General features: G+C 38.6%; 1 protein-coding gene and 1 long non-coding RNA gene across 15 annotated transcripts; one reads left to right on the forward strand and one right to left on the reverse strand.

The window, feature by feature from the left end:
- Positions 1-7,137: 7,137 nt before the first annotated feature.
- Positions 7,138-87,404, reverse strand: ERCC6L2 (ERCC excision repair 6 like 2). 14 transcript variants are annotated; one of them, XR_010468918.1, is made up of 20 exons: positions 86,945-87,404; positions 83,051-83,472; positions 79,992-80,111; positions 78,290-78,483; positions 76,029-76,190; positions 74,596-74,803; positions 73,028-73,168; positions 71,296-71,409; positions 69,663-69,782; positions 65,157-65,228; positions 63,870-64,015; positions 55,294-55,389; positions 53,844-53,943; positions 52,611-52,763; positions 51,395-51,475; positions 48,478-49,675; positions 47,613-47,767; positions 24,321-24,430; positions 15,578-15,752; positions 7,138-14,364 (listed from the first exon to the last, which is right to left on the reverse strand). XR_010468918.1 is itself a non-coding variant. In XM_021293172.2 (19 exons), exons 1-19 carry the CDS (start codon positions 86,961-86,963, stop codon positions 14,354-14,356), a joined length of 3,687 nt encoding a protein of 1,228 aa, XP_021148847.1. In that variant the 5' UTR covers positions 86,964-87,404; the 3' UTR covers positions 7,138-14,353. The 14 variants fall into 14 exon arrangements, 9 of the variants coding, with proteins under 9 accessions (XP_021148847.1, XP_005506700.1, XP_021148852.1 ...); XR_010468919.1 differs by lacking the exons at positions 7,138-14,364; positions 15,578-15,752; positions 24,321-24,430 and adding exons at positions 35,336-35,505; positions 44,605-44,781; positions 47,084-47,166 and having other exon boundaries at positions 86,945-87,403; XR_002418664.2 differs by lacking the exons at positions 7,138-14,364; positions 15,578-15,752; positions 24,321-24,430 and adding exons at positions 35,336-35,505; positions 44,605-44,848; positions 47,084-47,166 and having other exon boundaries at positions 86,945-87,403.
- A 38,469-nt stretch (positions 87,405-125,873) lies between these two features.
- LOC135577414 (uncharacterized) lies at positions 125,874-130,254 on the forward strand. Its single transcript, XR_010469198.1, has 2 exons — positions 125,874-125,982; positions 130,035-130,254. It is a non-coding gene; the product is annotated as an uncharacterized LOC135577414 (long non-coding RNA).
- Positions 130,255-144,179: the final 13,925 nt, after the last annotated feature.

A 144,179-nucleotide genomic window follows, 5' to 3' on the forward strand; every position in this document is an offset into this window, starting at 1 on the left:
AAAAATACATTCTTGAAGGCCATTTGATAAACAGCAACCATTCTAAGCTATTGCTTTGCCAGTGAGATTTAAAGTCTACCCATCTTCATTGGGAGGCTCAGCAAAATTTGGTTCCATCTGTATGGCTACCGGAAAGGGTGTCTGTTTAACATCCCATGCAGAACGTGATCTTTAAAAGAAAAAGACCTGTCTACAGCTACTCTTCAGAGTCAGTACAGATAGGAGCCTAGCTCCTAACATACCATCTCAGCTACAGTGCCAGGTGGCCCAGAGTACTGTGCATGAACACATTTAAAAGAAGTTGGGTGTTTTTTCATAATGATGCAAGTGATACATTAACACAGCTTCTGCCCATGCTGAGGGCTAAGTTTAGGACAGTCACACAGAGACAAACACAGCAGGAAACTCTGTCAGGTTCCACATTAACACAGGATGATTGGTTTGAGTCTCTAACGAAGAGGTAGCACACCTGGTCTGTGAGACTTTACACACTGTCATAACAGGTAAATAAAGACCCTTTGGAGCAAAACCAAGGCAGCCTAGCCTTTCCACACTCTCAAAACAGTTAGGAAGATTTCAGAGCTGTGGGTGCAAAATGTATAAGGAACAAAGGAAGGGGACAAGAGACAAGGAAGAAGAGATTAACTGATCAGAAAAATATCAGAAGCAGAGACTCACATGTGAATATTAGTTTTGGGAAAAATATTTAGTTAAAGATTTTTTTTTAAATAAATGGAAAATGTTTCAAGTTCTAGTCATGCTTAAAAGCATAACCATACGGGACAAGAGAGCAACAGCTGCACTCAAATATTTTCTTAAGAGATGAACATTCATACTCACTCTGTGCCATATCAAAATAACATTTCTGTATATCAGCTTCGTTCACAAGTGGGTTTGAAAGGGAGTAATTATTTGTCCTTTCCAAAACCATTTTTAGCTGGAGTCATCATTGCTCACTCTTCCCTGATGACTCACAGTATGCTGGATCCTCATATGCAGAGTAAAATATCCCTTTTCTGGCAGTAGAGAGGGCATTGGTCCCTCAATATCACCTGAAGAAGGAGAAATTAAAGGAATACATTCTGCCCACATTATTTAAATATTTATACATCCTTGAAATAAACATTCAAGTATAACATGTTAAAAATAAAATGTTCAAGATCTTGCTCATAAGTACTTTATTTATGGCTTTAAAAACATAAGTTGGAATGTCACACTGAAATATGTTCTGCATTTACAATCATAAATTACACAGCACCATGAATTTACTGGACATTTTACAAATAAAGATATTTCCTCTGTCCCAAAGAATTTAAATCTAAATCACGCATGACAAACAGAAGGCATGGCAGAGGACAATGGTTCAAGACAGGAATGATGAGAAAAGAGTAAACATTGTCTGAAGTGACGGGTTTAAAGGAGAGAGAAGATGAGGTAAAAATCTCCTTCTTGGTGGAGGAGAATTTTAATTTTAAATTTTAAATGCACCTCCGTTGGCTGGAGTAGGATAAAATACAGCTCTGGATGTCTCCATTTACATGCTTACTGATAAGTTTACTTGCTGAGTTTTGAAGGTTTAGTTGGAACTTGTTTATGTTTTGATTGTTAATAGATTATTATTCTAAGTATACTTACAGAAGGACACTGAATTCACAAGTGACAGCTTTTGGCTTAGTAACAAAGTTAAAAAGCTCAGCCAGAGGTGGCAGGGGGCTTTGTTTTGCTCTGTGTTTCCAACCGGGAGAGCCTGTGCCAAGCATGGAGAGGAGCCACAAACATGGTGCAGAGCTGAGCTCACGGCAAGTACGGACACAGCAGCATCTGCAGGAACCCGGCTGGGGGCAGCCACCCGAAGCCAAACTCGTTGCAATTTCTGACCGGCAGATGCAGGGTTGGCACTACTAGACTGTGTGGGTGTACTGTGGGGTGGGATGCAGTAAAGGGGGGCTGGTAGATCTCAGCGGATCTGCAGAGGGATGTGCCACTTCCATGGTCCCTTTTCTACCAAAGAGGCAAAAATGTGCTTTTAGTGAGGTGGCGGATGAATGTTGTGGTGGGATTAAGCAACCTGGACCTCAGAAAGGTGGGCGATAGATACTTGCAGCTTGAGGCTGAACAAACCCTATGTGCAATGCTTTGAAGCATTCATTTTCACAAATGTGAGCTAGAAGCATGGAGAATTATCCAGTTTTCTTTGTCAGTATTTTCATCCCTCTGCAATAATACATGAATTTCACCTTCCTAATAAATGCTTAGGACTGGTAATAAGCCAGAGCTATTCCTCTACACCATAGCAGCGGTGTTATAGCTAAGGTACTTCATGGGAGACATATTCCAACAGCAGCGAAAAAGCCAATTGCAGTTGCCTTGATGCAGGAGCCCACTATGATCGGAGCCATCCTCAGACACCCGAAAGGACTTGTGGGAGTTCTGCAGACATCTGGAACCACAGCTGTCCGTAAAGTGTGATACCTCATAGCACCTAAAATGAGGCTAGACATCTAAGTTTAAGCATCCGAATTTCTCTTGTCGTGTCAAACAAAAGCAAAAGAAGGGTAAAACAAAAAATACTTTAATATATAGAACTGAAATAAAACTTCACTTCAGAAACTGTTTCCTGATTACCTTGAAGCAGTGACAAATCCAGGTGAATTATCAGGCTACAAAATACCCTATTTATCTACTGGCAGAATCTTTTGAAAGAGCTTCTTGTGTCATCATACCCACTTCAGCTTTAGATAAAACCAGTCTCATTTTGCTGGTCTTCAGAACTGAGTAGAGCAAGTGATGAAAGGGATATCAAGTTGCCAGAGGTGTACAGACCAGCCTGAGCTTTGGTGGTCTGATATGTCTCAGGGAGGTGCTGGACAGACTTGGAGCAGGACACGCGATAAGACATCGTGTAAGGAGCTCTGGCAATTGATAAATTTTGGCAGCAGAGAAATTGCTCACCTTTGCTGTCTGACTGCACTTCATAGGCTGTCAACGAGGTCAAAGCTCTCCCAACACTACTTGTTCTTCTTCCCAGAAGGGCAGCTGTACGGTGCTGTCAGTGTATAGTGTGGATTTCATCTGCTTTTAGTGCAGGGGACACTTACCCCTCTTGGTGGCAACAGATAGCCATGGCTACTGTTGACCTGATTACATGTCCTCATCTGTAATCTGCATGTTAAGGGCTCTGTTCACACTGGTGGATACATACCAATGCAATGGTTTGCTTCTACCAAGAAAAACATGTTGGATGATTTTTTGAGATATACAGATCTCAGTGATACCTTGTGATTTCCATTGTGAGACCACAGCCATTTATGGCATATGTCCCTTTTAAAAATGACATTAAGTACACAATTACCAGCACAAACGTGAGCTCCAGTTGCAGATCAGGCTACCTTTTCTGTCCTGAAAGGACAGAATGTATCTATACCTGGTTGATGAAATCTCTGTTTCCTGAGTTACTGTCTTGTTTAGACACAGAGACTATGCTTAAAGATGTTTCAATGGTTTATCTGGGTCTCTTATCTTTTCTGTTTAGTTCTAACCAAAGATTAGGACAAATGCACTGATCTCTCAGTACTGTCTTCTGGGAATGAAAACTAGCCAGTTTGCTAGAAGTCATGAAGCCGAAGCATCACAGCGCTACAAATATGTCTTTTTAGAAAACCATGGTTTTCATTTTCCTGATCGCTGGATTCAGCTCCTGCTTTTGAAAGAGATGCACCAAGGTGCCCTTGGGCAAATCAAGGAAGAACTGTGCCTTACAGGAAATTTTCCTTACGGATTGTACAGAGACATATAAAAATGTATCAGAGACAACTGAATTGCTGTTCTGGAGATATTTCAAAAATTATAAGTTATGATAAATTACCTTTGCATGTGACAGTGTTGGTACTGTCTACAAGTCTAATACTGGCTGTACCACGGAACAAGCAGATGGGAAAAGGCTACGTCTTTCTGCTGAGATGGAGAGATGAAGCAGATGTCTGATCAGGCAGTAGTGCCATGGAAACTGCCCAGAACTCAGCACTTTGGTTTAACAAGCTGAAGAGAAGGAAATTCATAAGAAAACTGCTAATATGCTAAACCCTGCTCTATCAACTTCAACATGTGGGCGTAGCACAATAGTGCTGGATCAGTGCTATCAGGACAGCTCTTGACGTCCTACGGAGAGCAGCAAAGGAATTGCTTCCATTGGGCCACAGCTGTAAGATGATGGGTGCTGATGCTGCCACTTAGACGAGATAAAAACATGCAGTTTGTCAGAATGAGAAAGCTTTGTGGGAACGGGTTAGCTTCCACAAATTTGTCAGGAAGTGCTTGGAATATATAGTTTACATTTCTCCATTTTGATTAACCTTTAGTTGTTCAGACTGTAAGAAATATCAAGTTTATATAATACTGCAATCTATGTTAAATAGTTACACATTATGGACATTATCCATTGTATGGGCTGATTTAACTTTCAAAGTTCCGTAGGACTAAAACACTGATATTGAAATAATTTTTTTTTTCAATACTACCACAGTAATCAAACCCTGTCAGACTTCAGTTTGATGGGAGCATGTTAGCATTTTGCTCTGTTTTGGAATAAGCTTTGTTTCAAACCATTGGAATTTCCTTCAGAACAGAAATCCCAATTTCCAAACAATTTGTTCTCATTGTTCCTGCATTCCAGATCCCAGCACCCAGAGGCTAAACTTCTTTTCCAGTGCATGTCCCCGTTCCACCTCCCTATGCCCGCATGTCCTGCTGTGTAGAGTCTCATAGGCTCTCTTTTGGACAAACAGGCTCTGCAGATAGCACGGGCACACAGCCCACTCTCTGGACTGCAGTTGTATTGTGTTAGGTTCCTGTGCCCAGGGCTGTTCGTAGCATCATCTCCCACAGTACTAACATGAACCATCTGGCAACGTTTACTCCAAGGAGAGACCCCATGGACTACATTACCCAGAATCCTTGACAGGAGAGTTGATGAGCGGTTAATGAGTGAAGAATAAATCATGCTCAGGGTCAAAGTCAGGCTCTTTTTCTTGCACAAAAGCTACCGCTCAGATGTACACAAGGGAGGATGGTGACGGTGGGTAAAAATGTGAGCCAGAAATAGGTTGCATTTCAATAAAAAGTGAAAAATTCAGACCCAGTCTTTCTGTTCAGATCTGTTTCCCCAGCCATAATGTGAAAAAACTTACTTTTATTCTGTCCTGATAGAAATATCCAAAAAGTCACGATCATTGTAAAATCATAGTAAAAAGCCACAAGTTCTAACAACAAAACACCTAATGAGATTAACCAGGGTTAACTCCACTAGGATAGTGGGAGGCAGTGGTTAAACACAGATGACTCTCCAGATGCTGTAGCAAGACATCCATAATGATTTCATCACAGGCACAGCTGGGGAGATGCCAAACTTGCTCACTGCAACTGAAGCAGGTGACAGCAGATCTCTGGTTCTCCCCTAAGTGGCCACACCACCGACAGCTTGGCATTTGCACCCTCTGCTACCAGCTCTTCCAGATCAGAGCACTGCTGCTTCCAATGCTGACAGCAGGCATCCAGTTTCAGAGATGGATCACTACACTTTAAAAAAGCTTCCTTAAAGTTTACGATGGTGGAGATGTCACATAACATTTGGCTTTTGATGTGATGCAGTGTAAATGCTGTAATCATATTTACAAGACATGATTGATAACATGCTGTGCATGAACTCCTTCCTTTAAACTTTCCCATAAAACACATTCATCTGCTATTTCCCAATCTCAACTACCACAGGATCTCAGTGAAAAAAGAAAAATTAAATATGTCCAAGCAGGGCAAATAGGCCCTGAATGACTGTTCAGGAGCAGGAGAGAAAAGTTCAGCTCCAAATTTGAGTTTGCAGAATTACTATTATGCCCTTACTTTAAAAGCCTGTGCAAATTGGGTGTTCGGGGTTTGTTTGGTTGGTTTTTTTGCTTGAACAAACCAGACTTATACCCCATGTAAGATTAACATGAAATCCCAGTGAATACTAAGTCCCACGGCAAAACTGTTCGCTTGATTACCAGTTCAATTAATCCTTTTTTTTTTTCCAGCAGTGTGATCTCACTGTTACAGAAAGTTACTCCTGAGGTCCACTGCTGTATAGGGATCTATGGGAGATGCTGTGGAGGGAGCTATGGAGTTCCTGAGCTGCTTTCCTACCTGATAATACTCTCCCCTCAATTGCAAACCACAGAAAAATTACCTTAAGTGATTTATTAACCTAGGTTAATACAGGTGGCTCTGCTGGCAGGGAATTAGGGAGCACTCTGTTATCGTTCTGGCTCGGGAGCTGGGAGGTGATAATCTCGGACATGGGGCAATCACAGATGGTGACAGGGAGCAGGCCTGATAGCTACTAAAGGCTTCCACTGCAGCCGTAGGCACCACAGCCTGTGTCTGGGGATGGAGCACTTCACAACTGAGTCAATCAGTTGAGCTCCCTTACATTGCTTGAAACTCCCCTTCAACACCCACACAGGCAAAGTTTGACTCCTGATCATGAATGTGACCAGCTCAAGCAATTGGAAAGGAATTGAATTCTTGTAACTAGATTGTGATGGAAAAACTAAACCACCAGTAAAAATGCAAATTTGTCCTAGTAAAGGAAGAACATGGCAAATAAGCCCAAGTGAAATGGAAGATCTTAAAATACAGTTATGTTGCATTAGGCTTTCTGAGATTAAGGCAACCAAACACAATGTATTAAAAAACTCCAGCTGCAAAATAATCAAATTCAATTTTTGTGTCATACAGAAATGTATTATTTTTGCTATAACAAGTTTGAATATACAGCCAAGTATGTCTAAAACATGCTGGAAACCTTTGGGCAAATAGGAGATGAGGTTAAAGTTGAAGAAAAATCATCCTCCGAGAAGTCTGGCAGGCGGTAAGGTTGTGCTGGAATCATTTAAGATTATCTTGTGTAGTAGTGGGAGACACTTTGAATGGTAGGACATCCAGTCCTCCAGATGTTCAGATAACAAATGTTTTCAAGGCACTTTGAAGATGAAGCACATAAATAGAAGGTTTCATTATTAGATATTAGGAAGAGTAATAAAAATAAATACAGTTCATACTAAAGAACATCTGAAGGCTCTTTTACGAGACACAACACAGGAGTCTTTTCAAAGTAGTGATTTATTTTTTTCACATTACTCCTTTTCATTAGCAGAGTTCAGAAATTAATTTGAAAATTTCTATTTCATTCAATCCAGCAGTGTCAAACATTTTTGCCAAAGAAAGACACAACTACTCAGACAGCGTAAAGAAGCTTGTAAAAGGCTACTAGACAGAGAAGTTCACTCAACCACTAGCAGCACTGATTGGATCCAGAGCCTCAATAAAAATGGACAGACAATATATGCCCTTACCTTAAACCATCTCAAATACCACACAAAGGAAGGGGTGACAAAGGAGCAAAAGAGCATACTGTAGAAAAACAAAATGAAAGCCATACACCCAACATCTCAATTTCGAACAGTTGTGTAAAAACATCTGGAAGTTGCAAATCTTGAAGAACCCAGCATTCCCCTGGTTGCCTGCTTCACTCGAGGATACCATATTTGGTCTCTACGAACTGAAGAACAGGAACAAAAAGAAGCATAGCATGTCAAATAAGGCACATGCACAAGCTAGAGATTTGTTGTCTTTGTTACAAATTAATCCATCTTCTGTATGATGAATGAGAAATCTCCTATAGACTCAGGCTGTGAGAGCAGTATACTGCAAAAATTCCTTTGTGATATGGATGGGCACTGGAAGGGGATCTTGCACCCTGAGGCTGACACTCACAAATGTGATCTTTCAGCCATGTACCTACGGTCATTGTAAATGTATACTGTACCTAGTCACCTTTTTGCTTTTCCAGTGATGATTATACGTAATGACAATTTTTATGGATATATCTTCAAGAAGGGAAATTCCAGTAAGATCGTAGAAGTGCCTTTGAAGTAAGGAGTACACTGAATGATAGCCATTAAAAATTTATGAGGTTTCTTTTACCGGTAGAAGAGAAAGCTCTGTGGTATTTGATAGACCTAAAGTGAGACATACTGCAAATTTAAGTACCACTAACAAGAAAAGTTGAGAAAGCAACTCATACTGTGCTGGGAAAAGAATGTACTACCTTGTGCATAATACGAGGCAATTTTTGTGAATGTCAGTATTATCAGAGAAATCCTTTCATTGAAATATCAGACAGGACATCATCAGAAAAAAATAGGAGAGGGAGCAGGCACATAGAAACAAAGCAGATGCTAAATAGTTGCCAAATGGATCAGTAAATGACCACTTACAGAACTGAGAACCAAATCAGGCAAGGACATGACAGTCCTACAGAATGCAAAGCTCTTGATTTTCTTTGTGATTCTGGAGGATGAAGGGTTGGTGTGTGGACAAATAAATATTTCTTTCTCTGATTTAAACATAAAAGACGACATGAGGTAAAAAACCCACAAACAGTTTTCTAGTGAAAGAGAAGCCTAGGAATATGAGGAATATTTTAGGAACCTCCAATTGCAGTTAGGACTACAAGGATCCTGAAAAGCAAAGCCATTAGAGACAACAGCGTTCTGCATGTGTGGTGCACACATGTAGAACTAAAAATACACAATGAAGCTGCAGATACAATTCTTTAAAGTGAAGAACACCAGAACTTCCCTCGCCCATAAAATCTTCCTTGGGTTCAGTTGTGTGTGTGCCTCAGGGTATGGTAAGGGTTTACAGACTGGGCTGCTAGTCATCAGCTTGTCCCATCCCCAGTGTTCTGCATAATTCAGAGACAGCTTTGAAGACAGAAGAGTTAAGTTCCTTGCAGGTCTCTCTGTTTTCCTTTGTATTATAATACTTGAGTGCTTCACAGACTGCATTTATAACAAGCCTATGAAATGAGGGACTACTATAAAAGATGGGAATTGAAGCACAAACAGATTAATGTCCAAGGGGCCCACCTCTTTTGTGTGCCTAAATTGAGGCTCCTGGGATTATTTTTTTTTTCAGACTTTTCGGCACTAGCAGGCACTTTACATTTTCCAGACACCACTTCCATTGACTTCCATGGCTCTTATGAGTGCTCTGCAGTTCTGCAAGTGAGACCCCTGCACACAGTGAGCAATTACCTGCTAAATTCTTGGCGTTATAGCTGCACGCTAAATGTGTTAGAGAGAGAATTCAGTTGTCAGTGGCAGCGTTTCCCCACCCCAGCTCTGCTTGATTCAGTAAATACCTTCCAGTTTCCTCAACAATAAAGGCTAAAAAAAAAAGAGAGATAACAAAGTCTCTCATTAAAGAGTCCCCTCCTTTGTGCTACTGCATTCAGTGTGCTGAATAGGTCCTCTCAGACTGTTGCCAGAAAAAGTCTCCACTGCAAACTGAAAGTAGCGGTTTTCTCCTGTTATTCCAATGAGGTGCTTCCCTTTCCTGGAGAATTTCTAAAATCTCCCTGAGAAAAAAGAGTATAGTCATGAACGGTGAACTCCATATTGGAGTTGCCACTGGAAATCCTGCTCAGCAATTTCAAACTCAAGCGAGGAAGTGGGATGGGGTCTGGAAAACATAAATCCGGCGTAGGTCCCTGTATTCCTGTATCCAGGAAAGAGAAAAAACAAAAACAAAACCCAACTGGTTTACTGGAAATCAGTTTTCTTGGTTTTGACAGTTAGTGCAGATGAATAAGAATGGATGATGGAATGGTTCCCCTCATATATTGTGCTCTTGATAAAGCAAAATAATGTGGAAAAACTGGTTTGCTTTCAGATACTCAGATTTGCTAATTAAAATGAACATCTGAACGCTATCTATGCACATGTTACTTTGGCCAGTCTTGAAAGTATAAAGCACAGTGAAAGCTGTTTAAAGTGCCCATACTGTTAGTGTATAGTTAATGCCCTAACATAAAGCAAATGACATTCAATGTTTGTGAAAGAAGCTAATGGTTCCTTCTGAACTCTATGAATCTATTAAAAAAAAATATTAAAAAGTTACAGAAACATTAGTATTAATAAAACAAAATAAATTTCCCCCCTTAGTTGTATATGAATACCTGGTTACCTCTTTGAAAGACTTTTGATTCAGCATCTTCCCAACACCCTGACACTGCTCGGAGCATAAAAGACCTGCAACTTCAGAACAATCCTCTGAAATACAAATTAGCTACTCTAATTTGTTTCCAACTAAAAAGGCTACAAACAGTTTTTTCTCTACATGAGTCAGTCCTTTTGCCATAATACACTACAGTTTAGCCAATGTGGGGTCATACTAGATATTGCCCCACCATATCAGATTATGCCATGAAATGACTGTCCTTGTCACCCACTATTGATACCTCCTGCTTCCATTGGCAAGCAACTAACACTTGCACTTGAAATTAATATAATAATAGCCGGTGCCATAAATGGCCACATTTATCTGTCATTTTCATAAGACCACTGCATGTACTCCCAGGGCAAGATTTAGAAGTTCATTACTTGCAACAGGAGAAAAAGATGTCTTACCCATCAGCCCTTAGTATCTGCTAAGTTCCTGTCAACATGAGCACAGTGACGTTGTGTTGATGTGGAAGACTGAAATGCAAGGACAGGAAAGACTTCCAGCACACGGTACGCCTCTATTACATGTGCGAAATATCTACCACGGGCTTCTTTGGCATCCCAGTTTTGATCCAACACTGACACATCTGAAACTGAAGCACCATTTTTATTTAGGCAGGAATTTTCTTTTTTGCCTCTTTCTTTCTAAGCCCTCAGGCACTCTGGGCTATATTCACTGATATTGCATGCCTGTTACAGCTTCCAAATTCAGGAGCATAATGAGTGATTTAGACTTAAAGGCTGAGCGGGGGAAGGCGGTGAGATTCAGCACCTAAGTTAGGCTCCATAGTAAGCTATCTGGATATTCTGTACTTCAGCAGATCAGATGAATATCCTTTTGCCCCACTCTGCCAAAGAACACAACACTCCTGTGCTTCACAAGACAGAGTTTTAGCTTCAGCATTTTGTAACTACCTGTGAACTTTACTGTAATAATGCTGAAGAGAAAGAGATGGATTTCCCCTGTTTAAGTTGTTCATAGCATCAAGATTTTTTGCATATTCATACCTCTAGGTTGCCTGTGATAATCTAGCTCTGTTTTAACTCTCATTTAATAACATCAGTGTTGTGTCATGTAGCAGTTGCAGAATTGCTACAACATTTTCAGCCTGTCTGTGCTGTCACCTCAGACCTTATGAATCCAAAATACTCCAGCATTGTCTTCCTTCCTGAAAGGCTTGCACTGACCTGCATATTTGTTGAATTTGTCCCAATTTCCAGCAGTTTCTTCAAGGTTTGTTCAAACGAATAAGCATTTGCATTGTGAAGCTGTTTCCCACAACAAAAGGACACAGTCTCTGAATGTGGTCTTTGTGCTTTCTCTTTGACCCCAGTTATTTGTTGCACAGACGACATGTCGCTGTTGCAGTTCCCTGGCATCTGTAGTTACTGTCACCACTAATCCAGTAATTTCTAGTGCACAGTTTTGGGCCAAGCCAGCCAATCGCTGTTTTGTAATTTCCTCCTTTTGCACACCACACACTAACCAAGCCTGCAAAACAACACTGAAACTCAGAAGCTCTGCGCAGCTCCATTTTCTTAATTGAATCATAACAGTCAGAATTTCCTTTGTTTCATTTGTTCTCCTTTTGGAGATATTTTTTACTAGTAGTACATACAAACTGCATAGATTGAACGCTGTCTTTGATTATGGCAAATATACAGCCTCCTGAAGATTAGCTTTATACTGGCTACCTCATCTAGCTACCCAAGTGGGACACAGCAAGCGTCAATAGTCATTCAGATAATTTTGGAAGTTCTCACAGAATGTTTATATGTCACTACACTACACTTCAGTCTTTGGACCTGATTGCTTCTTGTATGTGCTGAAGAGTACATACAAATTTTCATAAATAACTCAGTTTGCAGGACTTTGATGACGTATATGCAGAACAGCACAGAGAAGGAATGAGAGGAAATCTTTCCACTGGCTGCAGGCACACTGGAGTGATGTGGGATCTTTTGTTTTTTCCACACAAGACTGGAAGCCTAGCCCTCCTGGAGTCAAAATGAATTTTGCTGTAGCTTACAGCTGCAGGTCTTGATTATTACAGCATTTTGCTTCCCTCAGGGTTTTACTAGAACAAGGCTTAAGAGAAGCAAATCCCATGACAGATGTCTGTCCTACCACAGAGGCCCTACTTGACTTTTCACTGCACTCAATAATATTTCCCATACATGGTTAAATGTTGCAAAGGACTTTGTGGGAAAAACTGGTCAACGAGTATGTCAACTTAAACACTAAAATAGTGTTTGAGGTGAGGATGGTCCCTAGACAAGGCACCTCCCTACACTGAATGCCCCTGATAGTCACCTCAAAGAGAAAAGGAGAAGCTAATATAAGCATATTCTACAACTATCATATCATTAGGCATAGAGGAATTAAAAATTAGTTTGAGTTGGCGTCCAGCGAGCCGACCTCACTCCAAGTGCAAAACTGACAATTGGGAGATGATGGAGTTATCCTGAGGAGACACAAGACATTTCAGTTGGGAGAAAACTGGCCATCAGGAGTGGAGGTAAAGGACCAGGATGGAGCTGAGGACCTGGAAGATGTACACTATTGGTGCTGGATAAAGGGTATAGATGATTCTGGAGCAGTAATTCAGGCCTTCACATAGAAGTACCAAGATGCCTGCTGTGCTCTGAAGTTACAGAAAGTGCACTTTAAATATTAAGAATATAGGTACTTAATATTGAACAAAGCCACAAGATTTCCTGAAAGCAGTTACTGCTTACGGAGCATTACCTACTTGTGGCAGAAAACTGTCAAACTTTCTGTTCAGTGTTTTTCCCAAATATAATACATATAGTCTGAAAAAAAAAAATAACAAAAGATGGGGTCTGGGAATGAAGTAGAGAATACAGCAAACCCTTGCAGTGTGTAGAGAAACAGAATGCACAAAAAACCAAAGAAGATGAGCTGTCTTTCAGGGCTTTCAAACCTGTGATGGTTTTTGTTGGTGATGGTTTTCTTTTTTTTTCTTTCATGACATATTTATGCTTTCCAGTGAATATGATAGGATTCATGAGAGTTATTCTCAGTGTTTAGGAGATTTTAAATTATGGATACACAGTATACATAAAACACTGTATTCTCTTTTCAGCACTTCTCTCTTTCACTCACTCCTCTGGCACATTTTCCTCAGAGCTTCTCACTTCAGCAGCTGAAAGGCGTTTATTGCCAGGATCTTTTACCCTTATTTATTTGAGCAGAAGAAACACACCTTACATCTATTGCCTGGAGAGAAGGAAAACCACGGAAGCGAAAAGAGTGTTTCCAAAGAGCTACAAAGCCTCACTGCCTGAAAGTCTTGCAAAACAGAAAATAACTACCTGGCATGAAGATCGAAGAATAGGCAGTAACGCTTAAAATCCCTAGGTTACCGCTTCAGCCTGTGTATAAATTATCCCTCTAGAGGCCAGTAGAGTATAAAAAAACAGTTAGCATGAACTAGACCGTAATATCACTGTAGACCCAACTTTTCCCCAAATTATTGACATTTAAAACTTCTTCCAGTGGTCCAGAGGCTGCCTTTTGCATTGAGACTGAACTGTTCTGGAATTAGAATAGGAATGTAAAAAAGCGTGCCACAGTGTTGCCTTTATCATGGATCTAAATTCCTTATGTGGTGTCAGGGATATTAGAAGAGTGCTCGCTAAAACAGATGCATCGCCTTCATTCATATAGGGAAGATCTGCTAATTTAAGCGCTTTGTTTGACATTAGCGCATACTTAGCAGAAACAGCCTGTATTGCGGTCAGAGCCAGGAACGGGACTCTACCATACTCCAGCACTGATTTGCTGTCTCTGAACCTTGTGTCTTGGTTTTGTCATCTGTAAAACCAACACTGCACAGCCAACCTGGGAGAAACACCTCCTGCCTCACAGAAGTGATGGCAAAATTAATTACTGTAATCAGTTACATGGAAAAGCCTCAATAAAAAGTGAAGTAGGAATGCAAAGCAATGAGACATTTGGCAAATGAAGCAGGTATACACATTCCTTAGTGTTTTTTTCTAATGAGTGCACTGATCTGATGGTTTCACTTTGAGCAGGTCTTACTTTAAGGCTTGTTCCTGCAGCCCTCACGCAGCCACATTCCCACAGAAGTTTGCTTGAGGAAGTCCTTGAGATTCAGTTTTGTGTGTTTTGTCTTGGTGCCAGGAAATATTATCCTTTTAATTAGCAGGTCCATTTCTTTGATAAGTGTTTAAGTGGCTTCACTGCAATTTCATCTCTTCAGTTGTCATCCAGCACCTGGGAGGTAAGGAAAAAGGAAGCAAGCACTGAATTTTTCCATCATTTCTACAGAGGGATATTTGTGAGACACTGTGCTTGTGTGGGTGGGCGGATGGATGGATAGACAGACGGAAAAGGGAGTTTCCTTTATGGGATTCCAATAATTGGTATGTGGTTTACATTCCATTCATCTGAAGGACTCTTATTTTAATCAGAAACAGGCTTGGGCTACTAAACTACCTCTAGTGTTTAAAACATGCCCTTGCTTTCAGCCAGTGAGTTTTCTCACATGCATCTTTGCTTTGGCACCCACAGGCCCCAAGGAGTAATGTGGTCATTTACCATCAAGAAGTGAGCATCAGGTCCTATAACAGGAGTTGGTTCAGAGCCCTCTGGTTTTCTGATTGCTGGCTTCACATGTAGAAGCACTTTGCAGTGCATTATTTGAAATTGGCATTGATTTCTCAAAGAGGGTTTTGGTTTTGCTTTTTTTTTTTTTCCTAGGCTCATCCAAGTCTGGGAAAGCCTTGTCTGGACAGTGTCATGGAGGTCTGGCAGCACAGCTTGGTCTTAGTAGCCAGACGCTAATGCAGACAACTGCAGAGAAAAGCCCCATATTCAGCAGCTGGACTCACTGCTGTGCATTAAGCACAAATGAACGAGGGGCTAACACCTTGTCCAGAACTAGTCAGACTAAATAAACAACAACACAAGACAAATTTCAGCTTTGGAGCTGTTGAGAATGTGAAGAATTTCAACATCAACTGCTGTCATCCAAGGGCACAGAACACATTAATGACTTTTGTAGTGCATTGGTATGCTGTTATTCAGAACTCTCTCTGGACCGTTTGTGATAGGCCTGTAGTAAACCCTAAAAATTTCTTCAAATCCCACCTTTGCTTATCAGCTAAGTTCTTCTGCTGTCCAGATTTGTTTACCCTTAACTTTTAGTTATGCATGCCCAGACACATTTATCTTTTCTGGGCATGAGTAACCTGTCTAGATTGTAACTGCATGCACTTTGGATATTTCTATATCATCCATCCTTGACCACACAAATGGCTTCTTGCCACAACCCCCTCCAGGGCTCACCATCCAGGCAGGTCTGTCAACCAGCCCAGCAGAATATCTGCTGTGGGATGCTACGCAATGTAAGAAAGGAAGAACAGTTTTGTAGCTCATGTCCACAGCAATCTGGGTCCATCACAGATGTTTTGCATATGCCATTTACCTGTCTTATGCCTCAGTTTCTCCATGGGGAGAGGGTAACTAGGGACAGATGCAAATCCAGCATGGAAGGGAAGGCTAATCACAGGGAAGATGTGATGAGGGAGGTCTGTGGCGCTGAGTTGTGGACGGAGACAACAACTGCACGGTCTCACAAGTTTGTTCTGGCTCAGTGCATCCTGCAAAGACAACACATGACATGGCTTCAACAATTCATCAGTCTTTGGCCTGCACTGGGCAGGTAAGAATTGCTAATGTCATGAAGAAAGCAAAACCATCAAATTCCTCTTACTTCTCCCTTGTGATTCAATAGCCTCTTGGCAACATTCACTTATCCACTGTTTATTCAGAATGTGAGATTCTTGGGACCCAGTTTAACATTGGCATTGGCAGGTAAGAAGTATTCAGAGCTGCGTTCTGGGTTGCAAAGGTCTCAGCAAAACCTTCCACCTAGAAGCTGAATGTTTCTTCTCTCACACCACAATGAAGCAGGAACTTCTTTCCTTGGGCAGACGCCTTTAGCCCTGCACTCTGTTAGCCCTCCAAGAGGTGTGTGTCCAACCTGTGCATACCTGTCACAGGATGCCTTAACCAAATTATGTTACTGCATTTTGTCTTGCCTGGGCTTTCAGACATCCTGATCTCACAGGCTCCAAGATGTCTGTCTGAGATTCACTTTGAAAAAGATTCTTCCACCTTGATTTAGCATTAACAAAATTAATATTGTAAATACATGGGTCGGACAGTTGGGGTGCCGGCTTCATTGCTAATTCGGAGTAAATCTATCAAGATCGGTGATATTCTGATCACTGAACGCTGGATTGAAAACAGAATTTGCTGTAACCCAACCCTGTTTCAGCCACATCATTTCCAACTAGCTGAACAGATGAATAGCAACATTTTGTAAGGCTCCCTAGTGCTGTCCTGTCATTTGAGTTTCACCCACAGTTGCTGGTTTGGTTTATTAACATCCTGACTGCATTAGGCGATATTTTTTTTTCCTGCCATGAAATGAACCATAATTTAGTTTGGGTGCTGAGATTCAGTACAGAGATAGCATTTGCTACAATAATGCTTTGCTGATGGACACTGATGGTTTTCCAGGGTAGGGCCATTTACTTATGTTGGAGATCAACACAGCTTGATACAAGGAGTCTTTGGATAATCTTTTTGGGGGTGACTATAATGAGTTTGCACCATATTCGATTAAAGGAAGATGAAATGCTGAATAAACTATGACTAGCACACCACAGGGGACTCCTAGCAGCACAGTCAGTTCATTTAATCATTCCCCAGTGCTCTCTCTGAACTGATCAGACAGCACCTTCACACACCAACAGCTATAATCCAGCCTTTAATGTTAACTAAGGTGTGACTGCTTAAACTTCTGTGTGTTTTGTTGTTTTTTTTTCCCTTCTCTTCCCTTGACTGGCCACAACTGTTCAAGTGTTGCTGAAGGTTATTCTGTTTAAGTATTAAAAAATGCTTAGCTAAATAGGTTAGCTTATTTGCTTTTGCTGATAGTAGCAGTCCACCCACAGAGCCCTGTCAAATCTCTTCAGTGTTTTGGAAACTGGATAAGGGACTTATTCAGTGACGTGCAAGTTTTGCCTGAGCCAGGAATGAAGCGTGCATTTCATGAAATGAGAAATAACCTCAGACCACACACACAGTGTAATTCCTGAACTCCAGCTCAGGCTCTCTTCCCCTTGTCCCCGCACACACATACACACGCTCCTGCTAAAAAACAAGATGATGACTGACATCCCTTAATCCTTTAAGCATTCTTTTACAGCTAAGAGCAGAGGCAGGTTTTTGGAGCTTAGGTGGCTCATTATTAGCAACAAGCTGATGAAAAAATGGATTACTACAGTATGTGCATACCATGCCAAAGAGAAATAGCAAAAAGCCTATGCCATCCAAACACAGTTTTTGAGGGGAGAAAATGCTGATGCAAACATATTAAAGCTATTTTTACTGCACAGGGAGATGTGGAAAAGCCCTCCCTACAATTTTCCTAAAGAATAACATTGGTTCTGTCACTCCTTGTTTATTTAAGCTAAAATCACTGAGTGTTTCAAATATTATTTTCCATTATAATCCAGTGAAGTGGAAGAGACAGGTATGTTTAGTGCATATACAAAACTCACATCCTTTCCTCTCCCAAGCACAGGAATTATGCTGCATGGCTGGTGAGAACAAACTACACTCAGAATAGGCAAAGGGCAAACTTTTCCACAGCTGTAACTCCGTTGCTTCAGTATCACCTCCAAAGCTTAATTCTCACAACCTTACAGTAAGCGAGTGCACTTAAACACTGAGACACTGGCCAAACTCCTGCTCAGCTCTCCTTAAATAGTTCCTTTATGCTGGTCTAAAAGAAGTAGCATCATTGTGTTCAGCGGGTAAAGAAGTTCTCCTGCATTGCTATTGTAGCACCTTTGCTGAATTGCTCCTGCAGAGCTTAAAATGAGCAAGTAAAGATGCTTACAAATTAACTTCTGTACCTCATTCATGGCTTTGCACCTGATCAAAAATACCATCATCCAACCAAACCACTGATATCTATCATCCTGGATACTCTATATCTGCTATTGTATACAAATGTACATCTATGCTTGTATCATACACACTGCTGTTACTTCCACCAATAGTTAACCTTGCTTAATACTTTCCATTATAAGACCTTGTTTTTAGTTGTTTATAACTTTGCCAAACTCTAAGTGCTCAAGCTGAAATTTTCCACGCTGAATGTATGTGTCAGGCTGAATTTTTCTGGTAAGTTTAAACTAAAATAGTACAGCTGTTCTGAATATGGGGTTGAAGGAGAACAATCTCCCTTTTCTCTGTCTTTTTCTTACAGCTATTTCACTGAGAATCTGTTTTGTCTGCATGCTTTGGGAGAGATACTGCGGGTGAGAAAAGGGGTTAACTTACTGTAAAGCATAGCCTGTCAGGGTCATGCCCGGTACTAGCCAAATTCTGAACAAGTTACAAAGTTCTCAAAACTGTGTTTTATCCGTGCTCCATATAAGTCTCCTAGAGAGTAGTACCATTACTTTCTGAACACTTCACTGAAATAGAAGATGACCCTGACCTTCCACACCCCCTCTACCTCCATCACCAGACTGTGTGCACATCCTTCCCACAGATGCACTGAGCATCCTCCCAATTAAAAAAGGGATCTTTGTGCAGTTTGGGACTTTTAATGAACTTTCTGGTCCTGGCCCCCTGTGATACCAGAACTGACCACTGAGAAATTCTGCCCTTTGTACCATCACTACTCATTGGTGGTGCCCATAAAGTACACTAGAGGAAGCTCGTTAGCTTGGATACAAGACAAAGAGTTTGGGGTAACAAGAAAGAATTGGAAAAGCAGAGCAGATTCAAAGAGACAGATGTGACATAGCCAGGGCTTAAAGATCCATTGTGTTAAATACATGAGCACTGTCCCCATGCTGTAGAATAGAACCAAGAATTCACAGATGCCAGAACTCTCTTGTTTTCAACCAGTTTCTGTGACGTGTACAAGCAGCTACACCTTTCTTCACCTAACTGGCTGGTCCACAGAAGAGACTGTAACCTACTGCTTCCTGTTATTCCATTCCAGTCTGTCAAGTAACAGAAACTGTGATTCTAAATGTTGATGATGACCTATATGAGGATCAATCACTACCAAGAGAATTCCTTTTACTTCTTGGTTTTATATGGAAGTTCTCAAAAAGCACATTGCCAAAACCACACTAGAAATACTGAAGTTATAAAAATACTCAAAATTTAGAAAATACCAGCATTAAAAACACAAATGCAAACTGGTATAAACACATTATTGTATAGTCTGCAACTGCATGCTCACTGATACTAACTTCTTCCCAAGCACACCACCCTTCTTCTGTGCAGAGGACACCACCTTTCTGGAAAGATCCTTCTATTTCTTTCCCTTTCAGATTTGTAGTTTTCCCTATGACCGTCCCAGCACAAAGCCAAGAATGAAGACATTCAGGTCACACCCCAGATCAGCTGCAGCCTTTGTGGCTGTGAAGAGGCCACAGCTGCACAGGGGCTACCACTTCAACTCATCCAAAACAAGCTACTGGGCAGCTATAATCCCTTCTAGCTAATTTCCAGTTCCCTGCCTGAACAAAAACAAAAGGTGAAGCCAGACACATATCACAGACTTCATATTTGTTACCCTGTAATCCTGCAAGGCTAAAAATGGAAGCTCTCTGCCATCAGGAGGAATGGACTCACTGCAGCTTCCCAGAGGTTCTGAGCACCCTTGTCTCGCCTCTGAAAGAATGAAACAACAAAAGATAAACCTGTAACATGCTTAAATGATTGTAATTCAATTACAGAGGGTTTCACTGCTCACTCCAAGTCTTAAACACAATGTCTTCTATCAAGATGACTCTTGGGATTTCCTTGGTAAGGAAAGTAAAATAAAAATGTGTCATTCTATTTTTTTAAGCTCTCTTTACCTTTCTAAAAGTATTTTCTTACCACGACATTTTTTTTTCAGACATATCATTCCCAAGACTACCAGGAGACAGCTGTCTCTTCTCACGGTAGAGGCTAGGACTTCATGTATGAGATGAAAAACTGTAACCACACTGCATATACCACCACAGTCTAAATACCTAACCATGCAGAGAAAACACTGCAGCAATGTAAAAAGGCCTAAACCGTTACCTTTCTTGGGGTAATGGTGGCAGAACAGTCTGACATTCTGGACATCAGTGTTCTCCAGTTGCAAACAAGTTCCATGTCTGTGGCTTTTTCAGTCACTAACTAGGATATTTATGCTTTCACGGGTGTTCACAAATGTTAATATGTAGGGTACCTGAACCAAAGGGTAAAGGAAAAGAATTTTTTTAAAAAAACAACTTTAAACAGCTTTCCTCATTATTACTGAGGATTTTAAGCCGTTCATTACAAAAGCAACAGCAAGACCAACTTTTCTATTTAAGTGCCTTCCTACAGCTTCTGTCTCTTTTAATGAAGTGGAATTTATTAAGAGAATCCCTTCATGCATATCCAGAAATGTTTCAGAACAAATACTACAGTTTAGGCCAAACATATTTGCCTATTTATTCTCTTCTTCCTTGTTCATGTGTGCAGCTCACGAAGAATCAGAGACATCACAAAATCATAGAACAGTCTGGGCTGGAAGGGATCCTCAAAGTTCATTTAGTCCAACCCCCCTGCAATGAGTAGGGACATCTTCAACTAGATGAGGTTGCTCAGAGTCCTGTCTGACCTGGTCTTGAAAGTCTCCAGCAATAGGGCATCTAACATCTCTCTGGGCAACCTGTTCCAAAGTTTCACCACCCTCAGTGTAAAACTTTTTCCTCCTGTCTAGTCTGAATCTCCCCACTTTTAGTTTAAAACCATTACCCCCTGTCCTGTCACTACAGAACCTGCTACTAAAGTCTGTCTCAATCTTTCTCATAGGCTAAAAGGCTGCAATAAGGTCTACATGGAGCCTTTCTTCTCCAGGCTGAACGATAACCAACTCTCTCAGCCTGTCCTCACAGCAGAGCTGTTCCAGTCCTCTGATCATTTTTGTGGCCTCCTCTGGCCCCTCTCCAACAGGTCCATGTCTTTCCTGTGCTGAGGGCTCCAAAGCTGGACACAGGACTCCAAGTGGGGTCTCACCAGAGCAGAGGGGCAGAATCACCTCCATAATCTGCTGGCCAAGCTGCTTTTGATGCAGCCCAGGATATGGTTGGACTTCTGGGCTGCAAGTGCATATTGCCGGATCATGTCCAATCTGCCATCCACCAATGCACCCAAGTCCTTCTCCACAGGGCTGCTCTCAATCCCCTCATGCCCCAGCCTGTATTGATACCTGTGATGGCCCTGACTTGGGTGCAGGACATTGCACTTGGCCTTGTTGAACCTCATGAGGTTCACATGAGCCCACTTCTTGAGCTTGTCCAGATCCCTCTGGACGGCACCTTGTCCCTCAGGCATGTCAACTACACCACTCAGCTTGGTATCATTCACAAACTTACTGAGGGTTCATTCCATCCCACTGTCTATGTCATTGATGAAGATATTAAACAATACTGGTCCCAGTACAGACCCCTGAGGGACTCACTTGCCACTGCTGTCCATCCAGATATTTTGCCACTGACCACTACCCTCTGGGAGCAATCATCCAGCCATTTCCTCATCCACTGAACAGTCTACCCTCAAACTAACATATCTCTCCAATTTAGAAAGAAGGATGTCAAAGGCTTTACAAAAGTCCAGATAGTCATCGTCCATAGCTCTTCCTTTGTCCACTGGTGTAGGTACTCCATCGTACAAGGCCACTAGGTTGGTCACATAGGACATGCCCTTGGTGAAGCCCTCACAGCTGTCTCAAATCACCTCCCTGTCCTTCATGTGCCTTAGCACAGCTTCTAGAAGGATTCATTCCGTCATCTTCCCAGGCACAGATGTGAGGCTGACAGGTTGGTAGTTCCCAGGGTCCTCCTTTCTACTCTTTCCAAAAACAGGCGCGATGTTTCCCTCTTTCCAGTCACCAGAGACTTCACCATGACTTCTCAAATATAATGGAGAGTGTCTTGGCAGCTACATCAGCCAATTACCTCAGGACTCTGGGACGTGTATGATCAGGTCCCATAGACTTACACGTGTTTAGGCTCCTCAGCTGGTCTCAAACCTGACCTTCTCTTACACTGGGAGGGACTTCGCTCCCCCAGTCCCTGTCTTGTAGTTCATCCACTGGAAAGGTGTGGGAAGAGAGCTTGTCAGTGAAGACTGAGGCAAAGATATTACCAAGTACCTCAGCCTTCTCATCATCTGTTGTTACCACTTTTCCAGTCGTGCTCATCTTGGGGGTTACGCTTCCTTTGACCTTTTCTGGTTGACACACCTGTAGAAGCCCTTCTTGTTATTCTTTGTGTCCCTTGCCAAGTTCAGCTCCAGCTGCACCTTGGCCTTCCCGACCCCATCTCTGCACAACCGGGCAGTGTCTCTATGCTCTTCCCAGGACATCTGTCCCTGCTTCCACCACCTGTGCATTTCCTTCTTGCTCCTTAGTTTGACCAGCAGGTCTCCACTCAGCCATGTTGGCCTCTTGCCCTCCTTACCCCATTTCTTACACTTGGGGATCGAGAGCTCTTGTGCTCGATGGAAAGCAATGAATACTCTGTAAAAGCAATGATGAATGCTGCTGATTTCTGGCATTTGCTGTGGATGGAAGTTATGATTTTTCAGTGTCTTCTTAGCAGCCTAAGGTTTCTGAGTTTGAAATTAAGTGCCGTCAGATGGTGAATTACCCAATTACAACAATTTGCTAGAACCACAAAATCCTAAACTACAAAACTATTCTACATTCCCAAGGTTTAACCAACAGTATGTAGGTGAAGCCCACATCTAGGTAAAATACATATTTGTTTTGCCACAGGCCTAAAATATGCATTTCATACAATCATAATTTCTTTCCACATATGCTAGAAGTCAATTATATTGTATAGATAATCTACAATACAACTCTAATTTATAGTATATATATATATAAAATATGTGTAGTATATAATACAGAGTATATATATTACATGTAAGTGTATATATAAGTGTAGGTATAGGTAAGTAGATATATATAAGTATATTATCTACCTCTAATGATTAGGACATGTAGTAATGTAAAGTAAACATGTCCATTACAGGGTAAATTAGATTCTGGTTTTGTCAAATACTGCATAGAGTGTCACATCAAAAGCAGAACAGAACATTAATATTTTATTAAAGATAAGATATTCCTCAATATTCCCTCCAAGTATAAGACTCTAAAATTAGAAGTAGTGTATTATAATCCAGCAATATATACAACCACAGCAACAAAATAGTGGAGGGCAGAGATGGGAAGAGGAGTCTGAATTACTCTAGCTATGCTGGTGAGGCATCTGCACATGAAAGGACCAAGCCAAGTTCACATCTGAGTCTACTGCGGATGTGATGAGACCAAAGAACAAAAGAGAAGTTTTAGAAAAACTACTTTCTCAGCGGTACTTAAATTACATTCCCAATTAGACCACAGTATGAATTTGTTTTCTTTGCCATTGAATTATAAACCAGAAGGACTAGGAACTGTGCTGGAACTTCCATCACTGCCTGAATCATGGAGAGGCCAGTGCTGCCAACAGTTGTGAGCATTTACCTCAAACAATATAAACAGACATCTGGTATTTGTTTTTAAAGTAATTGGCATAGAATGATTTTCAGGGTGATATAGGAGATCATGTTTACATGAGTGTTCACTTGGTGGAAACAACCTAATATCAAACCATAGGGGAAGAAAATCTCTTTAGTATAAACAGTTCTGTTGAAGTAAAACACAGATTCATTCTGAGTTGAGCTGGTATTCGTTTAGCATCCAAGCTATCCCCACTGCTTTGCCATTGTCTTTAATGGGTGCAGCATCAGGGATTGCTAATGTTGATATCAGATACACAGCCAATGTTCATCCATCGGAACGTGCTACAACAGACCAGTGCAAATTCTAATGTAATTATGCTGTGTGTGTAAATTTTCAGAAAACAATGCTTTAGTGCAGCAGGCCTGCTCATGCTCCAGTTTGTGTCAGTCATGTGTGCAGTCTCAATTCAGTCATACTGCATGTGAACACACAGACAGAAGGTCAGGTTCTGGCTGTTTGATTCTATCCTCTCAGCTCAAGCAAACTCAAAGAACAACTGAGGTAATATGTCCTCAACTATCATGCACATAAGACATACCTATACTCTATTCCTTCTTTCATTTTAGGCTACAGTCCTCACCAAGCAAACAACTCTGAAGCTCTCCAATCATCCTGCGTGGATGTGCTTTCCTTCTCTTTCAGAATTACCTGGCAGAATCACAGAAGAGACACAGACACAGTTAGCATCACAAGGACCCTCCTATAATCCACATGAGATCTATAGCAAAAGAGGTATACCTCTTAAATACTCTGAATCACTGCCTACCTCTCTCATCTGCACATAGAGGTCCAATTTAGATTGTATACGTTTAGTTTCCTGACTTACCTTAAGCCATTTATATACTTTTCAGGTGCCTTAATCAGGATGGTAGGTTCCGGCACCATGTCTGCTTGGATGGTCATTACTCTTTTTCTGTAGGATGCATTCAGTCAGGAGGTACTGAATTGTGGAATGGGCAAACACAAGGAGAGAGAGTTTTCGTAAGGATATTACCTCATTTGTTGCATAAGCTGGAAGGTATGCAGTGAATAAAATATGCAGGGCACTGCAGGAGCAGAAAAATATGTAGCAGCAAAGGCAGTTAAATGCTTCCTTGGAAGAACATAATTCTCTCCTCCTTCTACTGTTAAGATTCGTGAGGAAGTAACTTAAACCATTTTTTCATACATAGTAGCTGCATTATCATATGTAGAGAATCGACTGATACCTTGATTATGCTGTTACCGATTTCCCTTGCCTCCTATTAATGCTGCAGCCATGGCACTGGCGTCAGTCTGCCTTTCAGTGCTTGAAGTCATGACCCGCTAAAGCTGAGCCAATACGTCCTTTCAAACTGCCTTACTGTGTCCACAAAATGTTTGTATGCATACTCTGACTTTCTCAAACATAGTCATTATCTGAAATTATTCATTCTCCCTCGTCCAGACCAAATATTAAATCTGTGTACCACATGGCTACTTCAAAATGTAGTTATAAGCACAGCTCCACTTTGCAAAACATGCTTAAGATCCTAACTACACTGCAAATCAGACCCAGGACACACACAGCGTTTTTAACTAGGTCTGGTGACAGTTTTGTAAACAGGTTGCTGACAGAGCCGCATTTGTTAGTGTAGGCAGGGTCAGATTTCTTAGTATTTCACTGGCAACCTATTTTTTTTTCCAGTCAAAGAGTTTCCACTGAGGGCAACAGGAACTAGTGGTACCCCCTGTTAGGTCAGGGACCCAGAGCCGGACCCATAGGAACCCCATTGAGTAAAAGAACAAGGAAACTGCAGTAGGGAACAGTAAAAACCTAGCAAGCCATTTACAGCTGAAAGCAATGACAAAAAAGACACCCTTCTCCTCCTGGCTGATTTGCAGTGAGATTAGGTGATAACTACCACGAAGCTATTCCCCTATGCTGGGAGGCTGGTATGGTTTTCCTGTAGTCTGTGCCTCCCTGCAACCATGCAGGAACCTGTGTGCAGAAGCTGTATGTATGAACTCTACTCTCCCACAATCCTAAATACAGCATACCCCTTCATTAGCAAAGCTGATTTGAAGCATATGCCTTCAAATATAGGTCAAATCATTCCTTTTTGAATTTGTTCAGATTTTTTTTTTTTTAAATCATACAGACATCTTCTTAATGACAATAATACTTTATACACAGATCCCTAGAGCACTAAGTTGCACTATTTATGTCTTAGGTGATATTCCCTAGTAAAATACATTAAATTTGCCCAGGAAGCTATGGAGTGACATAAATCTCACTTCAAGACATCTTCCTGTAGCTCAGTTCAATTGCAGATAACAAATGTGTTTCCACAAATTTATCACCAGTACTTGGCATACATGTGAATAAAGCATGCGCTTCTATGGAGGTTTTGATTTATGCATATCATCACCTTACAGATGAGAAACATAATTTCCTGATTACTTCAGGAAAATGATGAAGGCTTCATACTTGGCAACCAGCCCTGCAGTTCAGCGTTCTATCCACACAGTTCCACTGCTCTGAGGTTCTTCTAAAAGAAGTAAAATGAGAAATCTTACCTAACTCGATCAGATTTTGCCCTCCCTGGTATTTACTGGTTCAGACCATGACTGACAAACCAGTGGTACCTCTCTCTAGTGCCCTGCTATCAGCTGAAATCAACAAAGGTATTTAGCCTCTTCTGGCCCTCAGATGAGAAATTACCAGTCCCTCCTTCTGGCCTAAAAAATGGTCAGTTTTACCTATGCAACTTCTAACAGATAGTTGTCTCTCCTATTCTTGATGACGTCCAATATTGATGCTACCCAGCTCATTACACAACACCCACCCTTTCCGTGTTTCCATGTTATCTAACTTCACTTTGGTCTGGTTTAACTCTTCTGTTTTGCTGTGGACATAAGGGGACTATTCCCTTTCTCAGTACAGCAGCCTTTTAGTGTATTTGGTGGCTGCATTCTTTTTTCCACCAAATCTTCTCTTCTTTAGCTGAGCAGCAGCTTGCTTCTCTAAGCAGAAGAATGCTAATCTGTACATGAAATAAATACTGATGCCACCAATAAAAGGCCATAATTTATGCCTTATTTATTAACACTAACAAGAAAGGTGCAGATATTCCTTGTCTCAAGTTGACTTCTTCAGCTGTACACAATTCAAATATACCAATAACTAAAAGAGCTTATGCTTCTTTTATTTTCTTAGTAGACTAATTTTTTTAAAAGCTGCTCCAACTGACTGTCCTAAATTTCACTTTGTATTTTAAATATTATTTAGTATACTACTGTCACAACAGCATAGATTCAGGGGGACAAAAGCAGCTAGTGAACACAATCATTTTACTTATGTTATCTGCCTATAAGGACCCAGGCTCTTACTATTTTATCATATATGTTAAATACTGAGCTCATTGTCCCAGGTAGTTAAGTTAGATTTCCCAATTAAGTTTTTAGATGGCTTCCACTTACAAAAAGCACATAATGGTTAACACAGAGACAGAGCAAAGTCTACAACAGCTTCCCATGACCTAAAGTAGAATCTGCTCCAGATCAAATTTAAGCTTATTTTCCAATGGGCAGTCATCCAGACCACAAAAACTACCACCATTCACAGGCTGCTGCTGTGCAGCTTCAGCGTCCAAGGTTTTAAAATTTCATAACATTTACTCTTCACATTAAACAATTTATACAATATACTCAATGTAAAACCCTATACTAATACGGTATTACATCTGAGATGTCGAAGCGTGCGAAAATCAAAGATTAAGGGTTCAGGTTTCCAGAGCAATAGGAAGCCCTGGCCTCTTTTGGTTACGTGTTATGATAAGGTACTCCTTTGTGTGATCTCAAAGCACTGAGAAATACAACAGGTTATTTGGCAAATGAGATATGATGTTCCTTGTCTTATAACCACTCCTCCAATCTGTGAAGAACAGCTTTCATAAGGAATTTCATTACAGCCAGCATTTCAGGAATAATGTGATAACTTGTCAGTTTGTAGAAATTCCTTATTCCACACATACTGGATGGCATATTCCCAACAACTGTCAAAGTGAACTGTTCCTTTCTGAAATACTGGTAGTATATTAAGTATTGGAATAAAAATGAGATCCAGTAGCTTTTTCTCACCCGCCCAAGCACACCTCGGGAAGTATTTATTATGTTCTCAGAGATACCTAGATTTATCTATGTTTTGCATCCAAAATGCTAAGTAGAACCCTGAGGTCATATTCCTCACCATCTTAGGAGGAAGAATGAATGTGTCCTGTTAGAGAAGTAGTTGAATGGGGTGCAGGCTGTTTATATTCACAACTGGGTAAAAAGCAACATTATTCTCTGTCATTCTATTTGATAACCACATGTAGTTGATACCTACATCAGAGAAGAGTTAAGGTTGTATTACAAATTTGATGTTGTAAGAAATGCCCACAAACCAGGCCCATTCCAATTCCAGTGATGAGGATAAAGTCAAATGTGGAGGACACATGTAAACACATTTGTTTTGGTTGCAACACAGCAGCCAGAACAGGCACCCAGCAGCTGTCATGCCAAAACCAGAAGACCACACAATACCCACCACTGCAGACAGAAATCTGCCTATGAAGCATAAAGCAGGGACTGGCACCACAGCCCTCCTCAAGCATAGACTGCTGGATGCACAGGTTCAAAGGGCAATGAAGTTAAATAGTTGGGACCAGGAACACAGATGACGTGTTCAATGGTAAAGGGATGCATGGTGCACACATTCAGTGGGCTTATAGAACCATAGAATCATAGAATGTCTGGAGTTGGAAGGGACTCACAAGGATCATTGAATCCAACTCCTGTCCCTGTATAGACCAGCCCCAAAGTTCACAACATGTGTCTGACGGGGTTGTCTAAACGTTTCTTGAACGCTGTCAGGCTTGGGGCTGTGACACCTTCCTGGGGAGCCTGTTTCAGTGCTCCACCACCCTCTGGGTGAAGAACCTTTTCCTAATGTCCAACCCAAACCTCCCCTGGCACATCTTCCTGCCATTGCCTTGGGTCCTGTCATTGGTCACCAGAGAGAAGAGATCAGCGCCTGCCCCTCCTCCTCTTCTTGTGAGGAAGCTGTAGCTGCCATGAGGTCTCCCCTCAGATTCCTGCAGGCTGAACAAACCAAGTGACTTTATCCACTACTCATACGGCTTCACCTCCAAACCCCTCACCAACTTCATGCCCTCTTGTGGACACTCTCCAGTAGGTTTATATCCTTTTTATCCTGTGGCACCCAGAACTGTACACAGTGCTCCAGGTGAGGCTGCACCAGTGCAGAGCAGAATGCGACAATCACCTCCCTCACCCAGCTGGCAACGCTGTGCTTGATGCACCCAGGACACAGGTGGCCCTCTTGGCTGCCAGGGCACACTGTTGGCTCATGTTCAACCAAAAACCCCAGATCCCTCTCCACGGAGCTGCTCTCCAGCATCTTGATCCACAGTCTGTATGTACAGCCAGAGTTGCCATGTCCCAGGTGTAAAATCTGGTACTTGCCCTGTTAAATTTCAGGCAGTTAGTGATTGCCCAGTCCTCCAATTTGTCCAGACCCCTCTGCAGGGCCTCTCTACCCTATGGAGTGTCAACAGCTCCCCCCAGCTGGGTCATCTATGTCTTAAACTACTGGCCATCTGCACAGATGAGACAAAGGAGTGGCTTGAGACAATGGCCTGACTTGAAAATGGGTGATCAACTGAACCTTCACAATTAAGTGTGACTGATCACTACAGGAGTTCTCTAGGTGGCAATCTGGGACAATAATCCTCTTCTGCACTTCACTCTCAGCGGGACCCCACCTGGGGCACTGCAGCCAGATTTGGGTTCCCCTGTACAAGACGAGGACCTGTTGGAGCAGATCCAGAGCAGGGCCACGAAAACAGTCAGAGGGCTGGATTGAGAGTTGGGTTTGTTCAGCCTCAAAAAGAGAAGGCTCTGGGGGGGCCTCATTGCGGGCTTTCAATACTTAAAGGGTGCTTATAAGAAAGACTGAGAACGACATTTTACAGGTCCTGTAGCGACATGACAAGGGGTAACAGGCTTAAACTGAGGATAGATTTAGATTAGACATGAGGAGGAATTTTTGGTTTTCATGATGCAGGTGGTGAGACACTGGAACAGGTTGCCCAGGGAAGTTGTGGAAGCTCCAGCCCAAGAAGTATTCAAGGCCAGGTTGGACAGAGCTATGAGCAACCTGATCTATGGAAATACATCCCTGGTGACAGCAGGTGTGTTGGACTAGATGATCTTTGAAGGTTCCTTCCAACTCAAACCATTCCATGATACTATGATCCTACAGTTCTAGAAGTTCCCTTAGGCAGCCAACTGCTGTACCTGGTCTAATTTGTGTACTTCAAATGCAGTAAACAAAATCCTTGGTGAAATGACCCTAAGACACTCGTAGCTTGTTCCTGCTGCAGAAATAACTCACCTATCATACTGGAGCAAACTCATGTAGCACGGTAAGAATTACAATTATGTAAGCGTAATATGACTTGACAAACCTTCTGACTATCAGCAGAAGCTGAATTCAAGCTGCAATACACTCAACAGTAATATTCAGTGTCAACAGCAGACTAATTCAACAGAAGATTACAGTTAATTTCCTCAAAAAGTTATGTCATTGGGTTTTAAGATTATGTATGTCTGAGTTTGAAAAATCTGGCCACACAAATGCCCATAAAATTGCTCATACTACATATTTATGTTTTAAATAACTAAAGAAAAAAAAAATCAGCAATCTCCAAGCAAGAAATAAGTTTTCCCAGTATAAACCATATTTTTTTTCCTATCAGATACTCAAAAGTATGAAATAAATGGAGACAATAGTGACTCTAAATTACAGAATGGCATTAGGTTCTTCCTCAGATTCACTAGGAAACAGGCTATTTTTTTAAATTATTATTTTATTTTAAAAGACTATTCCCTCTCTTCTTTCCTTGCATAGAAAAGTGAATAACACAAATGTATTGTCCAGACCACATCATCTCAGAGACAGGACAGACGTCTATAAAAATAAAATAAGCAGATGAAAGCATAATGAGAGATTAAATTTGACACCTAGCATCATTTAATGTGCTACAGGTCTTGCACTGAAAAAGAGTGTACAATCAAAACTTGGTGATTCTTCACACCAACCAAGCTGAGAAACTCATTGCCACAGGATACTGAAGATAATTGGAAGCTCCACAGCAAAATCACAGAAGGGGAAAAAGTCTCCATCAAAGGCTTATTAGACACAAGACACCATCCCTGTCTCATTAAATCCTTGAGTCTCTAGTAGCTCAAAAAATAAGTGGAATATCACTGTCAAATTCTGTTAATATCACGAGGTTCTGCCAAGATGACTGAGGGTGTCCAAATCTAAGTAAAGAGGAAAAATTACTTGGTACTCCTACTGAGTTCAGGAATATAATCAGAATTCAAGACAGCAAAATACACTCAGAACTATTTAAAAAGTTTAATTTAAAATTAATACATCATAGCTTACAACATATAGTACTTATGCACTAGTATACACATATGTACTATGTATTACATACATAATTACATATATATTCACAACCGTAAAATGTAAATCTGTATCACCATAAATACAAATTCATCCCTTTACTTTGATTTCATGGAGGTGTCACATTTTGCTGCACACTGCTGAAGTTGTAGATATTTTAGTGTTCGACTACAATAACTACAGTGCAATCAATGTATAAAACTTTCATTTTACTAGATTACAGGATGTAGTAGTGGATGGTTCACCTCAATCATCTGGACTGTATTTTTTCCATAGAAAATTTTCATTTTTTTTCCACAGAGAACTTTCACATACTTCTTTCTCTCCTGCCACTTGGGGATGAGCTGCTCGTTCACATAGCTTCTCTATGACTGCTACGTCTGTGAGCTTTCTGAGGCTCTCCTGACTCTGCTCGTTCAGCATGTCCCAGAAATCTTTTGGTCTCTCCTTTGATTTTTCTACTTGCCCTGAAGTGAATCTCCTTGTTGATTCTGCAGGCCCACTTCCATCATTTCTGAAGAGGTCATTGAGAATAGAGGTATCTCCAAGTAAGTCCACAAAAGACTTTTTCTTGTAAGTCTGAGCTTTTCTCTCCTCATTTTCTGACTGAGACAGGGCTCTTTTTCTTGGCAGTTGTGTTCCTTCTGAGTCCTGCTGTCCTTCACAACCTTTTACAGGCAGCACCTCAATTATTTCTGATTTACTGCTTAATGACCCAGATGCCATAAAATCTTTGAATGCCTGACTGTTTCTCCTTTCGATATGTTGAGTAGCAACAGTGGGTGATTGTTTATAATTTGCATCAACACACACATCTTGCAAGTAGGAGTCATTGTGAAGCTGCTCTACTTCTTCTTCAGAGCTCCGCCGGCTCTGTGTTTCTGTAGTTCCACTCAGAAGCAGCTGACCTTTAGGTGCTGAAGATCTAGATTGAGATTTTCCAAAATTAGCAATGGGTTTTCTTTTTCTGGAGTGTGTTGTACCCATTTCTCCTTCCTCATAGTCATGTGAAGCTTGTGCTGGCATTTCAACTGGGAAGAAAGGCTCCATCTCCGGATGCTTGGAAACATAGAATGCCTTCAATAACTTCTGCCTTGTTTCTGATGTAGCTCTTGTAATATGTTCTGCAAGTTCTTCCACTGATCTCATGTTAAAGTGGGATACCATTTCCTCAAATTGTCTCCTGTAATTATCAGGACGGAAAATCGTGTTATTTTGACACCTTTAACTAGAAACAAAAGTAGATTTCAAGCAATTCATTCAATTCACCTGCTTCACATAGCCCAAAGAGTAATCACCGAAAGTAACTTCCTTATCAGGAACACTGTGTTTTTTACTAGCAAAGAGAAGAAAGAATCGTGAACTTAGAAGAACTGGAGTGACTTCTGAATCCCAAACTCCAGTGTGATTTCCCCAGCTTATGATCCAAAGACCTACTGACTTTCAGTGTAGGTAAGACGTTGTACCAAAGGAACAGATTTTAGAAGGTATTTAGCTACCAAAACCATACAGATGGATAGATGGCAGATTTTTTTTTTTCTTTTTAAAAAAACATTGTTCAAACTCCTTTTAAAGGACATACTAGACAAAAGCTGGATAAACATATTCACAGTAGGCATGGACTGACCCTGCCATCCTATCCAGTAAACTATGGAATATTTTTTTTCTGCTAAAAGGCTGTCCTGATTTTATCTGGGATAGAGTTAATTTTCATTCTAGTAGCTGGTATAGTGATGCATTTTTGGGTTTTGTGTGAGAAGAATGTTGATAATACACACATATTTTGGCTGTTGTTAAGCAACGCTTACACCAAGTCCAGGACTTTTCAGTGAGAAGGCTGGACATGCACAAGAACCTGGGAAGGACACCACCAGGACAGCTGACCCAAACTGGCCAAAGGGGATATTCCAAACCATATGACGTCATAGTCAGTATATAAACTAGGAAAAAATTAGCCAGGGGATCACTGCCCGGGAACAGGCTGGGCATTGATCTGCAGGTGGTGAGCAGTGGCACTGCACATCACTTGTTTTGTATATTCTATTATTATTATTATTATTTTCTCTTCCTTTGATGAACATTTTTTACCTTAGCCCATGAGTTTTGTGCTTTTTTTTCCACTTCTCCTCCACATCCCACTGGGAGAAGGGAGGAGTGAGTGAACAGCTGCATGGTGCTTAGTTGCCAGCTGGGGTTAAACCATGACATAAAGCCAAGCTCTAACTCAAGAAGATCACCCTGAGCTAGTCACAGTTTGTGGTCCAGTAACCTATACAGAAGGCTGGAGAGATGGGTTCATACTCCCTTTGCAGAGAGAGGATGTGAAATGTATTGACTTTCCCGTATGATGGCTCCAACAGGCAGCAAGATTTAACCCTATGTGGCCTCAAATGCCACTTGACTGGCTAGCTCCAACTACGCCCTTTCTGTGTGGTAGCTGCAGACAGCTTCTCACTCCACCTTACAGCAACACAGAGGCACCTCACCATCCTCATTCATTGCACAGCACACCCAGATGTACTACAAAGCCTAGCTGTAAGCCAGGTGCTAAAAGATTACTTGCTCGACATTTAAGAGTGAATGTGCTTCAGCTTTTTCCTAGATATGGCTTTAGGATCTTCAAATAACAACCTTTATCACTTCATTGCCTTTGAAAATTTTACCTCAACAAATTACTGATAACTACGATTACAATCTTTTTTTAGCATGAAGGCTTCTCCTCTACCTGTCTCTTTAATATTTAGAATTTTCAGTACCTATAATAGTAAGCAAGTGTGGCACTTCAACAATAACAGTTTGGATAGCTGAGGCCAGCTGGCTAACATGACAGATGCTGAACAGTTACAGGTATTAACTACACACCAACTCTTACGTAGTAATTTAATTGCCTCAACCAGTAGGCAGTCAGAAACTCACACATAAAAATTTCTTGTTTCTATTCAGTTTAAACAACGGTTTGTAGTACTGCATGATGCACATACCATGAATACTTGTGGTGATGACATCTGCACAGTTATGTAATACATGACACATTGAATCAACATGTTAAAGTAATTTGTGGGTTTAATTCATTATATTAATCAATTATGGTACACTTTGCATAGTGTGAGTGGAAATTTCCCATTAGTTCTGCTCTTGCCATGAAAAATAATCAGTATTCCCTGAGTATGGCTGAAACAAAGACAAAAGCAGCTACCCAGAGGGAAATTCATTTCAACCTTAGAATTTTACTTCCATTTCACCGAAAACAGTCTCACCTGCGGATTCCTTTGGGCGTCTTTCCAACTAAGAAGGTGGTGGAACCTACTCTGTGCACGTGTTTGCTTTTCTGGGTCACAGGATGTGTAACATACAGGTAATGTTGATTCCTGCTCACTGAAACTTCTTGCCCTCCCTTAACGATGTTCTTCTTTGCTGTGTCATCTTCTGGGTTTTCTTCATTTTTCTAGTAAAATGAGAAGTGGAAGTTGTCAACAAAGCTGTGTCTGACATAATTCTGTCACTTTTCGCTAGCACTCAGTGGTTTAAATGCTAAAGACTGGGATTCAGAGCCACAGTGTAGACCCCCTGCTTGGTCACAGGAACAGAAAAAAAAATTACACTTTACACTTTCATCATAATACCGATGGGATCAAAACACTAAAAAAAGTCACATGATGCTTCATAAATGGAGAAACACAATTTTAAATGTAATAGTCATAAAAAGCTAATGTTTTAATCAAACCTCTAGAAGATTGTGCTACAGATCAACACATCACGCACTGACAGTCAATGTTTTGCACAAAAATACAATCCTATTTACACCTTAGTTATTTTTCCGAAATCCTAATCAAAATTTCCCCTTTTCCAAAAGGCAAGCCAAGGGAAATATGAACATGAAAGAACACGTTTGAAGAGTGGGGAAGAACAGAAAAACAAACAAACTAAAACCAAAAAAGCAACATTACCATTTTTTTTCCCCAAGTGAGATCAGTAGAAAGAATAACCGCTTAGTGATGTCCTCAGTCCCCCTGCTAATGCTGCTTTAGAGATGAAAACACAAACTGTGTTCACACCTTGTCATATGCAGTTCAAAATTTGGTTTTGGATCTACAGCGTTTCTTCCCAATGCGTTTCTATTTGATCCATGCCCACTTCCTCTATTTCCATGGGCTGTTCACAACATTCTCAAGCTTTAGGATCTCACATCTGTTCTCAATCCATTACTTTGGCAAGTAACATCAAACTAGCAAACAGAGAGAGATGTTAATATTAAGGGACCTACAGGCATATATTTTCACTCTTTAAGCTAAATGCACAACTCTAAAGAATAAAATTTCACTGGACTATTAAAAGTTACACTATACAAAACTGAAACCAAGGCCCCAATTCACATAAAAATGCTATTCTTCCAATAATGTTATGATAATGGTAATGAAATTAACATTGAATTAGCAGATTTTATCTACAACAAAAATATTCTACAGTTATCTTGCTAATGTGTATACATTTGTTTACATTTAAAAAAAAATACATGGGTAACACAAAACTTTACTTGGAAAATGTGTTTTAATAGAAGAAAGCAATGATAGTTTTAAAATACATTTATCTTGATGCAATTTTTGCCTGAAAAATATTAACAGTATTCAGATCTCACTACGATAAGACCTAGAGTATTTGTCACTCCATCAGGAAATCAGGATTGTATAATTTAATTTAAGCAAGCATAACTTGCATAGAATACAAGCCTAACCATGTCAATGCCTGTCTTAAAAGTATTTAAAACCCTCATAAATGTGCATCCATTTACCTCTTATTAAACAAGACCAAAGTATATAAGGCAGCAATACTTTGGTTTGCACATCTGTTTAAACACAGAAGATTAAAAATCTTTTTGGGAAAAAAGCCAAATGTTGTAAACACACTGAAAGTCGTAAAATTGCTTGTCTTTGCAGAGAACTAGAATGAATGTAAAAAGTCCTGCTAATTGCAAATAAACTCACGAATGGCATATTTAGCTCTGGGAGTACAACTACATTGACCCACACTGCCAAACCCAGAAGAACAACTCCAGAATACCACCGTATATACACAAAGCGCTCTTCTTCTCCTGTCTAAATTATCTGCTCGAAGTTTTTTCCATACAGTAGAAAAAGTTACTCTAAACAAGTTACCCCAAGAGCTGCAGGAGCTAACGCCAGTGAAACCTCATGGCCATTCTGAGTTGCCCCTGAAAACTCAGCTCCCTGGAGCGAAGCCAACTGGTTAAAATGGCACCCAGTTCGGTTGAAACACAATAACTGGCTCTGTTGAACTTGTGAACATTTTTGAAAGTTTGCCAACTTAAATTCAGCCCCCAACTCCCAAATCTACTGATTTATTAAAAACAAAACTACCCAAAACCCAAACCATACCAAAACACCAACAACAAAAAAACAACACACCAAAACACCCACAAACATTTTGTCAGTAAAACACTTATTTCATTTTTTCTTAGTATATCTCCATGTTCACTGAAGGTCAAATCTGAAGTTTGTTACTCTGAGTGATACATGGGTGAGACTGTAGGTAGAGGCAAGCTTTACATGCGTACATGAAAACATTCCCTGTATCTTTTTACTGGCATTACCATGAAAAAAAGTGAAAACTTCAGTCAAAGTTCCAGCACTGTCAACACTCCACACTATTTTGCTTTCTTTTGAATTTCACTTCATGCATTGCTCTCCTTCGTTCTTCCCTCTCTGGGCTGATTTCTTCGATTCTCTTTCAATGTTTGTCTTGTAACTCACTGATTGAGATCAATTTCATTATAAAAATTTCCTTTCAGCAACTTCGTTTTCTGTTTCACAGACACTTTGTCTACTGAACTATTATGTGTGTCCCCCCATTATTTGCTCTTACATGAAATCCCATGTTGACTTTACAGCACTCATTTTATTCACCTGAGTTATCATATATATCGTATGCGTAAGACACTCTTGCAAAGCAGATTGAAACAAATAAAATTTGATTCAGCTAGGAACCTCAGTCTTGTTCTTACACTACTGATACAAGCACATTTGATCTAGTTATACTATTGAATGTCAGACCCTTTATGAATTAATAAATGTTATGATCAAAAGAATGGAATAATAAAGGAAACCAAAGTCTGCCAACACAAGAAGTATTCCGTGCATGTTATCTTTGTTTAACTTAAAGTACTGTGTATCAATTAATGCACTTAGGGAAGTACAAGTGCTGCTGAAGTTTTAGAAGTAACATTTTAACGATATAATCTGTGACTACAGTATTTTCAAATCACTATTGGAGAACTGGAAAGACAATAGTGATGAGTCCATACAGCTATCTCAGGACTATAAAGAAACAGTGATTCAATAGGGGAGGGAGGGAGGAAGGAGTTGTTAGATAAGTCTCTTATTCTTAAAAGTATATATCAAGTTCTGGATACCAAAAATGAGTTTCCATTTCTTTGGGTTACATGTTACAGACAGGCTGTAATCATGAGCCTAGCAAAAATGGTAGCATCTGCACATTTACAGTCCCACACAGTTCACATTTAAGAGTAAGGCACTTTAAGAAGAATGAGGATGTGCAGCCAAGCATCAAACAAAAATTTAAGTGCCACAAGGCAGCTGTCACTTGTGCTTAGGGGCACCATCTTTAACCCACAACAACTCTTGGATCAGATAGCTCTGTGTGACAATGTCTCCAGCTGCATATTTACAGAAACTTTAAAAATAGTTTACCCCTACCAAAACCAATTTTTGTCTGTTTTTGATGGTACAAAACTTCAGTATCTGTTCTTCCTACAACAGGCACAAAGAAGCGGCTCTACACTCTGGAGCAATGAATGCTAATCCATATATCTTATACATTCTCAGACATGACTGAGATGACTGGCCACCTTAAGCCTGTGATTTCCCTCTTCCCCTCTTTAGCCCCTTCAAATAAGGGAAAAGAGAACAATGTTCATCTTTTTTAAGCACAGCAGGATGAAAATGTATGGTAGAGTAAGCGAACACAAGCTAGGAGTAGGATGAGTAGAGAAAAAAAGAAACAGATTCAGGGACACTTGTTTTTTAAGCTGTTTCACATTTGTTGCAATTGCTCAAGTCACCAGACTTTGAAGATAATGATCATCCTTCAAAAACCTGAATCTGAAGTTGAAAATATATTTGCATAATTATTCTTCAGCCATAGTTGTACTGTGCCTGAGCATCTTCCTCTCTTTTATTGTCTGATTACCCAAAATCTCACTATAAAAGCGTCTTGCTAGATACTGAGTTCTAGTCAGCAATAACCCTCTCTCACTTCCCCACTCACAGCTGAAACTGCTAACAGGCTTTTCTCTTCAGGTATGCATGAAACCACTGCTGCCAGATATCCAAGATACTTTCCATTGCACAGTTTCATTGTTTATTTTCATTTCTAAAACAAACAAAAAAGGCATTCTCAAATCTCTAGCTGCCTTGTCACCTAAATCATACAAAAGCATGAAGCACAGTGAATTCAGTATGACTGTCCTCTTAAAACATAGCTTGGAAGCAAATAACAAACCCTCATGCCATGTTCTACTTCATATTTTCCCACTCCCCTCAAAACTTTCCAGATATATTGTGAGTTGCAGCTGGTTTTGGCTGATTGCTGTTATTTAGATGAGGTGATACTTACTGCATCTTGGTAGATTTATCTACCCTAATTACAACTCTAGACTATTTCAGCTCATCTTTTTCCCCTTTGTAGTTTTTTTTGCTTTTCCCTGGGAGCTTTTCCCATAATAAGTATGAATGACTATGACTTTTCTATATGCTTTTCTTGAAGGTATGCGATTCCTAGATTTTTTTGTCCTACCTATGTCTTCTCTACTTGTCAGGACACAGATAAATACTCTGAAATGTTTGCTGCCTGACTGTTTGTTCTTGGTATCGTTTCTTTTTCTCTTCTACACTTATACACATACACGTCAAACAACAATTCCTTCTGCATGCCAAGGAAGACAAAGTATAACAGTAACTACATAAAACTTCATTGTTTTCTCTAAAATTGAGGTCCACATGATCAAGATAATTAAAAAGTTATCAAATAGTGGGACTGTCTCAGACTGCATTTTTCTACTGCATTCAGCTCTGGAGCCCTCAGTACAGGAAAGACACGGACCTGTTGGAGAGGGTCCAAAGGGGGCCACAAAAATGATCACAGGCTGGAACAGCTCTGTTGTGAGGACAGGCTGAGAGAGTTGGGGTTCTTCAGCCAAGAGAAGACAGGTCTCCAGGGAGACCTTATTGTGGCCTTTCAGTACTCAGAAGGAGCCCATAAGAAAGATGGGGACAGACTTTTTAGCAGGGCCTGTTACAACAGGACAAGGGGTGATGGTTTTAAACTGAAAGAGGGGCGATTCAGACTAGATGTGAGGAAGAAGTTTTTACATTGAAAGTGGTGAAACACGGGAACAGGTTGCCCAGAGAGGTGGCAGATGCCCCATCCCTGGAAACATTTAAGGTCAGGCTAGACAGGGCTCTGAGCAACGTGATCTAGTTGAAGATGTCCCTGCTTATGGCAGGGGGATTGGACTAGGTGACCTTTGAAGGTCCCTTTCAGCCAAGGAATTCTATGATTCTATGATGCTGTTGTAACAAAACAGGATTGTAGAATGAGAATTAGAGGCAACTGTATACCTAACAGTCAGTAGAAAATGAAGCTAACCAGCTTAAAATTTCAGAATAGGACAACCACATTTATATTCAAACTTTCTGAAATAAACAAAGCTACTCAGGATGTTGGCTATGACTACAAAGGCATGTAATATTTGATAGTATCACAGTAGACTAATATTCTTCAAGCTATGAAAAGTGTTAGACTTATTCTGGGTCCAAATGACTCCTCCAAAATACCCTGCCAACACCAAGAGACCAGTATTTAGCTATACCTGCTGATAAAAGTGAAGAAATTTTACTAGAGATATATGTAATCATTTTCCCCTGGTTGGCATATCCAGATTTTCTGCTTGTACAATCTGAGACCAAAGACATTCCTTAAACTCTAATATTTTGCTTTGTAGCAGAGAATTGACTACTAAGTCAACTGAGGACAGCTTGTGTTCTCTCTATTTTGACTTCTGTTTCTTCTGCAATCAGGCAACAAAGCAAGAATTTCTCACTGGGATCAGTTTTATTTCATTTGTAGACTCTTTTAACAAAAAGAATTCGTATAAGCTACATCACTGTACCAAAAACTTGATCATAAGTCAATATAGTTATTACCACAGTTGAGAGTAAGAGAAGATAATCAGCCTGTGTTGGAATTCAAAGGTAAGGGAACTGCTTATTCCAGCAGGAGCCGGTGGACTGGCACCTACCTTCTTTCACTCTCTCACCCCTCCATCTGCAGGAGCAAAACCGAAAGCCATGTGCATACACCATAATGAAAATACAATGGAAAGCCAAACTGAAATGGTTAATTACACTGCAAACTGAAACAGTAAACTCAATAAAGCATCATTGCAGGCTAATCATTTGAGAACCATTATTCTAAAGCTGAATAGTACTCCCCATCCTAGACAGGCAAGGATAATAGAACGTTATCTCTCAAAAGCCTACTCTTTGCAGTGGCTATCTAAACTTGTTGAATCTGAAAGCTGTGCAAACACGCTTCGATCAGAGTTACTATAACTGATAGAAAGTCTTTGTTTAAATAATCTACAAAATGTTAATGTAATACAAATAAGATAAAGAGGAGTTCTTAATGACACAACTTTTGTATTTACAGTATTCTCTACAGCCCTTAAATCTGCATTGGAGATACAAAGGGTACGTTTTTTCCTAGGCTGACAGCATGCTTAGTTCTCTCATTTACACCACATTGCAATAACATAAAGAGGGGTTTACCATTAATCCAGGTTTTACTACAAAGCATCCCGTTATTTCTCTGTCAAACACTGGCAAGAGTGCCAAATGTCTGTCATCCAATTCAGAAGATTAAGTCTTCTTTTATAGTGTGATTCTTGTACAAATTTATAAAAATACAGATACAGTTTCTTAGAGCTGGTCACAGTCTATATTTTGGCCTGAATTCATGCCACAGAGGTTGAATATGACAGCTGGCAGGAAGCTGAGGGGAGAATACATCCTCCCCCTTTTCAGTCACCACATTTCTGTTGCCATAGTGATTAATCCTCAATTGAATGGCTGTCTTTGTACATTTCTTTTCAGTAAAACTTTAAGTAAACTTAAGTTGAAAACATGCAGCTGACTAAAAAAAAAAGACTCCACATATTCAACAGGTACAGTACAAGTTCTTGTGACTAATACTTTGCCACATATAAAAATGTGCAAATTAGCTCTAATGTGGGATACCATCAGTTTTTCAAATTATTTAGTATGTCCTATTCCCATTTTTGTATTTTTTTGTGTAACCCCGAACTCTTCTACAAAGTTGTCCTCATGCTCCAACCCCCCCACCAAGAGTCCTATTGAAGAAACACTACACAAATACGGCTTTAAAGGAACTAGAGAAAGCCTATTGCAGACTTCTGTACTTGTGTAAGACATCTCACATAGGCCGTTTTTGCCAATTAACACAGAAATTAATTAGAAAATTAATTAAGGAATGCAGTCATTTAATTCAGAAGAGACTAGAAACATTAGAAGATGATATTCAATCTGGCCTCTGGAAGACTTCTATTTCTTACAGTAGCTAAGAAAAAGCTTCACAAATAACAGTGCAAGTTATCCAAAAACCAAAGTAAGTAAAAAGCTCCTGCACTGAAGATCAGCCAGGTTGCTTTGAAACCTGGAACCCACAAGAAAAAAGAAGGATCAAAAAAATCAAAAACTCTAAAAATACTTAAGTGATGAAGGTCTTAGAGAAGTTGTTAACACTTTCATTTTTTTCTCCCAAATTAACAATGTCAGAAAAAATTTTAGCAAAATATGTGAATGACTTGAGACTGTTTTTTTATTTCCCCCTGAAAGGCTGCAGGTCTGCTCAGAAAGTTAATAGTCTGGCTTTATACATCTGCCATATCCATTCTACAGGTTCATTTCACATGTTTTCTTTTACAAGCTTCTGTTTTCAATATCCTTCTTTCTCTATTTACACAAGATAGTACTTCATTTTGATATTCAGCTATCTTCTTTACATGTTGTTATGGGTTAACAGAGAAAATAATCTTCCACTTGTTTCATTAAAACTACAGTGAATTTTTAATCAAGTCTACTTGCACGCACGTGTAAACAGAAGACTTGGATAGAAACTAAAATGCAGAACACAGATAACCCAATGTCATTAAATCAGGCTAAACCCAACAAAATAGTGCAGGAAAAAGCAAGTTATTTATTCCAGTAGAGTAACTTTTAATATAATCTTCTTATCTCACACTTGTAACGAAAGACCGGAAAACCCTTCTTACATGTACTCTTCCATGAAATAGCTTATCAAGTGTATGCTGTGGTCATATGCATAAGACCAACAAAGACCAGCTCTCAGCAATCTATACTGGAGTGGATATGTGCCACACTAAATCATGTCAATTTTCTACCCTCAGATGTTTAGAATACAGAAGTCTGGTGTGATCCTCCCTGCATCACGGCATCACAGATCTGACCGCAATTTCTGCCTTAACACTTACGACTGGCTATGAGAAATTACAAAGATGCAGAGATCTTTGATTGCACAGAGACATGGGACTGCTTGAAACAGTTAGATTCTGGGATGTACAAAACATTTTTAGAACTACAGAGGAGGTTGAGATGTTTTATTAACCTATAATACAGTATAATCTGTATCTGCAAAATTTCTTCAAGAACAGCTGACACATTTATGCATGGAACTACAATCCCTGGCTTTGTTTCGACTACTGAGGCTCTTAAACACCTCTAATTATTGACACTTCAGTGCATTCTACATAAGCAGCATGATCAGAAACATCAACTGTTTGAGGGAAGACTATCATACTGCTTTTATGTCCTTTCTTCTCAAAATCTACATTGATCTGGCACTGCCAGTTGTGGTCAATGGTCAGAATATGGACAATCTTCAGACATAAGATAATATGTGCAATTCTTAAACTATTTTTACTGTTATTCTAAATACTCTACATTTAAGGCATATCAAGTATATAAATGCCATGTCTATCTAAAAAAATAATGTTTAAGTACTTCTCTGATTATACCTGCAAAATAAAGCATAACCAGATCTCCACTGCTGCAGATGACTATGAAAGCCCCCTTCATAACAAGACAACAGTATCTCTTTTAATTGGAAATGGTACTCCAGCTCATGTAACACCTACAGAATGTTCTTCTGCTTTTATGCAACCCCATGTACTTCTGTGATAAAGGGAATATGTGCCGCCAAACACAGTTTATTTTACTCTTTTCATGATCATGTGATAAAAAAACATTTCACATTTGTTTGGTTCTCCTATCGTCATATACAATCTTCAATCTTTCTTTTAATTTGGATACTGGAAAGGATTTGGGCTAATGATATTAAAGCAAAATATGGTTTATTCTCTTGCTTGTACAATTAATGCATACTTTATACTGTTACTTTTGTACTTTCGGATTTCATGGCACATTTCATAGCTGACAGGTTGTGAGAGATCTCTCATGATGTCTTGTTTTTATTTCTAGACAAGAGACTTCATATCCTGGTTGCTGTTATTGAGCTGTATTTTCAATAGTCATATAAAATTTATGGAAATACACACTAAACAAGCATTCAGCACTAAAAACATGAACATTCTAGCTACACTAGTCAGTTTTCACAATTACTTTTAAAACAAACAAAAAATAGAGAGTATAACTGCTCTCCCTACTACCTCTGGAGAAAGAAAAGTCAAAGGCTCTGCAACAGTCTTGAAGTCAAGCATCAGGACTGTTCTGGAACCTGGAGCACAAAGCATGTAAAAACAGATGAAATAGTAGCAAGGTCTATTTCTCATAAAGAGAAGCAAGATTTTGTTCCCTTAAGTCTTTAAAGGTACAGAATAATAGCAGGTTAAAATAATTTGTTCTATGAATTCAGAGAAAAAGTAGTTGGGGAATATGAATACTAGCACAGGTTACACTAAGGATAGACCGACTACTTACTACTGAGTAAAAAAATAGGCTTGATTGAAACCTACAGTTTAAAAAGTTAAGAGAGATTTGACTGTGAATTACATCATGCCAACCATCCAGATCCAATACAGACCTACTGAACTCAAACTGAGGAAAGAAACTACCATAAAGACAAACACCTTCTCTTATCCCAAAGTTCAAAGTTTACATTCTCTATAACCAATTTAAATCAAGCTTATTTATTTGTTTAAGAACAGGAGTAACTAACAAGATGTTCTACATACCTTTAAAGTTCTCTTCTGAGGAATAAAACTCCCTGCCCCCTGTCCCTTCTACCTTGGCTCTCAAGAATCTTCTTTCCACACAACCTCTCACTTTGAAGGCAGAGTCCTCACAGGTTTTACAGTCTGCTCCAGCTTTAAGCAGTTTCTACAACTTAAGTTACTATATTAGTCTCCATCCTTCAGCAATAAAGGAAAGATTAATACACCTAGTTTATACTCCTTTCAGTTTCTGCAGGCAGAAAACCTGGAAGAAGACATTTTTTTATATTGCTTTCCAGTTAACTTATTTTTGCTGTTACTCATATTCACCTAATTCCCATAAATTAGTTACTGAAACTAAAGAGCTTAACCTGACATGCAAAAGTTCACGGGAATATAGTAAAGCCAAAATGTGTTTAGATGACTAGTCAACTGCAAGAAATCAACAAAATACCAATGTTCTCACAAGGGGCTGTCTTAATTGATCACTTTTGCTTATTGTTTGTTACATTTTCCTTACATCTTATTGCTTATTATAACATTGTTTTTTACACCTATCGCTTTAGATTCATATGTAAGCAGGAAGTAAAAACATTTCAATCAGTCTTCAATCAAGATTTGCAGGAAAATCTGTATTTCCCAACTTATAACTCATCCACTTCAACAGAATACTTTGTTAGTTTTTAAGTATTCCTCCATCCCTTTCCCAGAGATAGTAGTAATGTCTTGAAAAATGTACTCGAACTTCATTAAGTCAGAAATGCATTATTACAGACAGATCGCAGAGCAAACCTGCAAAACAGGAAGACAGATTTGGCATAGGGAAGGTGAACAAAGGATATTTTACTTTTGTCCTAGGAGGTCTATCTATGAAATGAGAGATTATTTTTTGATCACTCCTACTTAGAAATAAGGCATTTTAATGGCGTGCTTGAAAAAGAACATAAATATTATCAGGGCATTATTCAGAAGCCTTCATAATGCAATCAAATAAAGCTTCAATATAGATACACCACTAAAAAAGCTTCTAATTAAGAACGTGATAATTGACACCCAGAGTGAACAGAAACAGCTACATGAAAATTTCTGAGAAACACTGTTACGCCAATGATGCTAAAAAGCAACATCAGTGAGAAACTGCAGCTGACAAAAATGTTCCTTTTTTTTTCCAATGGCTACCAGTTTACGATTAACATTACAGGATTTAATACTACTATTTACCTAAAATATGATGGAAATTTAAACTGTTCAGCTGTGTTTTTAAAATTACTTAGAATACTACTTCAATCAATTGAAAAACTTTTTTATTAAATTTCACTTGAAATCAGCATTCATTTTAATATAACACAATCAGTTGCTCTGACAGTGTATGTCCTAACTTAAACTGATGGCATATAAGTGAAAAATGACCAGTAATTACTGATGGCCAGTAAAACAACGATTGTGTTTTTTGCAGACCTACTATTTCCAAAGGGAAATAGTAGCAGTAACATTCTACATACATCATATTTCAAAGTTGTCTGTGAAGCTCTGGCAGCTCTTTTTTTAAGCAGAGCACAAAAAATTCAAAGCTCCACATTTAAGAATAGGCAGCCATCTAGGGATTATTTCTAGATTAGTGCCTCTATGTAAAAGCAAAAACGGGAAGCAAAGGAAGCAGCAGTCTTCTCATAATTATTGACGGTTTTCTTCCCACTTGTATCTCCAAGGGAACTGATGCTACTGTTGCCTTTGATTGAAAAAACAGATATCACAGAGAAATAGACTGACAAGTTAATAAAGATAAATTCATTTGTAATACTTGCAGTCACACAAACTCTAAATAATAAGAGGTAAATTACATGAACAACACTAATGAACTTCCACAAACTAGTTTTGAACATAGGTGAATCAACAGTTACTCAAAGCGCCCTCCTCAAAAATTCGTGTCATTTATTTTAAGTTTTAATAATAATGTCAGCCACTGCCATTAAATAACTACCTTTCCATGGTATTCTTGAGTATTTTTGACCAACTTTTCCACTAATAAATGACATTCTAATGCAAATACGTTAGAATTGAAAAGATCCCACTTTTACTGGTTGTCCTGGTTTGATTTTCTCAACGTAAAATTTCTTCGGTGTCCCTGGTAATGCTTCGATTAAATACATCAACAACACTGTAAGAAACTCTTCTAGCCACTGAGGATGTTCAACATCCCAGAACAACATAGTCTGACGTCTACAATTTCTATAGTGATTGCTAAAATGTTTGTAATGACTAAACTGCACATTCACCAATTACTTACTCTATGCGTGTGGTTTATCTTAAGAATCGGTCTTGGAAACTGCACATGTTTATTACAAGGCAAACAACAAAGTGTCCAGATAATCAGCATAGATTAAAACCACTGTGTAATAAAAACAAAAATCTGGAACCTGTACCTGAATTTGTTCCAGATTTGTATGTATTCCAAATGCAATCAAACAAGATGCATGACCGACAAAGGCATAAAACGTACCTGTTACTGCAAATGAGCACTCCCAGTAAACTCTAATTTTATGTTTCAGACATTAAGCATAGACAATAACTGCATGTATCCACCTCAAAAAAAAAAATAAAAAAATCTGTAAACTGATGTATGTTTGACTTTCTGCACTACAGAGATTCCAGCAACTGGATTTTTCTTAACTGGATCCAGGACAAGCCAAAGTTTTTTCAAGCCTCAAATGAGAAAAACATGGCACAGAATTTTGTTTCAAACACCCAATGTTTAATCGTACCTCTTCCCTCACAGAAAAATCCCAAAGAGGGTGCTGCACTGCTTAATTCCTAACTCTTTCAGAACTGGCCAATGTAAAAACCACCCCAAAAAACAAAACACAAAAGTAATTTATTAGACCTCCATTTGAGCCTCCTCCTCCCATCCTCAGCAGCTTTGATCATTCATGGTGGCCATTAGCAGAAAAACAAGTTTGTTAGAGCTTTTTAAGATGAAAAATGAGGATAAAAAAAAGTAAAGACAACATTTCCCAAACATTTCTCTTTACCTTGGCACTACAGACTGCTACATTAGCAGGGAGCTGGGAAAACTGCTTCAACTCAAATACATCTCGCACCGCCCATCGGCTCAAGCGATTCTCAGCCTTGCTGGATCCAACCACATTCTGATTCGAATGAATATATGCCACTTCTTGAACACCATCTAACAGAAGAAAGATATAACCAAAGATGTTACTCCAGAACCCTGAAGGTACACAGTTGCACTGAAGAAGGATATTGTAATTTAAAAAAAAAAAAAAAAGTTTACATGGAAGTTGTAAAATTTGTTAAGATTTCACTCAACAGCAAGTTTATCAACTCTGTGAAATTAACAACAATCATTAGACTTATTCAGATATATCCAGACAGTTTAATACTGCTTTTTTTTTTTTTCAGATGGACAAAGTAGTTTCAAAGCATCTATGATTTAATGCCTGCAATATTAATGTTTAAAGTTAAGTCTCTAACAGAATCAAATCTTCTAGACAGTATTTCAACATCCTGGATCACATAACTTTTCATGTACCTACATATTTATTTAACAGCTGTGTCAAGACTTCTAAGGTTTTACAGTTCAAATATTTAGATTTGCAAATTCTTAATAAATTCTTCATTCTTAGCATTTTTGAAAATAAAGTGTTTAACAAAATATTACAAAGCAGCCAATCACCCCAGAAGACAGGAAAGCAAGATTAATAGGTAAAAAGAGAGATGCAAAAGGACATCACAAAATAATTTAGAAGAGCATTTATTAGTATCTTGTAACAAAAACATGTACACCAGGAGGGACTCAAAACCTGCCAACAATGATATATTAAACATATATTACTAATTCAGCTGCAATAAAATCAAATAAATTAAATTATTAGCTACCTAAATATCTGTCCATTGATTCCACTTCTTGCTCTTGATGTTTAAATTCAGTTTTACTTGCAGAAGTTCTATGCACAGCATAACTGCTAGACTTCATTTGTGCAACAGAGGTATCTTTAACAGGATGAAATGTTTTAGGCCCAAAACGAACTCTGACTCTCTGGCTTTTACACTTATAGCTTTTCTTTCTGACATGATTTTTCTCAACTGGGAAGCTATCTTCAGAGGATGAAAATTCATCTATATTCTGAGAATCACTTTCCTTTCCTTTTTCATTGGTCTTCTTTGCTTGTAGCAGAGATTTGGAGATGTTACCTAGTCCACTGTTATGCGCATGTCTTTCTTTCCACTTTGGAAAGTTGAAAGTTCTTAACTTTCTTGTTTCAGAATTGTGCGAAATTTCAATATCATCAGACTCATCACTTACGTCGTTTGCTTCTTTTAAATCTTTTGTGCTTTTCTTGATATCTTCAAAAGACCTGACTGTGCTGAAATTTGACTCAGTGCTATGGAATCCAAATTGCCTACTGTCTCCCTTAAATACAAACCCATCTTTTTCTTCTGCTAACGCTTTACAATTTTCAGATGTCGACTTGTATATTTCAACTTCTTTACTAAGCATTGGTTGCTGGCACGATGGAACTTGGGTAGGAAAGATGATGTCATCATCCTCTTCAGAACTGCTTTCAGTTTCCATGACTATATCACTTTGCTTTGAAACACCTTGATTGTCACTTTCTCTGTCCACTTCCTCCTCAGAGCCCGATAAAATGAGCCAGTCTGTCCCAGGCATATCCTGTTTATCAGTTACATCCGGTGACTGAGCAGCTTCTCCATGTGGCAAATCGGGCACATGGCTTTGACAGTTCTGAAAATCACCGTGCTTGCTATTTATATTTGTTCTCATAGTCTCATCATCAGAACTTGAATGATCAGAGTTATAACTATCGTGTCCTTCCTTCATAGTTTCAACTTCTTTCTGCAACAACTTAGAGAATCCACATTGCATTAGGGAAAGCTGCCCCTTTGTTAACATTAAATTATTTGCATTAGAAGACTTCCTTCTGTCACATTTTTTCACGGCAGCTTCCAGAATATCATCGTCACTAAAGTCCTCACAAAAATCCATTTCTTCTTTCTTCAATTGTGCCTGAATGTTTTGGGGATCTCTATCTTCTTTAGAGTCTGTTTGTTCACACTAAAAAGAAAAATAATTTACAGAAAACGTATTTAAAGCATAAATATTACACAAAACACATCTAATTTCAAAGCTATATGAAAAGATGGATTTTCACTACATTAGCCATTCAAAAAATATACGAAATAATATCACAACACAAAAATAGAAAGCAAATACAAAACAAATCATAAAGAGAAATTATACTACAGTCTTCAGCAGAAAAAAATTTTTAGTAGAACAATGATACTAAATAGAAATATTGCATATTTGAGGCAAGATATGCTGTGTGATGCTAAAACAATGTATGGCTTCAAAATCCATACTCATGCTTTTTTTGTTGCAACTTTTCATCTTTCAAAAGTATTTTGAAAAGCCACTTCATGATTCAAACCTTAATACTGTGTTAAAAAGAAATCTCACAGCAGTTGTCAACCTTCTTGTATATGTGGGCTAACACAGTTTAAATGAGCTATGAGTACATAACATTCTGCTCTAAAATTAGTTGAGGCCTACTGTAACCAAACAAATTTACCCCAGACAAGCTTCAAACATTCTGAAGACACAGAATTCCAGGATATATCTCAAACTGTATTATGACAATATGTAAATGGAAAGTCAGAAGGGTAAACACAAGCTAAAGAAGTTACTGTTTGTCACCAAGTCCAATGTGAGATCATGATCATACAGTGAAGTTTCAGCAATGTGAGGTTATGAGCAATGTGATGGCATACTAATTTAAATTAATACTGTCATTTTCCCACAAAAATCTCCAAAAAGCATATGACACAGTGGCTAATTTTCAGTGCCGTTCAGTGTGATCTAATCTAATGATATTTTCATACTTAGAGACCATATTGTACACCTAACTGTTGATTTCTCAGATCACCTGAACACAGTGTTAAGTCAAAAACATTCTTAAAAATGCTCCCACTAAACACAAGCTCTTCAGGGAAAAGAACTAGAAGGAAAACATTAGCTACATTAGTAAAAACAAACAAACAAACAAAGAGCATTGAAGAGACCACTGATTTCGTGGGAATCACTATCTGATTACAGCAAATAAATAGCCTGCATCTTCCACAGAGGTCTACAAAACCTGAAGCAAATTTTCACTCTTCTAAACCAGGGGTGTCAAACTCACTTTCAGTGGGGGCCACATCAGTCTCGTGAATGTGATTTTAGGGCTGTATTCAGCCCTTTGAATGCAACCACAAGGCTGATGTGGCCCCCACTGGAAATGAGTTTGACACCCCTGCTCTAAACCAATAGCACTCCTTTCCACCATTCACTAATCAAAATCATCTAAACAACAGTAGGTGTCCAATTTTCTACTGACTTCTTGATCAGAAAGCTGTCATATCATATCATGTTATGTCATATGATAAGACACTACAGAGCAATGCTTCAGTAAAAAATATTGCTCTGTAGTAAAAGCATGGTACTAAATACCTTCATTCATTCTGAGGATATCCAAGTGTTGTAAAGGTCACAGAATACCATATTACCAGATGTTCAAAATCTTGCATTTTAAATGCAGAAATACTTACAGTATGACATTAACTAATGCTTTATTATATGTAAAACCCGGGGCAAGCAGACGATAAAAGACGGCAATTGCAACAATGGTAAAAGTATTATATTATCATGCTAACAACATACTGCCCATATTTGCCACTGTAGTATCAGGAACTAGAGGGACTGTCATGCTCTGGTCTGTAGTTCAAAAAGACACCTCACCTTTTCTGAGTTGCATGGAAGAGTCTCTTCCTTTAGCCATGTAGCTGCTGTCATGACTCCTGCTTCTACTCGCCCTTCCCTCTAAAACAACGAAGACTGTATGTAATAAAAACTGTATCTGCTCAAGTTAACAAATGCAAGCTCAGAAAAAAATAGTTTTTCTTTCTACCTACAGAGGTGTAAGCACCAGAAATACAGTCGGCCAAGTCCAAACTAAGACTTACATTTTGGCAATACACTTAACTGCTCTTTGACCTAAGGCATAACCTGCAAGAAAAGTAACATACTGCATAAGTTGGGAGGATCTTATGCATATACTGTTTCAATAATTTTAAACTTTTTTCAAAAGCAGAATAACTCATACAATGATCAAATTACACACGATGTTTTAATTTAATTTAGAGAAGTTTCGAGCTTAATATGCCCAAAATACATGTTCTTACACCACATTACTCTTTTGGCTATGCAACCTTTATACTTCACATTCAGTAGCCTCTTCCTAGTATCAGCAAAATAATGAAATAAAGGAACGTACAGAAAGAAACCTATAATAAAGCTGCAATAAATTCCAAGAGGTAAGTTATTTGCAGCAAACATGCTGGACAGAAAAAAGTGTAATACTGCATATATGTAAAATCAGTTTGCACTATAAGCTATGGAAGTAGGCCAACAGTTTTTTTAGAGTAACTAAGAAATGAATCTTAAAATATGACGTGTCAGTGATTTACTTTCACCCTGTAACATTTTTAAATACAGCATTATAAAGTATATTTTATTAAACTGTTTTGATATCTCAAAATGTACTATAAAAGGGTTACTATGATCATAAAAGACATTTTTATAATCAGAATTCTGGCTTAAAAAGTCACTCTAAGCTAGTGATGAATAAACGGTGCACAAAGTTGACAATACATTTAAGTATCACAAACATAAGCTACAGCATTTTTATTAGGAAAACAAATATACTACCAAACCTTTGAAAATAGTAATCCAAACTCTTCCCAGTTTTTTGTTTGACTTACGGAAATGTATCTGGTCTACATCAAAGTGATAAATTAGCATGCCTATTTCATTTAAGGCACTTCATAGACAGGTACTTCCTAAGTGTTATCATTCTGTTTTATAAAGTGATTCCACTCAAAATTATGACAATTTCTCATGAGGAACAAAAAAATGTAAAACTCGTATCTAAAAGTAAAAGGGTAGGACTTCACACCTCCAGGATCTCTTTGGTAAGACAGGACCCATGAGTCCTAAGTTTGAAAAGGTTATGGATCCCAAAAAGCTCTCCTTGATGCTCCTTTGATCCTTGCACTGCCTCAAAATACCGCTTGGCATTTTCACTTCCAACCACTGCACAGTGAAGTTGCTAAAACAGAACAACACAAGAGATTTCAGAAGTGTTTTCTTGAACAACATGTCAGAATTTCCTGGCATCTACATTATATAAACAGCTTTAGTTGGAGCAGGCAGAAATTCCTAAGGGAGGATATTTTGTTTTCATTTCCTCAGCAGATGTTGATATAATAGATTGTGGTACAATATGAATTTGCTTGGGATTACTGAATTTAAAAAAAATTCAAGACTTTTACTTCATTGTTGTCTAACATCAGGCACCTACTACAAACACTACGGACACTCCTCTGTATTTTGACTGCTCCTCTTTCCTCATTATTCCAATCTCACAACTTTTTCATATTTCAGTGCATTTTATGTTTACTTAGGACAAAATAAAGCCACAAGATTATTCCTACTGATCTCTGAATATTTGAATTATCATGCACTCTTGCTAAGTAGACTTAGCAAAAGTGACTTAATCTTCCAGGTGAAAAGGAGAGTAAACAGTAAGGCAGAATTAAAACATTTTTGAAGTCAAACAGGTTTAGCTGCATTCCAATGACTGCAAATTTTCAATACTTACACAATTGGTCTATTTGATTTTAAGTGGAAGAATGTGAAAACAATGGTTTTATGGATACCAGACCTGTAATAGTATTTGTAACTGTGTCTAAGCAGTTTGTAGTTCTTCAGTTCTATTCATGACCAGTCCTAGCACTGAATGGGCATGTTCCTAGAAAGCACATCCCTTGAATTATGTAAACCAGTAACTATACAGTCATATTCTAGTTTAACTATAGCTAAACACAGTTTACATCTTCCTTGAATTATGCATAGTATTTACAGAATCATACTTTGGGATACATATAGAACTTATAGAGGCTACTATTATGTTAGATTTCAATTTTATTTATATCAGATTCTTCAATCATGTATAACCAGGTCAGACACCCGAACACTACTAATTTTAAAAAAATCAGCAATTTTTAAATCAAATAGATCCTTCAATAAGAATGCACTACAAACATGATGAAGCATTTTCACATAGTTTCATGAAAAGTACGGATGACAACATTTAGGTCTCTGAGAGCACATTTGTATAGATCTTTACCTGCTTATAAACTTGTCGCAAGTACATCATCTCCTCCACAGTTCCCAAGGATATCAATCTAAACACTTTAACAGCTTTGTATTGGCCAATCCTATAAGCTCTGCAAGGACAGTGGCATATTAAAAACATTTTTAACAGTAAAAAAATAAGAGCGCTTTTAGGCGTGTAAAGCAAACAAAAGCATTTTCCAATAAAACTGGAGTACTCTAAATCATTATTGCTTGGGTTTTGATTTTTGTTTTGATTTTTACTTTACAAAATTTTCCTCAGTATTTCTTTCTCTTTTCCTTTACCCTTAGTTTTCTATGTTTCTTCCCAGGACAATACAGTAGAAAAATCTTTCTCCTCAGTTTGTATCACAAGGCTTGTTGTCTCCCATTGCTCTTGAAAACACATCTCCCACTACGTTTTTGTTTGTTTGTTTCCCTCTCTGTCTCTATCTGCTCTCACACAAGACATTCTCCTATTTGCATTATTTAGGAGTTAGATCATGGATTACTTGGGGCACTTTGTTTTTTCCTAACTTTATAAAGTACTTTGCAAGTTACAACATCACAAAAACAACTAATGAACAAACAATGTTCTACCTAAGCAGTAAATTCTGAGACTTCTAATAGATTATATTCTAAAAATTCTGGAGAAGTCAAACCAATTTATAGAAATGTGATCTTACAAAGATTTTTTAAAAGACAGTCCCTTTCAACAATACACATTTCTGACACACATTTCTCTAGAACAGGTGCACATAAACACATCTTAGAAGTCAGAAAGACCCTTAAAACAGACGTAGATCATTGGATGGGAAAACAGATACAAGTTAATTTCTGCTCACAAAAATATATAAATCGACTAAATTTTGAAGGCTTCCAATATTCTTTACGTCAGCTATTCAAAAATCTGTCCTGAATTCCCAGGGAAACATCCCATGGTCAAAAAGCCCTGAAAGAAAAATCCAGATTCCTGGAAATACTCCAATGGCATAATATCAGAGACAGAACTGACTGCTGAAAAGACACTAATCTCCACAAGGGTAAAGCAGAAAAGAACATAAATGTTTTTCTTTAAGGATTCTGGAATTCAAAACATCATTTGAACTAGGGTCAATTACAACATAGTGTGTCCTGACAAACACAGGAAAAATGCCATCCAGCTACTCACACACACGTTCCAGAGATCATAAAAAGTTGCAGAAATTATGTGCATGTTTGTTTCTTTTTTAATAAGCCAACCATAAAAATAAAATGGAAAATAAGAATTAAAATTCTGGGTTAAAAATAAGAACATTAAAACTACAAAATAGTTCAGCTGAAAATTTCTTACTATCCTGTGGACAAGTCAGACTATGTAAATAATTTCTTCCCTGAGGAAATTTTAGTTGGACAATCATATTACAGATTCAAAGCAAAAGAAGACTACAACATGGATCAAGGTCTGTGTTTTGAGTGTGTACCTGTCAATAGCTTGAAGATCATTTGCTGGGTTCCATGTAGGATCAAACAATATAACAACATTGGCACCAACAAAATTAAGACCCAGTCCACCAGCCCTAAAGATGAAAAACAAGAACAGTAAGAAAAACAGAATTTAAAAAATATTTTAATGTATCCATATCAGTCTACACTTCACCAATAAAATAATAACAAAAAAGACCCCAATACTGATATTCAAAACAGTAGGCTACAGCTTTGTGTTACTGTTAATAACCACCAAGAACTCAAATAACCACTGCATAAAATCTAGTCTTCTCACCTAAGTACAAAAATTACAAAGTGTATAAGGAACTGCTATCACCTTACTATAGTAAAAATCCTGATTGCTACTTCACACCCACTAAGGCTTACACAGGTCAACTCCCCCGATGACGATACTGAAATTCATAATCACCTTTATACAATTTAACATTACAGAAGTAGGAGAACCTTAAATAAAGAGTCTGCATTAAGTTTTACTCCCTGTAATCCCAGTACATGCCTTTGACAACAATGCCACACAGCTTCCACTAAAATGGTTACAGTTTAGGATAAGTTGTATCTGTAAGAATTAACAACTATCACAAGTACGTAAGTCAACTATTAAAAATACAGTTTGTCATACAGCTGCTTATGAGCAATATTTATATTGCTCATTATTAGGAGAAAAGTCAACGTAAGAAAACTGTCTGCTGTGGAGGTTAGGAGTCACAGTGGTACCAGTTATGTCATCTTAAAATATTTAACAGCTCTAGTGTGCTTTCAGGTAAAGCCTGCAAGCCAGTAAAGAATTTGACCATTTGCCTGATCTGAGATAGCTAACTAATGCCCTGCTGAATCCAACAAAACTGTTCAGTTACTTGAAGTTTGGCACGTGCATAGCTGAATGATCTGATGGGAACAAAAGTGAGGAAAAATTCACTTCTCATTCAGCTGCAAAACAAGGAAATACTGAGAATTCTTTTCAGCTGGCTTAACCAACATTCCTACAAAAAGAGACAAGTTCCTCTACAAGCACATGCTAAGTACTATTATTAATTAAACTATTAAAGCAATTATTCACGCTGGCATAGGCAACACGAATTTCAAGTGTGTTTTTTCCTGAAAAATTGCAAAATTGAAAAAGTCAATACCACTTAACTTACCAAGCACCTCATTTTAACAGATTCCTTCATATTCTGCTTGTTTAAAGCAGTGGGAAAGGTAACGTTTCCAGGTATAAGAATGAATGGAAATAGAAAGCAAAAGCTTATGGAACCCCACCACTTTTTGGTCATCATGGAATCCTTGTCCATGTAAACACAGTTGTGGCCTCTTCCAGGTGTGGTGTGGTGGTGGGCTAGTTAAATCTGGAAAGGGAGAGGATGCGGGGAATCTGCCAATATTAACAGAGGTTTCTGGAGGATGAGTGTTCTCAAAGTTTGAAATGCTGAATAAAAATCTTTGTATTTTTCAGAATACCTTACTGTATTTTGGAATTTTAGTGTATTTCTTTTTCGTGAGGACAGCATTCAGCCTCTCATCTTACCAAACCAACATTGCAGTCAGACTGACACATCAGTCAATATGTTTTTCCAAATGCTTTCACATAAAAAATTGCAATATTTGGAACTGAAATATGAATTAAACCTCAGTGCAAAGCCTTAGTGTAACTAAATCAGACTGACTATAAAAACTAATTAAACAGAATATTTAGCTTTATAACAATTTTGCTTTTCAATATTTTTAGGTATACCACAAAAATTCAGATACTCCAAAACAGAAAAAGAATGACTCCTATTATCCTTCATGGACAGAATGAATGCAGCAGTTAGTTTATGTACTGTAAAGAATATCTTCCATTTTAAATATCATTTTAACTAGCACTTGGTCAATACCGCAAAATGGTCAATGCAAATGAAGAGTCCTGCATGAGGAGTCTTATTACAGTTCTGTTACAGTTTTCAAAATATCACCTTATTTAAAAACTGTACACTGTGTTAAATAGGTAGCTTGTTATTACATACTGTTGCAGACAACTTAATAGTTCAATTTTCAGAAGTTACAAAGCAATAATGCATTAGGAAAGTTTCCAAGAAAGCTCTGACTACATAATTTCATTTACTGAGGTGAGTTTTTTACAGTTTATTAAGTTCTCTGTTTTAGTGAGATCCTCGGACTGAGAGTTCCTTTGATATGATTACATGCACATTAAAAATTACTTGCAACGTAAGTTCTGAATAATTCCACTTAGATGAAGCCTTGTAAAAATAAAAAGTAATCGGCAACAGCCCAGTAATAGAGAGGAACAGAGAATGCTGTAGGTAGAATGGAAGTGCATATGGTGACTTTTCATGATAAACTGTCTATGTGTTTCTGCAACCATCATCTCTTGATCATCTAAGTGCTTCTGCAACCATCATCTCTTGATCATCTAAGCGCTTCTCTCTACATGATAAACTGAGAAGTAGAAGTAGAATTTCATTTATAACTATTCTGAAGGAACAAATCTGGAAAAAGATTAGTGTGGAAAACCAAAATCCAGTGATTTAGCTCTGAAGGTGGGAATACTCCCTGCTCTGACTTCTTCCGGAACAGTACAATGGAGCAGGACTGCACAGACTTCAGTATTGTACATGTAAACTTCCCTTTCTTTTGGTTAAGCAGCAGCATCAAAGTTGCAAGGTCTGACGTTTTCCTATCAAGTTATAGCAACTCCAGCAATTATTTTAATGTTTCTAAGCATGTGCAAAAATCCCCTTCTCTTTTTCCAAATAACGATACATTTTTGCAGTAACCCAAGCACAGGACTGAAGGATTCTGAAACAGATTTTACTTCATGAACCTTAGAAGTTCCAAGAGATGTATAGCTATTTTTCCATAGAGTTCAAGGTTGAAATTCATGATGTATACCTAATGGTTCTGGGGCAAAGAAGGAGGAGGGTCTCTGCTGTGACTACCCCACCTTTCCAAGTTCCCCTGCAACATAGGTATGAGGTTCTGCAAGTGGAACCAAACTACAGTATTGAGGAAGATGATTTAACTAAGTTGGAGGTGGTGCAGAGGATAAGTCAACCTGTACCCTCCATCAAAATAGCTCCCACAAAGAAAAAAAAAAATGGCAGGTAGTGGAAATAGGAGACTCCCTTCCGAAGTGAACAGAAGGCCCTGTATGCAGGCCTGATCCACTTCTTAGGGCTGTTCGCTGCCTCCCTGGGGCCAGGGTTAAAGAGGTGAAAACTTCCTGGCCTGGTTAGGCCCTCAGATTATTAACCTCTAGCAATTTTTCAGGTTGGCATTGATGAGCCTCAAAAGGGAAATCCAAAAGTAATCAAAAGGGACTTCAGAGCCTTGGGATGACTGGTTAAGGGATCAGGAGCACAAGTAGCCTTCTCATCAGTCCCCTCAGTTGTAGGGTATGATGAAGGAAACTGCAGAAGACCCGGCAGATCAGTACCTGGCTGCGGGACCGGTGTCACGAGCAGAATTTGGGTTTTTTTGATCATGTGTCAGCTTACATGACACATGGCCTGCTAGCAACAAATACAACATACCTGTCTCAAAGGGTGAAAAGGATCCTTGGGCAGGAGTTAGCAGGACTCATTGAAAGAGCTTGAAACTGGATTCAAAGGGTGAGAGGGAAAACACCAGGTGCAGCAGAGACAAACCCAAAAGCGGCATGCCAGCCTTTGAGGGAAAGGGTGATAGAGAGGCCCCTTGGTCTGCTGTCTCTGTGGAGGCAGGGGATGGAGAGCCATGTGGTTAGAAGAGACACAAAAGTTATAGATGGAAACCATGGAAGCTCCTGAGAACATCCACAAAGGAAATAGGGCTTCTCTCTGCAAAAGATGAAGTGCATCTATAGGAATGCACACAGCACGGACAACAAACAGGAGGAGCTGGAAGCCATTGTGCAACAGAAAAACTGCAATGTAGTTACCATCACAGAAACATGGTGGGATGACTCACACAACTGGAATGTTGCATTGGATGGCATCAACTCTTCAGAAGGGATAGGCAAGGAAGGAGAAAAGGTTGGGTAATCCTGTATGTAAGCGAGTATTTTCATTGTCTGGAGCTTGACAAGGGTGATGATAGGGTTGAGTGTTTATGCGGAAGAACCAAGGGGAAGGCCAACAAGGCGGACATCCTGGTAGGGTTCTGTTACAGACCACCCAATCAGGATAAAGAGGTAGACGAAATATTTTGCAGGCAGCTCAGAGAAGTCTCACAGTCGCTAGCCCTTGATCTTGTGGGGGACCTCAACCTATCAGATGTCTGCTGGAAATACAACACAGAGAAGAAGTGGTCTATGAGGCTCCTGGAGTGTATGGAACACAACTTCTTGACATAGCTGGTCAGTGAAATCACCAGGGAAGGTGCCCCACTGGATCTGTTGTTTGTGGATAGAGAAGGACTAGTGGGTAGCATGTCAGCTGGAGGTTGTCTTTGACATAGCAATCATGAAATGACAGAGTTTTCGATTCTTGAACAAGTAAGGGGGGTGGTCCGCAAAACTGAAACTCTGGATTTCTGAAGGGTGCACTTTGATCTATTCAGAAGGCTGGCTGGCAGAGTCCCTTGGAAGGCAGTCCTGGAGGACAAAGGAGTCCAGGAAGGCTGGTCACCCTTCAAGAAGGAAATCTTAGAGGTGCAGGAGCAGCTGTCCCCACATACTGAAAGACAAGCCAGCAGGGAAGAAGACCAGCCTAGCTGAATACAGAGCTTTGGCTGGAACTTAAGAATAAAAGGAAAATTTATAACCTCTGAAAGAAGGGGCAGGTAAGTCAGGAGGACTACAAGGATGCTGTGAAGTTATGCAGGGAGAAAATTAGAAAGGCCAAAGCCTAACTAGAGCTGTACCTGCCTACTGCTGTAAAAGGGAACAAAAAAATGCTTCTATAAATAAATTTGTAACAAAAGAAAGGCTAAGGAGAATCTCAACCCTCTGGTGGATGCAGGGGGAGACAGTAACAGAGTATGAGGGAAAGGGTGAGGTACTAAATGCCTTCTTTGCTTCAGACTTTAACAGTCAGAACAGTTGTGTTCCAGGTACACAGCCCCCTGATATGGAAGACAGGGATGGGGAGCAAAATGAAGCCCAAATAATTCAAGGGGAAATGGTTAGTGACCTGCTACACCACTTGGACAGACACAAGGTCTATGGGGCCAGACAGGATCCATCCAAGAGTGCTGAGGGAGCTAGCATGGATGCTCATCAAACCACTTTCTATCATTTATCAGCAGTCCTGTCTAACTGGAGAGGTCCCAGTTGATTGGAAGTTGGCAAATGTGACACCCATCTTCAATAAATGCCAGAAGAAGGATCTGGAGAACTACAGGCCTGTCAGTCTGACTTCAGTGCCCACAAGGGTCATGGAGCAGATCATCCTGAGTGACATCATGTGGCACATACAACACAACAAAGGGATCAGGACAGTCAGCATGGGTTTATGAAAGGCACGTCCTGCTTGACCAACCTGATCTCCTTCTATGAAAAGGTGACCCACTTAGTGGATGAGGGAAAGGCTGTGGATGTTGGCTACTTGGACTTCAGTAAAGCCTTTGACACAGTTTCCCGCAGAATTATCCTGGAGAGGCTGGCAGCTCATGGCCTGGATGAGTATACTCTTCACTGAATTAAGAACTGGCTGGATGGACAGGACCAAAGAGTTGTGGTGAATGGAGTCAAATCCAGTTGGCAGCCAGTCATGAGTGGTGTTCCCCAGGGCTCAGTATTGGGGCTAGTTCTGTTTAATCTCTTTATCAATGATCTGGATGAGGGGATCAAGTGCACCCTCAGTAAGTTTGCAGATGACACCAAGACAGGTTGGAGTGTTGATCTACTTGAGGGCAGAAAGGCCATACAGAGAGATGTGCACTGGCTGGATCATTGGGCTGAGGCCAATACTATGAAGTTCAACAAGGCCAAGTGCCAGGTCCCGCACTTGGGTCACAACAATCCCAGGCTGCGCTACAGCCTCAGGGAAGAGTGGAAAAGTGTAATGGAAAGTACAGGCACCAGAGTAGCCTGCCTATGGAAGTGGTTGAGGTACCATCCCTGGAGGTGTTTAGAAGGTTCTAAATAGATGAGGTTCTTAAGCACATGGTTTACTGCCAGGGTTAGGTTATGGTTGGACTTAGTTGAATCTTGAGGGTCCCTTCCAAGCAAAACAATACTATGATATTAACAAGCTCTGAAGAAAATAAATCGTATTTTCTCTCAACACCTATAAAATATATTTATCCATATAGCTATATTAATCATAGCTATCAATAAAAACATTCTGGATAGCTATATGACTGTGTTTGATACGTACATAAACTGCAACACTTGAGGTCAAGCTACGTAGATACAGGTAGACAGATCTTTTTTTTTTTAACTTTATTGTTTAAGGCCCCATTTCTCAAAACACTCTCCAACCAATTAAAATCAGAATTTCAAAATGTCTGTAGGCTATACATAGGCAATTCCAGTCAAAAACAACATTTTGCTGATATAAAAAAAAAGGAATATAAAACTGGACCATTATAATGTTAATAGTGAAGTCATCACCATTGTATGTACTGTAAGTTGCTAATTTAAAGATTGGAGCTTCCTGTTTAAAGTTGAGTGTTGACTGTGCCAGTGGAATATAATGGTAAAATCAAGATCACTATGCAGGGAATTTATCATTTGCAGAATGCACTTCTGCAGCCAAAAGACTGTGCAAGTATTTTCAGTAAAAATCAATATTTGGCTCTCCAAGCAATGGGACTTTCAGAAGACATACAAGTTGACTACACATAACAGACAGCCAAAAACTTTGCAAGGAAGTACAAACAGAAGAGTATGACCCAATTCTGTCAACTGACTAAGTGCTGAGAAATAAAGAATATACTGTAAAGTTCTAATGCCTGAAATCTGAGAAAGAGGAAAGATTAATCTCTTGTAGAGTAGAACGAGGATAAATAACTTTCTGATTTTTAAAAGATTACAAAATTAAAGCTGCTTCCATCACTGTATGTCAAGCAAGCAAAAATATCACTTCTTGTTACCTGCAATAAACTACACACACAATTGCACTTTCTGTTTTGCTTAGTAAACACTGGTTATATTGACTGCAATTCCATCATTGTTGTCTCTTCCATCTACTCAGTAATATGAGAAACACTAAAAGTAACAGAATCAAGACTGTCATCTCAAGCACTATCAGCAGGCATGTGAAGTTTACCAGTCTCTGTACTTACAAGTTCTCACAGAGAGGAGAAAGTCCATCTCTGTTTACCTGACCTCCTTTTTTATTTCTATGTAATTGTGTAGAATCATAGAATACCAAGTTGGAAGAGATCTCAAGGACCACCTGGTCCAACCTTTCTCAGCAAAAGCACAGCCAAGAAAAGATGGCCTAAAACCCTGTCCAGCTGAATCTTAAAAGGGTCCAATGTTGGGGAATCCACCACTTCCCTGGGGAGATCATTTCAATGGCCGATTGTTCTCATAGTGAAAAATTTCCCTCTTGTGTCCAAATTACAGAAAATATCTGAAAAGCTTATAATTAAGCAACTAAACTAGACTGATAGAAGCACAAACTAGGGAGTGTTTCCTAATGCTATGGATGCAGTAATTCCCTGCTGTCTTCCGAGACAATGACTGGGGACTCATGAAGGTCAAAGGAAGCTGATGGCCAGATTCCACAGTTGACGGAAATTACAAAAAAAAAAAAAAGCATAGCCAGCACCACAAATCTCTTCACACCCTGCCCACATTCACCAGAGACTATCCAAAGACAGTTCTGACATACACTTGCAATAGTCTTTTAAGATTATGTCTAACTTCCAACAGCCCCTTTGTATGTTTCATCAAGTTTCACTGAGTTTTCCTCTGGGCAGGAAGAAAAAGTTTTCCTTTGTTCCCTTTCTGCCCTTGCCTGGTAACAAACTCCACCCAAGATGGAACATGGAAGTATCAAGAATTAAGATCATAATAGTTTTCATTCAACATATTGCTCCATTTTAAAAGAATTCACTATCCATCATAAATAGATAAGCAAATCTGATAGGTAAATATATTTTTAAAGACAATCAAGTGTTGTTCAAAGTATTTTAAATAGACATATGCAATTAACACAGTTAATAAATTAAAGTAACACCAAGAATTATTTTTTTCAGTTCAACATAGCACTTCATGTTCCCACTCACTTGCTAGTTGCACTAGCACAGTACAATAAATTTCTATAATGAAATGAAAGCTTTTTGTGGATAATGACATAATAAAAATGTTTTAACAATAATGTTTCAAAACTGTTTCCTCACTCCTACAGTAACTGGAAATTTAAAACTAGGATTCAGAAGACCCGCTTGTTTCAGATCTTGGAAATCCTTATAAAGCAGAATAGAAGGGAACAGAGAAAGTCTCTACATATTTTGGGAAGCTTCATACCGCAGCAGTGAGCCCACGTTTACTGACAGACAAGAGGACAACTTACCTTCTCAAAACAGTAACCCATCGCAAGGTCAGCAAGCAAAATGCAGAGTAACCTATTTACTAAACACTAAAAAGGCAGAATAAAACAGACTATGACTTAAATTTTCTTACATTGTAGATACAAGACATATGTTAATTTCTTGAGTGCTGTTGAACTCTCTTACAATTCTGGTCCTATCTTCTGATTTTGTATTTCCATCAAGTCTCCGGTAGTCTAGCCCAGATGCCATACAGTATTGTTCCAGCACATCTAGCAACTGGGTGGAAAAATGAAAGAAAAAGATTAAGTGCTTACTGTTATCTTTATAATTAAATATAATCACAAAGGCCATGATTCTGAAATGTATTGTCAATAGGCCAAGCATTCAAAATGAGAGTAAATCTTTGCTGTTTCGAAATCTTCATCATTGACTCTCTTTAGCTATGATTCCACGGCACTTGAGGTGACTGATGTCGGTCTGCTGTGGTCTCGCTCAGTCCTCCAACCCTGGTTGCCTGTCCCATTTCTAAATGATGCTGATCAGTTAAATACAATAATGTGGGCAGACAACCTACAATGACTTGAAATGTAGTAAATGAGCACCAGAGCCAGCACAAAGAAAGACACTGGTATGCACAGTTATACTTCAGAGGGTTGAAGTTAAACACACTGCAGTAACCAGCAATCAATCTGGTGTCAAACACTGTCAAGCACAGTCAAAGACACATGAGCATTGCACTACTGCATTTAAATATTAAACTTGCAGTCTTCCTTTAAGCTACAAATGTATTAAATATTTAAGACTCCGAACTGTCATTCACACTATTGTATTTTAATACTGTTAAATGCCATCGTTACAAATATTTAAGAAAAGAAAACCATGTCAGACAGCACAATTTCAAGAAACATTACTCCCTAACAAGAAAATCAAGGAGCAAGTCCCTTAAAAGCGAAAAACACATACACCTCTTACTCCAATTAAACACTGTTTTAAGTTCAAACCACCTGGTGTAGCAAGTCTCAGGGTTGAAGTTTCATCACTGCTGATGGTCAAAGTCAGTGGAGCAGAGGAAATTTAACTACTTTCAGTGCTAACACAAAGGTTATATGATACTTAAGTCATCCTTTGCTGTGACATCACTCTAGCCCAGGACATACAGGCTGAACTCAGTATGAGCTATCTACATCTGAAGTAACATAATTTTTAAAAGGAAGGTAGCAGAGTATTATATTTGTTTTGCCATCACCATTTTTATTATAACATAAGGCTTCAAAACACTTCTGGAGTAGGCCACACTGTCATCATTATTTCCCGTAGTACAGAGAGAAAGGAAATATGGTTAACAGCTGCCACCTCACTGGTTCATGCTTCAGAACCTCCTGCTGCAGTTAATTGACAAAAATCATATGGAGCTCACCTTTGTGGAAAAGGAGAAAAGAAGAACTTTATCTCTGTTTCTTCGGAAGTGATTTAAAAGCTGCTGAAGGACCTGTAAACAAATCCCAGAACAAATGAAGATATGTTATCAACAGGCCATCTCACATACACTTACTTGTGTTTTCAACCTTTAAACAGGCTACACTGTAATTAGTTGTTTGCAAAGCCAAACAGAGGAATAATAAAAAACACTAGAAACATAATAAATGTGCCAAAGGTAACGGAGATGCTGGACCTATGCATTTTTCAGCGATCTACATGGAAGTCCTGCTGTAAAAAGGCAATCATACCACTAACATGTAAATTCAGAAGCTATTTCTGTCTGCATAGACACTGCACTTTTCTCTTGCACTAGCTCAGCCTGTGAATTTTTGCATTTAACAAATGCACACAGTTACCCTGAAAACACAAAGGTCTGTTTAAATTTTCTGTAGCACATCTGAGTTCAGAACTTCTTGGTTCTTGTCTTCTTAAAATAATCAGTGAGATGTATGCCCCTCCCCGCTCCCACTCTCATCCGTTGCTCTGTTTACAGTAGGATCCAGCTTCCCAGACTCCACACAGGCCTTGAAATGCCAATAATCTGCCCACACACACTGTTCTTCTGGTGGGGAAGCAAATAATCCAGAGCCTTGTGTATAATAGTGATACTGTTATTTTCAAAAGAAGCATGTCCACATCTGGCAATGGCAGCTCCAGAGTACCGTGCAGAAGCAATACACGAAGGGGAAAGAGGAATTTTCTGTACCACGTCTGTAGCTTTCTCCCACTGGGCAATAACTATTTAAAAAATCCTATTTATTCAGTGATAAATACATTAATGGTTAATCAACACTGATTTCACAAAAAGGCTAACAAACTTTTGACAACCAAATAATGATGAAAGTTTATATTAATTTTACAGTTCTGGATAATATCTAGAATATAAAATAGTAATCATACATCACTTAAATCCTTTTGGATATGTTAGCCAGCCAGTTACAAGTCAAAACAAGGTACAAACAAGGTAATTTTTGCCTGGTTCCATCATACAAGGACGTATAAACCAGGGTTTATTTTACTGGGAAAAAAATTCACATCAGGTAATTTAACAAGAGCTAAATGATTTGCATTTTATTTAGCCGCATTAAGAAAAAGAAACAGAAGAAAAACAGTGACATGCTTTTAGAGTAGAAGGAATCTGGCTACTGTACTATTGTTTTTATTATTAAAGTATAGGTCAAATAATTAATTTCCTACAGGACAACACACAAACAAATCCACTCCGTTTGTTTAAATAAAATGCATCAACATCAGACATTGCGATTTTAGGTATTTTGGAGTAATGAACAGCTCTGATGACCCAGGAAAAGTAATGAATGGTTTTGCACCAAAGAGAAATAAATTCTATGCTTGCACACCAAAGTATTATCCTAGAAGTTGTCAGTCTGAAAAAGATCATACTCAAGCAAAAGTAATATGTTCTTTGTAAGAGTCCGCATGGATTTAAATGCATATTTCCCCATTACTAAACATTGTGAGTTGTCTGACTGTGATGAAATTGTCCCTCTCACATATGAGAATACCTTGCTTATATACCAATGTCTGAGTTAGCCTACAGTGTTTTAAGCCTTCTAAACCACACCAGCTTGGGTTTAGGGTTATGTTTAACAGTGGAGGCTACTGTTATTTCCAAAGTGCTCTGATAGACTTCCATTTCCCTACTGAAATAATGACAGTATGCCAGGCAAAAATCGGAATAACTATGTTGGATTGATTAATTTAAGATAATTATAATTAATAACAGTATTCCAAAATTCCACAAATGGATGTCTGTGGAAATATTATACATGTAGTTAAAAAAAAAATTATTTCAAGTGTCCAGATACTCAACAGCCCTTTTCATTTAGAAAGCATATAGAGTGTCTCTGAGCCAAAATTTTAGCAAAAGAGTAGAAATAATCAGACAAGGTAGTAACGAGAACTAATGCAGGCTTTTAAAACTACCCTCATTCATCTTACTTCTTTTCCAAGCAGTCCTGGATACTTCTGCACGGACAATTTGCAATTCCTGTGTTTCAAAAGTAATGGAATCTCTTGCCCTTACACTTTGCAGGTCCCCACTGTCTTACTTCATGACAGAAAAATGGTGGTTTCCAATTAAGACAGTACACTCCTTTCATCTCAATTCTCACATATTCAACTACTTTAAGTTAAAAATCTAGGCATGAAGTTCACCTTGCAATAGGAAGTGTAAGCCAAGTATTCTGAAAACAGAATTTCTACAGAAATTTATATTGCACATCTCATCTCTCATCTACCAAACATACCGAAGAAATATTTTTCAACATAAATATTACTTCAAAACCACAAGATCGGATTTGAAAATCCGGTTTCCCATTATATACACTGCACTGGTTTTAAAAAATTGAAATTCTCCACACCAAGGCTCTTCTCAATAATATGTGCTTATTTAGGGTTTGGGGTTTGCTTTTGAGGAGGATTGTGGGTTTGTCTGGGTTTTTTGTTTGGTTTGGTTCTCCTTTTTTATTTTGTTTTTGTTTTGTTTGTTGATGGGTTGTTGTTTTCTTTGCCTTTTTTTTCTTCTGCAGTTACCAACAATCTATATTAAAGATAACTCAAAATACAGGAATATCAATCAATACAGACTGATAACAAGCTAAAAGCTCAAAAATTAAATAAAAAGCACAATATACCAGAAAAGTCTCTAGTGAGATAGAATTAAGACAAGAATTAGATGATCCACTAACAACAACAACAAAAAAAAGCAGGACTAACCATCATGCTAGTAGCTGTTTTTAATCACGTTTCTCATCTCATTCTACTTATGTTTGGAAAATTTATCCAGAAATGTAAACTGGTCAGCCACTTATGTACTGGTAGCTCAGAGATTCATTTTTCTTACCATGTGAGTCTCCTCAATGTTCCAAGTAAACATTCAACCTGTCTGTCATCTCATCAGTATCAAGCCATCAGCACAAGCTCAGTATACTTAAGATCACAGCCTCTGCTCTTTTGCCACCTTGGTTATGCTCTTACTCTGGCACTGCCACAGCAGAACCTTCTTGCCACCCCAGGCCACTGAACACAGCCAAGGCTACAACCAACCCACACAGCCACAGCCAGCTGCACACCTCAGAAGACACTGCAACCTACAGTGTCCCAGAAACAATTCAGACTTCTGGCCACAGTTTGCAAGACGTTCCTCCAAACAGGTAGCTTTGTAAGCTGCAGGCTGTAAAGCCACATGATGTTTGAATCTCTGCCTTAACTCAACCTTTTTTGCTTGCTTGTGTTGTTCACTACTCTGTCAAACACACAGAATGAAAATGTTGTAAGGCAATGCTGGAGCAAAGTATAAATAGCCCCAAAATACCAATTTCAAGAGAAAGAAATATTAGTTTCAACCAATAAAAGAGATTCATAAGCACCACTGAAGATCATGGACTGTTTTCACATGTATGTATTAAGTATTTGCTGGTAGTTAATTAACAATAAAATTGACTTTCATGAGATAATTAAGAGTACATAACAAAACAAATATGCAGGCCTCTCACACGTACGCAATAACAGAAAATAAGTTGCTTGCATAAAAATTAATCAATAAAATGACAACGCCCATTGCTGTAAGAAAAAAGTGGTCCTACCACTGCCCCTCCAACCAGTCCCAACCAGCAATTGTGAATATCCGAGTTCATAGGGAACAAAAAGAGCTCCTCACCCTCCAGCTACTCTCAGCTCAGGAACTCTTAAACCTAGTATGGTTCTCTTTTTAATTAGCTACATTAGACATCTTTGTCAGTTATTCATCCAGCTCCCCTCTGAAATCAGAGACATTCACAGTTTCTCAGGTAAGAAGTTTAAACAGGTTTACATTAAACATCTTTATTTTGTTAATCTTTAGTGTGGCTCCGATTGGATTCATTTGGTGTCACATTCATCCTAAGACTTTTTTCCAGGCTGGAGAATCCCAGCCTGCTTGGCTGCTTTTGTCCCACAGGACTGATCACCTTCGTGGCCCTTCTCTGAACCTTGGAAGATCTAACATAAGCTTTTTGAGAAGAGGGACTGGAACTACCCACAATACTGAAGGTGTACACAAATCATTAACTCCATAACAATTTTGGTTTGTTCTCTTTTGACTTTCTCAAATGTTCCTGTCACTGAGTCCATGGTTTCATGGAATTATGTGTCATAGTATTGCGACCCTAACCCCTTTGACTGTAAGGGTCATTTCTATGCCTTGCACTGCATATGTGAAGCTAACATCTTAGGATACCTTAGCGTCACAGACCACTCTTATCCTGTCTCTGTCCAGAGGCACCTTAAGCTACGACAGAAGATACCTGCTGTGCCACCCACCACCACAAACAGAATGATTAAAAAACTGTAACTATTAGATGTACATTTTCTTACATCCATTTACTACAGCAACAGATCTATTACTATTACTAATACTTATTTTTCTTCTAAAGAACAGGTTTACCTTCATTTTTCCACTGTACTTTGGATCTGAAATTGTTTCAAAGGCTGCATCTTTGCTTAACTGCACAAAATCTGGAAAACTGGAAAATACCTGGGCACACACCCGTTTGATATGTGCTTCCTGAAACAAAAACAGAAAGTTTGAATAGCCATTAAAAATTAGAGCTACATTGGGATACCAGTAAGCCATACAAGCAGTTAAACAGGTTGAAACAAGTGATGTGTTGAAGTAACTCAAGCAGAAAGAGTTACGTGTTTTTATTCAGTTCACTAGAGAAGCAATGGATAAAACATTTCCTGTGTGTTTTGATTTGTTTCATTGAAAAAAGAAAGAGGATCTCAAGCTGAAATTGTGGACTTGAGATACTAGAGTAAGACATGTCAAAAATTTATTCTGAGCAGAGACTGATATAGGACTAGCCAGAATTGTCAGACTCAAGCACTCTGTTGGCTCCAAGTCTGCATTATCCAACAGTTACATACTGGCACTTCTCTTGACCATCTGGGATGATAAGACAATATGAGAATTACAAATTGTCCCACTGATACAACAAAACACAATACAAGAAATGCATTTAAACTTTCAAAAGCAACATGAAGCTCAACTGTTAGAATTTGGGTAGCTCTGAACTTGAATGGGACTACACACTTCAGGCCTGCTTTTCCAGAAGAGCAGAAAAGATCTCATCTCTTACCTAAGAATAACACATGTGATGGACTTTAGCACTACAGGTAAGAAATACTACAAAATATCACGGGTTTTTTTACAGTAGATTTTCAAAAGGTTACTAATGCTGTATGCAGTAAAAGACAGTAAGTCTCAGAATACTTACATGTTCTTATTTCAGTTGCTATTTTAACACTCAAAAGTTATTACAACAAAAACTACATACACAATATACAAAAAACTCCCAATGAAAACATTTGGGTATACACTGCATAGAAGGGCCCAGACACTATCAGTAACATTTCCTAAAAAGCAAAACTGGTTTAATGGAACCAACTTGCCAAAATTAGCTAGGATTTTCTCATTTCCATTCTTTTGTGGTGTTTGAGAGGAAGTGGTAACATCCCTACAACCTTTTGCTCTTTCTTGAATCCGAAAGATCAAATATAAGCATTTTTTAAAACTTTGCAATTTGTGGGTCTTGTAGCTTACTTGCCACAGCAACGACACAAAATTATACTATTCTCTTGTTAAACATTTTCTACTAAAACATATTTGTCATTATTTAAAGAAGCTCATCTTTGAATACAAAGTACAAGAGGGAAAAAAACCCATGTTCTTGTTGCCTATTATTTATTTACAAAAAGATATTTCTCCTACTAGGTACTTGTGACAAATCAAACAGAAAAGTCACTATTGGAAATCACTAAAAATTACTCCCCCCGCAAAGATCTTCAGCATTTCTATTGCATTTATTTTTAGATATGCATCAACTAAATTAATATACTGGTGCATAACATTTGTATCTGTAAGGGCTGTACATTGAATTATTGAATGGAAAAGGAATTTTGCAAAACATCTTCATTTCAGTTAGTTAAAATAAAAAAGGAGGCCAGCAGCATCTTTTATTCGAGAGTTTTCATCCTATTTTCTGTAAGTCCATTATTTAGATACTTGTGAAACTAACCTGCTGCTTGCTAGTGTTGTCTGTCTGCAGGAGTGCAGCGTGATTTGCAACCTTTCGTAGGATTGTCAGGTAACTGAAGCGCAGTGACTTAATTGTTTCACCATGAGCATTTACCTACATAAGGAAAAAAAAAAAAGTTTATGCAAACAAATGCTCCCTAAACAGAGAAATAATCTAAAATAAATTCTCTTCTTAAAAAATTTAATGCATTAGCAATTCTAAGTAGTACCATAATTGATCCCAAAGAGACATACTGGGCTTTTAACAAAAATACATCAAGTTATATTATTCCTCAGCTTTGTAATCCTATTAATAAGAAACATTTTGTCAAAAAGAAAAAAAACCCATGAGTTATAGTTTGCTAAACATTTCAGATAGTGTGGTAGCTACAGAAATTACTAAGATAACTAAGAATTCCTTGGTAGACAAAAAGACAGTAACTTCATAACTGCTTTAAATGTAAATCAAACCAGAGCTGTTCAAATGACTTCATACCCTACAACTTCTAACTTTACTTTTCTCTACAGCAAAAATGTATAAAGTTTTATAAACATCTCAAGTAATATAATTCAACCAACTTCAAACATTATACAATGCAGCAGCAGCAACAGCAGCAGCTATTTTTCTCATATGGTTGGCTGATTTGACCAACATTAAATTTCCTTTCCCTTATCAAGTGACTGATTTTCATGGTTAACTTTGGAATAGAACAGTCCATAAAAACCACTTAAGTATCTGCAGGCTTGCCTACTGCCCTTTGTGAAGCAAGTTCAACAGCATTTTAAATTTTCTACAAAATGTCATGAGAAGCAGAAGCAAGCAAAGAACTAATGCTAGTATCCATGGAATACTAAACAGGGTGATACACAGATTGTTTTTAAAGAAAGATGCAGAAGAATGAATAAGCTGCATCATTTGGAAGGAAAAAAAAAAAACACAATCAAAAAACCCCACCAACGAACAAAACAAAACAAACAAAATTAAAACCAAACAAAAAAACCCCACAACCAACACCACCACACTATACAGGAATCAAAACAGGCCAGAAGTAAAATAGGAAGAAGCAAGTATGACACATACGCTTCTAAATCTTTAAAAGCCGTGTTTAATCTGAGCGTACGGAGCAACACAAAACAAATACAAAGCTAGACTAACCAAGTGTTAAAGAAATCCAGAGAAGATAGAAAAAAAATCTGCAAATCTGTTAATTGTCAACAAAATTCTGCTTAGGCTCTATGGCTACTGTCACAGTTCTCCCTTCAGTGAAGCAAAGCAATGAGTATGTTTAGTGGCAAAGAAAGGCACAATACAACTGCAGTTTTAGCACAAGAAAAACCCAGACAAACTGCTGGGTCCAGGATGTCTCCTATTTGCAGCTTCTGCATGGACTGCCTCAGGCACACAGGAGCAGCACACCTCCCACATACTGAACATCCCAATGCAACCCTCGCCAACATCAACTATATCACAGGTGCCGTTATTAATACAACACATCTAGAACTTGCTGCATAAACAACAACCACCTGCCCAGTGCATGCAAAGCAGCTTTGCTGTAGTCCCAAAGTGTCAAATTCCCTCACACCTGTGATGCAGCCACCCAAGTGTCCAGTTGGGATTTCCCAAACATGTGGCTTACAACCACACAGCCATTTCAATCAGCTCTTCATTGGCAGAGTTTCTCAAGAAAACCAGGAGGACTATGTTCTAAAATCCAAAGAGTGCAAGTTCTTACTTTGTAACAACAGTTCTTCCTCCTACGGCCACTGTTGCAGCTACAGGGCTCTCCTGCTCGTAATACTAAACTTACATCCTCTGTCTCTAGCACAGCCTGGTAAACGGCTTTCTGGAATTCAGTCAGGGAACAGTACACCATCTGCCAAAGAGAGAGTCCCAAAAACACAATTATGTGCAGTACACAGTGAAAAGCAAAAGAACACTGCAGCAAAAAAACATAGAACACTGAAAAAAAGTAGAAAACATGAATATATTTTCTTAAAAGATTACAGGAAATTATTCTACCACCAAATGAAAAAATGTGGATCTTGACACCAAAGTAGCATGAAACTGTAGCCAAAATATATGTATACTTATTTCATCCCCTCTGAAAATTCTACAAAGAGTATCAATGGCAAGCCACAAGAACCTGCTGTTAGGTTTCTATAAACCTTTCAGTATTATTTTTGTGGAGGTGTAGGAGGAAGAAGGAAGAGTGAGAGAAATAAATGCATAATTGTAATTACGGGTTCCCCTCTGCTTTGCCAGTTGCTTAATTTGCCCTTTCCTCTTTTAGGCACTAGCTTTTGTAGGGCACTGCCACAAGCAGGACAAACAAAATACGCAATGAAAAGGCAGAGATCTACACAGTGCTATGGCCAAAACTCTTATCCCTCTTCTTAGAGACCATGGGTGGCATCTCCATGACATCTTTAGTCTTAAGCAGCAGGAGACAGAAATCCCAAGATCATTCCTTAACCTAGGCCACCCACACAGCAGCAGCACCATGCTGAGCTATAATAATACAGCAGTAACTTGAACATATACTCACATCAACAAGAGAATAGAAAGAAAAAAAACCTGCAAGGTTTAGAAAAGCAATTGACTGACGTTTGTTTTAATCTTTCCTTCAGAAGACAGTTTAGATAACATTATTATACACTAAAGATAAGGAATAAATATCAAATTTTGAAAAAAAACAGCTGCAAAATAATGTATTTGCCTACTTAGAAGGAAACCACAAATATAGGCAATAAGAATTTCTCAGAACTCTTAGCTATAGCCAAAGTATTATCATTTCATATAATGTTGACAACAGCATTAGATGAACCGGATTACAGACCTATCAACAATCAGCTTTAGGTTTGAAGGGTTTTCTTTTATTTAGTGATTGAAAATGAGGGAGTTAAAAATGAAAAGCATACTGTTCCACGCACAAAGTATCAAGCTGCAAATTCAGAAGTCCTACACAGAATTTCAAGAGATTTACATACATTGCATTGGGTTTGCACACATACGTACAAACATGCACATAAAACAGATGTGTAAATCACTAGTCAGAAGTCTAGCTGAGCGTTTTCATGCTTGATTAACTCCATTTCAACATGCAATCATAGTAATTACGTGAACAAAGCACACTACTGCATGTGCATTTTTTCCAAGGCTCTGGATTCTTCTGAAGTTCATAAGTCCAAAAGGAAACCATACAGTAATACAGGCACAACGAAAGAGAAAGCACACACACACACAAAGAAAAAAAGAGAGATATTCACTAGCATAGTATTTGAAATGTGCAGGCACTCTTACTCTGTCTTCCTTTTTCGGCAACTGATCACTAATAAGCGCTTTGGTACGTCTCAGAAACCAGCCAGACATTTTTCTTGCTAGCTTCACCATGGCCTTACGACCTGTTGCCAGCTCTCTTTTAGTTGCAGTGTGCCTCTGGCCATGCTCCACTGGATCAGAAAATTTCTTCTTGAAATGTATTCTGCTACCCAAAAGTCCCGGTACAGCCCTGTTAAAAAACAAAAGGGGGTAGGAGGTATGTGAAGGAATAACAGCATTTTCTTTACTCCAAGTCAGACTATCCTTTTCCACTGATTAAAAGCATACCATAAATTGTTTCTGGCTAACAGCAAGAGATCTTAAAGTAACAATTACTAGAGAAATGAATTTTAAAAGGTGTATATAAATAGAAACATATACTACTTCCCGACATGACATTTTGTCACTTACTTTCTGTGATCCTCAAATGTTAAGAGATTTCCCTTAGGAAACTGGTTGCCATCTCCAGAAAAACAAAAGCTCAGCAAACCAATAGAAGTCACAAACATACAGAACCTCTAAACTACAGGGCTGCTACTGTTCAGGACCCTAAATTAGAAGCTAAGCAGTCATGTTTTCAGTTTTTACTGTTTTTGTTAAAATCAGGTTGTGCAGATACTCCAATTTACTAAATAAAATCTTAAGAAACCCAATAGCAAAAAAGAATTTAGTAATCATTGGCAACAATACATATTTTAACAACCTATTAACAACATCAGCATACTTTTAATGGACCAAATGCAACACTAAGCTTACTGTTAAAGTATTTTTTTCCTAATATTTCACTTCAATCTGTATATCCTTATATTTCAGGTCCGTTTGATTTGTTCCTCCTCTGTAAAGCATCCATAGTAAGTCTCCTGTGTGAAGATTTACATCTAGAGTTATTTCCACCTCTCAATTAAAAGTTTCCCTGGACAAGACTGTGCTTTGCAAATACATGCACTTGTGCATTTTGAAAAGCAGCAAAATATTATTTCTTTAATCTTCCAAGTCAGAGTGACCTGCACATATTGCACAGAGCAAAGGCACAACATTGTTCAAAGTTGCACAGTGATTTTCTATCTACTGTGCAGAAGACAGAAGAAAAAAGTCTTTAGAAAAGAAAGCTAAACATACTGGGTAAAAAACAAACAAACAAACAGTTTCCCAGATTCCCTAAAGAAGCCTGATAGATAGCAGGAGCTCCAAACATATTAAATAACTGCAAAATTCATACCAGGAGCTCACATTCATAGATGTATTGCAAAAACACACATTTTCACAAAACATTATGGGATTTTTGGAGGGGAGGGTTGTGGTTTGTTCTTTTCATTTTTTTTGACACAGATGGGTCCATATCATCCAGCTCTCTCCTAGCTCCATTATATGGTTAACATATAGAGGTGTTTAACCATTAAAAAAAAATTATTTACCAGTCCATAACACACCAAAGTTCCTTCATATTGTTTTGAAGAATGGTTCCAGTAAGACCTATGCGAACACTGCACTTTAATGACTTCATGGTTTGAGTTATTTGAGCCTTCGGATTCTTGATTCTGTGTGCTTCATCCACTATCACAGCAGACCATTCTACACTGCAAATCAACAAAAAATATTGTATTAACTGAAACTACTTATCATCCCACATGAACGTAAGAAGTGAAGTCAGACAAGTAGCTGTGATTATTATAAAATACTTATTTTTTTATTTTCCTGTTTTACATTGTATTATACTACTCCGTTCCTTTATATTCTGTTTATGCCATAGTTGAATACAACGGCTAAACTACATAGCAAATGAACTACCGTTAACTATATCAAATGCTTTCTGTGAAGAAAGTAGCTTTCAATCTCTGGAGCAATCAATACAGCACATCCCAGTGGTGCTAATTCTACTCATAAGATTTAGAAAAATTAAAAAAAATAAAAATAAAAATCTCCAAAGGTAAACTATTGAAACATGCTTAACACAGGTATGCTTCATTTTCCCAAAGGAACCTATCCAGTTTAACTAGAAGAAGCATTTCAATATATATGGTTTCCTACGTGAAAGCATCACTCAACTTCTTTAATATCTATACAATACCAATTTGGCACAATTTGTGACTAGGAAGAATATATCTAGAAGCAGGGACCAAAAGATATTTTTGTAGCCAACATAAACAAACATAAAATCTGGAGGTAGAATGACCTCTATACTGTGGTATTAATTTAAGTCATCAAGTCCTTAGGAAGAGATGTATCAACTTTACGAGATCACTTTTTATATAGGAAAATTTCGGAACAAAATCATATATCCATTTGGATGACATTTCAAACAGCAAAAAGCTGAAACAGACATGTTTAGAAGGAAAGCTCTTTCCTGAACAGGCTGCACCTAGGTCACTAATCTGAAGGCTGATTTTGTGGCACTTTTGATGTCTGCTAAATACATTCATTCATACTTGAGCTCCTTACATTCCTAACATCTGCTAAGAATTGGAGTTTCTCAAAGGAGCCTAAGAGATGACCATGAGCTACTTCAACTAAATCTCTCATGACGATTTACCTGTGCAACTGAGCCTGTGTATTCTTATTACTGACAATGAATTATTTAAGACTAGTTTTTGAGGGAAATCCATCATTCTAGCTAAGCAAGACACATAGCCTCTTCTAGTGTCAAGATCATATGCCCAGCCAGTCACATGGTCTGAAGAGAGAGTCTGGTAAATCTGTATGCTGAAGCAATATACTTGCAAGCAGCAAGTCACACATCAGATCAGCTCTGCACATGCACTTATTTCCTGATCACGGTTTATTCAACAACCAACACTGAAGGGCTCCTCAGAAAGGCAATAGTATGAATTAGGGTACTACTAACGCAACTGCGTTAGGTCTTTTTCAGACCTAAGCAGGGAGAGAGATGGAGATCTGACTGTTTTAGTGATGGCTGTCCAGACCACTAGGACTGTCTCTGGGGCCTGAACCTTTCCCAATACCTAAACCAACAAGACCAGCAGACCTGCTGTACAACACCAGCTGCTAAGAGCAGGCTGCTACTACTAGCTCTTTACACAACTGGTACCCTACTTCAAGATGGCATAAAGGGACCACCAGGGTCAGGTGAAAGGCTAAGTACTCCCGAACACAGCCAAAGGAAAGGTAAAACTTGTAGTTTGAAAATGCTGACAGCTATGGAGTAAAGAAAGCAGGATTTCTCATACAATCTGCTGTCAGAAAGACCTTCATTCTAAGTCCATCATGTATTTAAAACTATACACACACACATATCTTGTATCACAAAGGTTTTAGGACTCATTAATTTCATGAAGCTGGTGAAAAGTTCAAATAACAAGGAAAATATCTTTTGAACATTTGCTAAAGAATCCAGATTTCTTTTTTCCTTTGCACTGTACTGAAAGATAGAAACACTTTCTGCATATCTTTTAGCTACCACCAGTTTTCAGGCAGGCAATTCCTGCATATTTTTGAGAACACTTCATGAAGTGCAAAGTCTAGCTTTATGAAAACTACTCAAACACTTCTCCCAAGCATCCCACTACAAAGCTAGTATAGGGTAACCGTCCTGAAGATAGTTAAATGGGATTCTCCTCTTCCACACAGTGAGTCATTGGATTTAATAAACAGAAAGAATAAGTAGTTGCAAGTAGACAGCCAAACTTCTGTGTGTGGAAGAATACATTAAAATCATTACCTGTTAAATTCATCCAAGTATAGGCGCAGTATCTCATATGTTGTAAGGGCAACTTCACATTTCCCTTGCTTGATGCGATTCAAGTCATCATCTTTTTTACTGCCATGTAAGACACAAACCTTAAAGTACCCCCATGTGTCTAACTCATCCTTCCAGTTGTAAAGCACTGAAAGAGGGGCCACTATGAGGAAAGTCTGAAAACAAACAGATGTATAGTATTACTGGAAAAACTACAACACAGCACTTTCTCAATAAGGAAAGTCAAAATCTTGATATTTATTTTACTGCTTTGAACATTTAACTGTTTCATTCTGTCACTTCAAAGGATAGTATAGAAAATATCTGAAGAGTCAATATAAATTCAAAAGTAATCAGTTTACTCAGAGGATGTAAATAATACAGAAGAAAACTACCATAAAACTAAAAAAAAAAAATACCAAAGTAGTGCTACTTACTCAAATTATACTTTAACAACTGCAATAGGACATGAGATACTATCACTTTGTTTTGTTATAGCATCAATATCTGTATACCATAAAATGTTTTACAGATGGAGAAAACAAAAAGATGAAGAGGGTAAGCAGCTTCCTCCAATTCACAAGTCTAGTTATTATATAACTTCAAAACAGGAAGACCTGGATAGTGTTTGACAATTTAAAATCTCTCATACAACTCATTCAGTATCATAGAATAATAAAATCAGTGAGGTGGGAAGGGACCTCAGGAAGTTTGTAGCCCAACCTTCTGGGCAAAGCAGGGGCAACACTGAATTTAGATTAGGTCATTCAGGGCCTTCCCAACTCAGGTCTTCCTGAGTTCCCCCAAGGATCCAGAGTGGTCCACAACCTCTCTCTGTGACCTGGTTGCAATGCTTAATTGTCCTCAAAGTGAAAGAATTCTTCTCATATTCCCAGTCAGAAGCATTCCCTTTTTTCATTGTTCATTTTTTTGTTTGTTTTCACATGAAGTACTATCCTTTCACCTCTTCCTCTCTGCCTGTATTTCCTGAGAAACCTGTATCCATTATTCACAGAGCTACAGTCATATCGACCATTCTGCTACTCGAATATTCCAATTAGTCCAATAAAATAAAAACAGCAACAGAAAACAGAAATTGTATGAGACCTGTGATGGGTAAAACTAAAATGATCTTCAGATTTCTCTCATTCACATAGAACTTCTACATGTATCTTTACTTGCTGTACTGTATTTGATTACCTAGATTATGAGTCAGACTTACATCTGACATTATGACAGTCATTCAAGAATATATGCCACATCACAAGAATATTAGAAATAAATTTTCCAAATACATTTGTTTACCCTAATTCTTTAAATATCCTGTTAAAATAGACAAGTATACTTTTTGTACTTTAGAAACACAATCACACAAAACCACAGTTTTTCTACTCACTGACATGGGCCTTCCAAAGTACTCTGGCCACAAATCTCATCCAGATATTTCCTGATATTCTGTGTTAGTGCAAATCAACAGTACTAACAGATTAGACTATGACAGCCAGATAATGTACTATGACACTCTGGAAAACTGAAGGCTCCCCTAACACTACCAGTATGACCATGAACCCCTAATCTACCGAAGTAGCAGAATTTTTTAAAAGAATATAAACTTCTAAAGCAAACAACAGATCAAGTATTGTCTTTTACAAAAAAATTATGCTTGTATTACTAAAAACTGTACCTTCTTGGGGTTACATTTAGATTCTTTTTTCATTGTCCTCAGTAAAAATTCTGGCATATTGTTTTCAATATCCTCACGTGTTCCCTTTTTGTGCAATACTGCAGCCAAAAACGAAATGACCTTGAAAAAGAAAATAATTCTCAGTGATCATTTACAAAAATGCAAACATAAATTGAGTTCCACTGAAAACAAACATTTAGGATGAAATCCTGGATGGGATTTAGTAAGGTGGTTTGTGGGGGGACTGGATTTTTTGTTTGGGGTGTTTGTTTTAAATAGATCTGTTTTTAAAATGGGAACCCCTCCACTTGGAGAATCCTGAATTCAGTACAAGAACAATTAATTGCTCTATTTTACTCTTTCATCCTCTAAGTGGAAAAGTCCCAAAAATAAGGAGGAGACTATGAATGAGCCAGGAAAAACTAGAGATGAGTTATGCCTTGCAGTTCTTCTCCACTCTCAAGACACCTGAATCTCACACAAGAAAACAGAAAGAAGAGATACTTACTAACTATACTCCCAACACTACTTCTGCAAAAGAAAGAAGTTCAAACTAGAGGTTAGATTCTTACTAACATGTCATCTTCCAAATGTTCCATTCCTTTCAGTTCTTGTTGTTAACTTCAAAACCTGTTCATTCTGTTGTGTTTGGGCTATATTCTCTCATCAACCTCAAATCAGTTAAGGAGATTTCCCTTTGATAACAGCACAGATGTCTGACCAGAACATATAAATCCACAAAATCCACTTAGTGCCATGGATACCATTTATGCCAAGTGGCAGCAAGGACCAGATGCACCACCAGAGAGGTGCCCTTCTTTTAAAGGCTTCCTTTACTTGGAGGAGGCAGCTCCAGCCACTTCCTTTTTGCAGCTGCTACACAGCTGCTCAGAGCAGGGCAGAGGTAATGCTATAAAGTGTCAGCTTCCAAAAGAAGAGGAAATTTCCAGAGCTTTTGCTCTGTAACGATGGAGGAAAAAAAGGAGACAGCCAGGAGTGCAGAAGTGCACGAAAAATACCTGAGAAAAGTAAAGGTAGATGAGCAGAAGAGAGAGGAAACCAACCATATTTGGGGCTGCAGGGTGGGAAAGAAATGTGTAGAAAAGAAAACCAAACATTTTTATACCTAATATTTCACATAAACTGAGGCTAAGGGGAACTGCGAGTTTGCACATGTTGTTTAACTTTTTAAACATCATTTCAAGAATAAGAATAGAATTCAATGGAACATAATATCTCCATGTGTCTTTCAGATCCTCCATTTTTGGAAGAATTATGCATCACAAATTTGTAACAATAGCAAAGGCTGTAAAAGGGCAACTCTGCTGATGAACTTTTGGTTCTTCCACATAAGGAAGGAAGGAAGCAACCTAAAGGCCTACATAGGAACCTAACTTACTGCAATCACAAGGAGAAATGACATTATTCTACTTGCCTCCACCTCAACTTCAGCTTGAAATGAAAGAGACATATAGTTAATCCAATTTAAGCAAAGATAAGTTCAGAAGTACAAAGAATATGAAAATACAAAAGTTTGCTAGCAAAGTCTTTATCTCATAAATCATTCTATAATTCAGAAACAATAAGGTTCAACGAACTGACAAGAATAACACAAGTTTTCTACAAGACTAAATCAGTTACTTCAAAGTTTAACTAACATTTATGCTTTTATACATACTAATTTGAGTGAAATCCTCTTTTACTTCATATTCACTGAACCGCCTTTCCCATGCTTAACACAAATAAGATAACTACTGTGTTTTATTAAAAAAAAAATACACAACATATTCTTTAAAACCTCCATCTTTCTTCTGCAAACTTGACACTGTGATGAAAAGAAATAACCATCAGATGTGAATTCCACAGAGGAAAACACTGTCACTGTGTGACAAACATGACCATGTCACTACAGAATCCACTGAGATTCAAGACATACAAGAGATATAAGGAAGAACGCAACTTTTTACTCTATATTTTACTACTACCTTACATAGATGCTTCTGATCATATGAAAGCAGATTATTTGCAGTTCTGACTAGACACAAACTTCCATATCTCCTGAATTCTTAGACAGCCATACACATGAAACATGGCCAAGCTTAAGTAAAACACAAGGTAAATGAATACAGTTTAATAAAAGTCTGTTAACAGATCAGCAGCAGCTGCACATCGATGATGCGCCTCTGAATACTCTATCCAGAGTTTTGCCAGTTTAGCATACTCACTCCTCAAGTTTGCTACAAAATAGTACTTCTTTGCACTGAAGAGGATCCATTGACATTCTTCTAAATGGAAGGGCAACAGACACTACAGCTAGTATTAGTCAGTGAACAGAGGGAGAAAAGAGAGAAGCACAAAGACAAGCCACCATAGGATTGAAGCTGCTAACTTAAAACCAGAAAAATGAAAGAGAAATTTCAAACATAAAACCACCCTAGTTTTAGTAAAATAAATAATCATTTGGGCCACACTGATTCAAAGCATAACGGAAAAATCGAGCTATACTTTGTCCTTTCATCAACCCAAGTTGTGTTTCCAAAAGAGTGATTAAAAATAACACGGAACATCTAAGCACTTTTTCCAGAGATAGGAAAAAAAAGTGTCTGCTCCTTCTTGTTCCCAGTACAGTCAAACTATTTGTTTTCAGGAAAAAAGGAAAAAGACATTTAAAGAGCTAAAGTCAGATAAGGACTCTAAGTACTTTTAGTATGCTCCAGTGCAAATTTCACAATGCGCAGGCAACAATTCTCAAAGTACATTCAACATAAAATGAATACTAACATTTTAACCACTGTAATTACTCATGCTTACACTAAAAAGGGCCACATCCCAGTTTAGTGACCTGTCAGGAGTGAATCTTAAATCAGCAATGGCTCCTGGCTTAAGTCCTGTCCCAGAAAGTCATGTCCTGCCTCCTCCAATTCCACAATAGCAACAGGAGGTTAAGCTCCACTGAAATAGCATTTCTTAAACAGGGTATTTTTAAAAAAGATTTACAACTCACAGAAAACATTGAAAAAAAAAATCAATTATCTCACCATTAAAATCAAAAAGAGTACCTGTATTGTCTTTCCAAGGCCCATATCATCTCCAAGAATACACCCCCTTTTATTAGCATAGTGTCTGTACAGAAATTGGGCTCCTTCTCTTTGATAATCACGCAGATATCTGTTAATTGTATAAGGGATGAAATCACCACTGTCAGATAATTTAAAAGCAACTGCAGGACATGGAAGATTTTGGTCAGGAAAATAAGGCTTTTCCAGATCATCATCAAATATTAAGCTTTTGCCGGGTCTTCTACTGGCTTTGACTCTACGAAGTTTAGTTATTAGTATTTGCCTTTCTTCAGACTCCAAGAATGATACAACAGCAAATAATCTTCCATTCTTGTCCTTTTCAATAGAGGATATTGTTCCTTCATGAAGTTTCCCATTTTCAAGACAAGGGGCAAGGCATTTCTCCCCAATATGCCAATTATCTATAAAAAGAAACAAACACACAGTGATAAACTGGCCCAATGTGCAAAGTATTTCATTTTGTCACACTACTAAAACATTGAATGTAAATTTATTTAACAAACTGCATACATTGTAAGATAAAACATTTTATTGAAGGTCGCACTAGAATCAGGATACTGATTACTGTTTAAACCGAATCCTGAGCCAGGCATAAAATTCCAGTTCACTGAAACACTGCAGTTTTATATCTGGGTATCTGAAAATATATATATTTAAATATCTGGAAGTCTACGTGAAAAAATCTGATGTAAAGGCCAAATTCTACTGTATTAAGTTGTTACACAGTGGCTTCACGCAGTCCAACACTGATGTACTGATGTCTGCATGTCTAGTGTCCACTGAATAGACCACATGACCCAGTCAAAAAGGCCTTCTGTATTAGACACATTTCTGACCTACCTGAACCTCGTGTTGCAGTGTTAGTAAATTATTTTAGAATTATAATCACATAGCAAAAAGTCAAAATGTCACCTTTCTCCTAATTAAGTCTGGAACAAGTAAAAAACTACTTACATTTAAAAACAACAGAAGTGTACTTCAAGAACACACAGTAGCACATAGTTTGCCTACACTGTTCATCCAAGTGGCTAACTACTCAGTAAACTGCTAACACAGATGTCAAGTCTGGAACTGTTACAATCTGTTCCTCTGTGTGGCCTCACTACTGCCTTAATACAGGCTTTGATACAGCATGTCAAATACAGCATATCAAACAATCACAGAGATGACTGAACTGCTTCATTTTCAGCTATCTCATTTTTAAATCTCATGCACAAAGATTATTTTTAAATGGTGTGTACCCTGCTAACAGAGAAAGATGAAGAACATCAGTGTATCAGAGTCCAAAGAATCCACATCATACTGACAATAAAAACCCAATAAAATACCTCTATCAGAAAAAGCAAGGCCTCCACTCTTCACAGTAAAGACATAAATAATCGTTACACACAGTTTTCCAAATCTGAACTGAGGAAGTGTTGTCCTTCTGAGTTTATGGAAACACTTTCCAATCTTCCCCTGCTCAGCTGTCCCACAGCACATAAAGGGACACATGATTCATTTCAGTACTTTTGTTGTTTACCTATTTGTTGGAATAGGTTCTGATACTTCTGCGTAAGTCATAATCAGAAGCAATGAGAGGCACCTAAGGTTTTTATTTGAAGGAGCAAATTGGAGAGAATCTTGGATCAAAGTAATCATACTTCATACCTATGATCAGTGGTAGTACACTTTTCCGGGCATGTTAACCCAGTTACTTTTCAGAGGTAAGGAAAATAAAAGAGTCCTGAAGGCAAGAAACTTCACTTTCCCTCATTTTTATGCCTCTGCAAAAATCTCATGGAGCAGACAGGTTGTTCTCACCAGTTCTTTGAGCTCCTGCAAGTGTACGCTCACAGGATTATTCTCCACAATGTATCAGTTAGATCGGTGATAACTATACTTCCTATTTAATAATTAATTAAACTATATAAACTAAAACAAAAACATCCATGTATCCCACTATGGGGCAACGAGAAGTGACCTTAAGTTGACATCCAAGTAACAACAAAAATAGCACAAGCATAGAGAATACCTCTCTTCTAAAATTCTTTGGCCTGAAAGTATTCTTTTAGGTACAGAGATTTCCTGGGTCAGGCATGGGTTGTCTGTTCAGCAAACCCCAGTGGACTTCTCTCTTTCAAGTAGCTCCATTCCCCCTTCAACACAGGCAGATTTTTTACATTCGGTGTTTTCTGACTACAAATTTAGCAGTTCTGCTCTCTAATACCTGTCAAGTTTTTGCCTTCTATCAACTTGGATCCACAACCTAAATCAATGGCTCGTGAGTTCCTAGACTAACAAAATCATAAACCATGACCCCTGTGTTAAACTCATCATTTTGGAGATCTCCTTCACAATGCCCCCCATCATCCTCACTTCAGAAGTTCAGTCCCACACCCTGTGACCTGTACGTAAGTCACTTCATACCTTCAGCCATTCCCACTGATCTTCTCAGAAACTTGAAGCTCAAATCTATCTTCTTGAGGCGTGAAGTACAGACAGCATATTCAACAAATCATACATAACTAGTCTCTTAAGGTATTTGTACTGTTTCCTGCACATGCTCAAATCAATTTTAAAAGTACACACGGACCTCCTCTCCCAGTAGCATCTAAGTCTCTGGGCAATTTCTCAAAATCTCAAAGCAAGACTGAGAAAATGAAACCTGCGGTATACAGCACACTGTTAAATATGCAAAACAAAGTTTAAAATAAGAAAGCATTTCCCCAATTACTTTCTTTTACAATAATATCTGAAGTGACATGTGACACTAGAGACTCTCAAGTTAAAATTACAATTTGACAGTGCCTTTGTTTTTAACCAAGCATGTACTTGAGTTTAATGAGTTGCATATGACTTGTCAGAATGAAAGTCCCAGGTGCAAGGTGGAAAAAATTGCACTGAGCAATAGTTTCAGTATTACCAAACTCCCAACCTAGTGAGAAACAAGAAACGAAACAAGTAAAGGGGAGAGAAAAGCAATGGCATTAAGGACACCATTACTACAAAATCCCAGAAAATAATGCTATACAAACCAAAGCAAAAACTGCTACTTTAACTAGCCTGATACACTAACAACTTGGGGTTTGAACCAGAACTATAATTTATGTAGAATACTAACTTTAGAAGTGAGGAAAATTATCTAGTATGGCTTCCTAGCATGGGTACAGTATACTTGCCATCAGTGAACAAAGCTGATATTTATGATGCCCCTTCTACCACAGCTGAAAAAAATGTGCCATCATATGTATAAACTGTATGACTGTCACACAGTAGCTCCTTTCAACACCTACTTCTCTATGATCAATAAAGCAAATCAAAAATTAATGCTAACTACTGAGGTTTGATCACTTAATGTAGAGCGCAAAGGATTTTTTACACTCCAATAAATGACTGTAAAAGCAAAACTCAATGATACTATAAAGTACTGCACTTCTTAAGTTGTAATGCTTAGCAACAAAGTTGGTAAATAAGAGGCGAAAAAACCCCTCAAAATGTTCTCTTCCAAAAGATGCCAAAGCAGGATATTTTAAATTCACTTAACCACACGTTTCCACTTTTTCCAATAAACAAACTCAAAATGCAGGTTCCTGAATAAACAGAAGCCATTTAGACTTTTCCCACTTGATATTTCTAGAACATGTCCACCACCATACTTAGGCCATTCAGACACCTCAGCCCTGTCAGGCGAGGCCTCTCAGGGCCACGGCACAGTGCTGTACCAGCCAGATCCACGGGCCAGCCACCCCACGGCCCGTGTTGGGGCACCCGCCGTGGGTTACCAAGCACCGTGTAATTCCCACACCTGCTCTCATTCTGCACCTGAGCAAACGTGAAAGAGCGGTAATGAGTGTGAACACCGCTCTGGAGAGATACACGGAGGATGCTTACCTGGGTCACCATCACACATTTTAACCTTTGGCCGTGCAAAGCCCAGCAGGCCCGCGGGCAGCGGCCCCCGGGGGCAGGTGAGGCCCAGACGCCACCGGGCGGCCGTTCTGGGGGCCCGCGGCCACGGCACGGGGGCGCGGGCCGGCTTGGCGCCCACGGCTGGACACCGCACGCCCCCCGGGCAAGTCACAAGCGGGCGGGTGCTGAAGAAACCCGGGGGGCGTCGAGCAGACACCCGGCGGGCACCTCACAGCGCCGCGGGGAAGGAACCCGTCACCGGCGGTTCCCCCCCACCACAGGCGGCCCCACGGCAGCCAGGCCAACCCCTCCGCCAGGGAGACCTCTCGGCCCCCAGCCCCTGGCGAGGTGCGGGGCAGGAGCCGTGCCCGGGGACGGGGCCCCCCGCCGCACGGGGCGCGGCTGGCTCCGCCACTGCCGGGTTACCGGGGATGGGGCGGTATCGCGAGAAGAGGGACGGGCGGGACGCGCTTCTTAAAGGAGCCGGCGGTGAGACGCGAGGGGTGGGAGGTATCGCGAGGTTGGCCGGCGGTGTTGCGGGAAGCGGGCCGGGAGGTACCAGGGTTCGAGACCCGGCGACGGGAAAGGGGAAGGCGAAGGCATCCTCGTACGGCGCAGCGCTGTGGCGAAGCATTCTGAGGGGACCGGGGGCTGCGGCTGCGCTCGGAGACCCCAGGGCGGCCGTGGGTGGTGGTGAGGCGAGTCCCCGCGGTAGCTCAGCACAGGGCTGGGAGCAAGTGGGGTCTGTGCAGCAGGGCCGTGCTGCCCACACCAAATGAAGTTTGGTTTTGCACCAGAGCGCACCGTGGGGAGTGTGGTAGCTGTGGTGGTGGTGCACTGGTCTGTGAAGAAGAGTGAGCAGAGTGTAGCTTCTCGAGCTGGAATGGTTTGGCGTCTTGACCCGTGTAATCTACACCGTAGCTGAGTCTACGCCTAATGCAGCCCTTTTTTGTAGCAAAATCTGTAAAGGATTTAAACAAACAGAAAAACAAGCAAACAAACAAACACCTCTGTGAAGAAATGGCGGTAAGGAAGCAGTAGGAACAGCTAGTGCAGTGGAAGGTCTCTCTAGTGCTGATGGCATGGTGCTGAGGAGAAACCGCAGTGGTGTGATTGGAACGTGGTGAGAACCGAATGTGCAGCAAGATCTGGCGTTTGGAGAAAATGCTTAAGAGAGAGAGGCCCAATTCCTAAAACGAGTCCACCTCTGCCCGTTACCAGAAGAGCTTAACTGAACGTGCTAACACTTTGCAAATTGTGAACTCAACCAGTAACATCCATCTTATTGCTGAAAAAATTCAGCCCCACCAAGAAATCTATCCAGATTGCATCATATCTCAGTAGCAATTTTACAGAATGTTAGATGAAGGGCATGACTTCCCAGATACTTGCTGTTGCTTTGACAAAATTTTTCCATGTACATTTAATAGCTCAATACTAAGTTTCACTTAAAGAAGTTGAGCATATATGTGTAAATATCATGCAAGATCTGTTTCTGAAGCACCTTTAATTACTTTTTTAATGGAGAAGACATCAACTTGGGTTGAAGCTGTCATTGTTTCTAATTATCTTGTAACATCAGTCATTTTAGTGACATGTTAAGGAGGGTTTAAATATTAGAGGAAGAAAAAGGATCCTTTTGACATATGAAGTAAAATTGCATACAATGAAGATGGATAGACTGGCTAATCAAAGTTCTACATCCTACAATATTTTCAGAAACAAGGCAAGGCAATAAATTTTCTAGTATGTGGGTCTCCGTGCTATTTCTGCATGCAGCTGACATGCAGGCAGCTACCTGCCTGCTCTAAGAGTAATGAAGGCATTAAACTACTTCTTTAAGTTGTCTGCTGTTGGCCAGAATTTTGTTAGAAGTTAGTGAAAGATGGATGGTGTTTGATCAGCCAGTTGTGCTAGACTAATGGGAGAAGAGCAAGCATGAAAGCACTAATACAGTTGCTGCAACAATAAACTATGTGAATATCAGTCTCCATGTATATGGGGGAGGCTGTTCAGAAATAAAACTTATTATAATACCAATAGACTACATTGTTTAAAAAATATATTGTACATGTAGTCATGCACTTAACTGTTCATTCCAAAGGAATGTGACAAGAACTACACCATCATAAAACCAAAGCTGAAAACAGGATGGCATTTCACGTTTTAAAAATCTGGCAAAATAAACTCAGTGTAACTTAACCATGACCTGAGATAATTAATACATCTTGACCCTAAGAGCATCTTAGAAAAATTGGCAAGAATATAGGCTCTGATTTAAGGCAAGGTTTTAAACTGTATCGTGTTTGTAGACAAAGGTGTGTTTATACCACAAGGTACTTACTTAGTGAATACCATGTTGTACTTAATTCTTTTTGAGATATTTGTGCTTAATAAGCACTCTTAATGCAGAGTACAGCTGTTACTGTACATCACAAATACATTATTATGACTTCACAATAGAAAGAAGAAACAGATTAAACTCTTGCTTAAACACTTTAATTTTTCTAAGAAACAGGCAGTAAAATTCTGCCCACACTCTGTGGATCCCATTCTGCTTTTATGTCAGCAGTAAACCTCAGTGTCGTAGCTGGAAACAGAATTGCACCTGAAAATCACAGTGAAGTCCCTAGGATGAGTCTCCATGACAGTTCAGTACATGCTTGAAGCTCTCTCCTTACAGAGGGAGAACAAAGGAAGGAACACACCTTTTGCAGGAACATTTGGTTAGCTTTATGTCAACAGGTAGTTTTCCTCTTGCCATTAAAATTCCTTTTCACGAATTGCAAACGGTTTCCCTATCTTTACTTTAAAAGAAAAAAAAAGCTAGAAAAACAAGCAGGCCTGCTGAGATTAGGATTCTTTTCATGCAGTATCCTTATACAACCAGACCCAAAATGAAAACATTTTCATAGGCCAGACAAGTCTTTAGTTCTGTCATGTATCTGCAGAAGTTTTTGGAATACAAAATAGCCTTTCAGGAATCTTTCTAGCACAAGTTAGAAGTTATTTGCTGAGATGTCAACAATGTCTCATGGCAAGTGGCTTTAGGGAAAGATTTGTGAAAGGATTTAATTTTGAAAAGCTGTTGCCATTACTGAGAAGTTGAATATATACAAATTCCATATTAAAATTTGAACTCTACTCATATTTGACTTACTTTAGATTTCATAAGAGAAGTTTTAGGCTCAGATAGCAACCAAAATGAATAGGAAAATGGGGATAAGCACTTTCAAAATAATGTGCTGTATCCCCAAAAGCATTTCACATGGAAGATTGTGGCTTTCCTGTTCACTCTGAGAGAGAGAAGAGATAAATTGTTACATTTATAGCATCCTCCACATGAGTATGTCTGAAAACAAAGCAAGCTAGTGATTTTTGGATGCACTCAGCATTTGCAAGTCTAACTGAAACCCATGGAAAGTACAGGTGCCTAGAATTTTTGAAAATGTCAGTCATTTAATTCTATACTAGAAAAAAGAATAGGTGCTTCGATTCACAGGTATTAATTAAGCACAGCAGGATTAAAAGTGCTACAAAGAAGAACTCTAATGTGATATGCACCGAATGAACATTATGGAAGGCCTTCTGTCTCCGGTAGTTCATTTGCCACAGTATTTTACATGTTGCCCATTAAATTGGTCCTGCATCAGGGGTGGAATAACCCTGTGCAGCAGTTCAGGCTGGAGATCAACTAGTTGGAAAGCAATTTTGCAGAAAAGGACTTGTGGGTCCTCAGGAACAGGACATTGGCCATGAGCCAGCGATGCACCCCTGTAGCACAGAAGGCCAACTAGATCTTGGGCTAAGCTAGGAAGAGCATTGCCCAGCAGATCAAGGGAGGTCATCCTTCCTCTCTGTTCAGCACAAGTGAGACCACATCTGAAGTGCTATGTTCAGTTCTTGGTTCCCCACAACAAGAAAGACATGGACATACTGGAGAAGGTCCGGGGTCATGGAGACTGAGAGACTGGAGCATCTGACCATACCAGAAGAGGCTGAGAGCTGGGATTTTGTAGCCTCAAGAAGAGAAGTCTCAAGAGAGATCTTGCCAGTGTGCACAAATACCTGATGGGTGGCTATAAAGAGGATGGGGCCATACTTTTCTCAGTGGTGCCCAAGGCAAGAGGCAATGGGGGCAAACTGAAACAGGAAAATCCATTTAAGGATAAGAAAAAGCTCTGCAGCTGTGAGGGTGGCTGAACACTGCCACAGTTTGCTCAGAGAGGTTGTGGAATCCCCATCCTTGGAGATACTCAAAACTCAACTGGACATAGGCAAGAGCAACCTGCTCTAGGTGACCTTACTTTGAGAGAGAAGGATTGGACTAGATGTTCTGTAGAGCCTTCCAACCTCAGCCATTCCATAGTTCTTTGAAGAGGTCTATGGGACAAAGTGAGTTATAGCTAACTGCTTACTCTATTATTTAAAAAACAAGGACTGTAGATACCAGGCAGATTGCTTAACCAGAAGCTAGTTTGTCCTGTAGCCCAATGCCAAAAAGACATGGCACCAGTTCTTACCTAGCTATATGAATATTTCCAATCTCATCTTCTGGTTATTCTTAATGACTCACAAGATCTTCAAATCATTATTCTCTTCTGTATCCTCAACCATAAAATAAAAGCCTGAAAGTGCTAGCTAAGGATGTCTGGAAATGCTGCATAGCACTTAATACGTGTGCACAACACATAAAAAATAGATAACACCTTGAGTGTTTAACTGGATAAATCAAATATCCCTAGTATTGTTAGCTCAGTCTCTCTCAAGAAGATTCTGGCCAGTCCTAAATCTTACTAACTCTTAGAAGCCAGAGTAGTATAATTCTTACAGCCTGCTGCAAAATTGTCCTTTAAAGTTTGTCTGCCAGATGATGTGTTACTCAGCTTGAATAAACCTGAGAGACTGATTCCACAAGTGTTACGAAGTATTGATTCATTTCCTTTGAGTGTCTGGTTAAAGGGTGACTTGAGGAAAACGTAAAGTTTTGTCCTTAAATAAATATTGTATATAAATGGATCATGTCAGCAACACTCAGATTTCATGATTGCCTGGAGTGGGAACTGGATAATGAGACTTGTCAGCTCCACTGGATTTGTAACAGGTATTTGTGTAGAACAGTTTTGAATGTTTCAGAAAAATATTTGAACATTTGAAAGGCTTGTGGACCAGTCTCAGTTATGCTCTGGGTCTGGTTAAACCAAATCAGCATAATTGTTCTTCAGAGGACCTTTTATTATGTGTTACACATTTCACTTTACAAATAAAAATTATTTCAGAAATGGAACAGAGCTTTCCATTAGGAGTAGTAGTCATAGAAATGGTTTATGGAGATTACAGTTGAGTTTGGTTCCCGTAATCCCTTTTTTCCTTGAGGAAAAAGTAAAAAGTATTTGCTTCCTCAGGTTTGATTTCACTTTTTTTGAGTTTTGATTGACAGCAAACCATGAAGGGAAAGACTTAAAAGCAGTGCACACACAGAAGCAGACTGAAAAAGACTAAAACTGGAAAGCTAGAGTTGTTTTTTGTTTGTTTTGTTTTGTTTTGTTTCGTTTTGGTGGGAGTTAGCATGGCAAGATGTCCTCAAGAGATAAGAAAGTCATCATTTAACATCATTTAAGCAGATGAGATGCAAATGAGATCTAGTGTGGAAGAGTGGGACATGCGGCTTTCATAACTGAAACCACAAAACCTGGAATACACAACCCTTGCAAACAGCCATCTGACTTAATCATCAGGTCAAACCTTGCCAAGGCATCTCTAGTCAAATGAAACTGTAGGGTGATCTTGAAAATATGATGCCAGCTATGAACTCCTAGGCTGCTACGGTGATCCAAAAATAAATAAAAGCCGTATTTAGTTATCCTCTACAGGTAAAGCTTTTTTTTCCTTTCTGACCTGTTTTAAGCAGTTTACTTCATTAATTGTGTGAGTGATAACCTGATGTGTTATACTTTTGTGGAAACATGCAACAGCATACACACATACACACAGACCCCTCCCATATTATTACACAGCTCTGGAGCTCCATTAAAAGATATGATTCCCGTTTAAACAAAAAAATATTATTCCAATACTGTGAGTAAAATGCAGGGCTTTATGCAAGTTATTTCCTGTGTTTTCTCTTTGTGCTATCTATACAACACATCTAGCAAAATAGGGTAGCTTAATGAAGTGGCAGTTTTCAGGGCAATATTATAGCACTGTACCAATATGCTAAAGATGTAAACTGGAGCTAGACAAGCTAAACTGAGGGCTTGTCAAACAATTCAGCAGTCAGTTCCCCTGAAGCATGTAAGAATGCTGCATGTTCATGTGGAAGGCAGGGATATTTTTGCTCCTGGGGGATTTTCCCCCAACTCTGAAGTCAGTTAACCTCTTTTAGTAGGAGGATCAGACTGTCAGTGGTGCCAGAAACCACAAACGTCTGGGACCAGTATGTCAGAGATTACTTCTGCTGAGTCAGCTCTCAACATAACAAATGTATTAAACCAGTAACTCAAGCACAGAGACATTTCATAAGACAATGGGAACTGCATTGTGAAGCATATCTTTGTTTTAGACAAATTCTGAATCCCTGCCCAATGTTCACTATCACATAAAAAAAAACAGCCAAACTCTTAATGACACCTATCAGTAAAACTACTGGTAGACTTCTTCAAGCCTTTGCTTATGAATAGGATAGAAGATAAAATAGCAGAAAAGCCATTATATGATTTTTAAAGTATCAAAGGAATGACTAAGCCAGTTACATTAAAAGTTGCTTTAGTTTAAAACAATAATAAAAAATACATTATGTATTAAAAAGTAAGCTGCCATGCATACCTTTTATTGGGTTAATATAACTTAAAATTGTTGTCAGGCATTTGATAACTGTAATAGGTAACATCTCTGTTAGGTATATTCAAAACAATATTGGTTTGTACACACAAATGTACATGCATATGCTGTGCCACTGGCCCGCAAACAAATGGAAGCCCATTCTTAGTTTGTAATTAAGGCTGTCCAAATGCAAGTATCAACAATTAAAGACTAATAAAACCACAAAGTAACAAACTTGATTCATATGCCATAATAGCTACCATAATAACTATGCAAACCAAACATACATAGCTTCCTCATCTGTAAGCAAATTCTCAGTTACCTGGAACTGCACTGTTCCCTTTTATTTCTGATTTATTTTATCTGGTAAATTCTGATTTGATAGCACATTTTTTTCAAGATGTACCATATATTATAGAATAAGTTACTTATAAACCACAGAAATAAAGAATGTAGCTCGCAAAAGGAATCACTGTTAAAAACATACCATTTTTTTCTAGCTTTAGTTTATCTCAAGGACAGGTAGTAGGCTTCCTTATAAAAGAATTATTGAAACAAAAAAAAAAAAAACACAAACCAGATATTCAGTCTTACTCTGGGCTTGGATCCCAACATAAATGTTTTTTCTTATTTTAAATAGGACAGATTTATTTTTTTAATTTGTTTTGGTGTAATATTTACTGTTAAATTAGTTTTAAAATACTGGTTTTGCTACTGCATTTTAAGGAACACACCAAGACCAAAGAAGGGGAGCATTTATAGAAGTTTGGAAGAATACTTTTCTTTCTGAGAATGATTGCTTGCTGACTTTAAGTGGACTTAAAATCAAGTTAGTTGCATTGCCACAGTGCAGACACTGAGCAATGAATCAACTTTCTTCAGCATGGTGCTCTCTCATGCTGACCGCTTCATCTTCCCCAGTAAAACAAGATTCATGCTTGAAGTACAGTACATAAATAAAGCCAAAAGAAAAACAAAGCCAGAGATAAAGACAAAAATATAGAGCATTTGATTACTTTTGCTTTCTGTACAGGCCTACCAAGGTCTTCCCTCAACATTCAAGATTTTACTGTCATTCCAGAGCTTACCAACTCCTTTCACATTCAGCTGTCCATTCTGGTCAGTGCTAGGGGCAAATTATTCCCATGTGGGTCTTTAGTTGTAAGCGTAAGGCACAACTGACTACCTAGGCCGGTTGTCAAATTGACTTTCACACACACACGAACAAAACAAAACAAGATATACTAAAAATCCAGATCTGCAGTCACAGGTATAATGAAAAGGGAAAAACAAACAAACAAGCAAACAAACTAAACCAACAAAAAACAGGTTCCCAAGAACATTCTTATCACAGCCAGTTACTCATATTGCATGTCTTTTGTTTTTCTTAAAGAAGAAATTAACCCAGCTCCGTATGTGTAGGTGGGAGGGAATAATTCTATGTAAGACAGATGTGCTGTTATTATTACCATCAAACTACTACAACTGCTGGAACCATAAAAAATAACTGGAGTAGCAGCAGCCACCATAGAAAATGAGGCAGAAAAGAGGTCTTCTAAGCCAAATTCTTGAGTTTCTGTGTGTTCTACATGGTAGGAATGATGTTTGCATTCGTTTGCATTTGTGTAATATTTTCTTAGAATACTTCAGGCAAAATATAGACAGATTAAAAAAAATCTCAATTAATACATGTTTTAATTTTTATTTGTATGTATATGAAGTTAGTATAGCTATTACAAAGTAATCCAATGAAGCCAGTTTTTTACAGAATCTGGGATGTTCATTTACAACAGAATATCTGCAGAAATATACAAAAGAAAAAAAACCTCAGTGCTTAAACTTTTGCTTACTGCACATTTTCTAATCAGTACCATCCTTTCACAACAAAGAGAGTAAAACAAATTCTTTTAGTTGAATGTGCTTAAGCTTTAGCTTAAATTATTTTCTAAAACAGAATGGGGGGGACAAATGAGAGCCTAGGTTATTACATCATCTCAGAAAGACCACAGAATGCAGAGAGAATTCCACCTTTTTTCTAAAAAGCCGCATAATCTTGATTACTTTGGGAAAAATAAAATAAAATAAAATAAAATAAAATAAAATAAAATAAAATAAAATAGAATAAAATAAAATAAAATAAAATAAAATAGAAAAAAGAAGAAAGGCTACTACTAACTCTTGTGAGGTAATAGGTTGTTTTGACAATGTCATTATCCAGATTTACAGATGTATCTTTCAGCTTCACTCAAGATCTAATTCTCCTCAGTCACTCCAAAGGCTTGAGAACTAGTGATTGCTGGAATCCTCCATGGATTATCTCTGATCCTCAAGGACACGAGAGCAATTCCAAATTAACTTCCAAATACATTTATGTAAACCATGTATCCTGCCTCAGAAAGAATAATCCACTACATTCACTTATAAACAGAACCTTTAAATATGCAACAGATGTTCCATTTTTTGAAAAGCTCTTGAATTCATTGACAGGCCTTTAGCTAAACTGATGAATTAATTTGTTCGGGGCGGATTTCATAAATCCTCTAATAATTCTTACCCTTACACATCTTGACTTGATTTCGGAGATCTACAGCATGTGTTTTAAATGTTTTAACCTTTACTACTTTAATCAGGTAACATTTATTTCAGGCCTGGATGATGATCGGTCACTGAAAGATATAGTTGACTAGGAAATAAAATCCAATTTGTCAGTTAAACAAACCTCCACATCTGAAATAAGAAAAAATCAGCTCACACTGGAACAAACAGAATTCAGTGTTATTAGAGTTCCTTTAAAGGTTATGATCTGGAGAAGTCAGTCAGAATGTCCTGGTGTACAATTTGTTTCATACATCATATTTGGCACTCTGTTCCCACTTCATAAATGATGAGAAATGGTTGTTCCTGAGAAATGAAGTGCTTTCATCTTACTCAGTAGACAGGATTTCCTACAGGGTAAATCTAGATTACAGTATTCTCAGGGATTGGGATTGATGCTAATGTGCTGCTCACATTGCAACAAGAAAACAAACAGATATTGTCCCTTAGAGTTGCTCACCAGAAGAAACACCTAGCCACTGGGGGAAAAGCCTAGAGGAATTTTCTAGTTTTTTTGTCTGATACTGCATCTTACAAGTGCCAAACAAACTGCAGTACATTATAGAAACAGCTATGTGATTACCCAGTTCACTCCACTATATTACCAACTTTGGAACATACTAGTGCAAAAAAGGTGACAGGATAAACACATAACTGAAAACCCAATATACCATAAACTGCATGAATTTGTTGCCAATTAAAATACTTAACCTAATAGTAACAATAACTTCTGTCACAGCATCTTTGATACCTAATCACTAACATATTGCAGCATATACTGAGGACAGCAATCAGATATGAGAAGGTTGAGTGAAAGACTTTCCCCAGAGAAAAAAGAATTCTTACAGTATCCATGAATAAAGTGTGCTTTGATACTTAGTTTCACATTTCTAAACTCCAGATTTGTACTGCGAAAACTCAAACACCAAGACCAACTTTTACTGGTAGTATGTTTTTTTCTGCTAAAAAGAATGAACTGCATGCAGAAGTCAAAGGACCTTAAACTTAACTGCAAGCTTAGCTGCAGAAACACAAAATACACAAATCTGCAGTGAAACGGCATTGTTTATCCCAAGAAAATATTATATAAACACAGAAGTAACTCTTCTGTATCAACTAGAGTCGGTTTAGCCATTTCCATGAGATGACCAGAAAATACTATATTTCTCAGTGACTGACTCTGCACTCGCTGTTTTGGAATGGATAGGCCTCTAAAATAAGAAATGGGAATACTGTTTTACTAGGTTTACAGACCATTTTAGATGAAAATACACCACCAAACTTAGCCACTGTAATTTGATAGAGGCAGCATAATTTGTAAAAACAGCTAGTCTACACGTATACTGAATACTTCTCCCAGTATTGTAATGTAAGTAGTATGATTTCTAACAATACATCTTTACTAAGAAATTACTAAATTATTTTGTTTAGGTAAATAAAATAAGTTACTTGCCTAAGAGTACTCTATTGCCAGTGTGGGTGGTATTCAAATTAGAAGAGTCCCCAAGTGCAGCTGTATTATATAAATGTGTCAGGAAACATATTCTTCAGCTAGTCTACAATGAACTAGCTTTAAGTTAGCTAATCTGGATATCAAGTTCAGCCACATCAGAGAAGAGCTCTGCAAGGGTGGGCTTTTGTATTTTTTTTCTGGTAGGATTCGCGGCCTGTGTTGTGTTCTGTCTTCTTGAAATGATACTGGTAACTGCACCCAAACAAGCCAGTTTACAGGTAGCTTAGAATATTCAGTATACAGTCATAAGCAAACTTTTAGATGAGTATGCTAATATCTACCTAGTTTGTTGATATTGCTATGTTTTTACATTCAGTTGCACCATAACTAGGGCCTCATAGAGTGAGTGAAGTCCCAGACATTTAGACAGGGGAAAAGACTTGTCAATATGGCTACTTCCTACAGAACTCCCATTTTTCCCTGAGAAAAAAATACATTTATTCTAATTGAACAATTTTAACTGTCTACCACTTTAAAACATTGCCTTAATATTGGAGTTGACAAAGAAAAATGCTAAAGGTACATGAAAAGTGTTCCAATTACATTACAAGGCTTCTTCTAACTTTTGAATAGTATAAAATAGTTCAGTTAACTGGGATGAAGACATAGATGATAAACTCGCTTTTATTTCTTTCTCAATTTACCTTTCACCTGTTTTCCTTCTGACTTCAGGAAGGATTTCTAGGACCAGAGGGAAGCTAAAATTAGAGACATAATTAGTAGACTGCAGGCTTTCTAAAGCAGGTACAAAGAATCCCAGAGCTGAGACATATATCCATATGTATATTTGCTGACTCACAAAATTATTTATGTCCAAACTTCCTACAGATGGAGCTATAATGCAGTTTGTAGGGCCTGTTTTCTTTCGCAGCAGATAAAGGGATGGCATCTTCATGAGTGGGCACCTTCTTTAGATGCCGTATGTTGTGTTTCCAATTTACTTGTCTTTTACTGGAGTAAGTATTTTTCAGAAAAGGTTTGTTTAAAAGGTACAGCTTCTACTAGGCCAAGTTTTATGCAAAAAAAAAAAGAGAAAAGTCTTCTGAGGTGGCTGAGCTTTGTTTCTGCCCAATTAATGCTAGTACATTTAGCTTATTACTTCTTTCAATCCTTTCTTCAATATGGCAGTGAATAGAGGGAGATTAAAAAATTAAGAACATTTTTGAAGAAAACAGACAAAGACACAGGTTCAGTGTCATTGATGTATCATTTTACTCTTGTTGCATGCCTTCTACTATTTTCCCTCTTTTGTTATCTGCCTGTACTGTAGGCTTTTTGGACCAAAGCCACTTTGTCTACGTGTGAGGTTACACGAGTAGTATTCCAAAGCCTTTCTTTTAGGAAAAAGAACAGACGTCTGCAATTTGATTTTTCTTGAGGTCTTCCACAGGATTAAAGAGACATCTTAAATTGTGTCTTTCAGACTTTATCCCTACATATTCATACTTTCTGATGTTCTATTCTGCCCACTTACCTGGCAGACAGTGAGTACCAGAGTGCCTGGGCTGGCACCATGGACAGAGGCCCCCTACGAAGTGGCTAGAGAAACACACAAGTCTTACTCATCTATGTAACTACAAGACTTAAATTATTTAATTAGGTTAACTGAATTAGCTGCATTGCTAGATTTTGAGAGTGAATAATTTTTCACTCAAAACTGGACAAAACCATCAGTTGTTCTTCTATGAAACATCTGTAGTCTGGGGGAGTTTCAAATTTACAACTGGCTACTGAAAGATTCTGCAGTTGTGTTCCCTACCACATAATGTGAGAATAACAGTAAACACCATTATGAATCGATAGTCTGATCTTGTAGCATGATACTGGGAAACTTTGTTTCTTGATAGTGGTCTTCTGTCCTCCAAAACACATTTTGGGCTCCCTGTGGTGTTCTCCACTGCTTCATCTAATAAACACATACAGCTCTAGACCTAGGAGGACACAATCCAGACACGCTCTCAGTGTCATGTGAGGTCTTCTGTTTTTATTTTCCTCATGAGAAATGGATTTGAGCTGGAAGACATTTCCTGCCCCCAAAAGACACTATAATTCAAACACAGCTTCTAGAATTTCAGCACTGCTCTGTAATTAGCCATTTTAACTGACCTGAATAAAGAGAATAAGGGGTGCATGTAGTGTGTATGTCTTAAAATTATTGTTATCATCCATTTCATGTTCAACAGTTTGTCACACAACTGTAGCTGCAGAGCACTTGGTGGCCCATTGGGACTTCTTAATCACATACAGCCCTACATCAGCCACACCTGCCAGATGTGCGCATTTGGGCTCCCAGGACCAGGTAGAGGTAAGGTGTTCCTGAGCCCTGAATCAAAGCACTGGATCTTAACACAGTGCCACTTGTCAAAGCTTTTTGCTTATGAGAGTAGGCTCCTTTTCCTTAGTGTTGGCTTATATGAGGTTTTATTTTATTCCTCATGTGCAGCATACAAGCAAGAAAATCCTCTGCCAGAGGCCCTAGGAGTCCATTTTGGGGGGCTGCTAATTTTGCCTAAAACCTAAGAGCTGAGTAGAGATTCAGAAATAGATAAGAGATTCTTGCTGATCAAGAATATAGGCATGGGACTTCCAGAATAACAGGGAGAATAGTTCTAGCTGAATTATTTGATCCATAGCGATGGTAATATTAGGCTGCAGTCCACGCATTTTGTTTTATGGTAAATGCTTCTGTCTTTCTGCAGAAGATGATCTATTTGTGGCCAATGTCTATTTATCTGGCACTCTCCAAACAATAGAAATGCTCCTTGTCTGGCAAGGTAGGCCTCAAAAGGTTCCCCTCTAACCAAAAGTAACCAAAATGGTTCTCAGTGGACCACATATGAACCAATTTGGTATGTGGGCCTATTAGTCTGGTGCTCATAGAGCTAAATAGAATAACACTCAGAAATCTTGCAGAACATGGAAGTTATTTTCTGTGGAAAAGCTCTTCAAGATGTGTATCACAAAAGATCTTAGTATCTGAATCATAAGAGGTCCTTGATTGGGAGATTCAGATGCTAATTATAACTTCGTATAATGGTGACTTTGGGAAGTTTGAGGTACTGAGAAGACAAAGCCTATTTCATATATTCTGTCCCATCTGTTGTGAGTTCAAGCAGTTCTTCTTTTTGACCATACACTGAAGTTTGCACTTGTTGCAAGCTCCAGTGAGCCATTTCTGACAGATATTATCAAGATGTCCCGGTGTCGGCTGGGACAGAGTTACTTTTCTTCCTAGTAGTTGGTATAGTGCTGTGCTTTGGATTTAGGATAAGAATAATGTTGATAACACACTGATGTTCTATTTGTTCCTGAGTAGTGCTTACACTAAGTCAAGGACTTTTCAGCTTTTCATACTACCCTGTCAACAAGGTGGTTGGAACAGCACAAGAAGCTGGGAGACGACACAGTTGTGACAGCTCACCCCAGCTGACCAAAAGGATATTCCATACCATATGATGTCGTGCTCAGTACATAAACTAGGGGGAAATTTAGCCAGGGGCCACTGCTCATGGACTGACTGAGCATTGGTCAGCAGGCGGTAAGTAATTGCATTCTGCATCACTTGGTTTGTATATTCTTTTGTCATTATTATTGTTGTTGTTGATTTTCACTTCTGTTTGTGTCCTATTAAACTGTCTTTATCTCAGCCCACAAGATTAACCTTTTTTCTTGTTCTCTCCACAATCCCACTGGCGAGGGAGCACACAAACAGCTTTTTGGTGCCTAGCTGCCCACCAGGTTAAACCACAACCCAAAACTACAAACCAATGATAATTTGATGGTAAAAAAATGATGTGCTTCTTGAAAGGCAGCTTGTGTTGATAACATGTCCTTTTCTGTGTAAATAATGCTAAAATTTTATCCCCCAGGGACATGCTCCTAATGTAGAACTGAGGTCATTCTCAAAAAAACAAAACAAATAAACAAACAAACAAACAAAAATGATGCTACCTCCCAGCTAAAGGGAAAGCTGTCCAAAACCAAATGGTTATGCAATTGAGATCTTGGCTCTAGAGTTTCTTGTGTTTTGTTTAAGGAATACCTTTTTCTGTGTTACAGGAACGCCTGAATATGATGAAGAAAACATTCTGCTTTTCCTCCTCCTTGCTGCCTGAGGCACTGTTATTTATAATTTCAGAGTTGTATCTTTCAAGTTCATAGGAAGCCAGTACAACCTTAATGTTGTGAGGGCTAGTGAATCAGACTTAGTGGTGAGACTGTGAGCTCTGTCTTGACATTGTACTATGTAGTGGACAGTTAATTTCCGAATAACTGTAGGAAACGCATTAAAGATTGTAAGCTCCTATGACAGTAGAGTCAGGCTATACCAAGAGAGTGTACTAAACTCAGTAATAGAAAAGCTGAAACACGAGGAGCAGGTTGCATACAGCTTCTGTGTACTTTGTCCTCATTTTTTGTGTGTGTTAGTTGAGGAAAAGGGCTGCAAACTTCATCAGGATCCTGACTCTGCTACGAGTCTCTTACTACTACTACTTGTGAAGTTTACGCTGTGTGTAAACCAATTAGAAGTTTGAGTGCTGTGAAAAAGTAGACTGTCACAAAACTAAAGTAGCTGTCAGAAGAGAGATAAGGTTCTGCTGTGCCAGATTCAGCCCCAAGGATTAATTATTTCCCCTCTTGCTGACCTCTTAGCACCTCCTTGGTCCCTACAATCTACCAAAGACTTTGTTTGCTCTTTAATTAGAGAGAACTAATATACAAATATTGTCATCTATCCAGCTTACTAGAGTCTGACTATTAACTTTTACAGTTCTAACTGCTGTAGTCTTCTGTCTCTCAGCTTGAATGTTGTTGCATAAATTATTTTGGTCTAACACCTTATCACTTTGCATACAGGTCTTAGTATAGAGGGCTTGAAGCTGCTCTGTGTAGTTAAAATGTAAAATTAAAAGCAGCCTGATAAGACCTGATAATTAATAACATTTGGTGTCAGTGTAGTTCCAGTTCTTCACAGCTTCCTCAGTAGCTGAGGAGGATTCTTATCTAAAGTTTATTGGAAGTCACAGGGCCAGCTCCTACTGATTTAATTTAGGCATGTTTCATTAGAAAACTTATCAGGCCCTAGACCCAAACTTTATACACACTGTTACAATCCCTATGGCTATACAAGTTTATAAAGATGTGCACTCAAGTGTTACAGATAAAGATTTGTTTTCAGATTAGGAACTTAAGACATACAGATTATTTCTGCATCAAATAACTCATCTTTCATATTCTGTGCCACATAGCCTCCAGAAGAATCCAACTCAGCAGCCAAAAGAAATCACTCTGCACTTGCTTGATATATAACACCAACATCTGGGAGGGTAGCCTAGGTGTCGAGTGAGAGGAAATGGCAACACCCCATTTAGCTAGAGTGCACCATCTGATTTTAGGTCTCTTCTCTGCTTCTTGTCAAGCAAGTTCTCAATTTTGGTTTGAAATGTCTGCTCCTTTTCCTTAATAAGTAAGTCCTGCTTGCAAGGTAGAGTGCTAAAGCACAAACCTAGGCTCAAGAAGAAAGCCTTCCTATCCTCAGTGAGTTAACGTGGAGAGCATCCAAGTACAGGAAGATAAGGAGAAAAAGCTTGAAAGCAATCCTCCAGTGGATCCATGCCACATTAGTCTTGTGAAAGACACTATATGATAAACAAACCATGAAAATGGGTGAAAGGGAAAAGTGCAAGGAAAAAAAGAAGAGCTTCACCTGAAACAGAAGGTACCTGGAATGGAGGATGTAGAGATTGCTCAGATGTGAATGTTCCTCAATCTTACATTCCTTTTAGTCTGATACAGAAATAAAAGTATTATTTTTTAAAATTAACCATATTCTAAACCAACAACCAAGCAGAAGAAAAAAAATAGTAATTGCATAATTTAAGTTTGTTTTCCCTTTTTTCTTTCTCTAGATAGAAGCCTTGCCTTCAGCAGGGGCATATTTTCTGTTTCAGCATATTCTTCTGATATTTCTTGTTCCTGCCTGCTTCTTCAAGGGGAAATTGCACATTTAAAATACTTAACTGATTTCAAACTGTCTCCACAAATATCAGTGTCTTTTAGAATAACAACTGAAAATGCTGTCTGTTTCGGAACTGTAATTTCTTGTTTAGATATGAGACCACTGATTCCAGGGAAGAAAAGAGCTTGAATCATTAGGTACATTATATCCAACTGCAGGATAATCCTGTCACATATGGCCTGCAAGGATAGCATTGTTAGCCACAGAAAGCATGGAAGGCTGAAGCCAGGATCTGTTTCCAGGAGGCGTGTATAACTGAAGAAAAAAAATTATAAACCTGGGCTATTCTGGTGTACCAGCTTCCAGGGCCTCTTTTGGAAACATAGACTATAAACAGACATAAACTTCTCCTGAGAAATTCATTCAGTTCACTGCATGAACACCAGATCACAGAAGGCAAAGGCTTCATATGTATGTCTTTCCTCAGCTGTGCTTAAAACTTCATTGCTATAACCCAATACATTAAGTCATGGAGTTCATATTGCATGCATCTAATTAAATTGAATAAAATATTCAGTAAGCATCAGATAATTACCCTGTTTCTCAAAAAATAAGACAAGGTCTTATATTAATTTTTTTCTCCAAAACTTATTACTTTGTACATGTTTAGCTGCCTGGTCACTATTTAAATTGACTTTTTTAATGAACTGTAACTAGGGCTTATTTTTGGAGTAGGGCTTATATTTCAAGCATCCTCAAAAATCCTGAAAAGTCATGCTAGAGCTTATATTCGGGGTAGGTCTCATTTTCAGGGAAACAAGGTAGATAGTCTTGACTGGTTTTGGTCCAAAAGCCATAGGACCCATGCCATCTCTTGCAAAAAAACGAAGGTAATAGATTCATTAGGTAACATAACTGGTCATAATGTACTGTTTCAGTCTCCTTTGAAAAGTGGTATCTGCAATGGCACAATATTTGCAATATATACACAGGATGTTGTAAATATGAATTGTAATATTACATTGCACTCCACGTACTGGTGAGGAGCTGTCTTGATCTGTACAAAATATTTCCTTGGCTAAGAATATCCCGAACACTTCATTCTCTGTAAAAGTTAGGGTTGCTTATTTTGTTTTGTTTTGTTTTCTACAGAGATTCTCAAAATGCTTGAAAAGAAGCTGTTCTGTTAGTGAAACTGAGTAACGTTATGATATATTATGATTCACAATTACATCACACATAGGAAGCAGCCAACCAACACTGGAGAGCCATTACTTAAATCTCTGGCTATGTTCTGCTATTTGAAAGATGTGTGTGTCATGTGTGGAACAAGGATAGCTTGGCAAATATGTTTCATAGTAATGTTCCCGGCTTCTCAGAACTTGTTCTTAAAATTGCAATACCTCCAGCTACTGTACCTGTCATTACAGAGTTGTCCACCAAGAGGAACAAGCATATGAGGCATTCAGTTGCATTTAAGAATCAACAGTGACATAATCCTTTTATCTGCAATGGAGTTGACACCACCAATATTCAGTAAGTCTTTCAGTAAGCAGCAAAATAAACAAAAACATCTATACAATGGAGGGTTTTTTTGGTGTTGGGTTTTTTTTTTGCAACATATATAGTAAGTTGGATATGGAAGTTACTCACAGCCTGAAGCACGGTTTTACATAATAAACATTGATAGTAAAACTTGAGCTGTTAGGACAAATAAGCACAGTGATGTCAGCAAATGCCAGACAGGTGGATCTAACTGTGTGGTAGAACTGATGTATGGAGTTTTATGCTGACAGAGTTTTGGCATATGGTTAGAGGTTTCCAGACCACCTTTATGTGTTAGTTCTAATTTATGGTAGAATTGGAATAGCAACCAACAATCTCAGTATCAGAAAATCTTACCAGATCATTGCCTTTGTACACCTACCCTATGAACCCATAGTCTTAACTGTTAGAGCTTTCCTGTCTATACCTCAGCTAACACCAGGATGAAAGCTGTTTGGTCTAATTACTGCCACGTGCCTATCTTTGTAATTTATTTCATACAATGAAGTATTTGGAGTGCTTATTCCTCTATCCCTTCTTGCACATTCCCCCAGTATCTTTGCATATATGATCTAAATGCAATTTATATGCTTTAAGACAGTTCTTGAAATTATTTGCATCACACTCTGTGGTATAATGATGCATAATTATGTAGTCTTTATTTTCACCCCTAGTATGAACACCTTTTTTTTTTCAGTAAAAAGGCACCCCATCTTTATTTTTCCTGAATCAGCATTCCAAGGTTCGGGCAACTCTAGTTGGATTTGTCATCCTTATATGAGAGATATATGGTGAGCCCCAAGAAGTCTTAATTAGCTTTGGAGGGTTTGAGGCCAATATTAAGCTTCTTGGTGGATTCAAATGGAGAAAGCTAGCACTGTTTTTTTTTTTTTTTCTGCTTTGACAATGGAAAGAAGAGAGGTTTTTTCATGTGTTAACATGGGAGCAAAAGCACTGGCTGAGTGCCAGGACCTAAGGAAGATTGCTCCCTGTGGAAAGGTAGAGCTTAACAGGAGATAATTACTTATTTAGCTGCCAAAAAACAACTTGGCTTGCCTGAACCTAGGCAGGATAGAAGCATTTGTAGAGTCTATCAGCAGTGAAGAGTCTAATGAAACTATGGGCCCAAAGCGGTGAAAGGCTTTGGGGATTTGTGCTTATTTTGGACTTAGAGTACCCAAGAAGGGACAGAGTTTTATATGACCCTGTAAGAGAGCTGTTCTGAAGGCCAGATGTATAGGCTGAAAGGTCAAGAAGGTGAAAGAAGTACTCACAGTGACATGCCAAGAGAAAGAGTACAGTAAAAACATTTGTACCCTTCTTCACTGTCATTTTAGAATGCAGTGAATACCTATCCCAGCTGTGTGTGTGAATGACATTTAGCAAGAAGGATCATCAGGATGATAATTTTGTTTTTCTTTTCACCACTTGGATCTGAAAAACACAGAAGACATCTAAACCCTTGAGTACTGAAATATGCCATGAAGAATTTGTCTGTGATCTATATACTGTGTGTGCTTCCATATGCTCAAATGCACATTCCCAAATCCATTATTCTTCAAAAACTGTCAATTATACACTTTCGTGACCATCTGATAAGATGGACAATATACTCTTCTGTGACTATTCATGATAACTTCTTTCCCATCTATTAAGAACTATATGCTGGGAAAGAAAAAGATTGTTTTTCAAAATTTTACAGAAGCGAAATTCTCCATTGTTATCTGAATATACAGTGGAAATATTTATGCTTTATATTGACAAAGAATGACAATTTGTCCTGTGTTTTCAAGTTTAGTTTTTTGAAGTGTTCAATCATTATTAACCCTAGTGTTTCGGTATTAGTCTTAGTGCCTAATGCTGTAATAGATTGTCAACACAGTTCCCATCCACATGTCATATCTCCTGTCACTTTTAGTTGGAAGCTGATGTGAATTGCATTTTCACCTACAGTGGTGAGTAATGTTATATTACTGGATTGAATTTACCACCGTTACCCTTGTTCTGTCTTTCTCAAACTAGGTTTTTACAAAAAATCCAAAAGTCATTAGAAAGGTTTTATTAGCAGTGGTGCCGTTTCCCTGGGGTTGGGGAGTGGACAACTGACTAACTGCTAACAGCTGCCCAGTGCTCCAGGCAGCTTATATTGCCTAAAACCCCTTACCTCTCCACAGCAGAACTAAGGTTTCAAAAGCAAAGACCGTTTGAAACAAGGCTGTACTATGAAAAATTTTAAGGTGTTGCTCTGTCAAAGCAGAGGAACTTCAATTTGGTTTTGTTTGCTTGCAAAAATGGCAGGCAAGACATGTTTAGTTGTGGAGTTGAAAGTAAAGCCAAAAGTATTTCTGAAAAATGTAAATGAATGAGTGATGACATCTAAAAATAAGATACATGTTGGGTGGTAATTCAGATTTCCAGCATGATGTTTTATTATTATCTTTACTGTTTACACAAAAATTAGTTGGCCAACATGAACAAGTTTCAGTATTGTTGGAAATATAAACAACTCCTAAGGAAAAATATATGCCCAACAAAAATAATAAAAATTGGTAAAAAGCAAAGCTTGTATAAAATCTAGTGTATTGTCTAAACAGTAATGAAGATAGAAGTCATATACTTTCTTTAACTAAAGTTACACATCATTTTTCCATGACTAGTATTTACTTTGTCTGCTGAGGGTATTTGGAAGACATAAGAAAGCAATGTCGTAGCATTCAGTTATAATGCCTGTATGTTTATGAAGTATGTGCATTTTAAAAGTTTAACCTTTACTTTTAAGAAGTATGCTCCATATTTTTAATAGGGAGAGGATAAAACACTCTATATTTTGTTTCTGTGTTCAGTGGTGATAAGATGGTAGTGAAATGAATGTTCATATATGTCCATTTGAGACAATATTAACTATGTAGTACTGCCAGGAATTTTGTAAATCATTATCTTCTCAACTTCCTGACTACAAATTCCTGAGTAGGTGACAGGAATAACATGAACAAAGACTAAACTATTGTCCAAGGTTCAAGTCATTCCACTAGAAACTGAGATAAATATCTGTTAACATTCACATAAGGCACCCAGGATGTATTTTTCATATCAACGAAGCATTCTTAATTCCAAATTAAATGCTCACAATAAATTGATCCAGGAACACCTCTCAGAAAAAAGTATCTTAACTTCATTGAGTCTACCTGTCTCTGAAGGGAGGCAATTATACTGATCTACATTAGCACTGTGAAATGTAATTATTACTAGTTGAAGTTTTGTGCTCCTAAAGTGGTCTGAAGTCTTTTGACGTGAGATGTGATTACTCTATTAAAATTGTGCTTAGTCGTCTTCAGTTTATACAACCAAAATTTTAACCTGAAAATCAATTCTCAACTCGCTTTCTTTAACATGAATGTTTTTCACACTCTTCCAAAATACTGGACATGTTTTCCCCTGTTGCTGATTAGGAAGAACTTATCATTGATGACAGTTCAAATTGCAAGGATTCAAATCAAATCTGACATTTCTTTCTGCTATGGTGCGAGCTTTTTGTGTCACAGACAATGTAAAGGTCACAGTAGGCTTTCTTTATTAGCAAAATAGCTCCTTTTGTGTCAAACGTTGTCCACAGTCTCCGAAAAGAGGAAGTCAAGGTTAGCCTTAATTCAATACAAAAGAAACTCTTAGACATGTTTAAAAATCCCGAACATTGAACATCTAACTTCTGTGATTCTATTTTGAAAAGATTTTCCACATTACAGAGTTTGATGTGGCTGGAACTATTTCATCAAATACTGAACACATCATTAAAATATTCAAGCATTAGGTGAGAAATACAAAACTTTGATTAACTGAGGCCTGAATAAATATTACAGGATGGGGTCCTATCTATAACAGATTTTTTTTAGTAAATTTTTTCATGATAATAAAAGGAAGTGGAAAGAAGGAATCTGTGGCAAGCACCATGGAAAAAAATAAAAAGAAGGTGATTCAAGCAATACCTCTAAGACCATTCCAACCCTAGGTTTAATTATAGTCTTGTCTTTATGTCCACCTTTTCAATAAGAACTTTTCTTTCTTGTCTTCATGTATACAGACATCTAGAATTAAAAGAATAAGTGCATATGACCTTATATTTGTGGCATGAAGTCTTGTTTGAAAGCTGGGGAATTTTATTCTCCCCACCTTGTGATGTGTGGGGAAGCTGCAGCTGCAGATTCACTATAAATAATACCAGTGTAGAATGCTAGGTGCTCTGGGCTGCTGAAGGAGCAGCTGAAGGAGCCTGTAGCATTGTCCAGAAGGAGGCATGACTAGGGTGTCTTAACGAAGGTGTTGACTTGGAGCCTGCTGCCAGCAGAGCTCTCGCCAGCCGATACCCCTCCACAGTGATGAATTGCCCCCTCTGGCACAGGATGGTTGGCTGATGTTAGGAAATGCAAATTACATCTCCCTGTGTCAGCTTGTCTAAATCTGAACCTTTAGTTGTAATTGAGTGATGAATACATTCCCTTCATTTTTGTTTTGTTTTGATGAATTCAGCTCTGATAAAGGTGACAGATTAATTGCTCTTGGGAATGAAGTCATTGAAGCTGGCCGAGAAATTTTCAAAACTTATTTCGTTACCTTTTTTTTTCTTGAATTATCTAAAAAAATGTTTCAGCTGTGTCTAAAAATCACAGCCTCTACCTGCATCCAGATATCTGTACCACACCTTGAAATGCTGCTTGTGTAACAAAGCCAGCCACAAGCCACACGGTTCTGTCTGTGCTTTATAGGACAAGAATCACAAAAACCTTTCAGAATGGCCAGACAAAGGTTTACAGAAAAATCTTTCCTTCTGGTTTTCCTTCAGGGTTTTCCTGTTCTTTGATAAAAGAGAAAAATCTCAGAATGTTTTCAAAAGCAAATCGAAATTACTAATAAATATAAACCCATGTTTGTGAGGCTTGAAAGTGGTGTTTGGCAAGAAACAGACTCTCTGCAGTCCCTGGTCATTTAAGTTGCTTTCCTCTGAAGGCTTCAGAAGAAGAGAGTCCAGCAAAGATCTGGTGACCTCCTCCAGGGCCTTCCCTGGAAGAAAATGTCATGCAGGCATGGTACTTCTTCCCTGTTCTCACTTACCGCAGAAGAGGTGTCACCCCCCTCTACTTTTAAACAGGGAGGGGATGCTGAGAATCATTAAAAGAAGCTGCCATATCCTAATCGCTAGACTTGAACTTATCATTGTATCTTTTGGGGGCTTCTCTGCTGAATAAACTAAGCAGAGAAGGAGAGTAAGGACCTGTAAGCAAAAAAACAATGATTTATAAATTGTTGTGGATCATCTTCTGGTCTTCTAATATTACACCACAGAGGTTGCTTTTCATATAAAAACACTGTAACCAGGAGAAATAAATAAGGATAAATAAGGGAACACCTAGTAAATTGTACTAGAGCTGATAAATAAAGTGATAGTTCCATGCGTGTAATGTGAAGAGGCAGGTCTGTGCAATGCAGTGGGGTTCTTTGTCACACAAAGTAATGGTTGCCACCAAGTTAATGCTTTTTATAATACAGAATTCTAGTTCAGCACACAAAGTTTAGATAAGTGACAAAGAATCACATCTTTTATGAACAAACATTTCTGTTAATGTATATTTTCCATCCTATCTACCCCATTTGTTTTTTCAAAGCAAGTTGTTTTTATTGGACTATGAGTAGCAAATTCCTACAATTTTATAGCCATGTGACATTGTTGTCATTGCTTTTAGCACAGGAAATGGTACATCTGTTAGTAAAGAGACCGAAAGAACTCTCCCATGAGTCACCAAAAGCATTTGCCAAAACTAATTAAACTAAAGCCAAATATGACAAGTCAGTTTAAGACCTGTAACAATTTACAGTACACTCACTTTGTGGGGAAAGGGCAGAATATGGGGATGGAAGTAGTGGGAGGTTAGGGTAAGGATCTGAAGTATAATTTCATGGAAGAGGTAAAACTCCCTTGTCTGATTTTTTTTTCTCCCTAATTTACCTACCTAGATTCAGCTAGCTCAAGAACCATTTTCAGAGCCTTTGTTTTCCAGTTTTATTCATTTACCCTTGTATTGCAATTAACAGGAAAATTGTTCATTCTGTTTGAACTTAAATTTTATATTTCTCCCAGTATGCAATGTTAATAATTATTATAAGATGAGAACTGTATTAAAACAGAATTTAATTTGTCTTTGTATGTAACATTTCCTAGTAGTTTCTCTAAACTTCATGGGACTACCATGAGAATCTGTTAAAGAGATGTTTTCATATTGATTTTTCAAGGAAATTCAGAATGAAATACAGAGTTCTTTTATGTATTAAGCTAAATAAGATCTTATTGTAAGAGCAATGTAAGGTCTGATGATAAAAACTGAATAACTAATTTTTTCTCATTATGCCTTCAAAACCAAAATATTTCATGTCTAGTTAAGGCCTGCAGTCTGATTTTATGTTCAGAAAAGCATGCAAACAATGCATCAAGGAAATTGAAATATCGATGAAAATCAACCTGATTTCCACAAGCAGTTTTTTACAATACTTAAGAAAATTGCTCCTTTTGAACTAAATAAGTAGTCTACTTATTGGATGCTTACAGTTTCGGAAATGAGAATTTGTTTTCCATTTATGTAGCAACTTACAGCAGTGCAAGTAAAATTCTGTGTTTAAAAATATAATCTGTAGAATAAAGCACACAGAAAAACTGCATGGCAACAACAGGAAAACATGAGACATATTCAGAATTTACTGCTTGCAAAAATAATTTAGGAGTGTTCACTCTATATTTGTGCTGCACATTGGCAATGGAAATATCATGTGATTATATATGTCCTGTATTAAGCATGGCAAACTGCTACAGTGATACCCACATGGTGCAGCTGGATATTCACCCTAAATCATTTACTGCAGAAAAGTTGTACGGTTGACAGTGCCTGTACAGGAGTAGCCAGATTTGACCCTCTATGTCCTACTGTTCCCCAAACTCCTTCCACACGTGGTTTTTAATACTTCAGCCTGTACATACACATATACCAGAAATTTACTCCAAATGCTGCAGTGTTGCTAATGTTATGAAATACAAATACATTAAGATGTACCTATAAATGTATTTGTGCTGAGTTTGGCTGCAATAGAGTTAATTTTCAGAGGACAATGGAAGGGGACACAGCCAGGACAGCTGACCCAAACTAGCCAAAGGGTTATTCCATATCATATGGTGTCATGCTCAGTATAAAGTGAAGGAGCTGGCTGAGGAAGGAACACGTGCTGCAGGGGGAGTTGCTGGGGTCTGGAGGCTCTTTGTTTTCTCCAGGATGGGTGTGGCATGGTTGTGCTTTGAGTGTGGTCCAGGTTTTCACTCTTCTGGGTTCGGCAGTATGGGATCAGTGTTCATAATCCCTGCCAGAGGGACTGCCGATTGGGAGTGGTCTGGACATCCGTTTTCAAAATCGGTGAGTGACTGCATTTTGTACGCCTTGCTTTATATATTAATTTGTGATTGTTATTGTTTATCTTTTTCCCTTCTGCTGTTCCATTGACTCGTTTTCATCCCAACCCACAAGTTTTGCCTTTTGTTTCTCAGTTCTCCTTCCTATCCCACCAGAGCTACAGGAGGAGTAAGCGAGCATCACCTGCCATCCCAAGTCTTTTGTCAAAAGAGTGTAGAGAATGGAGCCCCTGTTTTTATCTTGCCTTGCATTTGTCCCCAACACCTGTCTTGACTGCCAAACTTCGTGCTGTCAGTGCTATGAACCTTTTCTCACTTTTCTATGACAAAAGCATTACTTTTAGTGATATTTTTATTAAGAATTAGCCCACCTGGCTAGCCCTAACCATCAGAAATCTCTTTACTAATAAATATTCTATTCCATTCTTGCATAATTCTATTGGCACTTTGGTGATTTATTGCCCTCCATCTTTCTTTCAGAATACCATTGTGTCCTCAGCCTTCCTGTTCATGTTAATCCATCTGCTAATTAACTTCAGCAAGTCCAGACAATTCTTGTGAACTAGTTTCTTCCCTATTTCAGCCTACTTGAAAAACAATGTAGTAGGTCTTACTTGTTTGTACTTTTTCACTCAAATGAGGATTTTGTGATATCTGAAAAAGTTCTTTTCAGAAAGAAATTTGCAAGCTCTCATCACCATTACCATGAGCTGGTGGTCAGGCTTCAACACGAACCATGTGATAAATTTCTCGTACAAGTAGCTGGCATTTGCAGGTGTCACTGTAGCACCCTGAAAAAAATTCTTGCTAATCCAGAGTTTTCTGTGATGGCACAACTTCTCACACTGCTGCAACTCTGTCCTGGACACAGATTTCCTGTTCATAAAGAGAACATCTACTGACAATTTAAGATATTTAGTGTTCCTAAATTAATATCTAATCCTATTATGTGGGAGGAAGTATGTCATACTACTTTCATTAGCTAAATTGAAACATCTGTGACCCAAAGCTCCCTGGCATGGAGTCAGTGATCAAGATCTCCTTCATCTTTTTGGTGGTTCATGATGATTTTTATCTGATAGGAACTCCCAGTGCTAACATCTCCTGTTTGCATTACAATGGTCATCTTAACCAGGACTAAATGATGACATTCATTTAAAAGATACAACTAGTTCAAAACATAAAACATTTTCCGTGGCATGCAAACTACTTAGAAACCTACAGTAATATTGCTGTAGACATAACTGTTCACATCCACATTCAGTTTACTGTATGTAGGTTAGAAATTTTGTAATGTCTTATCACTGGTTTCTGAAATGATTCCTTTTTCTAACCCCATAATTTGATGATGCTCTTATTCTTCATCCTTTTGTTCCCAAAGGTATTCCAAGCTCACTGACTTTAGGAACATGAGGTCATTAATTCCCTGAATTTTTCTTGAAAGGTGTGATAAATTTATTTGGTTTTTATAGCAATGCAAGTCCATGACTTAAGGAAAGGATAAGCCTACCGACTGGATTTAATTTTTAGTTAAGAAAAACTATAGGGAAATAAAATAAGGGAGATAATTACAAATGTTAAAGCTACAATATGAACTGATTCTTCATCTAGTTTCAAAAATAGTAATTTTTGTTCAAGGTCAAAGAGAAAAATCTATTGCAGTAAGAGAAAGAAAATTATTTAAATAGAGAAATGCAAGATTTTATGCAGAAATAAAAGCGTTAATACTCTAAATGGAAACTTAGGTTAAATGTCTGGCATAGACAACTTTTGGTTTATGTTTTTCTTACAAATAGAAGAGATCTAGAACATTCCCTTAGAATTCTGTGTAAGGTATAGATGGCAGAGTAACTTTAAACACACGTATTGTTTGTACAAATTAAAAAGTCACAGCAGTGAGGCAAAGTCCCCCGTGGCTGGAAGAAGAGAAACATCATATCCATTTTTAAAAAGGGTAAAAAGGAAGACCATGGGAACTTCACCAACCAGTCATCCTTGCCTCTGTACCTTGTGTCTGTAAGACAATGGAGCAGATCCTCCCAGAAGCTATGTCAAGGCATATGGATGACAGGAAGGTGAAGAGAGACAGCCAACATGGCTTCAGAAGGGGAAGATTATGCCTGACTGATCTGGTGGCCTTCTAAGAGGAAGTGGCTGCGTTGGTGGATAAGGGAAAAGCAACTGATGTAATCTATCATGACTTCTGCAAGGCCTTCAACACAGTGCCACACAGTATCCTTGTCACTAAATTGGAGAGATACGGGTTTGATGGATGGACTATTTGATGGCTAAGGTACTGGCTAGCCACATACAAAAAGTTGCAGTCAGTGGCTCAGTGCCTAAATGGAAATAAGTAACATGTGGTGTCCCTCAAGCATCTGTACTGGGCTCAATATCTTTATCAATGACATAGGCAATGGGATTGAGTGCACCCTCAGCAGGTCTGCAGAGGGGTGCAATAGGCTTGAGGGAAGGTATGCCACCCAGAGGAACCTTGGCAGGCTTGAGGGGTGGGCCTGTGTAAACCTTATGAAGACAAACAGGGACAACTGCAAGCTCCTGCACCTTCATCAGGGTAATCCCTAGTATTGACACAGGCTGGGTTATGAAAGGATCGAGAGCAGCCCTGTGGAGAAGAACTTAGGGATACTGTAGACAAAAAATTACATGTGGGCTGGCAATGCTCTCTTGCAGCTCAGAAAGTCAGCCATATCCTGGGCTACATCAAAAGCAGCGTGGCCAGTAGATTGAGGGAGGTGATTCTGCCCCTCTGCTCTGCTCTGGTGAGACCCCGCCGGGAGTCCTGTGTCCATTTCTGGAGCCCTCAGCACAGGAAAGACATGGACCTGTTGGAGAGGGGCCAGAGGCCAAAAAAAAGATCAGAGGGCTGGAACAGCTCTGCTGTAAGGACAGGCTGAGAGAGGTGGGGTTGTTCAGCCTGGAGAAGACAGGTGTCCAGGGACACCTTATTGTGGCCTTTCAGTACAAGAAAAGGGTTTATCAGAAGGACTGAGAATGACTTTTTACCAGGGCCTGTAGTGACAGGACCAGGGGCAACATTTTTACACTGAGAGGTTTAGATTAGACATGATGAAGAAATTCTTCCCCATGAGGAGGGTGACGCACTGGAACAGGCTGCCCAGAGAAGCTGTGGATTCCCCATCCTAGAAGTGTTCAAGGCCAGGTTGGATGGGGCTTTGAGCAACCTGATTTAGTGAAAGTTGTCCGTAGTGGACCAGATGAACTTTGAAGATCTCTTCCAATCCAAAGTACTTGGTGATTTTAGGATTCTAAATACAAGTATAGCTTAATATAGCAAGCAGTTTTACAAGTTAAGGCCTCAGTTAATAAATTAATGCCTTGCTACTAACTTTATACAATACTAGGCAGAAACAGAGTGTTAATCCAAAAATCAGAGCAGTACAGATATTTATGATATATGGTGAATTTTAGGAGTGAGATTTTTATTTGGGAGGAAAACAGTATCTAGTGGAATGAAGGACAATCTAGGTGATTTTGTAAATACATGAAAAACTTCTTTTTAAATAGTTTTGACAGAATCATAAACCTCTCAAAACAAGAAGTACAAAATAAAGACTCCATATAAAATTAGGACTAAAGTTAGAGGAAAAACAAGAAGTTGCCTTGAAGAGTGAGACATTTCTATTTGTAATTCTTTTAAATAATAAATTAAGATGTATTGATTATAACTAGGTAAAGCTGTGTATATGGTTTATCTATGTTATTACTTCAAGTGTATACTATTTGTTACAAAACATAAACACACAAAGGTAAAGCCTAGCTTGTTATATCTGTAAAACCAGAAGAAGTCCAATCACTTCAGTAGAATTTTTTGGTACTATACTTTACAACTGAAAGTAGGATTTGGCTTGATGTATTTTTCAAAGAAAATAAAAAATGACATCTATGTTACAAGCCATGTAAGTTCATGTACCATCCCCTCTCTCTCTTCCAAATGAGAGCCTAATAAACTAAATGCTATAAAAAGGTGTAGAATTAAAAGAAAATATAAAAATATGACAAAAAGCAGAGGCTATTTTCTTACTATCAGCTTTCAAAAAAATCCCCAAAGAGCACGTTAAAGTGAATTGAACTCCAGTGAAGGCCATTCTTTGTCATAACAAGAAAACAAAAAAATTACAAAACACAAACTGATTTTCAAAATAAGGTTATGATTTAGCAGAACAAAAATAAAGTTTTTGGTATTGTATTTGTTTATTTGCTTTGGCACTAGCTTAATTTGTTGATTGTGCTTCAGAAATTCCGTTTCGTCCATCTCTATTTCTTGCAAGTTTAGTTGGGTTTATAAAATAAGAAGTGTCTTCGAAACAGACTTTGCATAAAGTTGAGTAAGAAGATAACTGTCATAGCTATCAGACAGACATTAATCTACTCAATTTGCAGTCCAGCATCTTGCTCGAAAGAAATACAGAAATACAGAAGTTTAGAGCTTTTTTCCTCCACTTAATATTTATTATTATTATTATTATTATTATTATTATTATTATTATTATTACTACTACTATTACTAATAATAATAATAATAATAATAATAATAATAATAATAATAATAATAATAATAATAATAATAATAATAATAATAATAATAATAATTCCAGCTCCATTTGAAGATTCTGAAGTCCTCTTTTATGAAACAAACAATTCTCAAAAGACATAGCAAAGGTGTAGAACTTTTACAAATGTGGTATTAATGTGTCCTGAAGAGACAGGTTGATTTCTCTGTCTTGTTCCATAAAGATTTTTTCAATTCACCAAATGAAAATACTGAAGTTCCTGAGCCCCTTATAAATAGAACCTTTTGACTGGATAAGCTATGCTTAAATGCTAAGGGTTTGGTGCTCTTTTGGGCAGGGATAATGAGGGGATGTAGATTCATAAATGGAAAAGAGATGGTTACTGGAGTGCTCCTTGCAGTATTGTGGAATCAGAGAATTCAGCTATACATCTAACACACTTCTTAAATTCTCCAGTACCTCATGATGAATTGTCCTGACAAATCTCTGAAATCCTTAAATTTGGCCTTGTCTTTGTTACTGTGACTACAGAGAGAGAGAATCTTTTATACTGCAAGAGACATGCAGGCTCCCCACTCCCTCCAGGAAAACCATTTTCAATAATGTTGGCTGTGTCACCAGTTAGAGAGGAGAAGCAAAGGCCACACCCACATTCTTTTAAAAGCTTTTTTCCCATCACAGAATATTTTTGTTTTTAACAATAGTCAAAGAAAATAAAATCCCGATAGAAAACAGAAGTCAGAAGCCTCCCTCATTTGACCAGCCAGAGGAGGGAAGGGAGGAAGAGATGCTTACTCTCCAAAGCTCCCCACCTCTGTTTTCTAATACAAACACAGCTACAGAAGAGCCAGATTGCATTCTTCCATGCAATGTTTTTTTCTTTGACATGATGCCAGATGCTAAGCTATTGCCTAATTAGAAAAAGCTCTGGTGGGTTAGAAACCACCAGTTCAGAAGAAGCAGAGATGGGGAACACCTAGACTTGATTGATTTGTGAGGAGTGAGCAGGGCTGAAGGTTAGTGAGTTGTTTACTCAAGGAATATTTCATGTTCTGCCTCATTTGGTGACACATTTTTGAGGTAGCCCCTTGTGAGAGGTTTGAAACCCTACCATTATGCCTGGACCTAAACAGTGCGCTACAAGTACAGGTGTCTGTTTAAAGGGACAAAAATCTAATTCCAAATAAACTGTAGACAACAGAAACTACAAATTTCCCATCAGAGGCAGGAATGGGGTTTGGATTATCAAAGCCATGGGAAGATGCAGACGTGTTCTGGAAGTCTGGGAAGAGAATAAGTGAAAGCATGCAAAACACTCAGAACAGAGGAAGCATGAGAGTTGTACTGAAAGGTACTGGTGTTTCTAAAAATAAATATTTTGCACAGTAACCTGGCTGTATGTTGCTATAAAGTACCTTGTTAATGTGCTGTTATGTTAGTGTTAGAATTTGCCAAGGAAACCTGTCTGTGTGATTCCTTACTTAGGAACCCAATGGGGTATACCTTCCAGGGGCTTCATTTTAGCAATGTAGTTGCAAAAACTTATCTGATACTGGAAATGCGACACCTGAAAATATTTTTTGCTTCTACTGCAAGCTCAGACCAGCTTTGTATAAAACATTCAGTAAGCACTTCCAGGAGAAAAATAAAGATACTACTAAGGTCTTTAGAATATTTACTGCAATTTCTAATTGCTTGTTTCTGTGCACCTATCTGTAAAATTGAGGAGAGACGTATATACAGAGACAAGAACACAGACAAGCTGAAGCAGAACGGAGATGTGCCAAAGAGCTGGGATTATTCAAGAAGAGTCTGACAAAGATTTTCAGTTAAGATTTTTTTAGTACAGCAGACTTCTTTAAATCCCTGTGCTGAAGAAATATTGAAATAAGGCTGAATAATTTTAAATTAACTTTTAATTTTGCTTTGCCTGTAAGTTGCACTGAGACAGATGTAGGCATCTCCAGCTGAAAATAACACTTTGTTTATGCTAGTTTACAGTTTTAATTAGACGATTTGTAGGAAGTCTCCTATAATCTTCAATTCACACACACACACACGTAAAGGTGCCTTTCTGTTTTCTGGTGGTGTTTGTGAAAGCAAATATAATTTTGGAATCCTACAATATTCTGTACCCTTATGTTTAATCAAACTGTCTGAATATCTTGCATTAACCCTCCTAAAAGGTAGCATGCAGTAGTTCAAATTCTAGACTTCAACCCAGAAACTAGAAGAAATACGGTATTTTGAGCTAGTTACAAAATCAAAATATAAAGTGTGTACAGAGGTATCAGTGAAAAAACACTATGTTTTGCAGACATGGATTTCTGGAGAGGGACTGAACTACGTAGACCAATTTGAAAAGTTGCCTTCTTATGGAAGAGCAAACCAACCTTTCTGTTCCTGGCCTAGCACATCTTTTGTTGGTGTTTTGCACCTCAGATTTTATGTACTTGGGGAAAAAAATATTTGAAAACTGAAAGAGTGTAATTTTGAAGGACAAATAAAATAGGAGTCATTCACCTAATTATGTATGTGCAGAAATGCATCAAAGCTCAAAACCAAAATCACCAATTAAGATTAAAGAGGGCAATGACAGGCATTTGACATCACAGCCAGTGTCAAATACATCAGAAAGTCTGCTTCCCATGAAACAGCGATGCCGAGACAACTGATGACAAAAAATATTTTTACCCTCAAATGATGATGTTGTGAAGTGTTGACCTGAATTGGGACACTCCTCTTTGTTCTGCACTGGGACGGAAACATTGAAAATGTATTTACAACTGAACTGTGGCTCATTATACAGTGACCTCGTACAGAGACCTTTTGTTTAGCAGCAGAGAAAAAGTGAGCATGCCAGCCAGGGACTGTAACTGCCTGTTTCTTCTGTCTGTGCATGAAAGGCTATTGATTCTTCTTTGGCTATAGCTGAGATACAGTCGCATCTGAAATCGGGTGGAATGCCATCGATGTGAGTGAATAACCCACACGAGAGTCTGCTAGGCTCAGACACGCTGTGCTCAGTTTATTCCTGAGGTAACATAAAAGTGCTCATGAAATGCTTATCTCAAAAAGCTTTTTCATTCTCGTCTTCTCTCCCCTTTTCCCTCTCCCTGTCCTAGTTTTTTGGCACTGACATGGGGAGCACAGGTATGGTACCTGGGCTGTATTCACAAACACAGGAACACTGCCTAAAAGATCACTCCTTTTCAATGTCTTACTGCAGAACCTTTCTTCTGTTCTCTCCTCCGGAAGGTGACCTTTTGTGAGAAGGGAAGTTCTTATTTGCAGATGCTAAATGTATGACTTTACGTTTTTGCACTAGTGAGTTCATCCCCTTGCTCTCAACCTCAAACTTGCCTAATCCTGTTCTGGTTCTCTGGATGGTTGGCACTAACCTGCTCCCCACCTGGGGCAACAGTAAATGCTTTAACCCTTTTACCTGTTAGTGATCTTGTAAATTTTTTTTTTTTTTTTTTAATATTTGATTTATCCCTGGAATGGATTTCCAGAAATAATTGTTTTTATTTTGGCCAAGTACTTCCCCTTTCAGCATAACTCATTCTATTCTCTTAGTTAGTGTTTTCCACCTCTTTCAATTCTCATGTTAATCATATACCATTTAAATTCTGATATACTATCGTACCAAATGTCTGCTGAATCTGGATTAATTAAGTCTACCGCTGTTTGTACTTTAGAAATAACTATTTTCTCATTGAAAGATGAATACTGAGTTAATGTCGCATGGCCTAGAGTCTCCCTAAGTACAAACTAATGCTAGTTAAGCTAGACATGTCTAAGGGCAAAAAACTGGCTCTGCTTGCTAGTTTTCAAAGTCACTGGTTCTACAAGTGCTTACGTATAGATTGAACTGCAAAAGTGGTCTCACGGGTGACCAGGTTTCCCATGGAGGAATATTTTGCTGAAAGTTAAAGATGTGTGTAAATTCTTGCCAGTGTCAGGACCAAAATCATGCGGCTGAAACTTCAAGATGTGGCCATTGACCTAGACGGAAGAAGGGAAGGGAAGGGAAGGGAAGGGAAGGGAAGGGAAGGGAAGGGAAGGGAAGGGAAGGGAAGGGAAGGGAAGGGAAGGGAAGGGAAGGGAAGGGAAGGGAAGGGAAGGGAAGGGAAGGGAAGGGAAGGGAAGGGAAGGGAAGGGAAGGGAAGGGAAGGGAAGGGAAGGGAAGGGAAGGGAAGGGAAGGGAAGGGAAGGGAAGGGAAGGGAAGGGAAGGGAAGGGAAGGGAAGGGAAGGGAAGGGAAGGGAAGGGAAGGGAAGGGAAGGGAAGGGAAGGGAAGGGAAGGGAAGGGAAGGGAAGGGAAGGGAAGGGAAGGGAAGGGAAGGGAAGGGAAGGGAAGGGAAGGGAAGGCACACCTGCTAAAATGAACCTAGATGGACCTGTTTAAAGTGGAAATGCAAGTGATAAAGGCCTATATAGAAATTCTAAGGTGTTGAAAGAGGGACAGATACAAGTTTGGCTCAGGCTCTCTAGGCTTTTAAAATAGAGATTTTAGTGTGTAGTATGGTGAACAAGATGTTTAGTGTGGCACTTCTTCCATCACCTGCCCCTAAAGGTAACACAGAATGCTTGCTTTCAATTAGAATTCCTACCTGTTTGATGAACTTAGCTCACTCTAGGTTCTGCTTCCATAAATTGCCATAACTAAAGTCGACATTGAACAAAATTGTCAATCTGTAAAAGAAAATAATGCTCTTTGCTACTGAAAACCGGGCATTTCTGGTATTTCCAACTTTTTTCCTGAAGGAATGTGTTCCAGAGGGATACATTAGTAATTAAAAAAAAAAAAAAAAAAAAGTCTTTAGTACTGGGGCATTGACCTTTGCTATGCAGAAATGACACAAATCCCCTAGAGGTATAAGATGTGCCTCCAAAAGGGGGTTTTTGAAGGGCTAGAAATTTGAACTTTTTTCTGTTCCCAGGCTGGAGGATTCACTACCTACACATTTAGCCATCAGTTATGACAAGCCTTCTGAGGACTCTGCTGTACAAAGGAGTTGTTTGCCATGACTGAGTTTTCTTGTCTTCTAGCAACATCTGACATCTATTTAAATAAAATAAGATAGTTTCCTATTTCATTTATGTAGAAATTATGGCAAGAAATATAACCTTTTACTGAGTTTTCTCCTGCCTCCTTAGAAATTAACTGCAGTAAAAGTTGGATCTTACTAAATGGGACAATTACTTCATTATTTTTGCTGCTCGTGCTGTTACAAGCACACTTCAAGAGAACTTCTTGTAGGCTGTAACAAACTGTTTTATGAGCATAAGATTTATGAAGGAAGGAGGGCTTATTCCTGAACCACCAATGTCTGTCTCTTCTCAGGGAAGGCAAAGAGGACTACGAATGAATGCAAGCTTTCCTGTCTGAAGTTGCTGCCCTTGGTATTGTCAGTGCCTTTTTACCCCGACAAGTCAAAATCTTGAGATTTTTATGAACAATCAGAGGAATGAAAGTCTTTTTCTGTATCTGCCTCATTCTGTCTCTCTTCAGACTCCCAAGTGGAGTCCTGGAGGTAACACAATTTAAAGCGTTCTTTTTTTAAAAGCTTTGCACCATTCATTAATAACTGAGTTGCAAGTACTAGCTGACTTCTTCTGACCTACCACACTATCAAATAGTTACTTGTCTTAGTCTTTCTGTTAGAAATGATGTTTTTGAAGTTACAGCAGCTCTGTGAAATATTTTGCTAAATGCCAGTTTTCTGGTATTAAAGCATGTCACATTTTTTTCTAAGTAATCTGTAATATCTGTTAACCCAGGCTAAAAACTTATAAAATGTTAAAACCATGGAGCAAAACTCAAAACACTTTTCAAAAATTACTTTGAAGTATTGGTGAGCAATTATCTATAAAAAATACAGATCTTCTGCCTTTTTCCAAGCTCTAATGTGGCTGCTTTGAAGAGCACACATCAGATGAGCTATTTTCGTGCCCATGCCTGTGGGAAAGAGTGTATGGAGAAGAAAAGACACTTCAGAGGGCACTTCTCAGCTCTTCAGTTGAAAATAGAGAAAATGCTAGAGAAGTCTGGAGTATTGGTAGCAATAATAATTAGATAAGCTGATAAAGCCCAAGAGTGAGAGGAGCTTTCAGTCACAAATCAGATCTGCTATTAATACCCGAAGTAAATAACCCTTGGACTGGTAGCCATTCTCTGAAAAGTATGGAGAAAAACACAAAATAGATGTAGAATATGCTGACTCAAGACAAATTAGCATGAGATTTAACTATTCAGTGTTTTCTAAAGTATGTTGCTGGTATCTGCTCGATTAAATGATATACAAATTTATTCTGTGAAGCAAGCACAGCTGTGCTTTCATTAGTGACCAGTTCCAGAATTTAGTCACCAAAATCAGAACCTCCTATTCTAAATCTCAGCTAACTTGAAGAGTTAAATTGTTCATTTAAATAATAGCATTCTGGGGTGGATTGACCCCAGCCAGCAGCGAAGGTAAGCTTTGGTTAGTTTGGGTCACCTGTCTGGGTTGTGTCCTCATCTCCCAACTTCTTCCCCAACCCTGACCTATTTGCTGGGAGCTCAGAGGGGAAAAAAGAGGAAGCCATGACACTGCGCAAATACTGCTCAGCAGCAACCAAAACACTGGTGCCTTACCAACAGTTCTAGCCACAAATCCAAAATGTGGCACCTATGAAGAAAGTTAACTACATCCTGTCAGACGCTGGACGTGTTTCTAATCACAGAAGCTTACCATACTGAATATGTGCAGTAAAAATAATTACAGGTCGAGAAGGTGATAGCACAGGAAGAACAGGGCCCTAACTTGTACTTGATTTTGCTATGTGCTTTCCTGAAGCCCTGAGCTGTATTCCTTTAGTGGGAACTGACACTTCACCAAGTGCCTAACCATAGACATTGCTGAACATGTAATGTAATCCCTTTTCAGAAACTGGAGTTCTACAGCCCATTTTTTTTTTTTTAAATAAACTGTTCTAGGCTTCCTGCAGTGTGAAATTGTATTATTCAGTGTGAATTCCTGAGTGCCTCAGAGCTACCTGGCAGATCAACACAGTGCAGCTCAGCACCATGCAGGGAGCTTTTGTAGAGCAAACTCTTGAGCTTGCGAGCTCAAGCTGCAAAAGTAGTAAAATGCAGGAAACATCACACTCAATGCGGAGACTCCCATCACAAGCACACAAGAGTCAGAAAAACAAGTAAATTGTTTGCCACTTTTTAAAGCACACAAAAGACAGTGCAGTTATAACTTCCATGCAACAGAATGCTGACTGTCAGAAAACCATAGCGACTGACAGTTATCTCTTTCTTATTGTAAATTAAATGTAGTTTTCAGTGAAGAACCCATACAGATTACTTCTTCCTTGCTTGTGCTATGTAACTACCATTAGATAAGCAATCAATCGATAAGGACTACTAGCACTAGAAATCACTCCTTATATCCATATGGAAAACAAAGTAGATCAAGGATAGTTTCCATAGTTTATATAACCATCATCTACTTTTGTCCACCTGTGAGGTTTTTTTTTAGTCTGTGAGAGGGAAAAGAGCAAAATAGTTTGAGAACATACTTCATTTTAATAAAAATAAGCTTGAGAACAGCCAGAGGTCTGCCACCCATCCCTAGCTAAGGAATTCAGAGCTACTGGTGTACCTGCTGGGTACCTGGCTCCTGGTGCTATTGTGTTGCCTCAGAAAGTGGGACTTTCCTCTCAGTTGAAGTGGTACAGATGTATTAAAGGAACATGGCAAATAGAGAAAAGGGGAAAAAGCTTAAAGATAAGAATTTTGATAGATATGCTTCACTTGCCAGCTTTGCCTACAAGGTGTGACTTTTGTATACACTTAATGCTGTTCAGAAAATTCATAAAGCACATTCCACAGTGAGGGGAAATGGATGGGTTGGTTCTCTCACCAACAATTAAATTCAGGTGTTCATAGGGTAGGGTAGAGCGAAGCTGCTATTTAACAGTGCATGAAATGCTACACAACCTTTTGGTCAGGGTGGGAAGAATGCAATAACAATTTGAAAGCACAGAGGAAGTGACAGACTATAATTACTCACTGCAAGCAGTAAAATGGGGCTAGTGCCCCACCTCTTCTACAAAGCAGTAAGAATCCTTAACTAAAGCATTTTATTATTTGGTTTTGTCTTAAAAGCAAAGAGCTGAGCAGTGTAACGTTGAGGCAGTAGCTCAGTACTTACTTGATGGTTGCAAATGGTGGAGTAATGAGTTCCCTGCCATTTCAGTTCCAGACTGGTGACAACAGAAATGGAGGCTGTACTGAAGTGACAAATCTGCTGCACAAGCTACACTGGCAGGTAAAGTGTATCACTTAGCTTACACAGCAAAAATGACCCTTTATTATGCTGCATTTTCTACAACTGCAGCCACTATTCACCAGCTGTAATGGTGTAGTATAACAAATTACAAACCTGTAGTATAAACACCAGTGAGTGCTACCTGCTTAATCATCAGTACCACTTTTATCCAGTATTTTTTACATGGATGGATGATAGAAGACATCTAACTTCATTCTCCAGATGGATTGTATTTTGTCATGAAATACAACTGCAAGCAACCTGTATGTATGTAAACCACTAAACTGTATTGCACGTAATACCAAAATTTTGTCCTTAGTTCTTTGCTATGCTGTGATCATAAACAATGCCATCATTAATATCTTATTTTACTTTAGCTGGTCAAGAAGCAAAACTATTTTTTAGGATATTTACTGTAAATCTAACAAAAATATTTTTTAAAATGTTAATAAATGGGAAAAAAACCTCTAAAATTGTCATTTCAGGGTTCCAAAGTCACTATGAATCAATAACTTTGTGTCATATTTACTGCTATTAAATATAAAAAATAATTATTTTGAAATGCAATAGTTAAGCTTGTATATGAACCTATAATAAAAACTTCTAAGTCAAAACAAGAAAGATTTTTGATAGTACAATGTCTAGAAATGGCTACAGGTTACTCCGAGAGATTACCCTATTTCCTTTCTATGAGCTTAATTTTTTCCATTTGAATATGCAAGTCAGTTTCTGAGAGATTTATTTACCTCTGACTTTTCAAAATGCTGAGTTACTTTTTTGGTATACTTTCAAACATAGAAGGATTTAGAACTGAAATTAAGTGCAGTCAGGTTTCAGATGATGACTCCACTATGTTATTTTCATTATTAAATGGTTTACATCAATGACTAGGAAGTAATTACCAGGGTGCCTTTCTTTCACAATTTCTCAAACAGTACAGGATGTTTAACTTGCCATTGGTTAGATAAGACTATTCAGTCCCAGTCCACTTCTTTGTGCACCGGTTCTCCTCTCACAGGTGTTCTTCCCTGATTCTCTATGGTGAAATTTTCTTGATCTTCCTAAGTGGAAAAGAAATGTCTGAAATAGAAGTCCTAAGTTTTGTCAGCTTAAAGGTACACAGACATAGACCACTTTAAATGTAGATGGATAAGTACATTCTGTGTTACCAAAAAAAAAAAAAGAGAGAGAGAAAAGTGGACTTTTGGGATCCATTGAGGTAATGGTGAAAGGACCTGAGTTTCCACCAAAAGCATTGATGCAATTTCACCAGCAGCTGTTGTGGTCTACAGTGTGTCTATATTGTATTGGGAGGTGGAAGTACTGCTACCCGTTTCCTGGATGACTGTGTGTCCTTCATGCTTTCTAGCTCTTTTTTCCTCACAAAAGTAAGTGCTCTCTGTAGAGTTTGACATAGTAGTAAAATATGACAAGAACCCAGCTTTGGGAGGAGGAAGAACTTGTGGTTCCTGGCCATGTGCTTAATCATTTCAAAGCAGCTTTGAGGTGGGTAACATAAATACATTAAAAGAGTCTGAGCAATCTGCCTTCCCAAACTGGAAGCAATATAGGCTAATGGAAAGCCATTAGACAATCAAGACTCTCAAATCCTTGTGAAAGTCATTTATCTTTACCACAGTTTCCCTGGCAGAAAAAATGGGGATAAAACACTTACCACTTTTTGTTATCATTAAATAAAAAGAAAAATAGCATTCAATTACTATGTGTTGTGCTCTGGAACAGCAATTAGGTTTTGGACTACTCACAACAAAGTGGATAACAATTATCTTAGATTCCAAGATAGAAAAAATTAATTTTCAGTGTACTAACGGTGAAGTGGAAGCATTATTTTTGCTAGTGAATTTTATATGCTAGCAACATTTTGATTGAAATTTAAAAAATTATTCTAAATTCTAAAAACAGCCAGATGACTATTAGAGTATTGACCCAAGGCTTTACAGTGGAGTATAAAATGTCTTGCTCTGATAGTTTTCATGGCCTGTGAAGCAGAGCTCCTTTGTAACTCTGTAAGAAGTTCAGCCATGAGGCCTTCAAGGAATGAGAGACTTAAATCAGTGAGAAGTGCTGGAAAAGAGTGGCAGAAGTGAGGGAAATCTAATAAACAGAGGAGCAATAGAGTGCAAGAGGGAGGAACGTGCATGGAAAAGCAGCTTTGGTGTGTGTTGGTGTAGTGGGGAACAAGACTGAAACGGTTGTGGTACGAGAAAAAGAGCAGCAGTATGACTCCAGTGCCTTGTTCCTCTCTTGTCAGCTCCATTGTGCCTCCGCAGTAACACAAGGGAACTTTGGGCTGCTGCTAAGGATAAGCAGCAAAACTGCAGAGGAGGCCGGCAGACTGGGTGTATATAAAATAAAGAATGGACAAATAACTATTTTGATTCTTCTTAGTTGCAGTAGAGAGATGTTTTCAACACAGGCAGAGAGGGTGGTTTTGGGAGCCTTCAGGGTAAATGGCACTCAGTATTCACACAGGCCACACATGGGGATTGTGCACGCATATGCACAGAAACATTTGCAAAAACAAATCCTTTTCGCAGGCTGTCTCAGCAAACATCTTAGAACTCTGCACTTCACCCACAGTGCCAGAGGATGCTTTAGGACCTTCATGATTGTTGTTCACGCAACACTGCCAGATGTCAAGAAACATATCGTGTAAAACAGAAAGAGATCAAACAAAAATAGCAAGCACAAATTTTACATTAGAAAGAAACACAGAATATGCTTGCTGAGTATGCAAATTATTCCTAAAAAAGGTGGGCTTCCAGGTGTTTCAAGACAAGGGAGAGGAGATACATGTCACATCACTGACAAGTGGTGTGCCTCAGGGGTCCATGTTGTGACCATCAGTGACACAGACAGTGGGATCGAGTGCACTCTCAGCAAGTTTGAGAATGACACCAAGCTGAATGGTGCAGTGGACACTCCTGAGGGTGCCATCCAGAGGGACCTGGACAAGCTTGAGGAGTGGGCCCATGCAAACCTCATGAGGTTCAACAAGGCAAAGTGCAAGATCCTGCACATGAGTTGGGGCAACCCCAGTATTAATACAGGCTGGGGGATGAATGGATTGAGAGCAGTCCTGGGGAGGAGAACTTAGGGCACTGGTGGATGGAAAATTGGACATGAGCCGGCAATGTGCACTTGCAGCCCAGGAAGTCAGTTGTATCCTGGGCTTCATCAAAAGCAGCGTGGCCAGCAGATCAAGGGAGGTGATTATGCCCCTTTGCTCTGCTCTGGTGAGACCCCACCTGGAGTCCTGTGTCCAGTTCTGGAGCACTCAACACAGGAAAGACATGGACCTGTTGAAGAGGGGTCAGAGGAGGCCACAAAAATTATCAGAGGCTGGAACAGCTCTGCTGTTAGAACAGACTGAGAGAGTTAGGGTTGCTCAGCCTGGAGAAAGAGAAGGCTCCAGGGAGACCTTGTAGTGGCCTTTCAGTACTTAGAAGGGTCCAATAAGAAAGATGGGGACAGACTTTTTAGCAGGGCCCGTTACATCAAGACAAGGGATAATGGTTTTAAACTAAAAGAGGGGAGATTCAGACTATACATGTGGAAGAAATTTTTTACTGTGGGGGTGGTGAAACTTTTAAACAGGTTTGCCTAGAATGGTGGTAGATGCCCCATGCCTGGAAAAGTCAAGGCCACGCTGGATGGGGCTCTGAGCAGCCTGGTCTAGTTGAAAATGCCCCTGCTTATGGCAGGGGGCTTGGACTAGATCACCTTCAAAGGTTCCTTCCAGCCAAACTATTCTGTGATTCTATGATATATCTCTGCCTGTTTCAGTTTTTCCATGCAGATGCAATTCTGTGTCATCATTAACTCTAACCTGGAGACCTTAAGCTAGACATGCCTTTGTGTGCGTGTTTGTGTGTGCTACAACTAGCAAATGAAGTAAAACTGAACAGCTATGTCTGTTGTGTATGCGGCAAGTAAAACCAACTGCAAGAAGTGCCACAATGTTTCAAGGTTTTATGTGAGAGCCCAATCACTTTTGTTTGTAAAATGACATTTTCTCATTGGCTTTTGAGACCAACACTTTATCAGCCCTACCTGAAATAAGAGATACAAAAAAGTGTTAGTCTGTGTTACACTTCTCATGAAATCTTGAAATCAGCAACTGTGGGTTGAGTGTAGCATGAGTTTTCTGTGTCTTCCACATGTACCAGTCCTCCCCATGTACTGTTCCTCTGTTGTCTTGTTGTTTTGAATCTGCGGCCACATGCTCTATAGTCAGCACTTGGAGAAAACCCATAAGGAATTAGTCAATAAAATACATCTTTCTCTTTCCCAGAACAACCTTCCTGAGAGACCACACCCAGCTCCAGCCCATGTGGAATTTTGTGCCTGAAGCAGAGAGCCCTTTGTGAACCAGAGCAGCCCACTGCCTTGCTGGAGACCAGGTGGCGGAGCACTTGGCACAGGGACATCAGCCTGAGCTTCCTGCTTTTCAAGTGAGGGGAAGAGCTCTTGGCTGGGGCTATTGCAACTAATAAACAGCGAATATTAGTTAACACCAGGACTTTAATCTTGTTTCCACACCTCAGTTCAACACCACAGCTTCTAAGGCTGAGGTCTTGTGCTGTTTCTGCCCTTTGTCATTGTTTTATTTAGATCAAATCTGTATCACTCTTTAAAGAAAACTTTGTACACATTTTTGGCAAAATGAGTGATTTAAGGATGTAATCTCGTTGCTGCAATGATTTGTTGTTGCTGGTGCTGAAGCATTAATCAAAGACTGTATGGCAAGGTGGTCACCACGCAGGGGTTCACTGCCTGGCTCCCATGCCCCCAGCCAGATGGGGAGTTAGTGGTGTTTCCTGCTCCCAGAGGTTATCGATGTTTGGAAGGTGATCAAGAGGTTAAAACAAAGCTCAGTAAAACAGTGAGGTAGTTATAATGCTGTCCTTACTTGTGTAAATGGTTGAATTCTGGGAAAATCTGCATGTCTGATTGTCATCTGGTGGTGGAGGGGGTGGGGAACAAAAAACAAAAAAACACACACCAAACGCCAGACTGTAGTGTAGGTAGCTGGTTGCAGTAAGCAGATCGGAAACTACTTATGCTCAAGCTAAAGAAGCAAAAAGTTGAACAATGTGGAACTCCAAAACTGTTCTTGATCACTTCACAGCTATCTTGTAGATATCAAAGGCCAGATTTACTTTCTGTATCTTCTCTGTCTGCTGTGGGTACAGGAAGAGTTAGTCTTATAAAAAAGAATTGACCCTACAGTCTGTGTCAATTGGATTGTGCCATTGTTAAGTTCATATACATATTAAAAAAAAAAAAAAAACAAAGAGAGAAGGTATTCAAATTGAAATTCCCACAAGAGATGTGATTTTTAGAACAAGATATATAATATGTACTTGATACACATGTGATGTGTACTTAATTTTTTGCATCATGATATGAGCAGGCTAACTTTGCTAAGTTATTATCAACAGAGAATTAGTGACAAGCACAAATGGTGCAAGAAGGTGTCAGTAGCACTCTAGAGTAACTCAACAAATGTAGCTCCTCATGTTTGAAGCCAGATATGTGCTCTTACTACAGTGGTTTGCAATGCCTAGCCTGAAATGCCATAATAAGTAGCCTGCTGCCAGTCTGCTCAGCCATGCTGATTAATGTTTAGCAGTAATGTATCAGTTCTGTCTGGCTGTCCAGACACCAGAGAGGTCCAAACTTGACAGTGATGGACTGTTCGTAGCCATCTGAAGGAAAACAGGAAAATATGCAAACAGTTAATTTTTTAAAAAGTTTGTGTGTTCCGTATTCTTTTTGAGGAACTGATCCACTATTTGGTATTCTTTCTGACTTAATCCAGTGGAGTGTCCCCTTAAAAGGAATCTGTATAGCACTTAATTAAAGATTAGAGTGAGAGATGAGCAGGAGTTGGATACACCACCAGTATAAGTGTATGTTTCTTTTTCATTAGTAAAAGTTGATGTTTCCGTTTTTTGTTTATAAGTGATACACTACAGGTAATGGCAGAGCTTCTAGTCTCTCCACCTAACTCTCTCTTTGCTGAGCTGGATCCTAAAAATGACTGAAAGATAAATTAAGTCATAGTATTCCTCCTCCACAATAATGTCCACATAGTTTTGGGTAATTAAAAGCTTTCTGTGCTCCTCAACCCATCTTTAACAGACTACACAATTGTTTCCATGACATAATGAGCTCCAGCAACTGCTATCCTGGCCTGGATTCAAGCTGATTATCTGCATCTATTTCCAATTCACAGCTATAAAATTTCAATGTTTGTTATAAATCCTTTTTTGCAACTGCATGCTCAAGGACACAGACTTGCATCCAGGTTTGCATATGAAAAATTCAGGACATTCTACTGCTATGTGTTTTGTTAAGACACACACTAGAAATTGGGTTGTTTGAGAACTAAGAATCCCCCTGACTGTTTAACAAAATAAGTGTAAGACTTTGCTTAGGTTTCAGAAACTTCATTCAGTTCCCAAGCTCCTCTCCACCTAACTCTTACCAGGTTAAACTGAAATCTGTGTAGATTCAGCATTTCCTGCCTAAGTGCTCTTGAAGTAAAATTCCAGAGCTTCATCAAAGCCACACAGGATATTCTCACCATAAATGTTTAGTAGTGAATATTTAAGGTTATTGCAATAAATCAGGGATAGGAAGGAGCAGGAAAAGGTCCTTTGCTAGAGATTGGCAGGGAAGCAGATGGCTAGGGTAGCCTGAGGGATAAAGCCTCTTGTTAAGTAAAAGAAGAAAATATAGAGTCATAGAATCATTTTTGTTGGAAGAGACCTTTAAGATTGAGTCCAACTGTTAACCTAACACTGCCAAGTTCACCTCTAAACCATGTTCCTAAGAACCTCATCTATACGTCTTGTAAATACCTCCAGGGATCACGACTCGACCACTTCCCTGCACAACCTGTTCCAGTGCTTGATAACCCGTTTGTGAAGACATTTTTCCTCATATGCAATGTAAACCTGCCATGGCACAACTTGAGGCCATTTCCTCTCATCCTATCACTTGTTACTTGGGAGAAGAGACCAACACTCTCCATGCTACAGCCTCCTGCCACGTAGTTGCAGACAGTGATAAGGTCTCCCCTCAGCCTCCTTTTCTCCAGAGAAAACAAGCTCAGCTCCCTTAGCTGCTCCTCACAAGACTTGTGCTCCAGGCCCCCCACCAGCTTCATTGCCCTTCTCTGAACTCTCTCCAGCATCTCAGTGTCTTTCTTATAGTGAGAGGCCCAGAACTGAACACAGGATTCAAGGTGAGGCCTCATCAGCTCTGTGTACAGGGGGACAATCACTGCCCTAGTCCTGCTGGCCACACTAGTTCTGATACAAGCCAGGATGCTGTTGGCCTTTTTGGCCACCTGGGCACACTGCTGGCTCATGTTCAGCTGGCTGTCAATCAACACCCCCAGGTCCTTTTCCCCCAAGCAGCTTTCCAGCCACTCTTCCCTGAGCCTGTAGTGCTGCCTGGGGTTGTTGTGACCCAAGTGCAGGACCCAGCACTTGTCCTTGTTGAACCTCATACAATTGTCCTCAGCCCAATGATCCAGCCAGTCCAGATCCCTCTCTAGACCCTTCCTACCCTCCAGTAGACCAGCACTCCCACCCAGCTTGATGTCGTCTTCAAACTTACTAAAGGTGCACTCAATCCCCTCATCCAGGTCATTGATAAAAAGATTAAACAGCTCAGTACTGAGCCCTGGGGAACATAACTCGTGACTGGCCACCAGCTGGATTTGACTCCACCACAACTCTTTGAGCCCGGCCATCCAGCCAGTTCTTTACGCAGTGAAGAGTATGCCCATCCAGCCCATGAGTTGCCAGTTCCTCCAGGAGATTGCTGTGGGAAACTGTGTCAAAGACTTCACTAAAAGCCAGGTAGCGAACATCCACAGCCTTTCCCTCATCCACTAAGTGGGTCACCTTGTCATAGAAGGAGATGAGGTTTGGTCAAACAAGACCTGCCTTTCATGAACCCATGCTGACTGGGCCTGATCACTTGGTTGTCCTGTATGTGATGCATGATGTCACTCAGGATGATCTGCTCCATGACCCTCCCTGGCACTGAGGTCAGACTGACAGTCCTATAGTTCCCCAGATCCTCCTTCTGGCCCTTATTGTAGATGGGCGTCACATTTGCCAAACTGCAGTCAATTGGGACCTCCTCCGTTATACAGGACTGCTGATAAATGATAGAAAGTAGTTTGGTGAGCATCTCTGCCAGCTCCCTCAGAACCCTTGGATGTCAAATCTGTTGATTCTTTACAAATGACATAATGGTGCAATGCATTCTGGAGGTTATGAGATTCATAATCAAATTAGGCAAACACTTTCAAAACACAGTCAGCCATCAAAGAAATTAGAAGGTACTCTTCTCAGATTTGAAGCTGTTGGAAGAAGCATCATGAAAGGAGAGGCAGTGGATACACAAGGGCAGAACTTCATTCAAAGTTCAGAATAAAAGACACCTTTAGGAAAAAAAAAAAAAAAGCAAGCTTGCCAAACAATTGTTTTTAATGTTCTTTTTTTAAAGAAACATGAAGAAATGTGAAATGTTCTTGTTGTTTCCTCCAAGTGTATTGCCTAGTACAATTTAATGTGTTCTTTTAGAAATATATGAAATCTTTGCAATAAAAGTAACAGTTTTCAGCAATTTTCACACTTCATTTCTAGCCTGTAAATGAGCCTACCTTGCCAAAAACATTGTTTTATTTTGTGAATGCTTTAAAAAGGGCCTTTGCTAATGGAAAAATATCTCCTTTCCAGGAAAACTGAAGTTCATCTGAACAGAAAGTACTGCTGAAATTAGAAAGGTTAGCACAGCTCAAAAGCTTTAACCAGGAGAATTAGTAAGAGCCTCCTTTGATCCCTGCAGGTGCAAAGTCCCAAACTTTCATTCCTCAACTAATTAGTGCAAAACAGAAATTTTCCTCACTGAAGTGCAATATGACTACGATTACGAAACAACATGACTTGCAGAATTGCTGGAACAGATTGGGCCCAAGTCCACCAGGCCCTACAGTCATGAAAAGTATATGGTATATTTGTGGTGAGGGTAGAATGACTATTCCTGCCATACACTGCCCAGCCTCCAGTAGCCAGTGTTTTAGACATTTCTATCTCAAGACTCCAAGTTCCACAACTTGAATGTGTGGAAAAAGTCAGCACTTCTTCTGTTAATGTTAAGTCTATGTATGATAATTTCACTGCATGTCCCCATTGCAAATTGCATTAGAGCCTTCTTTACTGTTCTTCACTATGGTAATAATTTCATTAACCTCTGTGATTCCTTTCCCCATGCTTCATCCTGCCTCAGTCCTCACTTACCAAACTGCAGAATCATTTTTACTCATCTTTTGTATGACCACTGTTTCATTCCGCTCTTCACTCTTGTTATCCTTCTCTGATCTTTTTTTCCTTATTCTGCAAAAATTACTTTGAGATAACAGTACAAAAGCTGCCCAAAATTGTCAATTCTGTATACATAATAGATTTCTATAGCATTACACTTCTTATGTCATCTCAATGATGATCTGAAAGTAAAACCTGAGAATTTAATTCTTAATTAACTTTTCAAGCAGCCCTCTCAAATAAATGCACAGTTCAAGCACCGTGCAGTGAATGCCAGTACTCATGCTCTGCCTAAGGAATGAAAAACAGTTTGTCATAGCTGATAATGTGGAACAGTAAGGAATACTTTCAGTGCTAAATTGCACTAACCTTGACAGTTTGTCGTTGGATGTCTGCAGAGCTGTGTAACTACAAATTACAGCTTTCACAAGATTTCCAGATGAGAACAGTTTTATCACACATAGAAAATTACTTTGGGGGGCTGAAATTCCAAAAGTGGTACAGTAAGCAATTTATGGAAAATTCTTCCACACAGTTTTTACCAGTTGTAATTGTCAAGGGTTTATAGCAGATGCCTCTATATCACAAACAAGCTTTTGACTAGTATGTTTACAATATCAGACTTCTCTATTTTTGAAAAGAGAATTTTTACTAACAAAATACACATATAAGCAAGAACGTACACCCTTGACAATTTATACCAAAACCAAGCAGAGGCCAGTACATATGAATACAATTTTAAGGATAAGTTCACTGAAAACAAAAATAAGAACTCTGCTGATTTTTTTAATTGAATGAGATATGCAAAGCAAACAGAGATAACTGCGTGTATGCAATTATTTCACTTTTTCTTCTCTCTTGGAAATCAGTTGGTTCTAATCTTTTGGCTTAAGTAATGAATAGGAATTAATTTAAGTCAGTAGGAAATAGGGCTGATACTTGCATATTCAACATATTCCAAATGAATGGGTTTTTACATCATATATCATACCAAATATCCAGTTCTAGAAGAGTCTGATCACAAATAAGTTTCATTCAGATCAGCAGTGACAAAGTAGCTACTACTAAAGTTCTAAAGCAAATGCCTTTAAGGAATAATGTGGGAAATGTATAACTTTAATTGGTTCTGGAGAAACCTTTTTCTTCTTCTTTTTCACCTGAAAAACATGTTTTTGCACTCATTTTAGTTTCTTTAAACTCATACTTTTCTTTTTTTTTTTTTTTTTTAAATTAAGATTATTTTTATTAACATCACTGGAGATAGAAACCAGCATTTCCACACTAAGTGAAATCTCTGAAGGCTACGAAATGGCTCAATGTGGTTCACACCCTTGCATTTTTTTTTTCTAAACTAACCCAAGTTTTCACACTTAGGCAGCAGAGTGAGGTAAAAATGAAGCAGAAAAGGCAAGGAAGAGATAGCATTATCTTTGACGTGATCTGGTAAACAAGAAGTATCACCTGCCTGCATTCTCTTTTATCCCCCCAGCACACATATCCCCCACCTCAAAACAGCAACTGTGACATCCTGTAACTTGAAACCAACACTTTAAAGCAGTTTAGTGTTGTGTAAATTACAGAGTCTGCTACACAAATAATTTGCACTGAAATGTTTATCAGCTCTCTGACATAGCTGCTTCCATTTATAGCTTATAAACTTTTTTTTACTGGTTCCTTCACTTCTGATAACATGGCTTGAGAACAGGTGGTGCAAATGCTGGGCAATTACAAGAGCCTCTGTTTGTGCGTGTGTGGTCTCCTGGTTTGCAAGGCCACTGACCACATACGAAGGCATTGTAAAAAAGTCTCAAAGTCAGATTATCAGCTGCTGTTGCTGAGCACTGCCCTAGCTGCAGCTGGAGGCTTTCTGGACTGTAAACAGCTTGGTTGAAGGGTTAAAAGTTCAGAATTATCAAAATCTGCAATTAAGAACAAAATTTATTCAAAGTAAACCACAAAATATTTTTAAATCTTACATGTGGAAGTAGTGTGGCTGAGTAATTGTCCAGCATTCCAGTGTAAGGCTGGCTTCTTAGTAAGGATCAGAAAGTGATATGTTGGCCAAGGCAGGAGTGGTTATTTTTGTCACGTGTTACCATTGCATCCTTAGAGATTTTGCAGCAAACCTTGCTGGAATAAATTGGCTATCCAGAGATAAATTAGGATCAAGCTAATCTTATATTCTCTTATATTCTGTCAGGTTGGAAAAGGAAGAGTTGTTTGGTTTTCTTTGCAGGCAGGGGTAAAACCCTTCTGCAGTTTTCTTTTTAAAATATCCTCCAGGAGATTCCTTGCAATTTCTTCTTAATCAATTAGAAGTATCCACCTGTAGAGGCAGAATTCTGCCTAATTCAGGATTCAGATTTTCATTTTGGCAAAACAACAATAAAGTGTTGCAATTAATAATCTCTGATCAAGTAAGGATCAAACTAATGGCAAAATCTTGCGAATTATTAATTACTGGTTTAAAGGCTTTTTGTAATTTGAAATGCTTTCAGATTTTGATGCCATTATTGCAAAGAACTTGTTTGCCTTGAAAGGTGTAAGTGCTGCAAGACTGTTTCTCACCAGTGAGTATGGTCCAACTCAGAGTGTTTTCAACTACTCTGCTGCATTTGGATGTGACAGGTGCCATTTGCTGTTACATAGAAACAAAAATAACTTCAAATATTTGCCCTACAGCCACAATAGGGACGCACGTCTTGGATTTCAGCAGCCATTAAAATAAGGTTTGTAGAACTGAAATGAACAAAGAAGTAATAGAGAGGATGTTCTGCGGACGGTGCAGCCTTGCATTACTCCTGCCATCACTGTATTTCCTCTCAGTACACCTGTATCTGTCCAGGTCCTTTTCCCATTTAGAATGCTATCATAACCTCCAGAAAAAAGAACCAGAAAAAGTCCAGGATTTTTGGTACAATGTGCTCTCTTCCATTTACAATATGTATACTTTCAAGAGGAATTCAACAACAGGTTCTATGGAGTTTATTTTATAAAAATTCCTCCAGTACATATTTCCAGCACTGTTGACTGAGTTGGGGAAAGGGTGGTAGGTCTGTACATAAAAAGTGCGTGAACTGTAACATTTTGAAAGAGGCATGTATCAGAAAGGTTAACTGAATGCCCTTCACAGAATTGCTTTTTAAACCCAGTAAAGAACAACATACCCTGAAATCACTGCATTCAGGTTCCTAAGGACCAATTTTGCTTTTTCCTTTCTTGCCATTTTTGTTGCAAATAGTCCTGAAAGTTAGTCAGTGTATGACAATAAACATTTGGTGTTCCTCTTAATAATTTCCAGAATCGCAGGAAAGAAATGCATGTCTGCTGCTTACACTTAAATGTTTTATAATTACTGGAAATATCAGTTCAGTTGTTCGGCCATGCAATTTATTAACAAGCTAACTCTTTCTGCAGACTCATTTTTTGTTACATGTATATCCCAGTATCAACTTGGTATGTTCTGTTTGTCTGGGTTTACAAAAATGAATGTGTCCAAATAAAGATAGAGGTTTTAAGTGGACTATGGTTGTGCACTTGGCAATATTTTTTTCAGTCTATACACTTTCAGCATGAGCTTATACTAGAGTTTTAGCTTGCCCTTTCAAAACACGTTTTAGAAAAGGGCAAGTTTTTGTTTTCGTATTGCTACTGGCATAAAACAAAGACGTGTTATATTTTGTTTCATACCTGGGTCAACCAGTGTCTATCAAAAATATTTTAAGATTGCAAAATCACATGTCCAGATGTTAGTAAGTGGCAGAGTCTGTCAACTCCAATTTGTGTGTCTTTAGGAATCTTTTGAAAAAGTTTTTAAGAAAATGGTAATGTATTTTTCCACTAGATCCTCGACTTTGGCAGTGCACACAACAAATACTATTCAGTGAATGCAACACGTGCTGAAAATTTCAGAAGTCCCTAGCACTTAATGCTAACAAAATCTCTTTTCATTTCCATTCTCCATTACTTGCATGCTGGAAAGATTTTTTCATTGAAGCTTTTATTAAAAAAATTCAGTCTGCAGTGAACACTAGAATGGGAAATTTCCATTGACACGATTAGTTTATCAATGTCAGGAAATGGCTGAAAATAGAGGGTTGTAACACAAATTGTTAGGCTACTTCTACTGCTTGTGCTATCATCACAGCAGTAATTATGTGTTCTTAAAGGACCAAATTCATTCATACAATTTAATATAACTGATACAATAAAAAATGGTGGTGTTGCAATGCAGGTTGGAGTTGTGGGGTATCCCCATGATCGTTCACACTGAGAACATGTCCTGGTTAGGAATGTAGAGGAACAAAGTAGAGACAAATGTAGCCTAACCCAAGTCCCTTTTCATCCCTGCTGCTGAGGATTCTGTGTGCTGAAGGCTCCAGCCACTTGCAGAAAACAAGGGAGGGAAAACAGAGATTTTTCAAAGCCCTGATGTTAAATCTATGTGTCTAACTGGGGGTTCCTGTGCAGTAGGACTAAAGGTGACACATGGACAGTCTGTGCCACTTCTCTTCCCAGTAACTTTGCTCATGACCTTTCTGTCATGACTTCTCTGCTTACTTTGATATCCAGTTCAGGATAACCTCAAATATAAACCAGCAGTGTTTACACCGACATATGCTTCTACCTAGTATGATGAAATTTTTGAAGTTTTCACTGTCATTTGTGCAACACAACCTGCTAGGTCAATGGTATACATTGTAATTGACTTTTTAATACATATACCAAAATTTTCTGCAGATATCATAGCTAACACTGAAACTTAGCCAAGTAAGGTGGAAAGAGACCGCACTTTAAGTGAAGTTACAACATTAACATAGGAAGAAAAAAAAAAAAAAGGAGATATTTTGCTTGCTTTTTACCTTTCAAGTATTGGGGTACATTTGGGCTAAGTTTTCAGGCTCTCTTTGAAATGATGGACAATAATTTTTATAAATGAAGCAGAGGATTGTCACATATTTGCAAGCTACTAGGATCTGAGTCAGAAAAAGAGCCATCCAATATCATGAAGTCTGCAGAGCAGTGCAAATGTTCTTTAAGTTCAGTTGTCACCCCTCACATTGTGGCTACATGATTGTAAAAATTCCTCCAAAATCTCTGTGAGAGTGTGTGTTTGTGTGTTTAGGCACTAAGAACTAGTGGAGTACATACAGAAAACTAATAAATTGAGATGTATTTGATACGGAACATATTGTAGGGTTACCTGTGAGGGCATTATAATTTTAACTTTCCTGAAGAGAGGGAAAACCAAAACAAACCAAAACAAACAAGCAAACAAAAACAACAAAACCCTCCCTGAAGTAAAGAAACCAACCGCTGTTTTCTTTTCCATCTATAGGACCTCACCCATGGGATGAGTGGGAGAGTGTTTCATGTGTAGCCATAGTATATAGCCAAGTTTGTCCTAAAAGCTGCATTAGTACAGGCTGCCCTCAGTAGAGAATGATGGTGTGAAACTGGTTTCTATGGACATCCCAACTTGCATCAGAAAATCAGTATCAAAGTGTTGTATGGCGTTCAGAAAATTACGCAATCTGTAGGAGAAAGGAGAGGGTTGTTGTGTGGGCTTTTGTTTGGTTGTTTTCTTTTCCTCCTCCTCCTCCTCCTCCTCTCCTCTCCTCCTCCTCTCCTCTCCTCTCCTCTCCTCTCCTCTCCTCTCCTCTCCTCTCCTCTCCTCTCCTCTCCTCTCCTCTCCTCTCCTCTCCTCTCCTCTCCTCTCCTCTCCTCTCCTCTCCTCTCCTCTCTTTTCTCATATTTTTTCTTCTCTTTCCTCTCCATTCTTTCCTTTCATTTTCAAGACAGTTCTGTCTTCTGCTTCAGAGCTGCTGTTTGTGAAATGAAGCCTAGCCATAGTTTACATAACTGTATAAATAATGCCAGCTGTAGAAGCATTCACACAACATTGACAGCAATGGATAAAAAGATATAAAAGCTCAATAGCTTAAACATTGCCTTTTAAGTACAATCAATGAGAGTAAGTTTTCTGAAACACGAACTGAATTGAAAAATGCAAATGTTTATAAAATATGGGGCTCCCAAGCAGATGGGCTAAGGGCTGCTTGACCATCTGCATGTGAAAACATACATTTCCCAAATGGCTGCTGTTCTGTTTCCTTTAAGCTGCAAACTGGCAACACCATGATCTGGGTCTGTGGAACTGCTACCCTATTCCAACTCCACGTGATGTTAGTGGGGACAGCAAGGCTTTACTATTTTTAAAAATCAAGATCAAGTGCCACTCATTAGTTGCTCAGAAGTATACAGCTGCTTAATTACATTTGCCTTGTTGTTGTAGAATTGTCATTGATGATCAAGTTTGTTAGAGTGCATTTCCCATTCTGTTAACATCAAGGGAAATAAGAGAACTTTCTTCTGAAATTTGAACTGTTTGTATATTCACAGTAATCAATGACTGGAGGATGTTTGTAATCTTGGGTTATTCATGTGTAGTTTCAAAATTATTATTATGAAATTATTATTATTATGAAATTATTATTATTACTGTTATTATTATTATTAGTAGTAGTAGTAGTAGTAGTAGTGTAAAGTGCATTTTCCTTGTCTGATATTTCTTTCCTCCATTCACAGTCCTCGGTTCTATAAGGATTGTAAGGGGTAATGCAGGTTACTTCAGAAAATTCAAGGAGGGACCATAGGTCCAGCTAGCTGGCAGTCTTGTCCGCTCTGCTGCATATTTACAGCTCAGGAACTGAGTTTGCCAGTATGGGCATTGTGTTTCTATTGCTGTCCACTAAAATATTTTTTAGTCAATCAGCATGGTGAAAATAGGAATTAGCCAACAAGCAACATCTAAATAATTTACATGTGATAGGGTCTCAAAATTCAGAATTTGCATTTCTGTAGAAGCTTGGGACTCTGTCAGACTCATAAAAGCTGCAGACACAAGTATTACAAAAGGACAGGCAAACACAAAGGATCAAGTTTGCAACTCCTACTCCCCCACATAATTACTGAAAATCAACAACAGAATTGAATTTGCAAGTAGATATACATGAAAATAAATATGGCCAATTTTGCAACTCATACTTTCAGCCTTTGTGAGTATACTCAATTCCTAACATATTCTTCTAATGGATAAAAATAAACTAAAATCTTGTAAATCTTTAAACCATTTCAGATTTTTTCTTCAAAAAGTTGAGAAAATGGTAAGTGATTAGCAACACTCAAAGATCTGCTCTTCAGATAAGTACCTAGTATGGCATAGTTTGTGATACAGGTTAACTATTTGCTTCTCATTTTGCCATTTTATTTACAAAAGACTGCTCTTCTCAAATAATTACCCTTTAATGATATGACTGATAGTTACAAATAAGGTGCAGTCATGGAATATAGTGTATCTCAGTGCTGAGGCAGTTTTAAGATTTACTTTCTATGGTCTTATGGAATAATGCCTATATTATGTAAGTGGTCTTCCCCATTCTCTGCCTTATCTCAGCCATGTGTTCCTGGCCATCTAAATACTCACCAGAAATGTGAGCAGAGCAGATCCTGTTTCCAATGAGTGATGTTTTTATTAGCATGAATTTGCAGGGTTTTTCTGTTTAGCCAGTTAACAGGTAGAATTATGAATTCTTTCTAATGCTTGGTCATGTCAAAAGGTTGCTCACGTGGAGGGAGCAGCTCTTCCTGTTTTATGCTACCAATCTAATACACCTCATACCCAAATAAAATTCAATTTTTGGCTTTATTCCATTTTATCGTTTAGGGTTATTTATGAAACATGTAGTTCACAACTTTATTGAAACAGAGCAGAAATATAGAGGGTTTTGAATGAAGAGACTCTACAGAATGCTCTTCACTTCCCAGTGCACAGGAACTTATCGTCTTCCTCTTACACCATGTTCAGTTTTACAGTTCATTGTACTGACAGATTTCAGGGTAAATAGTGAGTGTATTTGCTCAATTAGTCTCACCCAGATCCAGAACTTTTCTTTACATAATAGGAGATAAGCAACCTGAAAGACTTGCCTGCAGATTTTGTTGGAAATTGTTTTTGCCTAAAACGAGGTGCTACTCAACAGTAGATTTGGTCTGCTGCATTGAATTGAATTTCAAAAACAGGACACGAGGCAAAGGTGCAAAGACTAAAAGGTTTCCATAAGGAAATTACAATAAGGTGCAAAACTATCCACAGTTCAGTTGTGATTGTACGGAAAGCAACTGGAAGTTTTCATCACCAACTGGTTAAGAAGAGAATTGGCAGATTTCATCTAACCTCAACAAGAAGCTGCAAAAAAGCCCCAAGCAGCAACTTCACCAAGTTTTAGTAGAGTAGCTATCAGATGTCTGGGAAAACAATTCCTCAGTTTTCAAACTATCTACACAAAAAATTGATTTAAATATTTCGGCTGGACGGTTAGACTTGGCTTTTTGTTTGCTCTGGAGACGGGCAAGATTTCTTCATATAAGATGCTCAGTTTCTCACACTCTTGGGATCCAATTTGTATGAAAAGTTAAAATGGAAATAAAATTAAGAACAGTCATTTACTGAAGTTTGTATCAACAACAACAACAACAACAAAAACAAACCCACCCCAAAACCAAAACCAAACAAGCAAAACCCAAAACCCTTAATTTTTTTTATTTTGGGGAGGGTTTTTTTAACCCAGTTTTCCTGTTATGGGACTCAAGAGTTTATGGGAAACACAGTGCCAAGTCAGCAGTGCACACCAAGCAAGTCTAATAAACTGTAATTCAGCACAGGATAATTCTCATTCACAGTAAGACAAACAAAGATTATGCACATTTTTGCAGGAACTTTAGGTGTTTTCCATGAAAACAGAGTTTTTTACACCAGAATAGTTGCTTAGTCCAGGAGACTTAGAGTGAAGGTTCAAGCCCTTCATGTAAACCAGGCAGAAAAGGCTTGTTTCCCACATCATGGGTGAGTTTCCTGAACATTTTTATCCAGTGGTGCATGTTTGTGTGTCTTAAAATTCCCCTTTTTTGCTGTTAAAACAGGTATATAATTGAAACTTTAATGTTTTTTAATTTTCTAAAGATAAAGCAGCTCACCTGAAAACATCTGAGTAGTTCTAATGAATTAAGTCAGTCTATTGATTGATGTG

Source organism: Columba livia, chromosome Z (assembly GCF_036013475.1).
Source record: "Columba livia isolate bColLiv1 breed racing homer chromosome Z, bColLiv1.pat.W.v2, whole genome shotgun sequence".
In the NCBI taxonomy this organism is placed as follows: Eukaryota; Metazoa; Chordata; class Aves; order Columbiformes; family Columbidae; genus Columba; species Columba livia.

What these genes read in the sequence shown, in the direction of transcription:
- ERCC6L2 (XM_005506643.3), bottom strand. An exon ending in GCCTTGGAAAGACAATACAG is followed by an intron (nt 80,112 to 83,050) that starts GTACTCTTTTTG and finishes TTCTTTTTCAAG; the next exon opens with GTCATTTCGTTTTTGGCTGC. An exon ending in CTTTGGTGTGTTATGGACTG is followed by an intron (nt 74,804 to 76,028) that starts GTAAATAATTTT and finishes GTTTTTTAACAG; the next exon opens with GGCTGTACCGGGACTTTTGG.